The sequence below is a fragment of the Dendrobates tinctorius genome, unplaced genomic scaffold (genome assembly GCF_039654945.1).
Source record: "Dendrobates tinctorius isolate UK_male_01 unplaced genomic scaffold, ASM3965494v1 ptg000059l, whole genome shotgun sequence".
Classification (NCBI taxonomy): Eukaryota; Metazoa; Chordata; class Amphibia; order Anura; family Dendrobatidae; genus Dendrobates; species Dendrobates tinctorius.
In genome coordinates, this window is record NW_027361727.1 from 22,385,326 (window position 1) to 22,529,504 (window position 144,179).

The 144,179-nt window shown below is 43.5% G+C and overlaps 1 protein-coding gene and 1 long non-coding RNA gene across 2 annotated transcripts; both read right to left on the reverse strand.

The window, feature by feature from the left end:
* Positions 1-1,379: 1,379 nt before the first annotated feature.
* On the reverse strand, positions 1,380-10,054 carry LOC141092431 (uncharacterized). Its single transcript, XR_012232794.1, has 4 exons — positions 9,971-10,054; positions 9,788-9,815; positions 7,082-7,135; positions 1,380-2,716 (listed from the first exon to the last, which is right to left on the reverse strand). It is a non-coding gene; the product is annotated as an uncharacterized lncRNA (long non-coding RNA).
* A 625-nt stretch (positions 10,055-10,679) lies between these two features.
* LOC141092257 (uncharacterized) lies at positions 10,680-116,734 on the reverse strand. Its single transcript, XM_073578252.1, has 22 exons — positions 116,566-116,734; positions 103,877-103,886; positions 91,766-91,868; positions 90,783-90,816; positions 77,022-77,053; positions 76,130-76,154; positions 73,609-73,625; positions 71,757-71,793; positions 66,302-66,321; positions 65,917-65,950; positions 64,435-64,448; positions 62,843-62,879; positions 60,947-60,966; positions 59,988-60,021; positions 57,474-57,490; positions 54,282-54,318; positions 50,319-50,338; positions 43,330-43,363; positions 37,586-37,596; positions 14,136-14,149; positions 12,207-12,216; positions 10,680-10,709 (listed from the first exon to the last, which is right to left on the reverse strand). Exons 1-22 carry the CDS (start codon positions 116,732-116,734, stop codon positions 10,680-10,682), a joined length of 759 nt encoding a protein of 252 aa, XP_073434353.1.
* Positions 116,735-144,179: the final 27,445 nt, after the last annotated feature.

Consider the following 144,179-nt stretch of genomic DNA (forward strand, 5'->3'; position numbering starts at 1 on the left):
TACCAATCCCCTCACCGCTTGTGCCTCTCCTCTAATCTTACATCCACACTGCCCTGGGACTACAGCTTCACCTGTGGGGAGCTACACCATCTTTGCTGCACCATCTCATCAGTCCCAGTGGATCTGCATGCAGCGTTGGCTTAACATCTTACTTGCCAAACACCACAGGTGGCGTCACGAATTATTCCATTCCACTTAAACTACATCACATTCCACCATTGATTTGGGCGCCCAGGGCTACGGACCGGGTCACCGCTGCTGTGACACATTTCCCCTTGACACTGGCCCGGTACCGAGTACCCCACGGCCCTGGGAGGGCAACCCACTCCTCCTTTGAGCTACTTGTTATTTTATTCTTATGAAATCTTCGAAATGGCTCCAGAGATTTGAGCCTTTTTATTGAATGCTACTTTTTATAGTCTGTACTAAAGAGGTGTGTCTCACAGGATCCTCTGGGGCGTTTCTAGTGGCTCACAAGATCCTCTGGGGCGTGTCTTTAGGATGCACTGTATAATTACCCAGTGAGTCACACCCATTTGCGGTGCAGTCATCTAAGCAGGCTACTAAATAACCACAAATTGAAAAACATGTATCCGTCTGGCGGTCATTTAACAGCTATTATAAACCGAGCCTAAGAATAAGTCATCCATAGCCAAGTCCTGGACATCTTCTTTAAAATCAATCAGTAGCACCACAAAAAGTCACAGTATGGTCCAAGTCATATACTCAGAGCCTGGATCCTTCCTGGGCCTTGTAGTTCATCCCTTCACATTCATTGAATACAGCTTTTAGATCAGGGGTGGGGAATCATTTTTCTGCCAAAGGCCATTTGGATATTTATACCATCCTTCGGGGGCCGTACAAACTCCACCCACAAGTTACATCCTGACTCTGGCACTGGTGTCAGGACGTAATCTTTCATTGCATGCCCTTCAGTGTTCATTAGTGAACATTGGTGTGTGTGCTAACAGAGCAAGAAGAAATTAATGAGCTTGTGGCAATCAAAATACAGCTCCCTGCCCAAGAATGCAGTCCCTGAGAATCTGCCCGAGGGCCTGATAAAAGGTCATCGAGGGCCGTAAATGGCCCTGGGGCCTGAGGTTCCCCATCCCTGATTTAGAGAGTAATAATGAGTTGACTCCTGGCAGAATACAAAGATTTCTATCTATAAAGTTTTTACATTTGTAAATTTATTGCTCAAACGGTTTAGGAAAGAATAAAAAAAGAACAATTCCCGGGAGTCACTCGACGACTTTTCTGGAAAGCTGCACCTAATTATGTATCATTCATAATAATCCGCAGAAGACGGAGCTGTAAAATAATTTATTCCAAATCCTTTTTTCCCCCCTTTAGCCTGGAACGTCGGCAGATAACAGATGTCAAGTTCTGTAATTATTTATTATTGAGACGTCTTACACAGCATTGGTTACAACGTGCACTTTGTGGATCAATCTTATGTGCAAAGCTTTGTGTCAGTGGATGACGGGGGTTATGAATGATTCGATTCTTATGATGTTGAATTGTGCAGGGTCGGTCTTGGGTCCTCTTCACGGCTCAGACAGTTGGCTGAATGTGTTATATGGAGCAGCAGGAAGCTCTGATATCACTGTAGCAGCCTGAGCATAGATCATCCGAGGAACAAATGGGTTCTCCAGTTTAGTTGTGATTGGCTGCAATTAATTATGTTGGGACTTGTAGTCCTGCAAACAGGTGGCATATAGAAGATGGTACCTGGTCTATGAAATAAGTGTCAAATAAAGGAGAACTCTACAGTCAACTACAAAAAAAAAAGCAGGGCTGAAGTTGCCATTGAAAGGGGGTATTTTGGTTTAAACAAATTATCACTCATCCATCTGGTATAATAAGAAAGATCACCGGCAGGAGATGACTGGAGCGCTGGCTGCTTAGGCGCCTTGAAAATCACTGACACTGACCAAGATAGTCGAGCGCTGCTGTGATCTTGTGGCTGATGGATGGAGAAGTAATGGGACCCCTGTTTTGGCAATGGGGGGACTCCTGGAAGTCAGATCCACAACAATTTATCACTAATCCATTGGTTGGTTTAAAGGGATTGTCCCCTTTCAATTAATTTTAATCCCAATGGCTCACTGATGTATCAAATAACAATCTGATTTTTATTCGCCCTCCTCACGTCCGGTGCTGCCTCTCCATCTCCACCACTTCTCTGGACTTCATTGATCGGCTGCAGCAGTGACGGCACTTAAGCCAATCACTGAGATCGGTGGTTCAGATGATGTAGAAGGCACAAGCTATTGACTGACTGCAGCGCTGATGGCATGATGTCACTGCTACAGCCGATCATCAATAAAGAGTGGAGTAGTGGCAGAGAGGCAGCACTGAACCGTGGGAGAGTAAGTAAAGCTCATATTGTTATTTTACACATCAGTGAGTCTACAAGCTAAGAATAAGTGAAAGGAGGACAACCCCTTTAAACTGTAATACCCCTTTAACTGCATGGTTTGGGCACTGTGATTGCTTCTATGGGTGAAGCCCTACACCTGCCACTGCTGTAGGACACAGCATTTGTTAAGTAGCAAAATGAGCTCTGCTGCATGTAGGTGAAGGTAGGGGTGTGTTACATGGGAAATCATTCAGCTGTGACTATTGATGCCTGGTTGTTTGGATTCGGCGATGCTGATTTTACGAGTGGCTGCAGGTGGAGCTGAAGCATTTTGGAGCGACGCCACGAAAGATTCTGTAAGAGACATTAAATAGGGAAATTAACGTACCGTATATGTCCACAGAGACATAAAAAGTCACCGGCGTTGGAAGGAGAGACGGAGAATTGGCTGCTCCCTCAAAGGAGTCAATAGAATGTATCAAACTGTAACAATATTAAAATATGGGCGGTAACCTACAAAAACACAATACTCACAATGTATACAGTATGCGTGGTCATAAAAAGAGAATAAACAGCCTAAAAGATACATCACCTGTTCGGTAGATGCAGGTCCAGCTATGCTTATGTTAGGCTGGTTTCACACTGGGGGTTTTTTGCGCTGTGCTGCGTGCGCATACATGCGCAATGCGCCCCTATGTTTAACATGGGTGCGCATTGTCTAGCGTTTGTAAGCGTTTGTATGCGTTTTTGTGCGCATGCGGTTTTTTGCAGTGTGCGCCTATGCACGCCGGACGCACCCTGTTGCATTTTTTGTGTGCCCAACCTGTGTCAAAAAAAAAGTATGCGCACAAAAGCGCACGGAATGCGCAAAATATCACATTACAGTCTATGGGAAGGCTGGCGTGCGCACGTCAGCGTTTAAAATCGCATGCGTGTTAAGAGTCAATGTGGCTACAAACTGGTTAAAACGCATGCGCATAAAATAAGCAAACGCATGCAAAACGCTTGATGCGCTTTTTGTATGCGTTTGGACTGCGCACGTAGCGCAGCGCAAAAAAACGCTAGTGTGAAAGTAGCCGTATACTTACATAACTTTCACCATTGTCTGTTATTTTGGGTGTTTTTGTATGATAAGGTGTTTCCTTTATAAATCCTGGCATTCTATAATCTATCTATTGACATTTCTTCATTACATATCACTTACATTACTTTGATACAATATCTTTTGCCCAGCTCTAGTGTTTTTTTATAATATATTTACTATAAGTACTGTTAATATACTAATGTGAAGTGTAACATGCATAGTACATGGCAGGTATAGGACATATGGTGAAAAGTATAAGGATAGGAAATAAGATAAGGACAACTGGCTTAGTATATACTGCTATAGGATAGTAACTGCAGTTAGCTAAAGGTGTAAGGTAAAATACTGTTAATGTTTGGGGCTAGCCCACAGTGGGAAGGGTGATGTTAATAAAAAGCAAGGACTTCCTGGGAGTGACTCAGATAGTGAAGCACAGTAACAAGGTCAAGTTCAAGGCTGCTATGGCCAGCATGTACCTATCAGATCAGTCAAGGCAGTGCGAGACCGTACCAGAATCCTGGGCAGACATTTCATAATGTCAGGAGCTCAATTAGCTTAGGGGCTAATGGGCACACCGTATCCTCTGGCGCACAGGGGAAGATGGACGTGGAACCATGTGAAGGGAAGGTAATGGATCTCGTGTGTACTGTTGGACCGGACAGGAAATCATTGGGTCTGACGGAGCCAGTGAGCGTAGAGATAGTACAGGAGATATAAGGGGTAGAACTGATGATGTGTTTCCGATAAGAAATTAAGGAATAATCAGTGTGGTGCCTTATACCAAATGTCACAATGTGATGAACTTGAACTGTCCATTAAGCTTCTGTTTGTTGAAATGAACTTGGTGTCCCCTGAATTGTGTGCGGCGGCTCGTGAAGACAGTGGAGGCCTGCGGCCTACAAGTGAGTGTGATGCACCCCACACCTTACAGCACACTGGGAATGGGACACGGCTTTTCTGTAAAGTGCCAGTGCGTAACGGGACAGCAGCTCAGACATGACTACCCCTCTCGGCCACTTTACAGTATATAACTTTTTAAGTAATGAAATATAGAAACATGTAAAATAAAAGAGTGACCTCCTTCTGTGTTACTCTCCTGGTTTATGAACACACAGTTTGCTTGGGGTATAACCACCTATAGTGGCAGTGAGCTTAGGGGGAAGGGGTCTGGTGCTGGATGCGCTACCCCTTACACTAGTCACTCCCTAAGATGCAGAAACCGTTGAACACAATTATGGAATTATGCTGGGTAGGAAAGGGTGTTGGGAGGTGGGTGGGGTGTAACAGGAGGAGAGCAGGAAAGACAGTGCAGAGTGAGTCAGACATGAGGGGAAAGTGAAAGTGGAAAGAGTGTGGTGAAGCAGCTCCCTGTCAGAAGGAGCTGCAGAAGGAGAACATCAGGAGGAAGTGAAAGGGAGTAGATGTGCTGACTAGCAGCTCCCTGGAAAGTTGAAGGAAACAGACAGAAAGAAGCTCCCAGAGGGAAGGTAGAAGAGATCTCAGGGGGAATGGGAAGTGCGGATGCCACCCATGGGGCCCGATCCAGTAGTGGAGAGACCAGGTCGCAGTGGGGTACCGGCCCCCTAGCCTAGAGGAGTGATCACCAGACTCAGCTGGAAAGCCGGTGGCAGAGGCACCTGTAGGTGTCTCGGCACAAGCCACAGTTATCTTCGCCGGAAAGGCAGCCAGGAGCAAGGGAACACAGAGAAAACGTTACCCGACAAGGTCCGTGGCTGCTGGTCTGGGACACTGACTGTGAGGTGTTGGGCAGGAGAGGCGAGAAACCAGCACAGTAAGACAGCCAGGAAAGGCACACACTGAGAGGAGTCCTGAAAAGGTGTATCTCTATCTACCTGGGAGTTTGTTGGACATCTCACCTGGAGGACACGGCACCAAGCGGGCATCTGTGCTGCAGCCAGAACTGTGAGTAAAGCTTAGTAACTGCACCCAGCTGTGTCCTCTAATTATTCCTGTGTCACCTATCCAACTACTGTATGTTACATCTATCATCACTGAACACCCACTGAGCCCTGCTACATCCCTTGCCAAGTACTACATCTTTTCTATTATAACTGCCCTGGCACAAAGCTTTGCCTGTGGAGGGCTATATCAACTCTGCTGCCTCACCACCAGTCCCAGAGGATCTGCTCTGCAGCGCTGGTCACCTCTGACCAGAAACCACAGGTGGCGTCACGAATATTTCCCCTTTAAAAATCCCCTTTTCCTTTAGTTTCATTTACACCATTTTTTCATGGACGCCCGGGGCCACGGACCGGGTCACTGCCACCGCGACATCCCCTTTATGGAGTGAACGGCCCGTTACTGAGTACTCTGCAGGCCCTAGTAAGCGCTCCATAAGTGAAGTACCTCAATGTGGACACTAGATGGGGGTACATTAGTGTACATAGTTAACTTAGGAGGAGCCAACTGTGGGTAAGCCAGGAGCATTTCCTCATTATAATGAGTATGGCCAGGGAGTCCAAACAGTCCTGTAGGGCTTAGAGCCCGGGACAGCATAGTGACCCCGCAATGCTCACAGGTGAAGAGCCCAGTTTGTCCAGGGCCTGATAGTGGCTGAAAGTTGCGGCAGGAAAACGATGCAGGGCAGCACCAGGATGTGGCAGCTAACTACATGGGCAGATGCGCTTATGTCTTGGGTGAAACGGACAGGGGAACTCATACAGCTAGTGAAGCTGGTCAAGGGAGATGCTGTGGTACCGAACGGGTCACACCCTGGGAGGAAAGTGGGAAGACATAGGGAAAGTGAAGGATGCATACTGTGTGGAACCTTATGATATGGCTGTAACTGAAATGGACATACTGCATACTGATGCAAGTAAATTCTTTATTGTTGAGTTGGAACTGGACTCTGTCTCTTTTTGTATAACAAGGCCAGCAGCAGAGCTCCAGCAGACCAGATGAGACCCTGATGGTGCAGAAGGTGTAATAAAAGGTATGCCACAAAGGGAACATCTGATGCATATGTCAGCCACGACTACGGCCCTGGCTCCCCTCACATAGTCATACTATATCAGGGGCTGTGGGACCCTCATACTATAGGGGGTGACAAGGGTTGTAATACTGGAGGGGGGCTGTGGGGCCATAATACTGGGGGAGAAACAGTGGGGTCAACATACTGTTGGGGGTTGCTATGGGGTCATAATATTGTGCACGGTAGGAGCAAATTACATGGGAGGATTGACTGTGAGGTATCATAATGTGTGTGGGGGTATTTTTGGGGGAGTCATACCCTGAAAGAGTTATCATAGTGTGTGAGAACACTAAGGGGCTTCACTATTTCTGTGCACATGCTTCAAAACATGTCACTGCGCCAATGTTCCCTGAAGCCACCAAACTTATTTTAATTATTTTTTGGGAGGGGGGCAAAATGGAGGAGGGATGTGGGCAATATGAACTTTTGCTATGTGCCCCATAATTGTACACCTCGGCCTATCCTGATTGTTGTACAGATGTGGACAATAAATTGATAAATATGTCTGGTAGTTGATGGTCTCAGCACTCTCAGATCTGAGCTGTGATGTTTGCAGAGAGTCCAAATTTCTCTAAAAACCAAAGATAATAAGTAATCAGCTAAAGATGATAAAAAAAAGGAAATAAAACCAATGCACGCGTACCCAAACTGCTGCAGTAGCTCCACTCTTAGACTCCTTTCTTATGTTTTAGAATGACTGTAACAAAAAGAGGAACCTGCATTAAACTATTATTATTTTAGCACAACTTATAATATCCAAATGGAAGAATGCGAAACACAGAAAAAAATAAAAACATATTCACATTTAAAAATATTTCATGGCACAGGGTATAGCCCCGTGGATTACAATTTGTAAAAAATAATATCATTATAATTATAATAATTAAAAATAATGAAAAAAAAATCCTTATGACTACAATGAAGCTGGGCCCATGATGTTTATGGAGATCTCTAAAATCTCAGACTTATGCTGCGTTTTTTTTTTGCTTTGGTAATTCCAGCTGTAATTTATCTTGCCATTTTTTATAGCCAAATCAGAGCTCTAAAATAGTTGCATTACAGTAAGTTGAAGACAAGTGGGATGCCCTCACACCCAGGGCTGTGGGGTACTCGGTACCGGGCCAGGTGGATCTCAATGGGAGTTGTCAAGGTAGCTGTGGCCCGGCCCGTGGCCCTGGGCGCCCATTGTAAATGTTCAGTGTCAATGAATAAGTCGTGACGCCACCTGTGGTGTTCGGCAATGTAGATGTTAGGCCAACGCTGCAGACAGATCCTCTGGGACAGATGGTGTGGTGCAGCAGTGATGGTATAGCCCTCCACAGGCAGGGCTGTAGTCCCAGGCAGAGTAGGTATGGTGACACTTAGGTGGTATAGTGTCAGGCGCAGGGGATGTAGCAGTGCCGGGCAGGTTGATGTAGGAATAAGTGGAGGACACCAGAGCATGTAGTTCCAAAGCTTTACTCACAGTCTGTGTACAAACAGGTGCCTGCTTCAGCGCCGTGTCCTCCGGGTCTGGGGCTTAGTCAACCTCCAGGCAAGATGAAGCACTCCTTTCCAACACTCTGCCAACTTGTGCTTTTCTGAACGTCTCCTCTTATAGCGCCTTTAGGTGAAGTACTCCTAGTACTGAGTTACACTGGAGTTCCTCTCGTCTGACGTTCATATGAACTCTACTTGAACGGCAGACAGCTGTAGCCTGCTTAGGGGACTCCTTGCTACCTAGTCCCGGCTCACTATCCAGTTGCTGTTGTGCCCCCAAGTCTTGTGTGGGAATAAAGTGGTCACTACTTCTATTCCTCCGGTGTCTGCTGCAGGACCATTAGTATCCATACGACCTCGGGGACCGGGCCCCGGCCTTGCGCTTAGAACTTCTAGGAAGGGTTCTCTTCTCACCCACGTCCTCTGTTCTCTTTCACTCCTCACATTCCGTACTAAACCTTTCTTTCTATGCAGAGTCAGGCTTTCAGTCTATGTTGCTCTCTTTCTCCCTTTCCCGTGCCAGCAGACCCAGGTCACTGGGATCTGCTGCAGCACTTCCATCCATCTATCCCTCTCTCTAGGGATCTTCTTCTCTCTCCAACCAACAACTGACTGACTAACTTAAACTCTTCCCGCTCCTAGAAATGTCATCTAACTCCACCCACCTCCCAGCATGTTTCGTGTTCCAAGCAGGGAGCCACCAATGGGTGCTTTGCTATACTCCAAGCAGGGAGCCGCCAAAGGTGCTTTGCTACACTACTTTGTGGTGTGGGGTGCAGGTGTTGGAGCGTGGTCAGGATTCTCCACCTTACCTGGATGGTGGGATACCACACCTCAGGAGGAGGTGCAGTACCTCTGTGGTGACTGAGCCTCAGGAGCGCCACATAAGTCTCACAGAATGTGTGATTTAGGGCTCACCCAGACGTCAGTTTTTCTCGTACGAGTTCTACCCCTGGTTTTCTCGGATAGAACTTGTACCTACTATCTTCTTTGGGTCCCTTCACATGTTTGTATTTTTACGCAGTGAGAGGTTGGCACCAAAATGAGGAGACATACCCGATTTTGATCCACGTTACGGATCAAATTTGTCATTGTGAATTTATGGATCCTCTTAGAAAATGGTCAGCACTCGGTTGCCATCTATCTGCAATCTGTGTGTTGTCTGTTTTTTTTACTGTTTGTTTGATGGAAGAAGCCTTAGAAACCTCTAACTTTTTTTGCATAAGAGAAAAAAACTTTTTGAAACTAAAATGGAAAAAATTGAATGAAAATTGGATCCAAATCACTGATGACACACGGTCATTATTTTATTTATTTAACGGCCTTCGGCTCAGTCTCGAGTCATTGCATGTTGATGGATGCATGGTCTGTAGGAATATGGATCTTGTGAAGCCTAGATAGATCCGCCAGGGCCTTTTACGCCACTATCTTGTTGGTATCAACTTATTGGGTAGCTGATCTTCCTCTTTGCCTTGTTCCTTATATTCTTCCGACCATGATGTCCTTCTCCAGTGATTGCTGTCTTTGTATGATGTGTCCATTGTAGGCAAGTCGTAGCTTGGTGATCCTTGCTTCGAGTGACATGTCTGGCTTGATTTTCTCCAAAATTGCTTAGCTTGTTCTTCTTACCATCCATGGTATTGATAACATATGAGAAAATCCACTGGCCTAAGGCTGTTCCATGTAACCTATGGCTGTATACTCTAGATTTCTTTGGACAAAATGGTAAACTCAGTAATGACAAAGCCGCGACCTGATCATAAAGAGGATCAGAACATTTTATTTTTATCTACAAACATCTAAAATGTTAGCCACAACTGATCTAATTTTCTGTGACTATCATGAATTTTAGGTTGTTGGAATCACTTACCAATGCTTCTTACAAGCTTTGCAGAATTCTACGAAAAGTAAAAAGTTAAGTTTATTAAAAATTGTCGAGAGAAAACAGATTCATAATTAGAAATGCAGTGTTAATAATTATTCAGCTCCAACAGAGCAAAAATGTAATGCAAACTGGGATTACAGTAAGTAAAATGAACATTGACCAACATACCTGATCGTTTTAAATAGAGGTTTAAAGAAGGTAGAGGTATTCCTTCTGTAAATGAAAGAGATCGCAACAACGGTAACTTCTTGTGAAACACAAAACAAGTAAAACACGACACAAGCCAATACTAACATTATACACAGGTCTAACATTGGATCAGGCTGCTGCACAGAAGTGTGATGCTGGTTACTACTCACGGACAAGCCGTGAGGCTGGGTAGTCAAGAAGTCTGAGGTCAAAAGCCAGGAGGGTACATCATAGACAGAGGGGTGAGACAAAGGCATAGTCAGGGCACTGTCTGGTTTCAGAATTCTAAGAAGGTAGCGGATCACGACAAAAGGGCTAGGCAAACGCAAGGTCAAAGACAAATCCAAGGTCAAGCAACAAAGATTATAGTACAAGTCCAGGAGCACACACACCTCTTGAGCAAAGCTACAATTGGCAGTAATCCAAGGCATAGAGCTGGCTAAATAGCCAAGTAATTACACAGAAGACACATGGACAAAGCCCCAACACATCTGGGCCCTAACCTGTCACTAAAGACACTGACAGCTCAGCACGCCCCATCATCAGATTGGACGGCTGAGCTGTCCATCACCATACTGACAGCTCAGCACACCCGTCCTAGATTGGACAGCAGAACTGTCATTCACTGCATCCATACACAAAAAAGGGTGCATGTCTGACTCAGAGTATGTCTCATTCATTTTGTGGATCAGACTTGGCCATTAAAACCTATGGGGATCTGTGTAAAACAGATGGAACACGGAAAACAGACTTTGTACTTCAGTTTTATGCGTTTTTCTCTCATCCTATATTAAGACTCAATGAGTAAATAAAAGTTTAGACAGTCTACTTGATGGGACACGGACGTAATACAGCTGGCACATGTAGATGTAGCCTGACTATTTTTGCATGATCCAATGCCCAGGACAATAATTTGGCTGTTAAGCATCAGTACCGGATCTGTTCTTTGCTCCCTCACCCCAGTTCACTATACTCTGTGGTGTTCCACGTCGGAGTTTACAGATGGCCTGGCGTGATCCTATGTGACCACCTGCCCGGGCCTATAAAAGGCTCACCAAGGCACACCTCTGTGTCTTGGAATTAAGACTTCAGTGCTCCTAATAACTCTGAGTTGCTCTAAGCATCTTGACCTGCTCTGCTGCCTGTCTACAGTCTTCTGGACATCTTCTGTCTGCCTGTGGTTTCCATCTGCCTGCTTGCAGTCTCCTGGACGTTTCCCACCTGCCTTCGGCTTCCAGCATCGCAGCTTCCTGTCCATAGTCTGCTGTACGTCCACTGCCTGCGATTTACAGTATCCCAGCTTTTCGTGTCTTGTGTGCCTCACATGATTGCTATACAGATGATGCTTGTGACCAGTATGCCCACCTGAACCTTGGAGGATCCTCTTCACCTGGTGACCCTAACATTGGCCATAAAGAAGCTAGTAATGGTCATTTCCAATTATAACTCAGTACAACCTTGTTGGATGGCTATGTAAGGAAGGAGACCAGGCTGTGGGTACCTATGAGACACCGGGTCCGGTGTTGCGCGGGGAAGGAAATGGGAGTCGGACATGACCCATGCCCTAGTGAGAAGGGGCGTGGTAAGCGAGAGGAAGAGGGAGAGTCGAGTGTGGGAAAAGGCAGAGTGTTCCCGCCGAAGGGAAGAGAGCGCAGGGACCTGCTGTGCGCCGCAGAGAGAGACAGACTGCAGAGCAGAGACCCAGGACGGGCGCAGTGGGGACTCCCGGGTACCAGAGAGTGTGCAGAGAGACGGGCACTGAGGGAAGCATCGCGGTGTGGCTATCCAGGTACCAACTGGTGTGCTGAGAGTAGGGCACCAAGTGCAGCATTGCGGTGCGGGAATGCAGATATTGGTAGGTGCACAGAAAAGCACACACAGTAGAGACTTGTTCAGAGCTTCACTCTTCGGCTCTGCAGTTCAATGGACTAGGGGCTCAGCGGGCAAAACTGGTGACCGTCCGCAAGAAGCGGGACAGTGTGTTGGGCGGGGAAGCCTGAAGACGCAGTGTCGGTCTCCCTGCGTGCGAGGAGTTCATGATTGTTAATTAAATCGCACTCTTGTTAACTCTTGCTCTGCGCCTCTGCGTTACTGCATCCGTTTACCTGCTTTACAGCTATTGGGGTCAACTAGCAAAAATAGTCATTATATTGTCGGAGGAACCTGACGAAAGTCAGCGGATCTATCTTCCACGGATTCAGAAGTGTCGTCTTACCTTCACACTCCTAGAGAAAGATAATAAAACAAAGACATAAAACATTATTATCAGGCAGTGACATTTCCATTAAAAACCACAAGCAACAGCTTCACAAACTCAGACACACACAACATTTACTGGTGAACGTCAAGGTCTACATATCTTCTGCTGATACCGGATGTTAAAGTCCACAGCTGAGTTCATAATTCTGACCCTTTTTGGAACCAGTTGACAAAACCCTACAGCTTATCTGAGCTCCTATAATGTAATTTTTAGGTTGCACAACTGTAACTTCTTGGACAGTTTCCTAACTACTAATCAGATTTCTGGCATTTTGGTACTGATAGCCTATTAGAGTTGCTGCAAATCGACTCTTAGGATGCGGTCAATCAGCCATGTCAGTGATCAGACGGGAGTCCTGAGAACCTCCTCCTACCTCCCGTCATTATTGGATCTCCTTTGGATTTTAATTCTGTCAATTGTTGAGACCAGCAAGGACACGTTTCCACTATGAGTAGCATTCGAATATCAAAACAGAATTTCGCTGAACTAAATAATGAACCATTTTTACGCCTTTTGTTAAAAAAAAAAATCGCAACCGAAATTGAAAGGAAATGGTGAGAGATCCCAATATCTGTTCTAAATTATGTGTTAAGTGTAAGAAAAACTTGTAATACATTTTAAAGGGAACCTGTCATGTCCCATGTCCAGAAATGGTATTTACCTGCAGATGTGAGATTAATCTATAATCTTGCATGGATGTCTTATTGGAGGAAAAAATTGAACATACAGTCTCCCTGCAGCTGCTCACTTCCAGCCATTGGGGATGTGCAGGAGCGGTTATTATCATTACCTGTTACGCCTTCGCAGGCTGTAATGACTTCCCCGACACTTTGATTGCCAACCTGTCTTGCAGCGTGGACGGGTAGTACGTGCGCCGACTGGGGGTGGTCCCTTTTTCGCTGCGAACAGACTGGAGACAGAAACCGATGTGTGTTCAACAGGTCCTCTTTATTGGCCGTCCTCCTGACGACCACAGCAACATGGCAGCCTCCGTACATACAGGCCCAGGTACCTTTCACCTTCCTTCTTTCCTTTACAGTGACGTCCCTCGCGGTTCTATAGCTGTGGCTGCCCTAGGCCTACCTCCACAGCGCTTCACCTGTCCGAGTCCGTCCGTCTGGTACCCCCGGGCTTCCTCTGTCCTGCGGCTATCCTGTCATGGCCACACCCCTGACTGTTTCTCCTTCCACGTCTCTTCCGGGGCTCTTCCTCTTTCCGTCTCTTCCTCCGTTGAGCTCCTCCGCCTGGACTGGCTTTCTTCTGGAACTCTCTCTCCCTTTTTATTCCCCTGACTGGGAATTCCCCTCTTGAGTCCCCATAACTCTGCCCACCATGACTTTGCGGTTTCTCTAGCATTAGCTGCTGTTAAGTCCTTTCCCTGTTTTCTTCGGTCTCCCTCTAGTGGCCAAACCTTAGTACTGCACCGTCTCCTTTACCTGCTGTTCTTTGTCTCCCCCTAGTGGCCAAACCCAGTACTTCACCATCTTTCACTGTTTCTAGCTGTCTCCCCACATGTGTATACAAATTCACTTCCAAGATATTTACGGCACATTTTATATTCACTGTTCCCCTTCAGACAGGTCCATAGGTCAGTCCTCTTCCCTACAGACATACAGAAGGCTGTCAAACAATTTGCAGAGGAGTGATAACTTACTTGATCACTGTGTATTGAGAAATGGCTGTAACTACTCCCTGCACCTCCCTGATGACTGGAAGCAAGGAGCCACAGGGATAATATAGTTTCATTTTCTCTCTGTAGCTGTTGCTTCAGTAAGACACCCAGGCAGGATTTTTTAACTCTACCTACCTGCAGATTAACAGCATTTCTGGACATGACAGTTTCCCTTAAATTTACTTGTAAGCAGAAAGGTTCACGTGTCTTACCTGGGAATTCGAACCTGCAAAAAAATGATTCAGAAAAATTGAATGAGAATTGTGGAGCAAATAACAAGCGCTAGATTTGTGTCCTTACAATACCTGTTCTGAATTATATATTGACATAAATAATTGTTCACTTTTTTCAGACTCACATCGAAAGTTAAAACTTACAAAAAATTAAAAAGTAAAATATTACTAAGTAAAATTTGGATAGATTTTTTTAGGCCTTTTAATTCTGACCAGATTGGTGGCGATTTGGGGTTTTTATGAGACCCCACTAATGGCATAAAAGATGCCTTAGGAGTGCGCCTGAGCGTGTAAGAGCGTGATCGGAAAGGTCATATGACTCCCCTTGTGTGTAAAACGGTTGTAACCTGTGTTTACAAAAAAGTGTTTTATATTGCATAGAACCTTATAGGCACCAAGCTGCATAATTAATGTAATGCTATAATATATGTTCTGATAAATGCATAATGTCTGATGTGTCAGATACAAGGAAAGTACAGGACATAAGATGTAGGATTAGTATTAGATGTAAGCTAGGACTTTAAACAGTCCAGTTGTGGGCATAATTGAATCAGGAAGTGATTAAAGCCAGTTATTATGACACAGTTAATTGTTCAGAGAACAGCTCCAATGTGGGAGGAGCAGGGTGAGTTAATCACTTCCTATTTAACATCAGTCAGAGTTGCAGTGAGAGATTAGACGGAGAGATAGTAGTTGGAAGTCCTGACTGCATGAGGAGCACTGGCTGCTCAGCAGCAAGAGAACATCATCCATAAAGTCAGAGCGCACATTCCTGGAACATCCAGGGCCTATGGTCCAATGGAGGTACTGAGAAGTTAGCCTCAATATCTTCCTAGTAGAGGAAGTCGGACAGGGAACCGCATAAGGTTAGTTGGGATGGGACTCTTAGAAGCTGTGGAGAAGGACTAGGGATGTCAGATCAGGAAAAGAGAGCTCAGGGCGAGCAAACAGTGGACATCAGAACGAGTTTGTGCCTAATACTGTATGTGTCATTATGATGAAAATGGATAGTTAAGTAAAGTTCTTTATCATATAATGAATTTTATGCCCTGTAATGTGTGTACGGCAGTTCCTGATGTTGAGGATCTGGAGAAAGCAGAGGCCTGCAAACAAAATGTGAGTTGTTGTGAGTTCATTTTCCCCTTCACCATTGAGGTTTGATGAACTCCCTCTTCTGGTGAAGGAAGGTAGTGAGGCTGATTACAAAGCACATGAACAGAATGATGATGACTGGGTGACTGGGATTGCTGACTGGATATAAGGCAGCCGACGCCCTTCTGCCTTGCGGGTGACTACTCTGAGGGATTCTTGGAGACCAGTCTGATTCCTGCTCCTCAAAAGCTAAGTTTTCTGCTCTACTTTTTGCATTTGTGTTTTGGTTTTGTTTTGCCTTGTTTTTCTGGATTTCTGCCTTTCCCTGCTGGGTGAGCTGAATTCCTTTTTGTTCTGTCTTCAGATAATACCTGAGTACTGATATAGTCTTTTTGAAGCCTAGCGTCTTCAGGGCTTTTTTCCCTATCAGTCTGTTGGCTCTTGTTTTTGAGAGGGTTTTGGCGGATTGCAGACAGCAGCTTTTCTGTTCTGTACTATTTAGTTAGCTTGGGCCCCATCATTTGCTCAGCCTATCTTTCTATCTGTGTGAGTGTTTTTTCATCTTGCTTCACCATCATTATATGTTGGGGCTGCCTATTGCTTTGGGGTCTGCTCTGGGGCAGTTTAGATTTCCCTTTCTGTCTTTAGGCTATGTAGTTCTCCGGCTGTGATCGAGGGGTCTAGGGCACCGTAGGAACCCCCCATGGCTACTGCTAGTTGTTGTTGTTAGGTTCAGGGGTCTGCAATCCGATAGCTGCCAACTTCTCTGGTTTTCTGGACTTAGCTAGTAATTCTGTTTTTGCCTCCTACGGTGACTCATTCATAACAGAATCACCCGCCATACCGCAGATCCTAGGGTACTCAATAGCAGGAAAGAATTGTAAAAAAAAAAATAAAAAGTGTGTATATTTTTTCCTCTATATCTCTGAGGCCGTAGGGGGAATCTTTTTTTCTCTCAATGGAGATAAAGCAATTGTCTGATCGTGTGGAGCAGCTCGCTGCGGAAGTGCGGGGAATTTCCGCCTACCTTGCTCATTCACATGCTGCTGAACCAAAGATCCCTACTCCTGATGTGTTTTTGGGGATCGGTCTAAATTTTTGAATTTCAAAAATAATTGTAAATTATTTTTTGCCTTGAAGCCTAACTCGTCAGGGAGCTCCGCGCAGCAGGTTAAAATTGTCATCTCTTTGCTGCGTGGCGATCCCCAGGATTGGGCGTTTTCTTTGAAACCAGATGATCCTATTCTGACTAATGTGAACGCATTTTTTCAAGCCTTAGGGTTGTTGTATGACGAACCTAATGCTATTGATCAGGCTGAAAAGACCCTGTTGGCATTGAGCCAGGGTCGAGATTCTGCAGAATTGTACTGTCAAAAATTCCGAAAGTGGGCTGTCCTTACTACCTGAAATGATAATGCCTTGGCAGCTCTCTTTCGGAAGGGTTTGTCAGAAGCCGTAAAAGATACTATGGTGGGATTTCCTGTTCCCTCTGGCCTTGACGATTCTATGTCATTAGCCATTCAGGTTGATCGGCGTTTACGTGAATGCAGGACTGCACGAGAGGTGTTGCCACCTGTTGAACAAGTGTCTGAACCTATGCAATGTGATAGAGTTTTGTCCAGGGAGCAACGTCAGGAGTTCAGAAGGCGTAATAAGTAGAGTTGAGGGAAACGGGTCGAAAAAATTCAAAAGTCGCCGACTTTTGGCAAAGTCGGGTTTCATGAAACGAAACCCGACCCTAGGATGAGGTCGGCCACGAGGTCGGCGACTTACGCGCCAAAGTCGCGTTTCAAAAGTTTGTTTTGCGCTCTTTTTCAGCCAATCAGGATCCACGGACACTGTGGGCAACGTGATGACATAGGCACGGGTCACCACCATCTTTCAGAAGGGCATGCAAGTGATTGGCTTGCTTTGGTGGGCGTCACAGGGGGTATAAAAGGGCGTGCACGCCGACCGCCATCTTACTTCTGCCGATCTTAGTATAGGGAGAGGTTGCTACTGATTCTGTAGGGAGAGCGTTAGGCAGGGAAGAAGACAAAAAACTGCTTCTGCTGCTAGCGATTTGGCCTGCACAACACACCAGTCACTGTGTGTGCAGTGCAAGGGGAGGCTATATAGTGGTGTATCAGTGGTGTTGGTTGTTGGGCTGCCTTCTAAGGCTTCCTGACATTCCTGCATTGCTGTTTACCCACTGCTCCGCAAACTGCTTTTTTAAAAGCAATCCAATCTCCCTTATCCTCTAGTCACTTTTGTCACAGCTGTGCCATCGAGCCTGTCACATAGCGCTCAGATATCAGTGGGCCTCACACAATCCAAAAGTGTCCACTGTCCACAAGTGTGTGCAGAAATTCAAAATCTCCCTTATCCTCTAGTCACTTTTGTCACAGCTGTGCCATCGAGCCTGTCACATAGCGCTCAGATATTCATTGGGCCTCACACAATCCAAAAGTGTCCAGTGTCCACAAGTGTGTGCAGAAATTCAAAATCTCCCTTATCCTCTAGTCACTTTTGTCACAGCTGTGCCATCGAGCCTGTCACATAGCGCTCAGATATCAGTGGGCCTCACACAATCCAAAAGTGTCCAGTGTCCAAAAGTGTGTGCATAGATTCAAAATCTCCCTTATCCTCTAGTCACTTTTGTCACAGCTGTGCCATCGAGCCTGTCACATAGCGCTCAGATATCAGTGGGCCTCACACAATCCAAAAGTGTCCACTGTCCACAAGTGTGTGCAGAAATTCAAAATCTCCCTTATCCTCTAGTCACTTTTGTCACAGCTGTGCCATCGAGCCTGTCACATAGCGCTCAGATATTCATTGGGCCTCACACAATCCAAAAGTGTCCAGTGTCCACAAGTGTGTGCAGAAATTCAAAATCTCCCTTATCCTCTAGTCACTTTTGTCACAGCTGTGCCATCGAGCCTGTCACATAGCGCTCAGATATCAGTGGGCCTCACACAATCCAAAAGTGTCCAGTGTCCAAAAGTGTGTGCAGAGATTCAAAATCTCCCTTATCCTCTAGTCACTTTTGTCACAGCTGTGCCATCGAGCCTGTCACATAGCGCTCAGATATCAGTGGGCCTCACACAATCCAAAAGTGTCCAGTGTCCAAAAGTGTGTGCAGAGATTCAAAATCTCCCTTATCCTCTAGTCACTTTTGTCACAGCTGTACCATCGAGCCTGTCACATAGCGCTCAGATATCAGTGGGCCTCACACAATCCAAAAGTGTCCAGTGTCCAAAAGTGTGTGCAGAGATTCAAAATCTCCCTTATCCTCTAGTCACTTTTGTCACAGCTGTGCCATCGAGCCTGTCACATAGCGCTCAGATATCAGTAGGCCTCACACAATCCAAAAGTGTCCACTGTCCAAAAGTGTGTGCAGAGATTCAAAATCTCCCTTATCCTCTAGTCACTTTTGTCACAGCTGTGCCATCGAGCCTGTCACATAGCGCTCAGATATCAGTGGGCCTCACACAATCCAAAAGTGTCCACTGTCCACAAGTGTGTGCAGAAATTCAAAATCTCCCTTATCCTCTAGTCACTTTTGTCACAGCTGTGCCATCGAGCCTGTCACATAGCGCTCAGATATTCATTGGGCCTCACACAATCCAAAAGTGTCCAGTGTCCAAAAGTGTGTGCAGAGATTCAAAATCTCCCTTATCCTCTAGTCACTTTTGTCACAGCTGTGCCATCGAGCCTGTCACATAGCGCTCAGATATCAGTGGGCCTCACACAATCCAAAAGTGTCCAGTGTCCAAAAGTGTGTGCAGAGATTCAAAATCTCCCTTATCCTCTAGTCACTTTTGTCACAGCTGTGCCATCGAACCTGTCACATAGCGCTCAGATATCAGTGGGCCTCACACAATCCAAAAGTGTCCAGTGTCCAAAAGTGTGTGCAGAGATTCAAAATCTCCCTTATCCTCTAGTCACTTTTGTCACAGCTGTGCCATCGAGCCTGTCACATAGCGCTCAGATATCAGTGGGCCTCACACAATCCAAAAGTGTCCAGTGTCCAAAAGTGTGTGCAGAAATTCAAAATCTCCCCTGTCCTATAGACACCTTGTACCTTGTTTTACATTACTATATAGTTTGTTGGATTTTGTCTACATTTCTACCAAAAATGAGGAAGGCTGGTGGAAGAGGCCGTGGAATTGGGCGGGGGTTGGCAGCTGGTAATGATGGTGTTGGTGGTGGATCTGATGGTAGTGGCAAGAGCAAAATAGGACCGAATGCAGGAGGTGCTGACCCTGCGTCATCGTCTGGCTACATAAGGCCTCGAACGCTTAGTTTTCTAGGAGTTGGCAAACCGCTTTTAAAGCCAGAGCATCAGGAAAAAGTTTTGTCTTACATTGCTGACTCAGCCTCCAGCTCTATCGCCTCCTCTTCTTCAGTTGTAAAAAGTAAAAGCACTGAGTCGTCATTGGAGGCTCATGTTCATGAACCACACCTTTCCTTGTGTCCTTCACCCCAACCAAGATTGAAGGATGACGCAGGCCATACTACTGATTACTCCATGGAGCTGTTTTCACATACCATGCCTGGATTATCAAGTGAAATGGTGAATTACCCAGGCCAAGATGAATCTGACATGGAGTGCACTGATGCACAGCCGCTGATGGATGATTCTGCTGGTACATTCACTCAGAGCACTACATTGTCCTCGCAGTGTACAGAGCCAGATTCTGACCCTGATGAGACTCAGGTGCCCCTTCCCGCACACTATACCACCATACATGGTGACACAGAGGAAGGTGCACATGACATAGAAGAGGAGGTGATGGATGACCCAGTTGTTGACCCAGATTGGCATCCATTGGGGGAAGAGGGTGCTGCTTCCAATAGCTCAGATGAGGAGCATCCACAGCAGACATCGACATCGCAACAGCTGTTATCTGGCAGGCCCGGAGCACTCCAAAGACAGGTTCCAAACATCAAAAGAGTTGCTGGACAGCTTGTCCAGAGGGTCAAAAGATCACAGCGTGCTAGGCCGCAAAATGTCTGCCAAAGTAGGAAGAGTGCAGTGTGGCACTTTTTTGAACAAAATCCTCATGATCAGGCCAAGGTTATCTGTAAGAAGTGCGCAAAGACCTTTAGCCGAGGGAAAAATCTGAAAAATTTGAATACCAGTTGCATGCTTAGACATTTAACCAGCATGCACTTGCAAGCGTGGACACAACACCAAACCTCAAGTGCCACATGTGCAACTGATCACAACGAAGGTAGTCAGCAACGCTACATTGTTTCCCCCACTGTAAGCCCACCGGTTAGCACAGCAGCAAATGTTGAGGTGTCGTTGCAAGACCACAGCAGTCAGGGAATCCCACTGTTATATCAATGAAAGACTGATTCTAGGCCATCAGAAAGAACACCAACTCCATCACCATCATCAACCCTCTCTCAGTCCGCCCTGTCCACCGCTACTTCCACCATATGCAGCTCTCAAGTCCAGCTCACCCTCCCAGACACTATGAGTAGGTCAAGAAAGTACTCAGTCTCTCATCCGCGTACACTGGGTTTGAACGCCCACATTGCCAAACTAATCTCGTTTGAGATGATGCCCTTTCGGTTGGTGGAAAGCACAGCTTTCCGCGAACTCATGGCCTATGCAGTACCACGCTATGACCTACCCAGTCGCCACTTCTTCTCTCGCAAAGCCATACCAGCCCTCCACCATCATGTGAAAGACCGCATTGTCCATGCACTCAAGCAGTCAGTGAGCGGAAAGGTGCACCTCACAACTGATGCATGGTCCAGTCGGCATGGCCAGGGCCGTTACGTGTCCATCACTGCGCACTGGGTTAATGTGGTGGATGCAGGGTCCACAGGGGACAGCGGTGGTGGGACAGTGCTGCCTAGCCCACGGTATAGGAAACAGTTGGCTGTAGGCGTTCGACCCTCCTCCTCCTCCTCCTCCTCCAGAAGCGAAAGCTCGTCCACAGAGCGCAGTCGTACGAGCACTCCATCTGCAGCTGCCACTGTTGCACACGATGTATCCCCCTATCGAGCAGCTAGTGGAAAGCGTCAGCAGGCTGTGTTGCAGATGATGTGTTTGGGCGACAGACACCCCGCCGAGGTGCTGGCCGAGTACTTGAAGCGACAAACTGAGTCATGGCTGGGCAGTGTACATCTTGAGGCAGGCAAGGTAGTTAGTGATAACGGCCGTAATTTTGTGGCAGCCATAGCCCTTTCAAAACTCAGCCACATACCTTGCTTGGCTCACACCTTGAACCTGGTGGTGCAGTGCTTCCTCAAAAATTATCCGGAGTTAACAGCCCTGCTCCAGAAGGTGCGAAGACTGTGCGCGCACATCCACCGGTCACCTGTACACTCCGTTCGTATGCAGAAGCTGCAGCGATTGCTCCACCTTCCCAACCACCGCCTCATTATCGACATTGCAACAAGGTGGAACTCCACCCTGCACATGGTGGAGCGGCTGTGCAAGCAGAGGCAGGCCATAATGCATTTGTGGGAGGATACACGGCCAGGCACTTTGAGAGCAGACATGGAGTTGACAGGTGTGCAGTGGTCGAAGCTGAAAGACCTTTGTAAAGTCCTTCAGTGTTTTGAGGAATGCACACGGCTGGTAAGCGCAGACGACGCCATCCTAAGCATGAGCATCCCACTTATGCGTCTGCTCATGCAAACTTTGACGCACCTTAAGGAGCAGGCGTCTGCAGCCAATGTTGATGAGGAGGAAGAGGAGGAGGGAATACTTGATGACATTCAGCCATTGTCTGCTCAGGGACCTCTCCTGGACGAGGTGGAGGAAGAAGAGGAGGAGGAGGAGGAGGATGATGGGGATGATTACTTAGGGGAGGAGGATGCATCTCGTGGGGCAAGTGAAAATGTTGGCGTGGCAAGGTCTGGTACAGGGTTTGTGCGTGACTGGAGGGATGTGGATTTGCCAGAAAGTGCTCCTCCAACCAGCACTCGCAGTGCATCATTGACACCGGGAACATTGGCCCACATGTCAGATTATGCCTTGCGGATCCTAAAAAGGGACCCCCGCATTGCCAAAATGATGAACGATGACGACTACTGGTTGGCCAGCATCCTGGATCCACGCTATAAAGGCAAATTACAAAACATCATGCCACAGGAGAACCTTGACCTAATATTGGCTAATAAACAAGCAACTCTGGTAAATCGGTTGCTTGAGGCATTCCCAGCACACAGCAGCGGTGATGGTTCTCACACGAGCCGTACGGGCCGGGGGCAGCTTGGCAGAGGTGTTCGTGGTGCACACAGCAGAAGTGGCGTTGGAGACAGGGGTTTCATGACAATGTTGTGGACTGATTTTTCAAATACCGCTCACACAACTGGTAATACTGCATCGATGGAAAGTGACAGGAGACAGCAGTTGTCAACTATGGTTACAAACTACTTTTCCTCCCATATCGATGTCCTCCCACACAGGTCATTCCCCTTTGACTATTGGGCCGCTAAACTGGACACCTGGCCTGAATTGGCCCAATATGCCTTACAGGAGCTCGCTTGCCCAGCTGCAAGTGTGCTATCGGAAAGAGTCTTCAGTGCAGCTGGATCAATCCTGACAGAAAAAAGGACCCGTCTGTCAACCCAAAATGTGGATGATCTAACCTTCATTAAAATGAACCACGCATGGGTTTCCAAGGATTTTGTCCCACCTTCCCCTGATGACACATAGGGTGACAGAAAAATGGCTTGCTTTGGTCCACCTCTTCCTGGTACTTCACCTATTTCGCCTTTTGCATCAGCTGAATGTCCAACATCAACATATGCCACTTTCTAAAACTCCCTAACTGTGCTGCCTCCCCCCCCATGGCCGGGGTCACCACCTACCGCACGACACCGTGCGAGTGCCGTTGCCCTGGACAGGTGGGTAGGCCGACTCTTGGGCGCGGGCACTGGCACAGGGTCCCTCATAGTGCAATCAAGTGTCTCTGACGGTGGTGGTGCACACCCGCCGTCAGACACACCGCTGTACTATGAGGGGCCCAGTGCCAGTACCGACGCCCACAAGTGGGCCCCCCTTGCTTGGGTAGGGCCCCAACATTTGCAATCTTTACCTCTCCCTGCTCCTCCGCTATGTAATCTGGGCCGTCAAATCCATACTGTGCCTGACACCGTCTGAGCCTGCCTCCTGAGACATATATTTTGAATGTGTACGCTATCCATACATGTTATCCAGGGATACGGTACCCTTTCTAACCTTTGTGCAATCACGTGCAATCCATACTGGGCCTAACACCGTCTGAGCCTGCCTCCTGAGACATATATTTTGAATGTGTACGCTATCCATACATGTTATCCGGGGATACGGTACCCTTTCTAACCTTTGTGCAATCACGTGCAATCCATACTGGGCCTAACACCGTCTGAGCCTGCCTCATGCTGTATAGACATATATTTTGAATGTGTACGCTATCCATACATGTTATCCAGGGATACGGTACCCTTTCTAACCTTTGTGCAATCACGTGCAATCCATACTGGGCCTAACACCGTCTGAGCCTGCCTCCTGAGACATATATTTTGAATGTGTACGCTATCCATACATGTTATCCAGGGATACGGTACCCTTTCTAACCTTTGTGCAATCACGTGCAATCCATACTGGGCCTAACACCGTCTGAGCCTGCCTCATGCTGTATAGACATATATTTTGAATGTGTACGCTATCCATACATGTTATCCAGGGATACGGTACCCTTTCTAACCTTTGTGCAATCACGTGCAATCCATACTGGGCCTAACACCGTCTGAGCCTGCCTCATGCTGTATAGACATATATTTTGAATGTGTACGCTATCCATACATGTTATCCAGGGATACAGTACCCTTTCTAACCTTTGTGCAATCACGTGCAATCCATACTGGGCCTAACACCGTCTGAGCCTGCCTCCTGAGACATATATTTTGAATGTGTACGCTATCCATACATGTTATCCAGGGATACGGTACCCTTTCTAACCTTTGTGCAATCACGTGCAATCCTTACTGGGCCTAACACCGTCTGAGCCTGCCTCCTGAGACATATATTTTGAATGTGTACGCTATCCATACATGTTATCCGGGGATACGGTACCCTTTCTAACCTTTGTGCAATCACGTGCAATCCATACTGGGCCTAACACCGTCTGAGCCTGCCTCCTGAGACATATATTTTGAATGTGTACGCTATCCATACATGTTATCCGGGGATACGGACCCTTTCTAACCTTTGTGCAATCACGTGCAATCCATACTGGGCCTAACACCGTCTGAGCCTGCCTCATGCTGTATAGACATATATTTTGAATGTGTACGCTATCCATACATGTTATCCAGGGATACGGTACCCTTTCTAACCTTTGTGCAATCACGTGCAATCCATACTGGGCCTAACACCGTCTGAGCCTGCCTCATGCTGTATAGACATATATTTTGAATGTGTACGCTATCCATACATGTTATCCAGGGATACGGTACCCTTTCTAACCTTTATGCAATCACGTGCAATCCATACTGGGCCTAACACCGTCTGAGCCTGCCTCCTGAGACATATATTTTGAATGTGTACGCTATCCATACATGTTATCCAGGGATACGGTACCCTTTCTAACCTTTGTGCAATCACGTGCAATCCATACTGGGCCTAACACCGTCTGAGCCTGCCTCATGCTGTATAGACATATATTTTGAATGTGTACGCTATCCATACATGTTATCCAGGGATACGGTACCCTTTCTAACCTTTGTGCAATCACGTGCAATCCATACTGGGCCTAACACCGTCTGAGCCTGCCTCATGCTGTATAGACATATATTTTGAATGTGTACGCTATCCATACATGTTATCCAGGGATACGGTACCCTTTCTAACCTTTGTGCAATCACGTGCAATCCATACTGGGCCTAACACCGTCTGAGCCTGCCTCCTGAGACATATATTTTGAATGTGTACGCTATCCATACGTGTTATCTGGGGATACGGTACCCTTTCTCACCTTTGCGCAATCACGTGTAATCCATACTGGGCGTGAGAACGGCTGGCGAGCTGTTAAGCAAGCTACAGCACCTGTCCAGACAAGTACAGGGATTCCCTAGCGAGGAGACTTATTTGATTGTTTTCAATGTTGGGACAGCAATTTTTAGGGAGCACTATACTCTGGAGAATGATAGATGGGGCCCACCATACACTGGAACATTCCAAAGGTGGACATCAGACACTGGAGCAGCATTTACAGGGCCTATTATACACTAGAGCATTAGAAATGGGGCCCATTATGTTTGGAGCATTATTTGGGCCCATAAGACAGTGGAGCTTCATCCATGGGGACCAACATATACTGTAGCATTATGTGGAGCTCATCATATACTGTTTCAAACATTATATGGGACCAATGATTCTGTATGGAGAAATAGATGGGCCTCGTCATGAGATGTAAAAAGTGAGGTATTTTTCATTGTACTATACCGCTATTTCTCTGCCGTATCGGAGCATGATGAGTTGTGGTATGTGTTAAAGGGGCGCTCTTTCGCCCAGGGCACATGAAAACCTGCAGCCAGCCCTCCTCCCCCACAACTTTAGCCAAATAACCCCCATTTTTCAGTGCGTAACTTGTATTATGAAGTTAATTAAGGTTGACAAGCTTAAGAAAGAAGAATTGATGCTTTTGGCATTCAAATGGGCACTGTAGGTGTGTTTCCTGTCCTCCTCTCACTGCCGACTTTTATTCCCCATTGACTTACATTGGGTTTCGTGTTTCGGGACGACCCCGACTTTTCCCTATAATCGGACGATCTTGCTCGACCCGACTTTTGGAAAAGTTGGGTTTCACGAAACGAAACGCGACCCTAAAAAACCAAAAGTCGCTCAACTCTAGTAATAAGCTGTGTTTTTTTGTGGAGATGCCTCGCATATTATTTCTGTCTGTCCTAAACGAGAGAAACGTTTTGCACACACGTTTTCTGTGGGTGGTGTTCAACCTAAGTTTCTTCTGGCAATTACTCTGATCTGCTCCCTGTCCACATTTTCCGCCAAGGCTTTTGTGGATTCGGGAGCAGCCCTGAATCTAATGGACTTGGATTTTGCTAAAAGGTTGTAGATTTCCGATGACACCTCTGCGGACGCCTATCCCTTTGAGGGGGATTGATGCTACTCCTTTGGCGAAAAATAAACCTCAGTTTTGGACCCAGGTGGTAATGTGGGTCGCCCCAGACCATCAAGAAAATTGCAGATTTTTGGTGTTGCATAATTTGCATGATACCATTGTTCTGGGGTTTCCCTGGTTGCAAATTCATAATCCAGTTTTGGATTGGAAATCTGTGTCTGTGGTGAGTTGGGGTTGTCGGTGTGCCCTTAGTGAGGCTCCGGTTTTTTCCACCTCTCCTCAGTCGCATGATGTTCCTGACTATTTGGCAGACTTTTATGATGTATTTAGTGAGAATGAGTCTGCGTCTTTGCCTCCTCATAGGAGTTATGACTGTGCAATTGAACTGAGCCCGGGGTGTAAATTTCCTAAGGGTCGGCTCTTCAATTTATCTGTACCCGAGCACGAGGCTATGCGATCCTATATTAAGGAGGCGTTGGAGAAGGGTCATATTAGACCATCCTCTTCACCCTTAGGTGACGGGGGTTTTTTCGTGGCCAAAAAGGATGGTTCATTAAGGACTTGTATTGATTATCGTGCCCTCAACAAAATTACTATTAAATATCAGTATCCGTTACCCCTGATTTCGGATCTATTCTCCAGAGTTAAAGGTGCTTGCTGGTTTACCAAGCTTGACCTCAGGGGGGCGTATAATCTTATCCGCATTAAGCATGGGGATGAATGGAAGACGGCGTTTAATACTCCGGAGGGACATTTTGAGTACCTGGTGATGCCTTTTGGGCTCACTAATGCCCCTTCTGTCTTCCAGTGCTTCATGAACGACATTTTCCGAGACTTTGCGGATACATTTTTGATTATCTATCTGGATGATATTTTGATCTTCTCCAAGGATTGGGATTCTCATGTGGAACATGCTCGGACTGTGTTCCGGATCTTGAGGGAGAATTCCCTGTATGTCAAAGGATCGAAATGCCTTTTTGGGGTACAGAGGATTTCATTTTTGGGATTTATTTTGTCTCCATCAACAATTGAAATGGACCCGGCCAAGGTACAGGCCATTTATGATTGGGTTCAGCCCACTTCTTTGAAGCCCTCCAGAAGTTTTTGGGTTTTGCTAATTTTTATCGGAAATTTATAGCAAAATTTTCTAGTATTGCCAAGCCATTGACTGATCTGACTAAAAAGGGTGCTGATGTGTTGAATTGGTCTCTTCCTTTCAGGAGCTGAAGCGAAGATTCACTTCTGCCCCGGTTTTACGGCAACCTGATGTCTCACTCCCGTTCCAGGTAGAGGTGGACGCTTCTGAGATTGGTGCAGGAGCTGTTTTGTCCCAAAAGAATCCTGTAACATCTAAAATGAATCCCTGTGCTTTCTTTTCCCGAAAGTTCTCTCCATCTGAACGTAACTATGATGTGGGGAATCGGGAACTGTTAGCCATGAAATGGGCATTTGAGGAGTGGAGACATTGGTTGGAGGGAGCTAAACACCAAGTCGTGGTCCTCACTGACCACAAGAATTTGATTTACCTGGAGTCGGCCAAACGCTTGAACCCTAGACAGGCTAGGTGGGCCTTGTTTTTTTACACGTTTTGATTTTGTGGTCTCTTTTCTTCCTGGCACTAAGAATGTCAAGGCAGACGCCCTATCTAGGAGCTTCTTTGCTGATTCTCCTGTGGTGACCAAGCCTGCTACCATCTTAGGCGAAGGGGTAGTTCTTTCTGCCATCTCGCCCGATTTGAGACGTGCTCTGGAAGAGTTCCAGGAGGACAAACCTGAGCGTTGTCCCAGTGGAAAGTTGTATGTTCCTGACCAGTGGAAGAAGAGAGTGATGTCTGAAGTTCATTGCTCTGCATTAGCTGGTCATCCAGGTATTTTTGGTACTAGAGATCTGGTGAGTCGGTCTTTTTGGTGGCCCGCCTTGTCTCGTGATGTCAGGAATTTTGTGCAGTCCTGTGGGACTTGCTCCTGGTCTAAACCTTGTTCTCGCTCTAGTGGGCTGCTGATGCCTTTGCCGGTGCCCAGGAGGCCATGGACCCATATTTCAATGGATTTTATCTCTGATATGCCTGTCTCTCAGAGAATTACTGTTATTTGGGTGATTTGTGATAGATTCTCTAAGATGGTCCATCTTGTACCACTCCCTAAGTTGCCATCTTCCTCAGAGTTGGTGCCCTTGTTTTTGCAACAGGTGGTTCGCTTGCACGGGATTCCTGAGAACATTGTATCTGACAGAGGAGTTCAGTTTATTTCTAGATTTTGGAGGACTTTCTGTTCCAAGCTGGGAATTCAGTTGTCCTTCTCCTCTGCGTTTCACCCTCAGACCAATGGGCAGACGCAGAGAACAAACCAGACTTTGGAGTCGTATTTGAGATGTTTTATTTCCGCCGATCAGGATGATTGGGTTTCATTTTTGCCCTTGGCCGAATTTGCTTTAAATAATAGAGCTAGTTCTGCCACTTTGATGTCACCTTTTTTTTGCAACTTTGGGTTTCATCCTCGATTCTCTTCAGGGCAGGTGGAGTCTTCTGCCTGCCCAGGTGTTGACACTGTGGTGGAGAGAATGCACCAGATCTGGGACCAAGTGGTGGATAGGCTGTCTCTCTACCAGGAAAAGGCCCAGCGGTTTTCCAACCGTCATAGGACCATTGGTCCCCAGTTTAAGGTGGGTGATATGGTTTGGTTGTCATCAAAGAATATCTCTATGAAGGTGGCTTCTCCAAAGTTTAAACCTAGATTTATTGGACCTTACAAGATTTTGGAGATTCTTAATCCGGTCTCTTTTCGATTGGCTCTTCCTGTTACATTTAAAATTCATAATGTGTTTCATAAGTCCTTGTTGAAGAGGTTTGTTGAACCCGTTGTTCCTGGGGTGGCACCTCCGGACCCTGTATTAGTTGAAGGTAACATGGAATATGAGGTAGAGAAGATACTGGATTGCTGTCTGGCTAGACGGAGACTCCAGTATTTGGTTAAGTGGAAGGGTTATGGTCGGGAGGATAATTCCTGGGTCTCTGCCTCTGATATTCATGCCAAAAGATTGGTGCGTGCCTTTCATCGGGCTCACCCTGATTGCCCTGGTGGCGTGGATGAGGGTTCGGTGACCCCTCCTCAAGGGGGAGGTACTGTTGTGAGTTCATTTTCCCCTTCACCATTGAGGTCTGAGGAACTCCCTCTTCTGGTGAAGGAAGGTAGTGAGGCTGATTACAAAGCACCTGAGCAGAATGATGATGACTGGGTGACTGGGATTGCTGACTGGATATAAGGCAGCCGATGCCCTTCTGCCTGGCGGGTGATTTCTCTGAGGGATTCTTGGAGACCAGTCTGATTCCTGCTCCTCAAAAGCTAAGTTTTCTGCTCTACTTTTTGCATTTGTGTTTTGGCTTTGTTTTGCCTTGTTTTTCTGGATTTCTGCCTTTCCCTGCTGGGTGAGCTGAATTCCTTTTTGTTCTGTCTTCAGATAATACCTGTGTACTGATATAGTCTTTTTGAAGCCTAGCGTCTTCAGGGCTCTTTTCCCTATCAGTCTGTTGGCTCTTGTTTTTGAGAGGGTTTTGGCGGATTGCAGACAGCAGCTTTTCTATTCTGTCCTATTTACCGTATTTTCCGCTTTGTAAGACGCACTTTTTTTCCCCCAAAATTGAGGGGAAAAAGGGGGTGCGTCTTACAAAGAGGATATACATTTGCGCTGCCACTGAGGGTACTTGCCGCGGCACTCTGTGCCCTGATGCTGCCGCTGCGCTGTCCGCCACCGCCGCGCTCCTGTCCCCCGGTGGTTTCTTCCGCCCCACCGCCGCCGCCGCGCTCTGTCCCGTTCAGCGTGGGGGGTCTCTGTCGCTCCATGCCTGCTTTCTTCCTGGAAAATGGCCGCCGCGCATGCGCAGACGGACATCTCGGCACTGAAATCTCGGGAGATGAGATTTCAGCGCTGAAATCTCATCTCCCGAGATTTCAGTGCCGAGATGTCCGTCTGCGCATGCGCGGCGGCCATTTTCCAGGAAGAAAGCAGGCATGGAGCGACAGAGACCCCCCACGCTGAACGGGACAGAGCGCGGCGGCGGCGGTGGGGCGGAAGAAACCACCGGGGGACAGGAGCGCGGCGGTGGCGGACAGCGCAGCGGCAGCATCAGGGCACAGAGTGCCGCGGCAAGTACCCTCAGAACGGGACAGAGCGCGGCGATGGCGGCAAACACCGGGGGATAGGAGCGTGGCGGTAAGAACCGGGGGACAGAGCGCGGTGGTGGCGGTAAGAACCGGGGGAGAGCGCGGCGGTGGTGGCAAGCAGGCACCGGGGGACAGCGTGGCGGTGGTGGCAAGCACTGGGGGACAGAGTGCGGCGGTGGTGGCAAGCAGGCACCGGGGGACAGAGCGTGGCGGTGGTGGCAAGCATCAGGGGACAGAGGGCGGCGGCAGTAACAGACACCGGCAGCGGCACGCTGCACATCAAAACACCCCCTCATCCCAGCAGCAATGTTCCACTCCGGCCTCCTCCATCACCACCCCTGGAAAGCAATAAGACGCATGGATTATAAGATGCACCACCATTTTATTAAAAATAAAGTTTTTTTCCTATTTTTCTCCTCAAAATTTGGGGTGCGTCTTATAATCCGGAGCGTCTTATAAAGCGAAAAATACGGTAGTTAGCTTGGGCCCCATCATTTGCTCAGCCTATCTTTCTATCTGTGTGAGTGTTTTTTCATCTTGCTTCACCGTCATTATATGTTGGGGCTGCCTATTGCTTTGGGGTCTGCTCTGGGGCAGTTTAGGTTTCCCTTTCTGTCTTTAGGCTATGTAGTTCTCCGGCTGTGATCGAGGGGTCTAGGGCACCGTAGAAACCCCCGACGGCTACTGCTAGTTTTTGTTGTTAGGTTCAGGGGTCTGCAATCCGATAGCTGCCAAGTTCTCTGGTTTTCTGGACTTAGCTAGTATTTCTGTTTTTGCCTCCTACGGTGACTCATTCATAACAGTGAGTGCTACGTACCTCATGTATAGCACTGGGGAATCGGGACTCCATTTATTGGTAGGGTGCCAGGGTGTGGGAACACAGCAGCCCCTCGGAGATGAATATCGCCCTGCGTACCTTAAAAATGTGCACACAGCAACGTATGAATGCAGTATAAATCCGTGCTGAATCCGTACTCTGCTTTGTGCGCACATTAGTTACGCTCTCCTAAGAGGTCTTTTCAGTAATCGGTGGGAGCCTTACAACCCAGATTTAAAACTATCTGCTCAATATAAGCCCACGTTCACACATTCAGTATTTGGTCAATATTTTACGTCACTATTTGTAATCCAAAACCAGTATAGAAACAATCAGAGGAAAACCATAATAGAAACACGTCACCACTTCTGTATTTATCACCCACTCCTGGATTTTGGCTTACAAATACTGATGTAAAATACTGACCAAATACTGAAAGTGTGCACATTGCCTTAAAGAGCACTTATACAAAAATATACAAAAGTTTACTTATTCTTTAAAAGGAACCTGTCACGTTGGATATGCTATTAACCTGTAGATATGGATATAGCCATGGGCAGACATACCGCTGGTTCAACCTGTGCAACCGCACAGGGGCCCAGAGCCTCCAGTGGGCTCTGCAAGGTGGCGGCTAATGAGGAGGGCAATCTAGCCGTTTTCTCCGGGCCCGAGGCTTCGGGGACCCCTGACCAGATTGCCCTCATGTGCAGGCTTGCAGCGGCGGGCAGGGAGTGATTGAAGCAGCTCCACTGCCTGCAAGAGAAAATTGCAGGAGCGGAGTTGCAAGGATCCATCCTGCTTCCTGTCCACCACCCACGCTTCCTGTCTCTGACACAGAGAGGAGCACCGCTGAATGACGGCATCATTCAGCGGCTGCTTCTGTGCCAGAGCAAGGAAGCGCGGGCGGCGGACAGGAGAGAGTAGAGAGGTGGTGTCTGTGTGTTTGTGTCTGTGTGTGTGTGTCTGTGTGTCAGTGTGTGTGTGTGTGTCAGTGTGTGTGTGTCACTGTGTGTGAGTCAGTGTGTGTGTGTCAGTGTGTGTGTGTCAGTGTGAGTGTGGTGTGTCAGTGTGAGTATGTGTATGTCTGTGTGGGTCTGCAGGTGTGTGTAGGTGGAGCGTAGCCCTGGAGGAGGTCAATGATATGATGGGGGCATGAGGAGAAGGCAGTGATGGGGAGAGAAGGCCATGATGCCTGGGGTGATGGGAGAAGGCCATGATGGGGGTGATGGAGAGAAGGCATTAATGGGATCATGGGAGTGATGGAGAAGGCCATGATGGGGTGATGGGGAGAGGGGCATGATGGGAGTGATGGGGAGAAGGCAGTGATGGATTGAAGGACAAGGCAATGATGGGAGTGATGGGGAGAAGGCAATGATGGGAGTGATGGGGAGAAGGCTATGATGGGAGTGATGGGGCGAAGGCAATGATGGAAGTTATGGGGAGAAGGCAATGATGGGAGTGATGGGGAGAAGGCAATGATGGGAGTGATGGGGAGAAGGCAATGATGGGAGTGATGGGGAGAAGGCAATGATGGGGGTGATGGGGAGAAGGCAATGATGGGGGTGATGGAGAAAGAAATGGTGGGATTGATGGGGAGAAGACAATGATGGGAGTGATGGAGAGAAGGCAATGATGGGAGTGATGGGGAGAAGGCAATGATGGGAGTGATGGGGAGAAGGCAATGATGGGAGTGATGGAGAGAAGGCAATGGTGGGATTGATGGGAAGAAGACAATGATGGGAGTGATGGGGAGAAGGCAATGATGGGGGTGATGGAGAGGGCAATGATGGGGTGGTGGGGGGAAAAGAAATGATGATGGGGTGGTGGGGGAGAGTGCAATGATGGGGGTGGTGGAAAGGGCAATAATGGGGGTGGTGGAGGAGGAAATGATGGAGGTGGTGGAATGGGCAATGATGGGAGTGGTGGGGAGAAAGCAAAGATAGTGGTGGGGGAGAAGAAAATGATGGAGGTGGTGAAGAGGGCAATGATGGGGTGGGGGAGAAGACAATAATGGGATGCGAGGGGAGGAGGACAATGAGTGGTGTGGGGGATTGGGATGGGAGGAAGGGGGACTTATAATGGCCTTATGAACAGGGGGAGGTGGAGGAAGACATTATTATCGCTTATTATGTCTAACACAGTCCCTTAGTATATAGTGTACTCACTATGTCTAACACAGTCCCTTAGTATATAGTGTACTCACTAATTCTGTATAATACCATCCTTAGTTACATAGTTTCCTATTTTATTATGTATAACACTGTCACTTATTATGTACCATCCTCTCTAGTTAGATATGGTGCCGTCTCTTATTATATAGCTTCCTCTGCTGTTATGTATAGTGCTGTCGCTTACATAGTGTATTCTTGTTAATGTTGTTATTCACAGCGCCCTCTTTTATTACATAGTCCGCTCTCTTTTTAGATATAGAATGACTGCTGATGGAGGAAGCCGGTGACCAAACTACTAGTCAATTAGCTCCTCCATTAGAGAAGAAGCTTTCCCATGCTCCATCAGCCATCATTGCATTACACAGCTAACAAGACAGGACGGAATGCAATAAAAAACAGGGCTCTATATAATCCAATCCAATATGTAAGGGACGGTAGTGTACATAACAAGAGAGGGAACTGTGTAAGGGACAGCAATATATACATAATAAAGGAGACTATGTAATATATATACTGTATGTGTGTGTGGCTATATATATATATCTATATATAGCATAATGGAGGTTCCCGGCTGCTGTACTAAAAGTGCGGCAGCCGGAAGATAAATAACGAACTGTATTTCTGCCGGGAACCGCCGGCTTTCAGCCATATAGGTGTGCAGTGTGGCTACAGACATTGCTCAGTTCACAGTGTGCAACAGATATAAGCACACCCGGCACTGACTGACAGCCGCTGTCTCAGTGATGTGAGTGGTGACTGTTTGGGGCTCGCCTGCATGACTGAAAGCCGGCAGGAAAAATAAATTCCATTATCTCCCGGGTGCCACGCTTTCAGTTCTGCGTCCGAGCACCGGCAGTACACTATTAACCTGCAGATTAACCCCATATCTACAAGTCAATAGCGTTATTGGACCTGACTTATGTAATTAATGATTTCAAAAGCAAACCTCCTCCTTTGCACAGCTCATGCTTCCATAAATGCAGCCTTCCGTTACTCTACCACCTCTGCCTCCGCTTTTTGCTATTCTACAGTGATCAGAAGAGGACTGAGATGGATGGAAGTAGCACACGACTGCAGGACGTGAGAACAAAGGTTTTGATTGCAGTTTGTTGCCATGAAGCCACATAATGTGCACTGGAGCCGCATGCACAAAATTGTAAGGGATGAGCATAAAAGACAATTTAGATAATCAGTGTCTTGCTTGCCTGAGGAGCAGCACCGCCCCACCGGCCAGCCGAGCCTCCCTCAGCCAGACATGAAGATAAATTGGCAGTGTCTCTAAGAGACTCATCCTAATATGATCATGGAGTGGTTTATGGTATTTATAGAAATATATATTAAATAAGAACTACAATATTTTTTAAGCAATCGCTTTGTTGTTACCTTCATAATTTTCTCCATGAGGTCCCGAATACTGAAAAAAAAAAGTTATAAAAAAAAATTCCTTATAATTAGCATCATTAAAATAGATAATCTAAAAGATCTGCTAAGGGTTATTCTAGCAGGACATCCTCTAACCCCTCCTGATGATAAGCTGTTCTGGACTGGTAGAATTCCCAGAGACCTTTATTATCTGCAGAGGATGACCTGTCTGGAATGGACAGGCAACCACGTAACACAAGAAGTCTGTTCCCGGTAAAGTCCTCAGTACAGGACTTTCCTCTGACATCCACAGCCCTTAAAGTTTTGGCCTTTGTTAGATGGGCTGCCCGACCAAGTCGATTTATACTGAGAAGTGAATGGTTGGTATTAGCTTTTTCTGTGAATTGTTACAATTGGCAAAAAAACAAAAAAAACAAAAAAAACAAAAACCATGCAGTTTTATAACCCAAGCAGCATTATTTACAATTGATTTGAACTTTCAACAGGTTTAAGGGCCACAAAATGCTAAATATTAAGGCTGCGTTCACACGTTGCGTTTTTTTAGCGGCGATTTTGCCGCGATAACTCAAAAAAAACAGCATCCCATGCATTCCTATGGGATTCCGCAATGCTGTGCTAATGCTGCGGATTTTCCCGCGGCGGAATCGCATCGCGGAAAAATACGCAGCATGCTCATTAATTTTGCGGAATTGCGGGGATTCCGCCCACATATGAAAGCATTGTTCTGCTTACTTTCCGCATGTGGCTGTGCCCATCATGCAAAAAGTAAGCAGAACATTTGTGGATGGTACCCACGGTCCGGAGGAGAGGAGACTGTCCTCCGGGCTCTGGGTACCATATCCCTGTAAAAAATAGAATTAAAATAAAAAAAATTCTCATATTCTCACCTTCCGATGTCCCTCGCAGCATCACCAGGCCTCAGCGATGCTGCTGGCAGGTCCCGTTTCCAGTGATGCATTGCGACAACAATGACCTTTGATGACGTCATCAAAGGTCATTGTCGCATTGCATCACTGGGAACGGGACCTGCCGGGAGCCTCGTGATCGGGAACGCTGCGCGAGACGTCGGAAGGTGAATATAACACCATTTTTTATTTTTTTTTAGTATTTTTAACATTAGATCTTTTTACTACTGATGCCGCATAGGCGGCCTCAATAGTAAAAAGTTGGTCACACTCGTCAAACACTATTTTTGATGAGTGTGACCAACCTGTCAGTCAGTTTTCCAAGCGATGCTACAGATCGCTTGGAAAACGCTAGCATTCTGCAAGCTAAATACGCTTGCAAATCGCTAGTTTTTCCGTGGGAAAACGGCGGGAATTTAAAATGCGGTTACTTCCGCGGGAATTCCATAACGTGTGCACATAGCCTAAAGCTTCCAATATCCTCCCAATATTCTCCGTTCTCCCCAGCGGTTCCTCTACACCATTTCTTACTCCTGATGCTTCGCTATTTATGGTCTTTCTTATTATCGAGCCATCACGAGACAGACTTAACGCTCGGACTCTGTCCGATACATTGATACTTTATTAATAGAGACGAAAACCTGGTCCAAAAGGATTACTTGGACTCAACACTGGATGCAACGACATCAGAAGGGCGGCCGGGAACAAAGAAAATTCCCAATAACTAAATTGTAAATGATTTAAGGGGTTGTCCATCTTTTGGAGCTTTAGGTTTTCACTTAAATGAACCTATTTTAGAAAACGTAGTTTTTGCAGTTCAGTTTCGTTATTGTGCCATTTGGTTTTTAAAGGCTCCTTCGTTCCCTGCGCATTCATCTTTTATGTGATCTGTGGTCATAAATCTGCCGAAGGGAGCTCACAAAAAGACAGATAAAAGAGTTGCAAACTCTCCGTCAGATAATAAGATAAAACGTGGCACACAAAATTCTGTATTGAGGCAATAAATTAAGTGCAAGCAATCCAAACTATAAATGTAAATGTTTGGGTGAATACAAGACCTTCATCAGTAAGGCTAGCGTTACCAGGAGTAGCGCAGGGCCACGCCCCCTCCGGTCAGCTCCTCCTCTGATCACATGACGCTGCGTGCGATCAGCGTAACCTATATTTAGCGTTGGGTATGCTGGCCGTGAGCTGGCATGATTTTGCCAGCGCTTGCGCCATTTTGGCCCTGCGTCGAGCGCACAGAAATGCAACACAGTGCGTTTGGCGCACGTCGGCGCAGCGCCAAAGGGCGCAAGCGCCGGCAAAATCATGCCAGCGTACCCAACGCTAAATATAGGGTACGCTGATCGTATGCAGCGTCATGCGATCAGAGGAGGAGCTGACCGGAGGGGACGCGGCTGGGGGCGGAGCTTAGCATTGGCCCTGCTCTGCGCCCGGTAGCGCTAGCGTGAAAGTAGCCTTATGCGGATTGCAGTAGTGAAAGATAAAGAAAGTAGTGACGCTGTGGATTGGCAGCACGTGCTGAAGCAGTATGAGTGCAGCGGTCATTTGCTGCAGGGTGTAACAACATCATAGAAGCTTCGGGAGAAGCGGCACCGACACTGTTGGAATGGCGCCGACACCGGAGATGATTACAGGCTGCTTTTAGTTTACATTGAGAAATACAGCATTAGAGAAGGGGTCGTCTGAGTAGTGTACAACCCCTTTAAGACACGTTGGACTATTACTAGTAGTGTGCAGTACTTATCCAAAAATACAAAGATGACAGTGCGGGGCTGAATGACACATGAAATAAACATAGCAATAGTAAAATATGAAGAGCTTACCTCGGATCCACCTTCATCATATGTGAAAGACAAAACACAGAAATTTTAGTTGTGTCATAATGAATATTGACATCATTGCATACACAAGGGAGGGCACAAATAACATGGCAACAACAAATGATTAAAGGGTTTTCCCACTAGTGAAAAACTCCTTCCTAGGAGCACCAGTCAGCAAACAAATAAAAAAAATCCATTCATACTTATCTCCCGGTACTGCTCCTGCGAAGTCAGCGCGGTGTCGCCACACAGTCACAAGACGCCGTTGCACTGCATGATCACAGCAACTAAAATGTGTCCACTGATCTGCTGCAGCCTTCTCTATTCTGTGAAAGCAGAAGTCTGCTATGGCAGAATATTAAGATGATGCTGCCGATCAGTTAGTCTCCTGATATAATCCTCTTGCAACGTGCAGTGACAGTGCGCTCTGTTGCCGGCTCGATACTTCTGATCACTGCCGACGAGAGAGCGCACTGTCATTGTGCATATTGCACAGTGACAAGAATCTACCGAGTATCTGTCGGAATTGACAGCCGTCCCCTGCTCTCTAGAGCAGGTACAGCACAGCCCCTGAAATGAATGGCACTGATGACGCATCGTTTCAAGCATGTTGCAGAAGCTGCGTCAGTGACCATGGCCTCTGCCCCACTAGTGATGCTTGGTTTAGTATCCCAACATGCGCTGGCATACTCAAAAGAAGTGTCATAAAAAAGGAAGTAGTAAAAAAAAAAATAAAGCAGTTAGATAGACTTGTTAGGGAAGGATAGGGTCTTTTTAATTTTAGAAAATAGATTAGATTGTGGCGTTATATAGATTAATTTGTGTTTCGGACAACCCCTTTAAACCCAGAACCAAGCTTAGCTATGTGAAATTCCATTTTCTGAGAGCTCTTCAAAAACAAGAACTGCTCAACTGAGGTCAAAACTACGGATGTTGCTGCAAAGCCATTGACAAGAGGTAGACGTTCTGGGCTGGTGAGGTGTCTGTGCCTCATGGACTAACGTGTTGGAGTATTCAACAGCTGCAGGCTTATAGTGTAGAGCGACTGTATTAAAAGATTAGCAGATAGTGTTAATTGATAGAGCTGCAATGGGGACCACAGATTTCAAGGACAGGGCTCTGAGGTGCTCTGCATGAATGCAGAACAGAACATTCCACTCACTGCCTATGGGGTCCCGGTAAAATTCCAAGCACTGGACTCTCCTGAACCTTTAATGAAGCAGCGGATCCTTCTTCCAGAAGAGGCAGCTCAGGGCTCTGTTCCCAAGATCTTTGAGGTTGCAGTGGTCAATCCCCCAGCAGTTAGTAGGTCTTCCCGATCTTATGGAATTTTGGTAACTGTTGTTTAACACTGTGATTTGGTAAACGGTGCGACACAATTATTTATCTATGATTAGAATTACTTAGGATGTGTGGGTCAACAGAATATAGATTACACAATGTACTCTGACCCCAAGTGCATGCATTGCCATTGAGGTGTCAGTGGATGGTCTGAGGATTTATTTGGCCTGTTTCACATTTCCGTTTTTTTGTTGTTAGTTGAAATCCGCCAAGAGTCTAAAAAAACGGATCCGTTTCCGTTATGCAACAAACGGAAGCATCCGGATCCGTTTTTTGAACGGATCCGCTGCGGGATTGAATGAAATGTAAAGGAACTGGTGTCTGGAAAATGAGAGAGAGAACTGGCGGATTTTGACTGACGTCAAAAAACAGAAATGTGAAACAGGCCTTTGTGAAAACCTAAATGTGTGAACATGAATAGCACAAAATAGCATAAGACAAGTAGACTAATGTGTTTACAGTACAGTAGAGCCATCTTGTGGCTAGACTGCTAACTGCACAAACCGCCAAGGCAATGTAACATGTCTATTAAAGGGGTTGTCCACGTTATCATTTTTTTAACAAATGCGTTAGAAACATGATTTTGTAACACTAATATATGAACATTATAGGTTCACCTCCTGCATCTAACAGTATACCTTTCCTCACAGAGTCTAAAATGCCTGTTGAAGGAGAAGCATGTGACCCAACTTGTCCACCAGCCTCCTCCAATTAATAATCAATGCACATAAGAAAGCTGTTTTTCTATTGGAGGAGGCTGATGGGCAGGTCTGGTTACCTGATGCTCTTTTAACTGCCTTTCAGAGGACAGGAGAGCGGAGCAGTCTGTGAAGAAGGCGGCACAAACAAGTGAAGGAGAAACCTGTACCACAAAACTATGTCTCTGATACATACTTTGAAATAATGTGGACCAGCGTGAAGTATTATAGTAGTTATATTCCTGTACATAGGGGGCAGTATTATAGTAGTTATATTCCTGTACATAGGGGCAGTATTATAGTAGTTATATTCCTGTACATGGGGGCAGTATTATAGTAGTTATATTCCTGTACATAGGGGCAGTATTATAGTAGTTATATTCTTGTACATAGGGGGCAGTATTATAGTAGTTATATTCCTGTACATAGGGGCAGTATTATAGTAGTTATATTCTTATACATAGGGGGCAGTATTATAGTAGTTATATTCTTGTACATAGGGGGCAGTATTATAGTAGTTATATTCTTATATATAGGGGGCAGTATTATAGTAGTTATATTCTTATACATAGGGGGCAGTATTATAGTAGTTATATTCTTATACATAGGGGGCAGTATTATAGTAGTTATATTCTTATACATAGGGGGCAGTATTATAGTAGTTATATTCTTGTACATAGGGGACAGTATTATAGTAGTTATATTCTTGTACATAGGGGACAGTATTATAGTAGTTATATTCTTATACATAGGGGGCAGTATTATAGTAGTTATATTCTTATACATAGGGGGCAGTATTGTAGTAGTTATATTCTTGTACATAGGGGACAGTATTATAGTAGTTATATTCTTATACATAGGGGGCAGTATTATAGTAGTTATATTCTTATACATAGGGGGCAGTATTATAGTAGTTATATTCTTATGCATAGGGGACAGTATTATAGTAGTTATATTCTTATACATAGGGGGCAGTATTATAGTAGTTATATTCTTGTACATAGGGGCAGTATTATAGTAGTTATATTCTTGTACATAGGGGCAGTATTATAGTAGTTATATTCTTATACATAGGGGCAGTATTATAGTAGTTATATTCTTGTACATAGGGGCAGTATTATGGTAGTTATATTCTTGTACATAGGGGGCAGTATTATAGTAGTTATATTCTTATACATAGGGGGCAGTATTATAGTAGTTATATTCTTGTACATAGGGGGCAGTATTATAGTAGTTATATTCTTATACATAGGGAGCAGTATTATAGTAGTTATATTCTTGTACATAGGGGGCAGTATTATAGTAGTTATATTCTTATACATAGGGAGCAGTATTATAGTAGTTATATTCTTGTACATAGGGGCAGTATTATAGTAGTTATATTCTTGTACATAGGGGGCAGTATTATAGTAGTTATATTCTTATACATAGGGGGCAGTACTATAGTAGTTATATTCTTATACATAGGGGACAGTATTATAGTAGTTATATTCTTATACATAGGGGGCAGTATTATAGTAGTTATATTCTTATACATAGGGGGCAGTATTAAAGTAGTTATATTCTTATACATAGGGGGCAGTATTATAGTAGTTATATTCTTGAACATAGGGAGCAGTATTATAGTAGTTATATTCTTGTATATAGGGGCAGTATTATAGTAGTTATATTCTTATACATAGGGGGCAGTATTATAGTAGTTATATTCTTGTACATAGGGGGCAGTATTATAGTAGTTATATTCTTATACATAGGGGGCAGTATTATAGTAGTTATATTCTTATACATAGGGGGCAGTATTATAGTAGTTATATTCTTATACATAGGGGGCAGTATTATAGTAGTTATATTCTTGTACATAGGGGCAGTATTATAGTAGTTATATTCTTGTACATAGGGGCAGTATTATAGTAGTTATATTCTTGTACATAGGGGGCAGTATTATAGTAGTTATATGCTTGTACATAGGGGCAGTATTATAGTAGTTATATTCTTGTACATAGGAGCAGTATTATAGTAGATATATTCTTGTACATAGGGGCAGTATTATAGTAGTTATATTCATGTACATAGGGGCAGTATTATAATAGTTATATTCTTGTACATAAGGACCAGTATTATAGTAGTTATATCCTTGTACATAAGAGCAGTATTATAGTAGTTATATTCTTGTACATAGGGGGCAGTATTATAGTAGTTATGTTGTTGTACATAGGGGCAGTATTATAGTAGTTATATTCTTGTACATAGGAGCAGTATTATAGTAGTTATATTCTTGTACATAGGAGGCAGTATTATAGTAGTTATATTCTTGTATATAGGAGCAGTATTATAGTAGTTATATTCTTGTACATAGGGGGCAGTATTATAGTAGTTATATTCTTGTACATAGGGGGCAGTATTATAGTAGTTATATTCTTGTACATAGGAGCAGTATTATAGTAGTTATATTCTTGTACATAGGAGCAGTATTACAGTAGTTATATTCTTGTACATAGAAGCAGTATTATAGTAGTTATATTCTTGTACATAGGAGCAGTATTATAGTAGTTATATTCTTGTACATAGGGGCAGTATTATAGTAGTTATATTCTTGTACATAGGAGCAGTATTATAGTAGTTATATTCTTGTACATAGGAGCAGGATTATAGTAGTTATATTCTTGTACATAGGAGCAGTATTATAGTAGTTATATTCTTGTACATAGGAGCAGTATTATAGTAGTTATATTCTTGTACATAGGAGCAGTATTATAGTAGTTATATTCTTGTACATAGGGGCAATATTATAGTAGTTATATTCTTGTACATAGGAGCAGGATTATAGTAGTTATATTCTTGTACATAGGAGCAGGATTATAGTAGTTATATTCTTGTACATAGGGGGCAGTATTATAGTAGTTATATTCTTGTACATAGGAGCAGTATTATAGTAGTTATATTCTTGTACATAGGAGCAGTATTATAGTAGTTATATTCTTGTACATAGGGGCAGTATTATAGTAGTTATATTCTTGTACATAGGAGCAGTATTATAGTAGTTATATTCTTGTACATAGGGGCAGTATTATAGTAGTTATATTCTTGTACATAGGAGCAGTATTATAGTAGTTATATTCTTGTACATAGGAGCAGTATTATAGTAGTTATATTCTTGTACATAGGGGCAGTATTATAGTAGTTATATTCTTGTACATAGGAGCAGTATTATAGTAGTTATATTCTTGTACATAGGAGCAGTATTATAGTAGTTATATTCTTGGACATAGGAGCAGTATTATAGTACTTATATTCTTGTACATAGGGGCAGTATTATAGTAGTTATATTCTTGTACATAGGAGCAGTATTATAGTAGTTATATTCTTGTACATAGGAGCAGAATTATAGTAATTTTCTTTTTTATATGGGCAGGTTTATTGGAGTTAACCTATGTTTTCATATAATATGAATTTGAAATGCTTATTAATTTTCTTTGCTATATGTGCTGTATTTCATCTATTTGCAGTTTGCTCAGGCTTCCCCAGTCAATCGCATCTTTTATATCGTTTTTTTACACCAGACCTCAGAAAGGATTTGTTTAGGATGCTTTAAGAGGGAACTTCTTAAGGTTGCTGACAGGTCCCTTATAAGATCGTATGTGAAGCATTTTTCTGATTGTGGTTGAAGGTTGTATTGACTACGAGCAAAATAGAAAGTGCATTAGATACCTTCATGTTCATATCCATGATCGTCACCTGAATCCTAAAAAAAAAATTGCATAAAAGTTTGTCTGCATATTTTGTACCAAATTACAACCAAACTTAAACTGAACACGGCTTCTGATATTAGAGATATTCTATATTAGAAAATCTTTAAACAGCAGTTTTTAAACCTGATCTTATTAGATTTACATTTCTGCATTTGTATTGAGAATTTTTTTTTTATTCCGGATTTCTTGTTCTTTTTGGTAGAAGCATTATTCAACTTCATTAGAATAATTTAGTAGAAGCCCCTACTCTCCATGTTTTGCGGCTGTTAGACAGCTATTAAACATGCAGGGATTTCCTGCCATACACGGTAATGCCATAGCTAGATTGGCTACTAGCATCACTGTGATTGGCCGGCAGCATTGATCATTGGGTTTTATATAAGTGCCGGTGATGCGATGCTCGGCACACTTCCTCTGGAAGCAGCTCAGGGAGAGTCTATCTAGGAGGAAGAGTTAAGATTAGAGCAGGCATATAGGTAGTGTTCAAACGCTATTGTAGTACTTGTATACCACTGCTGCACCATTAAAACAAACTTCCTTTTTTTCAGGTCGACATACTGTCCTTTCACTATGTAAAACCACCTGTTACGTGCATTCAATGTAGGGATAACTGGTGGAGGAGGGATAGTTTTGGATTAGAGACATATAGGCAGGGTTTATTGCCTTACAGTCCTTCTATAGGCATACTGCTGCAACCTAAAAACAAAAGTCCTTTTCAGGGCTGCATATTTTCTTTTCCCTTTTAATACTAGAATGTTTGTAGGCATATACTACGTACCTAATTTAAAATATGCAAGGCATGCGGTAAAGGACGGGAAAGTGGACGTGCTGCTGATGGTGCACACAGAGGCCTAGGCCGTGAGCCAGGTGAAACTGTGCCTGCTGCGGGAGCAAACGTGCTCATTCTCGAGATCTAGTTTTCTATCCCACTTTGCAGGGGTCATCATCAACAGGATCATCATGCTCCAAATTTTTAGAGGGTGATCATGCCGCCCTCTCTCCAAATTTTTTGAGGGTAAGCAGGTGGCCCTTGCTCATAATTTTAAAAGGGTCATCATGAAACCCATGCTCTTAATTTCTCCAGGGTGTGTATAATGCTTCCCTTTATAATTTCTATAGGATCCTGTATGTATGAGGCCTACCTCTGCCATTCTCTTACATGTATATCCCTAGGGGTAAATGTTTTTCTTCCCTTAGGCTACGTTCACACGTAGCGGAACTCTCACGGAAGTTACTGCGAGAATTCCGGAATTCCATTCCGCGGGAAAATCGTATTTTAAATTCCCGTGATTTTTCCGCTGAAAAACTAGCGATTTGCAAGCGTAATTAGCTTGCAGAATGCTAGCGTTTTCCAAGCGATCTGTAGCATCGCTTGGAGAACTGATTGACAGGTTTGTCACACTTGTCAAACATAGTGTTTGACAAGTGTGACCAACTTTTTACTATTGAGGCTGCCTATGTGGCATCAGTAGTAAAAGATAAAATGTAAAAAATAATAAAAAAAATATTGTTATTCTCACCTTCCGGCTTCCCGCGCAGGCTTCCCGTCTCTCTCCACGCTCCCGGTCCAAATAATCCTTTGCGCGAATGACCGCAAGACGTCGCGCTCACACGACGTCATCGCGAATGACCGTGAGACATCGCACTCCTGCGAGATCGCGACGTCATCGCGGTCATTCTCGCAAAGGTTTACTGGGACAGGGAGCGTGGAGAGGCGGGAAGGCTGCGCGGGACGCCGGAAGGTGAGAATAACAATATTTTTTATTTTAATTCTATTTTTTACAGGGATATGGTACCCACAGCCCAGAGGACAGTCTCCTCTCCTCCGGACCGTGGGTACCTTCCGCAAATGTTCTGCTTACTTATCGCATGGTGTGCACAGCCACAAGCGGAACCTAAGCAGAACAATGCATTCCTATGGGTGCGGAATCGCGGCGATTCTGCTAAATTAATGAGCATGCTGGGTTTTTTTCCACGAAGCGATTCCGCCGTGGAAAAAAACGCAGCATTAGCACAGCATTGCGGAATCCCATAGGATTGCATGGGATGCTTATTGTTCACGTTTTTGCGGCAAAATCGCGCGTTTAAAACCGCCGCGAAAACGCGAAAAAACCGCGAGGTGTGAACTCAGCCTTACACTTAGTGAATAGGTTTTCTAAGAGTTCCACTCCTTAAAAATGCAAAAATCTTTTCTGAGCCCCCCATCTACATGTCTTCCAGGATACTTCTAGTTTTTGGCAGCACTTGAATCTAGGGCATTCGATTTTTGAGTCTTGGAGTCCCACTATCTAACAATTTTAACAAAATATGTAAGAGACACTCTTATCTATAACACAGGGTATATCGGAGTCCTTTCTTCTTCCTTCTAATTTTTGGCAGTTCTTGTATTGTCCGTAGAGTCACTGTGAGTTTAAAAGTCCCTCCTTCATAAATGAAATATCTGACCATGTCACACATAATGCCCAGAATTACATTTACTGCTGACTACTGGTGGATGTAGCTTTATTTCCCGCTCTATCATGCCACCTAATGTAGTCATGGGTGATGGGGAAATATGGCGAGAGATGGCTGGCTATTTAATTTTTAATTTTGCCTTTTTTGACTTGTATACAAGTCATTATAGAGGAGAGAATGTTTCCTAACATTTTTCCTGTAAAATCCATTTTATCTTTGGTTTTGTATGGTTTATTGTCAGTCCGTAAAAGTGGTGTAATACTCTGACAACATTGTTCCCAGCAGTGCCCTGTGAGTCAGATGCGTCCAGGGGTCTTCTCCACGCGGGTCCTATTCCATTTGAGTGCTATTTTCATCCATTTCTGCAGTGTTTTTGTCTCCCCAGTCCTCCTGTTAGAGTCTTCCAGAAAAGTACTCGAGTTTTCTCATTAATTTCCATTATACTAGGTACTCGAATCGAGCCGTCCGAGCATCTGATCTGCTTGATTCAAGTACCGACCACTCGAGCATTTTAGAGCTCGATCATCACTATATATTATACACTGAATAAAGTTGTATCAAGAAAAATAGAACAAAACTAATATATATATATATACAGTACAGACCAAAAGTTTGGACACACCTTCTCATTAAAAGAGTTTTCTTTATTTTCATGACTATGAAAATTGTAGATTCACTCTGAAGGCATCAAAACTATGAATTAACACATGTGGAATTATATAATTAACAAAAAAGTGTGACACAACTGAAAATATGTCTTATATTCTAGGTTCTTCAAAGTAGCCAACTTTTGCTTTGATTACTGCTTTGCACACTCTTGGCATTCTCTTGATGAGCTTCAAGAGGTAGTCACCGGAAATGGTCTTCACTTCACAGGTGTGCGCTGTCAGGTTTAATAAGTGGGATTTCTTGACTTATAAATGGATTTGGGACCATCAGTTGTGTTGTGCAGAAGTCTGGTGGATACACAGCTGATAGTCCTACTGAATAGTCTGTTAGGCTGGAGTCACACACAAGGTAGAAAAATACGGACCGTATTTTACGTCCGTAATACGCATAAATGGTCCCTAAATAGTGCTCCGTATGTCATCCGTTGTCAGGGTGTGGCCACGTATTTTTCTCATGTAAGCATCCGCATGTAATCCGTATGGCATCCGTAAACCGTTTTTTTCTCGCAGACTTGCAAAACGGACATATAATGGAGCCCAATGACAGGTTTTCAAATCCAAACGAAAGAATAGATATAGACACATAGAATACATATATATATATATATATATACATGTCATTGAGACACATATATATATATATATATTTATATTTCACAGAGTTCTTCATAGCAGAATAGCCGCTAATTCAATTGCCGGCTTCTATCAAATCATTCCCCAACCCGACATGAAATGACACATGGGTTACATACAGTAAACCATTTCATTTCATGGTTTTTTTTTATATGTCCCTGACTAATAATTAGATGAGGGTTTGTGTGCAAAATTTGGGAGGTGTAGGTGTTAATTTAATGGGTTAATTCGTTGTAAAAAAATGCGTGGGCTCCCGCTGTAATTTGTCAATCAGAGAGGTAAAGCAGGTGAGTGAGGGCAGATTTTAATAGCCATGAGAGGGACCATTGTTTTAGGCCCCCCCCGGGCTACAAAAATCTGCCCCCAGACACCCCAGAAATGGCACATCTATAAGATGTGCCAATTCTGGCACTTATCCTCTCTATTCCCATTGCCCTGTAGCGGTGGCGAATGGGTTAACATAACAAAGGGTTAATGTCACCATTCGATGGTGAGGTGACATTAAGCCGACCTCACTGAGGCTACGGGGAGTCCCCGGCTGATCTGTGAATGAACTAATGACCATGGGAAAAAAGTCAGAAACTTTCCCACGGTAACTAGATCATCTACAGGCAGCCATTGAGGCTGCGCAGAGCTGAATCAATTCATTTTGTAGTAGATTGCAGTGGGGCTGGTCGCATTAGCACTGGACCTCATTGTAAACTATTTAACCCCTTCTGATGGATTGTAGCGTGGGACATGACTGAACAGCGGAGAGGTAAGGATATTGGTGATTTTTTATGTTATTTTTGTTGCAGGTCATGGTTTTATTTTGGATTACCAGACTAATAAAAATTTGTCAAAAACTTGGTGTATTTATTTCATTAAAAAGACTTTTTAATTAATGTCTGTGTGTGGTTTTTAACCCTTTCTTAATATAGGGTTAATAATGGATCGATGTCTTATTGACACCTCTCCATTATTAATCGGCTTAATGTCACCTTACCATCGAATGGTGACATTAACCCTTTGTTATATTAACCCATTCGCCACCGCTACTGGGCAATGGGAATAGAGAGGATAAGTGCCAGAATTAGCACATCTTATAGATGCGCCATTTCTGGGGTGTCTGGGGGCAGATTTTTGTAGCCGGGGGGGCAAAAACAATGGTCCCTCTCATGGCTATTAAAATCTGCCCTCACTCACCTGCTTTACCTCTCTGGTTGACAAATTACAGCGGGAGCACACACATTTTTTTACAATGAATTAACCCCTTAAATTACACCTACACCTCCCAAATTTTGCACACAAACCCTCATCTAATTATTAGTCAGGGACATATAAAAAAAAACATGAAATGAAATGGTTTACTGTATGTAACCATGTGTCATTTCATGTCGGGTTGGGGAATGATTTGACAGAAGCCGGCAATTGAATTAGCGGCTATTCTGCTATGAAGAACTCTGTGAAATATAAATATATATGTGTCTCAATGACATGTGTGTATATATATATATATATATATATATGTATTCTATGTGTCCAGATCTATTCTTTCGATTCTTTATTAAACCTGTCAGTGTGATTTTACTGTATAGCGCACTGAATTGCCGGCTTTTCTAAAAGACACAGGGTGCGTATTTCTCGCAAGTCACACGTGTGGTCCGTGTGTAATGCATATTTTTAGTGCACCCATAGACTTGCATTGGCGTACTACGGCCGTAGCACGCTGAAAATCGCAGCATGCTGCGATTGGCACGGACCGTAAAATATTCGCAAGAAAAATACGGCTGATGGGAGCAAACCCATAGAGAATTATTGGTCCGTGTGCAATGCGTTTTTTTATCGCCTCTCACTCGTCCGTATTCCTCTCTAGTGTGACGCAGGCCTTAGAATTTGTATTATGGCAAGAAAAAAGTAGCTAAGTAAAGAAAAACAAGTGTCCATCATTACTTTAAGAAATGAAGGTCAGTCAGTCTGAAAAATTGGGAAAACTTTGAACGTGTCCCCAAGTGCAGTGGCAAAAACCATCAAGCGTTACAAAGAAACTGGCTCACATGAGGACCGGCCCAGGAAAGGAAGACCAAGAGTCACCTCTGCTGCGGAGGATAAGTTCATCCGAGTCACCAGCCTCAGAAATCGCAGGTTAACAGCAGCTCAGATTAGAGACCAGGTCAATGCCACACAGAGTTCTAGCAGCAGACACATCTCTACAACAAGTGTTAAGAGGAGACTTTGTGCAGCAGGCCTTCATGGTAAAATAGCTGCTAGGTAACCACTGCTAAGGACAGGCAACAAGCAGAAGAGACTTGTTTGGGCTAAAGAACACAAGGAATGGACATTAGACCAGTGGAAATCTGTGCTTTGGTCTGATGAGTCCAAATTTGAGATCTTTGGTTCCAACCACCGTGTCTTTGTATGACGCAGAAAAGGTGAACGGATGGACTCTACATGCCTGGTTCCCACCGTGAAGCATGAAGGAGGAGGTGTGATGGTGTGGGGGTGCTTTGCTGGTGACACTGTTGGGGATTTATTCAAAATTGAAGGCATACTGAACCAGCATGGCTACCACAGCATCTTGCAGCGGCATGGTATTCCATCCGGTTTGCGTTTAGTTGGACCATCATTTATTTTTCAACAGGACAATGACCCCAAACACACCTTCAGGCTGTGTAAGGGCTATTTGACCAAGAAAGAGAGTGATGGGGTGCTACGCCAGATGACCTGGCCTCCACAGTCACCAGATCTGAACCCAATCGAGATGGTTTGGGGTGAGCTGGACCGCAGAGTGAAGGCAAAAGGGCCAACAAGTGCTAAGCATCTCTGGGAACTCCTTCAAGACTGTTGGAAGACCATTTCCGGTGACTACCTCTTGAAGATCATCAAGAGAATGCCAAGAGTGTGCAAAGCAGTAATCAAAGCAAAAGGTGGCTTCTTTGAAGAACCTAGAATATAAGACATATTTTCAATTGTTTCACACTTTTTTGTTAATTATATAATTCCACATGTGGTAATTCATAGTTTTGATGCCTTCAGAGTGAATCTACAATTTTCATAGTCATGAAAATAAAGAAAACTCTTTGAATGAGAGGGTGAGTCCAAACTTTTGGTCTGTACTGTATATATATATATATATATATATATATATAGAGAGAGAGAGAGAGAGAGAGAGAGACGAGCTGTACAGCGTCCAGTGTGGTGAGAATGTACTTACAATATAACCATCTCCTCCGCCTGTGAAGAGACGTGATATAATATGTTCATTATTTCAATTCTTCACAGTAAATACGTATAAGGACACATTACTATAGGAATTGTAAGATTTGAAGATTAAAGTTTGTAAATAGAGAAATTACAAGTTACACATCAACAACTTCTTAAGGGAACAACAGGTGGAGTATTTTGCTCTTGCTGGGCAGCGAGCTACTTTTAGGGCTCAGTCACACGGCTGTATAACATGGACGATGATTGCAACACAATGCACATACTGGCTGCCAGCTCTCCTGACCCGAGTGTGACAGCATGTATCTCTATGCAGCTGTTATGCTTGGGTCAAGTAAGCCGACGGCCAGTACATGCATTGCGGTTTGATCTTTGGCAAGTAATATGGCCATCTGACTGCCATTAAACTGATCCTCGTGGTCCCCACTACTCTCGGTACAGATCCTTCTGGTCTCTATTGCTCCCGGTACAAATCCTTGTGGTCCTCACTGCTCCCGGTACAGATAATTTTGGTTCCCACTGCTCCCAGTACAGATCCCTGTGGTCCCTACTGCTACCAGAACAGATTCTTGTGGCCCTCACTGCTTGTGATACAGATCCCTGTGGTCCCCACTGCTCCTGATACAGATACTTGTGGTCCCCACTGCTCCTGATACAGATACTTGTGGTCCCCAATGCTCCGGATACAGATACTTGTGGTCCCCAATGCTCCGGATACAGATACTTGTGGTCCCCAATGCTCCTGATACAGATACTTGTGGTCCCCAATGCTCCTGATACAGATACTTGTGGTCCCCAATGCTCCTGATACAGATACTTGTGGTCCCCAATGCTCCTGATACAGATACTTGTGGTCCCCAATGCTCCAGATACAGATACTTGTGGTCCCCAATGCTCCAGATACAGATACTTGTGGTCCCCACTGCTCCTGATACAGATACTTGTGGTCCCCAATGCTCCTGATACAGATACTTGTGGTCCCCAATGTTCCGGATACAGATACTTGTGGTCCCCAATGCTCCAGATACAGATACTTGTGGTCCCCACTGCTCCTGATACAGATACTTGTGGTCCCCAATGCTCCTGATACAGATACTTGTGGTCCCCAATGCTCCTGATACAGATACTTGTGGTCCCCAATGCTCCTGATACAGATACTTGTGGTCCCCAATGCTCCGGATACAGATACTTGTGGTCCCCAATGCTCCTGATACAGATACTTGTGGTCCCCAATGCTCCTGATACAGATACTTGTGGTCCCCAATGCTCCGGATACAGATACTTGTGGTCCCCAATGCTCCAGATACAGATACTTGTGGTCCCCACTGCTCCTGATACAGATACTTGTGGTCCCCAATGCTCCGGATACAGATACTTGTGGCCCTCACTGCTTGTGATTAGATACTTGTGGTCCCCACTACTGACTTTATCACATTTAATGAACATACCATTTATAACTACTCTGATTTTATTTACATGGATTTTCTAGCTGAAAAACGGACAGAAAAATCTTGGAAAACTATTTTTGGATGCATTTTTGGTTGTGTTGACACGTTTGTGCATGCAGCATTTTTTTGTTTGTCTCTTTTGATTCTGAAGACAAATTTGGAGAATTTTTTCAAACAGAAACACCTCAATAATTAATATGTTGCTTCTTTTAATTTTTTATTTTTGAAAATAAACAGCACAATGTGCGCTCTAGGCACATGTCTCGTAGTGATGGATAGGAAACATTCAAAGAAATTTTTTTTCAAGGTGGATATTGGATCAGTATTTGTTGAAAAGTCACATAAAAAAAACTGTGTAAAAAAGTGTACAAAATTTTCACACACATTTTTAATACATCAAATAAATGACAATGATTTGTGAAAGTGATGTAGGTTAGGCAAATGAAGTGCTGGAAGTGACAGGTAACACATGTCGCCTGTCCGGGAACTCTGCACTAATGTGGCAGCACAGGTCAGATGTATGTGGGGGATGATTGCTCTTAGGAAAAGCTTGGATATATGTTAAGGGCATTTACAGATCTGGAGTGGCTAAGAACGATTATATACAAAATCTGACCTGTGGTGCGACACCGGGACAAAGAACCCGGAGGATTGAAATGTATAATAAGGCTGGAGTCACACACAATGTATAAAAATACGGACGAAAATCGCAGCAATGTTCCCTGAACAGTGATCTGTATGTCATCCGTATGCAATGCGAGGGTGCTATTTTCTCACATCTAAGCATCCGTGTGACATCCATATGGCATCCGTATGGCGAGATTTTCTCGCCGGCTTGCAAAATAGACATATAATGGATCCATGGGCTCAAATATTCGTGAAAACATACAGTATATATACTGTGTGTGTATATATATATATATATATATATATATATACGGTATATATTTATATTTCATACAGAGCTACATAGCAGAATAGGTGATAATTCAATTGTTGGCTTCTGTAAAATCATTACAGAACCCGACAGGGTATGAGACATGGTCTACATAAAGTAAACCATTGTATATCTGTTAGATTTATTTATATCCCTCACTAATACTGTTAGTAGTGTATGTGTAAAATTTTGGAGCTGTAGGTGTTAAATTAAAGGATTAATTCATGTAAAAAACTGGTGTGGGCTCCTGCGCAATTTTCTCCGCCAGAACGGGAAGTAGTTTTCAGTCACTATGTGGTGGTAATATGTTGTCTGGCCATGGTGTGGCGGTATTTGTTCCTTGTATGTGCTATTATTTGGTCACTATGTGGTGGTAACATGTGGTCTGGTCAAGGTGTGATGGTATTTGTTCCTTGTATGTGGTATTATTGGTCACCATGTGGTGGTAATATGTGGTCTGGACATGGTGCAGTGGTATTTGTTCCTTGTATGTGATATTATTCCGTCACTGAGGTGGTAATATGTGGTCTGCACATGGTGTGGCAGTATTTGTTCCTTGCATGTGGTATTATAGGTCACTGTGGTAGTAATATGGTGTCTGGTCATGGTGCAGTGGTATTTGTCCTCTGTATGTGACATTATTGGTCATTTTAAAAATTGAAAAATAAATAAAAATATACCTAAATTGCATTGGATATTTTAACAAATGTTTAATAGGTTGGAGTAGAGTAGGGCCTGGCCAAACAAGTCTACCTTGTAGTGGGTGGCGGCTTTAAAAATCTTTTGGCCAAATCAAAAGCTGCTGGCTATATGTGTGATCTGGTGATGGGAACTGTTAATGTGTGATTGGTGAGAAGTGGAGTTTTTCCAAGAGAGAGCGGTGGGACTGTGGACAGTTCGAGGGGTGGAGGTGGGCCTGGGGTGGAGCCTGGGTGGAGTCTCAAGGGGGCCCCCAAAATTTTGCCAGTATGGGGCCCCAAAATTCCTAGTGGCAGCCCAGATAAGAAGGCATGGAGAGGAAGGTAGGCAGTCTCAATGCTGGAATCCAAATTCTGAGAGGTGGCAGGGATAAAGCTGGGGGGGTGCTAATCCCGCTGGTGAACACAGCACTAGATAAGGTAGAAAGAAAATTGTAGATAGCAGACCATCCAGGTAAAAATCATACAAGTTTATCTGGTCCATAGCTAATAGAAAAAATGCATAAAAACAACCTGATGCGTTTCTTAGTCTTCCTATGGCTAAGGGTGCACACTGCACCAGAAACGCATCAGGTTGTTTTTATGTGGTTTTTCTTTTAACTATGGACTAAATAAACTTGTGTGATTTTTACCTGGATGGTCTGCTATCTACAATTCTCCTTCTACCTTATACACACTATACTGCCAAGATTATGGGGACCGTCCATGCCTAACAATTAAGTTTAGGACTTTCAGCCGCATCCATTGCCAACAGGTGCGTAAAGTCAAGCACACAGTCATGCAGCTTCCACAGACAAACTTTGGGATCTGACTTACGGTAGTGGAAGATTTTATAGAAAGGTGGAGGGTAACGAACTATTGGGCGCAAATACCTGGAGGTTCGTAACCTTCACTTTCCACATATGAATCCTTTAAGGAAAAAAAAAATATCTTAGAAAACATTTCTTTATTGTATTTTCAATAACACAACTGCAGTTACAGCATAAAATGTGCACAGTTTCTTCATTAGAGATTCTGTGTATTAGGGAATGATTAACCCCTTAACACCCTGCTCTGTGATATTGAGGAGTCAGGCAGTTCCTGTGAGAAGTGCAGGCGCAGGAGCTGTGCGTAGCGTTATTACTTGTGGATGTCATTGTATTATGCAATCAACAACCCGCTCTATCCCTGGCATGGGAGACAATCCTGAACCCTAGCTATTTAACCCCCTTACTACCACTCCCATTTTCAGTATGGTTCACCACTGCAGTAATACGCCGCAATCAAATTTAGGCCTTTCTATTTCCATTTGTGTTGATGAACTGTGCGCCCTGACCTGCTATCGCTGGGCTGAAAAACCCTAAAATATATGCTATTTTCTCTGCCCTCATCTGTGATAGTCCCCCCCTGATTGGCTGCGCTAGCCTACCTGATGTGATAACCACAAGGCGTTATGGCGATGTCTTCGCAGCCATGCCTGACTCCACTTGAGTCCGATCTCTGGCTGATGCAATGTTTGGCAATGTGTAAAATGGCGTCAGGCATTACTTTATCAATTTGCATGAACTAAATTGCAAAAATATTTGAATTCGCCAAAATCTTCAAATTTCATGAAATTCGACTTGAAGTCAATGGGCAGCGGATCAATTCTATCAACTCTAGAAGGAAACATCTAATAAAAATGAACATTTGCATCTCGCTCAGACTACCCCCACTGTTATGACATTTCAAAAGGCCACATATCCAATTCCAAACACTAATGGCAGCTATGGTGGATGTGGGATAAACCTGCCAAATATAAGAAGTTAAAACTTAGTCTGTATAATTGAACGTATCTTAGATTTGGTGTGCAACACAAATTTACAATCGGAATCAAAAATATTTGTGCCCACCATGAACTTTGGGATCCACACTATAAAGGATCACTAATATGTGGGGACACCATTAATGCCTGGAGGGCAATACCTAAGAAATACAATTTATCTTTTCATTATCCTGTTTAAATAGGGACATCTAGGTGCATTCAGGGTGAGCAGGGGGCGTCACATTGCGTTCAAGCTACGTGTCACAATCCATGTTTGGGTCTGTGGCAGATCTGGGCTCACATTTAACCTTTTTTTTCCTTCAAGCCTGTGGCTTAATGTTAGTTTTTGCCCCTGGTGGCTGCCGGTATTATTACAACCTTAGTGGCTGCTAATGGGTTTTTGCCCCCGGTGGCCGCTGGGGTTATTACAACCTTAGTGGCTGCTAATGGGTTTTTGCCCCCGGTGACCGCCAGTATTATTACAACCTTAGTTGCCGCTAATGGGTTTTTGCTCCCGGTGGCCGCTGGGGTTACTACATGTTTAAATTAGCCAGCAGGTGTTAACCCTCTCCTCCTTCCTATAAAAGGGTGTCAGGTGCTCTGGATCACGGTTGGTGATACTGGTCCTTCCCGAACCAAGCTTGGAGGAGAGAGGAGCTATTTGGAGCAGTGCTTTGCAGCTAATCTAGAGCTTTGGTGCTCAGCTGTTCAGTTGGAAGCTGTATCCGGGTGCCGTACTCTGTTGCCTCAGGAGCATTGGCAACAGAGAAGGCTAAATTGTTTGTTTTCCCCTGTTCGTTATTTTTCCTGGTGTTATATTAGTACAGCGGTGGGACCAGTGTCCGCACTAGAGAGTTCCCTAGTAAGGGATAGGTGCAGGGCTAGTGAGGGACTGAGGTATCCTGGTCGGCGACAGGTTGAAAGAACCTGTATAGGGAATGTGAGGAATGTTCAGGGGCACAGCCTCAGGAGAGTGCAGGAGGTGTCCATGTCCCCGTTCCCTATTGTAGGGCCACTGTTGTAACTGTGTCCCCAGAGTTCCCTTGTTTGTCTTGTTGTTTTAGTTACCGACCTGCTGGTCGCGTCACACAGGACAAGTCACTACGTGACGCGAGGGTGCCAACCTCCGCTGGTAGGAAGGGTGTAATAGGGCCTATTGTTAATATCTACTAATATTGGACCGTCTGGTTGCAATTTTTCGATAAATTTGTCTGTGATAATATTTTAACGGTTTAAATAAAGTTTAGTTTTAGGATATGGTTTTCATGTTAGACTACTGAAGAACTTATCATCAAATACAGACTTGGCCCCTTCCAAAATATTCTGTGTGCTCTGATAAAGTAATGTAAAGGGTAAGGTTTCTGCTTGGGGAGAATGTGAAGTCAGCATATGGAGACTTATAGAACATGCAATGCTCCCTTGGGAATTTAAATATGCAAATATGCTCTTCCAACCATTTTGTTGATGCTGAGCCTGACGGAGAATTCCTTCATTTTTATTGTCACGAAACAATCATTGACCTCAGGGAGACCAGTCAAAGAAAACACTGCGGCAGCCGGCAAAGGCGCTCAATCAGTGAAATCCTAGGTGCATTGCTCCCTGGGAAATACGAATATGCAAATAAAGTCCGTGGAGCCTCATTTAAGAGTCTCAAACACGGGACTAGCCAGATCTTCCTCCAGGGAAGGACCCAGCCAAGGAGTGGTTCCTTTCGGAAACCACCATTACCACCATATTAAGTGGCCCTTTAAGTCAATATCCAGCTCTTTATGAGTTTACAGATATGACAAGGGAAATACCAAGGCCAGGTATCCATCCACAGACAGCGGTTTCGGGGTGTTACCCCTCATCAGTGTGGAGTAGGATTCTGGCTAGGTTGGAGCAATGCCTAGTAGACCAACATCAGAAACAATCACTGACCTCAAGGAGACCAGTCAAAGAAAACACTGCAGCAGCCGGCAAAGGCGCTCAATCAGTGAAATCCTAGGTGCATTGCTCCCTGGGAAATACGAATATGCAAATAATAATATTTGCATATTCATTTTTATTGTGTATCAAGCTGTTGATTTGGAGACTCTGTCTTCTTTCTCGGGAGGCATTTGTTATTGTAATATATTTGTAAAACCCCCATAGCTGAAATTCTACACTTCAAATCCAGTTTAATTGGGAACAGAAACTAAATTATGTGACTGTCCAAATACTTCTGGACCCAACTGTATATGATACAGATAAAGCACCCATATATTATACATTACCCAGCACTGGTGAGGAATGTACTTACCTCATCATTGTATCCTGCTAGAAGACAAAATATATATTTCTTTTAACTTGAGTGACTCATAATAAGCAAAAAAAAAACATTTCTACACATAGGGAGGTTAATGCTCTCATGAAGCTCAGCCACAGATTGTATTCTTATATATAGGGAGCTGTATTATAGTAGTTATATTCTTGTACATAGGGGCAGTATTATAGTAGTTATATTCTTGTACATAGAGGCAGTATTATAGTAGTTATATTCTTGTACATAGGGAGCAGTATTATAGTAGTTATATTCTTGTACATAGGGAGCAGTATTATAGTAGTTATATTCTTGTACATAGGGGCAGTATTATATTAGTTATATTCTTGTACATAGGGGCAGCATTATAGTAGTTATATTCTTGTACATAGGGAGCAGTATTATAGTAGTTATATTCTTGTACATAGGAGCAGTATTATAGTAGTTATATTCTTGTACATAGGGCCAGTATTATAGTAGTTATATTCTTGTACATAGGAGCAGTATTATAGTAGTTATATTCTTGTATATAGGGGCAGTATTATAGTAGTTATATTCTTGTACATAGGAGCAGTATTATAGTAGTTATATTCTTGTACATAGGAGCAGTATTATAGTAGTTATATTCTTGTACATAGGGAGCAGTATTATAGTAGTTATATTCTTGTACATAGGAGGCAGTATTATAGTAGTTATATTCTTGAACATAGGGGCAGTATTATAGTAGTTATATTCTTCTACATAGGAGCAGTATTATAGTAGTTATATTGTTGTACATAGGGCCAGTATTATAGTAGTTATATTCTTGTACATAGGAGCAGTATTATAGTAGTTATATTCTTGTACATAGAGGCAGTATTATAGTAGTTATATTCTTGTACATAGGGAGCAGTATTATAGTAGTTATATTCTTGTACATAGGAGGCAGTATTATAGTAGTTATATTCTTGAACATAGGGGCAGTATTATAGTAGTTATATTCTTCTACATAGGAGCAGTATTATAGTAGTTATATTCTTGTACATAGAGGCAGTATTATAGTAGTTATATTCTTGTACATAGGGGCAGTATTATAGTAGTTATATTCTTGTACATAGGGGGCAGTATTATAGTAGTTATATTCTTGTACATAGGGGGCAGTATTATAGTAGTTATATTCTTGTACATAGGGGGCAGTATTATAGTAGTTATATTCTTGAACATAGAGGCAGTATTATAGTAGTTATATTCTTGTACATAGGAGCAGTATTATAGTAGTTATATTCTTGTATATAGGGGGCAGTATTATAGTAGTTATATTCTTGTATATAGGGGCATTATTATAGTAGTTCTATTCTTGTACATAGGGCACAGTATTATAGTAGTTATATTCTTATACATAGGGGGCAGTATTATAGTAGTTATATTCTTGTACATAGGGGCAGTATTATAGTAGTTATATTCTGGTACATAGGAGCAGCATTATAGTAGTTATATTCTTGTACATAGAGGCAGTATTATAGTAGTTATATTCTTGTATATAGGGGGAAGTATTATAGTAGTTATATTCTTATACATAGTGGCAGTATTATAGTAGTTATATTCTTGTACATAAAGGCAGTATTATAGTAGTTATATTCTTGTACATAGTGGCAGTATTATAGTAGTTATATTCTTGTACATAGGGGCAGTATTATATTTGTTATATTCTTATACATAGGGGGCAGTATTATAGTAGTTATATTCATGTACCTAGGGGGCAGTATTATAGTAGTTATATTCTTGTACATAGGAGCAGTATTACAGTAGTTATATTCTTGTACATAGAGGCAGTATTATAGTAGTTATATTCTTGTGCGTAGGGACAGTATTATAGCAGTTATATTCTTGTGCATAGGGGACAGTATTATAGTGGTTATATTATTGTACATAGGGGGCAGTATTATAGTAGTTATATTCTTGTACATAGGAGCAGTATTATTGTAGTTATATTCCTGTACATAGTGGCAGTATTATAGTAGTTATATTCTTGTACATAGGGGCAGTATTATAGTAGTTATATTCTTGTACATAGGGGCAGTATTATAGTAGTTATATTCTTGTACATAGGGGCAGTATAATAGTAGTTATATTCTTGTACATAGGGGGCAGTATTATAGTAGTTATAATCTTGTACATAGGGGCAATATTATAGTAGTTATATTTTTGTACATAGGAGCAGTATTATAGTAGTTATATTCTTGTACATAGGGGGCAGTATTATAGTAGTTATATTATTGTACATAGGGGGCAGTATTATAGCAGTTATATTCTTGTACATAGGGGCAGTATTATACTAGTTATATTCTTGTACATAGTGGTAGTATTATAGTAGTTATATTCTTGTACATTGGGGCAGTATTTATTTAGGATGCTGGAAGAAGGAACTTGTCAAAGTTGCTGACAGGTCCCTTATAAGATCATATGTGAAGCATTTGTCTGATTGTGGTTGTAGATTGTATTGATGACAAGCTAAATATAATGTGCATTAAATACCTTCATGTTCATATCCATGATCGTCACCTGAATCCTAAAAAAAATTGCATAAAAGTTTGTCTGCATATTTTGTACCAAATTACAATCTAACTTAAATTGAGCATGGTTTCTGCTCTTAGAGCTCTTCTATATTAGAAAATCATTAATTAGCAGTTGTATAATTATATTTTATTTTTTGCATTTGCACTGAGGATTTTTTTTGTTCTTTTTGATATAAGTATTATTCAACATTATTAGAATAATATAGTGAAATTACAAGATGTATTATACATTGGATAATGTTGAATCAAGAATAAAAAATAAAATGTTAAAAAATATATACAGGTGCTTCTCACAAAATTAGAATATCATCAAAAAAATAATATATTTTAGTTCTTCAGTACAAAAAGTGGAACTCATATATTCTATAGAGTTATTACAGAGTGATCTATTCCTAGTGTTTATTTTTTATTAATGTTGATGATTATGGCTTCGGAAATAAATTAACTTTTTGATGATATTTTAATTTTGTCAGAAGCACTTGTCTTGTATGTACAGTTGTTCTCAAAAGTTGACATACCCCGGAAGAATTTTTGCTTTCTTGACCTTTTTTCAGAGAATACAAATGATGACACCAAAACTTTTCCTCCACTCATGGTTAGTGGTTGGGTGAAGCCATTTTTTGCCAACTACTGTGTTTTCTCTTTATAAATCATAATGACAACCCCAAAACATCCAAATGACCCTGATCAAAAGTTCACATCCCCCATTTCTTAATACCGTGTATTGCCCCCTCTACCGTCAATGACAGCTTGAAGTGTTTTGTGGTAGTTGTGGATGAGGTTCGTGTTATCATTCATATTCTCTGAAGAAAGGCCAAGAAAGCAAAAATCCTGCCGGGGTATGTAAACGTTTTGAGCACAACTCTATATATTGAACGCCAAGCTCTACAGCTTTGAGTCTGGTGAGAACGTACTTACAATATAACCATCTCCTCCACCTGTGAAGAGACGAGATATAATATGTTCATTATTTCAATCCTTCACAGTAAATATAAGGACACATTACTATAGGAATTATAAGAATTGAAGCTTGAAGTTTGTAAACACAGAAATTACATTTGAGGCTAGTTTCACACTAGCGTTACCGGGCGCAGCGCACGGCCGCGGCTAAGCTCCGCCCCCGGCTGCGCCCCCTCCGGTCAGCTCCTCCTATGGGCGCATGACGCTGCATGCGACCAGCGTACGCTATATTTAGCGATCGTATAGCAATGCTCGTACTGACCGGCAGCTCTCCTTACCCCAGTGTGACAGCTGCATAGAAATACATGCTGTCTTGCTCAGGTCAGGAGAGCTGCCGGTCAGTCCGAGCATTGCAGTGCAATCATCGTCCATGTTAACCGGCCGTCTGACTGCGCCCTAAAAGTAGCTCCCTGCCCAGTGAGAGCAAACTACTCCACATGTTGCTCCTACAAGGAGTTGTTGATGTGTAAGGCTAGTTTCACACTAGAGTTACCGGGCGCAGCGCATGGCCGCCGCTAAGCTCCGCCCCTGGCCGCGCCCCCACAGTGCATTTGGCGCACGTCGGCGCAGCGCCAAAAGGGCGGATGCACCGGCAAAAGTGTACCAATAATAATAATATAGGGTACGCTGGTCGCATGCAGCGTCATGCGCCCATAGGAGGAGGCACGGCCGGGGGCGGAGCTTAGCGGCGGCCATGCGCTGCGCCCAGTAACTAGTGTGAAACTAGCTTTACACATCAACAACTCCTTGCAGGAGCAACATGTGGAGTAGTTTGCTCTCACTGGGCAGGGAGCTACTTTTAGGGCGCAGTCAGACGGCCGGATAACATGGACGATGATTGCACTGCAATGCTCGGACTGACCGGCAGCTCTCCTGACCTGAGCAAGACAGCATGTATTTCTATGCAGCTGTCACGCTGGGGTAAGGAGAGCTGCCGGTCAGTACGAGCATTGCTATACGATCGCTGTCCGTGTTATACGGCCATCTGACTGTGCTCTTATTGTAAGTTTATATGCTTAAGGAGTTTTGGAAGCATCTTTTTGAGGCAAATCAGTTCCAAAAACACTATATAATTGCTACAAACATGGTAATATATGCAAAGAGAAAAGAACTTGAACTCTAGCACCATGTATTGGAAGCAGCGATCCTAAAAGTCAATCTCAACATTTAGGGCAGATATAGTACGCCGGCGCAGGAGCCGCGGAAGAAGTAAGAAGGAAGATGGGAGGCGCCGGACGGACCGCCCCCCCCAGGTGAGTATAAACTAACTCGTTTTTCTTATCTTTCAGGTTACATCGGGGCTTATCTACAGCATTACAGAATGCCATAGATAAGCTCCTGATGGCGGTGGCCGCATCTCATATCGGAAAAATGAGGTGACAGATTCCCTTTAAAGGGAATCTGTCAGCAGGATTTCATCTCCCAACTATTTAAATGTGCATATAGCTCTTCAAATTAAAGCCCAGTAATGCCTTTACACGGCCAGTCTATTCCTCCATTACTGCTTGAGTGATGGCTCATTTGCCTGAAATCACACAGCATAGAGGCTGTTATTCAAACAGGAGGACTGGAGGCAGCGCATGGCGGGGAATAGAGCTGGAGTGACAGAGGCTTCACTTCTACACTTTTATTTACATATCATTTGAAGCGCTGATTTCACAGTAATGGCAGAACGCATCGACCAGGTAAAGGTATTACTGGACTTGTGTTTGCACACAGAAATAGTTTGGGGTGTGATACATAAACTCAATCAAACAGCCATGCCGTTTCTACAGACAAACTTTGGGATCTGACTTATGGCAGTGGAAGATTTTATAGAAAGGTGGAGGGTAACGAACTATTGGGAGCAAATACCTGTAGATTCGTAACCTTCACTTTCCACATATGAACCCTTTAAGGAAAAAAAAAAATCTTAAATGAGAAAACATTTCTTTATTGTATTGTTAATAGCAAAACTGCAGTTACAGGATAAAATGTGCACAGTTTCTTCATTAGAGAGTCTGCGTATTAGGAAATCATTAACCCCTTAACATCCTGCTCTGTGATATTGAGGAGTCAGGCAGTTCCTGTGAGTAGTGCAGGCGCAGGAGCTGTGCGTAGCGTTATTACTTGTGAGTGTCATTGTATTATGCAATCAACACCCGGCCCGCCCTATCCCTGGGATCGGAGACAATCCTGATCCCGACCTATTTAACCCATTTTAATATGGTTCACCATTGCAGTAATACTCCACAATCAAATTTAGGCCTTTCTATTTCCATCAGTGATGAGCTGTGCGCCCTGACCTGCTATCGCTAGGATGGAAAAACCATAACATATATGCTATTTTTTCTGCCCTCTTCTTTTACACTCCCTGATTGGCTGCACTAGACTAAAGGGCCCGTTACACACAGCGATCTCTCCAGCGAGATCGCTGTGTGTGACATCCAGCAGCGATCGGCCCCCCTTTGCCGGGTATCGCTGATCGTGCTGGATCGTCCTGGGCCATTTTTTCATCGCTGGTCTCCCACTGGCCAGCGCGCATCGCTGCGTGTGGCAGCGGAAGCCAGCGATGAGCGACGCTGCACGCTGGTTACCAACGTAAACATCAGGTTTCTAAGGGCTGCGGGACCCTTTGAAACCCGATGTTTACCCTAGATACCAGCATGCACTGCAGGCAGGGCGGGAGGTGGAGGCAGAGCAGCGCACAGACCGGAGTACCTCTGCTATCTGCTACTTCAGTCTGTCAGACCGTACTAGCAGATAGCAGAGCTACGCCGGTCTGTCTGTGCGCCGCTCTGCCTCCACCTCCCACCCTGCCTGCAATGCATGCTGGTATCTAGGGTAAACATCGGGTTTTTAAGGGTCCCGCAGCCCTTAGAAACCCGATGTTTACGTTGGTATCCAGCGTGCTCGCTGGTCCTGATCGCTGGAGGGGCTGTCTATGTGATCAGCTAACAATGTCCCAGCGATCCCATCCACGTTGGATCGTGGGTGGGATCGCTGGGACATCGTTATGTGTAGAGGTACACTAACCCATTGCCTATTTGCTATGTTTATAAAAATTGGATTATTTTGGGAATTTTTAAAGTTCCTTTTATTTCTTTGGCTGTGCTTTTGATTTTACTTGAGATGAATCCTCTGGATTTATAGGTGAACACAGCTCTGAATTGTGGATGGTAGATTAGATGTTATAAAGGGGTTAGATGTTGCAATCATTTACGTTAGTTGTCTTCCGAGCTCTTCCAACCATTTTGTTGATGCTGAGCCTACCGGAGAATGCCTTCTTTTTATTTCTGTATCAAACTGTTGATTTGGAGACTTTTTCTACTTTCTCGGGAGGCACTGGTTATTGTAATATATTTGTAAAATCCCCATAGCTGAAATTCTACACTTCAAATCCAATATATACAGATGCGATACCAATATGTTAGACATTACCCAGCATTGGTGAGGAATGTACTTACCTCATCGTTGTGTTCTGTTGAAAGATAAAATACATATTTTTTTTTATTTGAATCACTCATAATAAGCAAAAAGAAACATTTCTACACATAGGGAGGTTATTGCTCTCGCATGAAGCTCAGCCACAGATTGGGCTTCATACAAGTACGAATAAGACAATGACAGGGGTTTTTAGTAGGTTCCCAGCTGTGAAAATACATCACAAAGTGAAGCGATGGAAGCCTAAATGGTTGCCCCACCGAACTGTGTCACTTCAATGCCATTGTCATAGATTACACATGTTTGACTCTTGGGGTGAGTATATTTGGCTTGCGACACTAGTCGGAGCCATTATTCTGTATGGAGGAGTGTGTGAGGCCATTATAATATATGGAGCACTATGTGGGGGCCATTATTCTGTATGGAAGACTATGTGGGGCCAATATACTGTATGGAGTACTATGTGGAGCTATTATAATATATGGAGCACACTGTGTGGGGACCATTATTCTGTATGGAGCACTATGTGGGGCCATTATACTGTATGGAGCACACTGTGTGGGGCCATTATACTGTATGGAGTGCTACGTGAGGCCATTATACTGTATGGAGCACAATGTGGGGCCATTTTACTGTATACAGCACTATGTGGGTCCATTATGCAGTATGGAAGACTATGTGGGGCCAATATATTGTATGGAGCACTATGTGGGGCCAATATACTGTATGGAGAACTATGTGGGGCCATTATACTGTATGGAGTGCTACGTGGGGGCATTATACAGTATGGAGGACTATGTGAACCCATTATACTGTGTGGAAGGCAATGCAGGGACCATTATATTGTATGGAGCACTATGTGGGGCCATTATACTGTATGGAAAGTAACATAGGGCCCATTATACTGTATGGAGGACTATGTGGGGCTGCGGAAGGCTGTGTGGGGATTACAGAAGGAGAATCATACTGTAATAGGGTCATCATACTTTGCCAGGAGGGTTGAGGGTCATCATTCTTTGCATGTGTAGGGCACTGTGGAGGAATTCACTTTGCGGGTAACATACTGTGCTTGGGGGCACTTTTCTTGGCATCATACTTTATTATCTGTATTATTCAAGGCTTTTATTGTGGTTTCATCTGGTCTATCATTTATGGGATCCTCAGCAGTGTGGGTTTTCTATGCACTTTTATATAAAAGTCTGTTAAATTCTTGTTCATATACTGTGGCTTTGAGGTGCATATTAGCACTGGCCATTCATTTTCTTTGTTATACGTGCTGTATTGCCTTTACTTGCATTGTGCTATTATACGGCTGAGGCTTGCCAAGTTAATTGCTGCATCTTCTATTATAGATCTTTACACTAAACCTCAGAAAGGATTTGTTTAGGATGCTGGAAGAGGGAACATTTAAAAAAAATTGCTGACAAGAACATATATAAAACATTTGTCTTATTGTGGTTGAATATTGTATTGATGACAAACAAAATATAAAGTTGGTAAAATACCTCCTTGTTCATATCCATCATTGCTACCTGAAACCTAAAAGAAAAAAATTGCCTTAAAATGTCACTGCATATTTTGTACCAAATTACAACCAAAGACTAAATTGAGCACGGCTTCTATATTAGAAAATCATTAAGTAGCAGTTTTTAATCCTGATCTTATTAGATTTATTTTTTTTGCATTAGTATTGAGAATTTTTATTATTTAGGCTTTTTTGTTCTTTTTGGTAGAAGCATTATTCAACGTCATTGGAGTGATTTAGTGGAAATAAAAAATGTATTTTACATTGGATAATGTTGAATTAAGAATAAAAAAACAGAACTTAAAAAAAAAAAAAAATTAAAAGCCAAAGCCCTACAGCTTCCAGTCTGGTGAGAACGTACTTACAGTATAACCATCTCCTCCACCTGTGAAAAGACGTGACATAATATGTTCATTATTTCAATCCTTCACAGTAAATATAAGGACACATTACTATAGGAATTATAAGAATTGAAGCCTGAAGTTTTTGTAATTAGAGAAATTACATGTTACACATCAACAACTCCTTGAGGGAACAACATGTAGAATATTTTGCTCTTGCTGTATAACATGGACGACGACAACATCACAATGCACTGTGAGAATCATGTGGGAATAGTGGATGAGGGCAGGTATATCTCACCCAGATTTCTTTCCTATGTGGCCTAGTCTGGTCAGTATCGCACCTGCTTAGTATGAGAGCATTATACTACCTCTGTACAAATCCCTGATTAGACCGCACATGGAGTACTGTGTACAGTTTTGGGCACCGGTGCTCAGGAAGGATATAATTGAACTAGAGCGGGTACAAAGGAGGGCAACAAAATTAATAAAGGGGATGGGGGAACTACAATACCCAGAGAGATTAGCAAACTTAGGATTATTTAGTGTAGAAAAAAGACGACTGAGGAGCGATCTAATAACCATGTATAAGTATATAAGGGGAAAATACAAATATCTCTCCGAGGATCTGTTTATACCAAGGAAGGTGACGGTCACAAGGGGGCATTCTCTGCGTCTGGAGGAGAAAAGGTTTTTCCACAACATAGAAGAGGATTCTTTACTGTTAGGGCATTGAGAATCTGGAATTCCTTGCCTGAGGAGGTGGTGATGGCGAACTCAGTCGCGGGGTTCAAGAGAGGCCTGGATGTCTTCCTGGAGCGTAACAATATAGTATTTTACAGTTATTAGGTTCTTTAGAAGGACGTAGATCTGGGGATTTATTCTGACGGAATATAGGCTGAACTGGATGGACAAATGTCTTTTTTCATCTGGTGATATAAGTTATGTGCAGGAGTGTGTTGGTTTATTACAGGATCTGGATGGCCGAGGAAAGACTTTGTTAAAGAAGAGGGAAATATAAGGAGGTTGATATATTGCCCACATTCCTCTTTGGAGAATATGTAAATTATTGTAATGTGACCTATGATGTATAATGTGAACTGTAGTGTGCATTAAAGATGTTAGTAATGTGGAAAATGAGAATTGCCTGATGGTAGGGATAGCTAGAATTAATGTTTGGGACTAGTCCAGAGTGGGAAGGGTAAGTTGAGGAAAAAGATAGGGTCTGGAGTGCATAGAAAGTTCTCATTCCCTAGCAGTGACATCAATGAGGTGACATCAGTGAGGCTATGAACTCCTCTCAACTTATTCACATCTCGGCGACACACTGATGCTGTGCTATCACGCTCAGCTCAGTGTCTCTGCTGCATGGCAGGCCAAACGTTCGCATCATGTCATTGTTAGTGTTGAGCATTCCGATACCGCAAGTATCGGGTATCGGCCGATACTTGCTGTATCGGAATTCCGATACCGACTTCCGATATTTTTTCAATATCGGAAGTCGGCATCAGAATCGGAAGTTCAAAGTTGATTGACAGCCTGACGTCATCATGATGCGCGGTGTGTGCGCATCATGATGCGCCGTCATTTCGGGCCTTCCGGGGGTCTCTGCCGGCCTGCCGGGGGGCTGTGTGGACTGCCCGGGGTCTGTACCGGCCTGCCGGGGGGCTGTGCCGGCCTGCCGGGGGGCTGTGTGGACTGCCCGGGGTCTGTACCGGCCTGCCGGGGGGCTGTGCCGGCCTGTCGGTGGTCTGTGCACCCTGTGGGGGTCTGTACCGGCCTGCCGGGGGGCTGTGCTGATGTCCGGGGGTCTGTGCAAGCATCGTCCGATGGGACTATAAGTCCCATCTGGCGATGCCTGCTACCATGACAGTGATTGACACATTAGCCAATGATGGGACAGTAGTAGTCCCATCATCCGGCTAATGTGTTAAATGTTAAAAAAAAAAAAAAAATACTACATACATACTACATGCATGCTACATACATACTACATGCTACATACATACTACATATATACTACATGCATGCTACATACATACTACATATATACTACATGCATGCTACATACATACTGCATGCTACATACATACTACATACATACCACATATATACTACATACATACTACATGCATGCTACATACATACTACATACATACATACTACATGCATGCTACATACATACTACATATATACTACATGCATGCTACATACATACTACATGCTACATACATACCACATACATACCACATACATACTACATACATACTACATGCATGCTACATACATACTACATGCTACATACATACTACATATATACTACATGCATGCTACATACATACTACATGCTACATACATACTACATATATACTACATACATACTACATGCATGCTACATACATACTACATGCTACATACATACCACATACATACTACATACATACTACATGCTACATGCTACATACATACTACATATATACTACATGCATGCTACATACATACTGCATGCTACATGCATGCTACATACATACTACATACATACTACATGCTACATACATACCACATATATACTACATACATACTACATACAATACATTCATACAATACATACATAGACATACAGTACATATAACATAGAGTAACATACTTACCAATACTTGTCACATTGTTCCCCGAAGCCATTGTCTTTTACGGAATAAATATTAACATAACAAACCACAAAAATACTCACCCACGATCCGAAGCAGTCCACGAGTGTGTCCCACGACGATCTTGGGTAGAGAACGGCAGCATCAGCTGATGCTGCCGTTCTCTACGGGCTGCAGGAATCCAATGACGGAAGGTAGGTATCCTTCCGCACTGTATTCCTCCGCCACTTAAAAAAAAAAAAGTCCCTAGTCTCACTTTATGCCATTGCTGTGTGGGAATTTCCCACACAGCAATGGCAAAAAAGTGAGACTAGGGACTTTTTTTTTTTTTTAAGTGGCGGAGGAATACAGTGCGGAAGGATACCTACCTTCCGTCATTGGATTCCTGCAGCCCGTAGAGAACGGCAGCATCAGCTGATGCTGCCGTTCTCTACCCAAGATCGTCGTGGGACACACTCGTGGACTGCTTCGGATCGTGGGTGAGTATTTTTGTGGTTTGTTATGTTAATATTTATTCCGTAAAAGACAATGGCTTCGGGGAACAATGTGACAAGTATTGGTAAGTATGTTACTCTATGTTATATGTACTGTATGTCTATGTATGTATTGTATGAATGTATTGTATGTAGTATGTATGTAGTATATATGTGGTATGTATGTAGCATGTAGTATGTATGTAGTATGTATGTAGCATGCATGTAGCATGCAGTATGTATGTAGCATGCATGTAGTATATATGTAGTATGTATGTGGTATGTATGTAGCATGTAGTATGTATGTAGCATGCATGTAGTATGTATGTAGTATGTATGTAGTATATATGTAGTATGTATGTGGTATGTATGTGGTATGTATGTAGCATGTAGCATGCATGTAGTATGTATGTAGTATATATGTGGTATGTATGTAGCATGTAGTATGTATGTAGCATGCAGTATGTATGTAGCATGCATGTAGTATGTATGTAGCATATATGTAGTATGTATGTAGCATGTAGTATGTATGTAGTATGTATGTGGTATGTATGTGGTATGTATGTAGCATGTAGCATGCATGTAGTATGTATGTAGTATATATGTGGTATGTATGTAGCATGTAGTATGCATGTAGCATGCAGTATGTATGTAGCATGCATGTAGTATATATGTAGCATATATGTATTATGTATGTAGCATGTAGTATATATGTAGTATGCATGTTGCATGCATGTAGTATATATGTAGTATGTATGTTGCATGTAGTATATATGTAGTATGCATGTTGCATGCATGTAGTATATATGTAGTATGTATGTTGCATGTAGTATATATGTAGTATGAATGTAGCATGTATGTAGTATGTAGTATGAATGTAGCATGTATGTAGCATGTAATTTTTTTTTTTTTTTTTTTTACATTCAACACATTAGCCGGATGATGGGACTACTACTGTCCCATCATTGGCTAATGTGTCAATCACTGTCATGGTAGCAGGCATCGCCCAATGGGACTTGTAGTCCCATCGGACGATGCCTGCACAGACCCCCGAAGCCTGCACAGCCCCCCCGGCAGGCCGGCACAGCCCCCCGGCAGGCCGGCACAGCCCACCGGAGCCTGCACAGCCCCCCGGCAGGCCGGCACAGCCCCCCGGCAGGCCGGCACAGCCCCCCCGGAGCCTGCACAGCCCCCCCGGCAGGCCGGCACAGCCCCCCGGCAGGCCGGCACAGACCACCGGAGCCTGCACAGACCCCCTGGCAGGCCGGCACAGCCCCCCGAAAGGCCCGTACAGACCCCAGAGAGGCTGTACAAGGCAAAAACAGGGTTTTTCTTATTCCGATACCGGAAGTCCCATAGACTTGAATGGGACTTCCGGTATCGGAATCGGCGATACCGATACTTTTTTTTAAGATCGGCCGATCCATTCCGATCCGATACTTTGAAGTATTGGACGGTATCGCTCAACTCTAGTCATTGTTCAGAATGCCATTTAGATGTAGCAGAGCAAGAATCGTCAAGGGACAAATGAATTACATTCTCGTCAGACAGGTGAAGAATATGGTGGTTTATTATTTTTTGTCTTGTACAGGGGACATGGGCATCGGTGGATTATCTTCTCGTTGGACAGGTGAGTATAAGTTTTCTTTTTTCTTTTTAATTGTGTAAAATAAATGGCTAAAAGAGGGGGGGAGTGTTTATTTAAAATAAAAGACTTTATTTAGGCTGTGTTTTTTTTTTACAATTTAACTATGGGATTAGTAAGGGGGTCTCTTATAAACGCCTTTCCATAACAAACTCCTGGGCTTGATGTCAGCTGCCAATCCAGAGCTGACATCAACCCTAATACTATTACCGCATTTTCCACTGCACCAGGGCAAGTGGGAAGAGCGGAGGCTAAGAGCCAGAATTGGCCCATCTTAAGGATTCGCCATTTCTGGGGCAGCTGAGAACTGATGTTTTTAGTCTGGGAAGGGGCCAATATCCATGGCCCCTTCCTAGATTAATAATATCAGCCCGCAGCTATATGTCTAGCCTTTGCTGATTATTAATTATAGGGAGGGCTACACGTCATTTTTTTTGGGGGGCCCACATTTTATTAACCAGTATATGCTAAGTATACAGCTGTGAGCTTGTATTAATAGCCTGGTGAGCTTTATGTTTGGCTATAAACATTTGCCCACAGCTGTCTATCTACCTATCTATCTATTGGATCAATTTTTTAAACGCTAGTGTGATTCCAGCCTAATAATTTAGCTTAGGACTTATGCAGTTTCCATAGACAAACTATGGGATCTGACTTATGGTACTTGAACATTTTATAGAAATGTGGAGGTAAAAACTATTGGAAACAAATACCTGGAAGTTCAGGATCTCCAGATTGCAAATAATGATCCTTTAAGGAATAAAAATATCTTAAATTAGAAAACATTTCTCCATTGTATTTTTAATAACAAAATGGCAGTTACAGCATAAAATGTGCACAGCTTCCTGCATTAGAGAGTCTGTGTATTAGGGAATCATTAACCCCTTAACATCCTGCTCTGTAATATTGAGCTACAGGAATCAGGCAGTTCCTGTGAGTAGTGCAGGCGCAGGAGCTGTGCATAGCGCTATTACTTGTGGGTGTCATTTTATTATACAATCAAAAATATTTGTGCCCATCTTTGGGATCTATGCTCCTCCACACTATAAAGGATCACTAATATGTGGGGACACCATTATTGCCTGTAGAGCAATACCTAAGAAATACAATTTATCTTTCGGATGTCAAAACATTTGGGATTATGGGAAGGGCAAAATTCCCCCAAAGTCAAGAAAACAGTTCAGGGTGTGAAGAACCAAGGGTGTGAGCATATTGCTTCATGATTCTGAAACCTAGATGGGTGACAAGTGAAGAACTTATCAGCAAATATAGACTTGGCCCCTTCAAAAATATTCAGCATGCTCTGAAGGTCCACGGCTGTTAACCTGTTAAATCCCGCTGTCAATCACTGACAGTGGGATTTAATCCCGCAAATCAGCACCCCTCTCAAGTGATCTGATCGCGGGGGGTACTGACGGGTTGTCATGTCAGCCAGGGGTCTGCTGAAGACCCCCGTGCCTATCATTACGATCCTCCTGTGAATTCCATTCAGATTCATGGGATTCATGGGAGATTGTGATTTCTGCTATAGAAGGCGGTGCTGAAGCCCTTTTATTTGCAGCACAAGCGTTCGGACGATTGCAGCTTCAAGTCTCCTAAGGGGACTATTAAATAAAGTAAAAAGTAAGAAAAAAAGTTTTGAAAAATAAGAAAAAAAAATTATCAGAAGTTCAAATCAGACCCTTTTTGCCATATTAAAAATGAAAATGTCACGGGGCAGTAGGGGGAAAACAGGAGACGTGGAACCTGGGCACCTGAACTGCCCCTCAGGTTAAGGAGGTGCACTGACTTTCCTTAACTTGGGGGTACACTTAATGGTAGTGAGGCCCAAGTCCCCGACCTGTCCCTATCTCCTGTTTATCCTTGAGCTAAACCACCAACCCCCTCTCCAGAAGGTGAGACAGGGAATAAAGTGAACTGCACCAATAACACAAAAGGAAAAGATAAAGCAGACACCATGGGGTTAAAGCAACTAAAACACAAAACTTAGCTTTATCTGCTGCCAATGCTCAAGCAGCAGAGTAAGGCACCTGATCAGCATCCAGCAGCATCACCACTGCTCCAGATAAGCTGAACCCCCTCTGCACCAGGTAGGTCCAGTCTTCACCAAGGTTGGTTAGCAAATGACCAATATTACCAACAGAGAGCTACAGCACCTGATGACCTTTTATAGGAAGGAGGGAGGTGGTCACCACCTGCTGACTAATTAAACATGTAGTAACACCAGAGACCACCGGGGGGGAAACCCAGCAGCAGACTCACGACAGTTGTAGTAACACCAGCGGCCACTGGGGGCAAAAACTCATATAAACCCCGGAGGGCCAGAAAGGAAAAAGGTTTATATAAGAGAGTCCAGACTCTGACATAGATCCAAAAATGGATCGTGACAGAAACATAAACATGAAAAATACACATATTTAGGATCGCTGTATTCGGAAACACCTGATATATCAAAATATAAAATAAATGAATCTGCTCGGTAAATGGCGTAACAAGAACGAAATCAAAACGCCAGAATTACATTTTTTCGGGTTAAATTTACAAATACTTGGTAAATGAACTTACTAAATAGCTGCCGTCATCTATAAAAAGAAATGAAAAAATAAAACCATTATCCAAGCCATTGCTATACATTAAAGGATTATTTTATAGATGGATATTATTGGAAAGACCATGAAAAAACAAGCAATTTTGCAATTTACTACTTGTTAAAATTTGCAGCAGTTCTTTAGATATTAACACTTTTGTCTACAGCTTGCTGTCTAGGACACTGACCACCGCTGCTGTGTTGCCTATAAGCGCTGGGCCGAACCTGGCTGTGATTAGGAGCGATTTCTCATTTTTACAATAAAATTTACAAAACCATTTTTTTTAGGGACCACCTCACATTTGAAGTGAGTTTGGGGGGTCAATATGACAGAAAATACCCAAAAGTGACACCATTCTAAAAACTGCACCCCTCAATATACTCAAAACCACATTCAAGAAGTTTATTAACCCTTCAGGTGCATCACATGAATGAATGGAATGTGGAAGGAAAAAATAAACATTTAACTTTTTTTCACAAACATTTTACTTCAGAACCATTTTTTTTATATCACAAGTGTAAAAAGAGAAAATGAACCACAAAATTTTTCTTGCAATTTCTCCCGAATACACCCCGTTTGTAGGGCTAAACCACTGTTTGGGCACACGGCAGAGCCCAGAAAGGAAGGAGCGCCGTTTGACTTTTTCAATGCAGAATTGGCTGGAATTCAAATCGGACACCATGTCGCATTTGGAGAGACCCTGATGTGCCTAAACAGTGGAAATCCCCCACAAGTGACCCCATTTTGGAAACTAGACCCCTTAAGGAACGTATCTAGATGTGTGGTGAGCACTTTAAACCCCCAAGTGCTTCACAGAAGTTTATAACGTAGAGCCATGAAAATAAAAAATAATTTTTTTCCACAAAAATGATCTTTTAGCCCCCAATTTTTTATTTTCCCAAGGGTAAAAGGTGAAACTGGACCCCAAAAGTTGTTGTTCAATTTGTCCTGAGTACGCTGGTACCCCATGTGTGGGAGAAAACTACTGTTTGGGCACACGGTGGGGCTCGGAAGGGAAGTAGTGACGTTCTGGAATGCAGACTTTGATGGAATGGTCTGCGGGTGTCATGTGCGTTTGCAGAGCCCCTAATGTGCCTAAACAGTGGAAACCCCAATTCTAATTCCAACCCTAACCCCAACACACAACCAAACCTAATCCCAACCCTAACCATAACCCTAAGCACAAACCTAACACCAACACACCCCTATCCCTAATCCCAACCCTAACCCTAGCCCTAACCCTAGCCTTAAACTTTGTACCTGCTTTTTTTTTGTTTTTGTTCTTTACTTTTTTTTGTGACGAGATCGCTGCCCTGCGATCTGACTCATAGTAACGCCACTTCTCTGATCTCGCACTGACAGGAGATCAGAGGAGAAGCAGCGTTACTGTGTGACAAGATCGCTGCCTGGCACAGCTGATCGCTGCCTGGCACAGCTGTGCCAGGCTGCGATCTTGTCACACAGCAACGCTGCTTCTCCTCTGATCTCCCGTCAGTGTGAGATCAGCGGAGAAGTCGCGTTATAATGAGTCAGATCGCCGGGAAACATGCAGCTTTCCCAGCGAGCTCTCTCATTGGCTGCTGTGACGCTGACGTCATCAGGACCTGAACCAATCAGGTCTCGATGACATCGGGGGGTCACAGAAAACATTGTGCGCCGGAATCCCTGCATTATAAGGTATGTGGGGGTCCCAGGGGGCACAAAACCGCTGACAGTAGATAAACGTCGGCGCTGCACAAAGCCCAGCAAGGCGGTTGGGAAACGGTTAATATCCTAAGAACAGCTGAAAAATTTAATGAGCAGTAAATTGCAAAATCGCTTGTTTTGACAAGTATTATCCGACAACACTCATTTATGAAGACGGGAATAACTTTTTAAATATAAAGATCATTACTCAGAATTTCATACAGAAAGAAGAGACAAAGGATCCAACATATTTTGATTTTCAAGGTAAATATCCAAGCAAAGGTAAATAAGGAATAGTACCATGTATATGTACTGATTGATTAACACTGGCATGGAGTTAGTAACTTTTGATTCCTTTGTGTATTCTAGTTCCTATCATCCTCTAGAAACTTGACATTAACACGTCAATTGGCTTCCTGTGAAATATGCAAACTGGGGAGAATCTATTCATACACATTCATGAGTTTTTATTGTTTTGCCTCCCCAAGGTGGCCTTACTGGATGCAATGGAACTGAACAATAAAAAAAAAGTAATCAGTGAGCGCCCCCTAGTGAAAAAAAAATAATTATGAAGACTATAATATGACGATAAAATACAGTATACAGCGGTGAAAGATTTTACAAAACGAAACGATGGAGGTGTTCACTTGCTGAACATTCCAGACAATGGGCATCTGCTTTGGTTCCTTGTTTGCATACCATTATTGCACATTTTTGTTGATCCTTTTGATCCCGTAGGAAATTAATTTCATCCCTTCAAAAGGGGAAAGGGACGAATTCAGTGATAAATCTGTACCTCTTAAAATAATTACCTTTCTTGGGTTTTTTATCTTTCTTCTAAAATGAAAAACATAAAGCAGAAGTATAAGATTTCATCGAAACATTGATATTTATTGGAATGGTTACTATTAGCTAAACAAAAATACTTTGTTTAGTTAAGACTCATTATTATCAGTGGAAAATTCCCATAATCTTACCATTTAAAGGGAATCTGTCAGCAGGTTTTTTTTGCCACTGAATCTGAGAGCAGCATTATGTACAGACAGAGACTCTGATTCCAGTGATGCATCACTTACTGAGCTGCTTGCTGTAGTTTTTATAAAATCCTTGTAGATTATTACTAGAGGACTAGTACACCTGCTGCCATGTAGTCTTTCATATTCCTGAGCTTTGTATAACACCAGCCCCCAAAGCTGATTGGCTGCTTTTTGCCTATGCACAGTGTACAAAGGAAGCTGCCAATCAGTGGTGTGGGCGGGGCAATAGAGAGTTCAGCATTTAGAGAACTGCTAGATCTGCAGCAGAGAAAACTGTGATTTTATATAAAAAAAAAATGCAGCCCAGTGAAGTAAGGGATACATTGCTGGAGTCAAGGTCTCAGTCTCAATATGATGCTCCTCTCAAATGGGTAGCAAAAGCTGGTGACAGATTCCCTTTAAAAATTCTCTTGGCATTGGTGCTAGATTGGTGCATCGACTGTGCGTCTCCTGACCTGAACTCGGCAGTGTACTAGGCATATATCAGACTGTTGGGTTAGGGTGAAGACACCAGCAACTGGTCTAGAGACTGGAGTCTGTACAAGAACCTCTGATGTGTGAGACTGGCCCTAAAAGCAAATCTGTCATTTCAGGTAAAAATTCAGAAAAGCTTCATGTGTTTGCAATTAAGTGATACCATATAGCAATAGAATTAAAATATTCTTACTTTTCCACCTTGACTGATTGGTTGATAATTATCTAGACCCGTAAAGACAAAAGATAAAGGAATTGAAACAGATGTGTAGATATTTCATCTTACAGTACAAATCTCAACTTGCGGAGACAATTTATGCGGCAGATTTTAACAGCAGATTTTATCCTTTGCGCTGTGTCTGCGATATACACAGGGACCAGAGCTGCAATATCAGACACCGTCCATGAACAAAAGTAGCCCTTTTTTGGGAGGAACATTTAGAACCTTTCTTCTACCATCTGACAAGCCCTTAAAAACAACCTATTGAGTAATTGTGCAAAAGGCTGGACCCGGTAATATCCTAATAAATACATCAACCAATCATTACTTCTAGGATAAGGATAATCCCCTCTCCCTGATTTGTTTTTAGAGATGAAGCCCAGAAAACGTAGTGGAGCAAGTGTTTGCCTGCAGCAAATGAAGTCTGATAGTGGTCTAGCGGGACAGAATCAGTCAGTAAAGGGCAGCTCTAAAGGATACAACAAATATATATTCAAGAGGGCTCACGGTTTCATTTTTACTGTGGCCTAGGGACACTGTGAGTGATGGCTCAGCTGCCCTATGGGATCAGAGTGTGCTGGACTGTCAGTGTTGTGAGTGATCTGACATCTCAGTACAGAGGGTAAAATGAAGTCACTATATGGCGCCTGCTGCGTGGAGAAATGCAGAACTTCAGATCACACGCTGAGGACACTGGAGTAGTGAGGGACCGAGGGGAGGTGCATAATTAATTTTAATCAATGAATACATTGTGTGGCGCATTATACTATATGAAGGGCAGTGGGGCAGATTACACTACAGGGGGTGCATCATACTATATGGGGATGCATTCTACTATATGGGGGTGCATTATACTATATGAAGTGCAACTGGGGCACATTATACTATATGGGGTGCATTATACTATATGGAGGTGCATTATACTATATTGGGGTGCATTATACTATATGGACGTGCATTATACTATATTAAGTGCAGTGGGGTGCATTATACGATATGGGGTGCATTACACTATATGAAGTGCAATGGGGTGCATTACAATGTATAAAGTGAAATGAGGGAACATTAAACTATATGAAGTGCAATTAGGGTGCATTATACTATATGGGGCACATTATACTATATGGGGGTGCATTATACTATATAAAGTGCAATGGGATGCATTACACTATATGAAGTGCAATGAGGGTGAATTACACTATATGGGGTACATTAAATTATATGGAGGTGCATAATACTATATGAATTGCAATGGGATGCATTATACTATATGGGGAGCATTGTACTATATGGGGGTGCATTATACTATATAGAGGTACGTTGTATTATATGGGGGTGTACCACACTATATGAAGTGCAATGGGGGTGCATTATACTATGAGTGGGTGCACTGTACTAACACTGACCTACAAAGACATCCACAACCCTTCCCCTCCCTATATCGCTGAACTAATCTTCCAATATCTTCCCTCACGCAATCTTCAATCTTCCCAAGACCTCCTACTCTCCTCCACACTTATTTGTTCCTCACACAACCGCCTCCAAGATTTCTCCTGAATATCCCCCATCCTCTGGAATTCCATGCCTCAACATGTCCGATTATCCACCAACCTCGGATCCTTCAAACAAGTTGAAAACCCATCTTTTCAGGAAAGCTTACAGCCTGCAATGACCATTCTGCCACCTCACCACCGCCTGAGCTGCTGCCTCATCACCACCAGAGCTGCTGCACCCCCGACCTTCTGTCTCTTCCCCCTAGAATGTAAGTCTGCAAGAACAGGGTCCCCTCCCCTCTGTACCAGTCTGTCATTGTAAATTTGTTTGCTGTTAATGATATCTATAACTTTGTATGTAACCCCCTTCTCATGTACAGCATCATGGAATTAATGGCGGTATATAAATAAATAATAATATTGATTCATTACACTATATGGGGGTGCATTATTCTAAGTGAAGTGCAATGAGGGTGCATTATACTATGAGGGGGAGCACTGTACTATATATTGGTTCATTACACTATATGGGGGTGCATTATACTAAGTGAAGAACAATACAGGTGTATTATACTATATGGGGGACAATGAGGGTGCATAATACTATACAAAGTGCAATAGGGGGATATTATACCATATGAAGTGCAATGGAGGTGAATTATACTATATAGAGGGTAACGAGGGCGCATTATACTACATGGAGGGCAATGGGGGTGCATTATACTATATAGAGGGCAATGTGTGGCACATGATATTGTATGTAGGGCAAGGGGGTGCATTATACTATATGGAGGGCAATGGGGGCTCATTATACTACATGGATGGCAATGGGGGTGCATTATACTATATATAGGGAAATGGGGCGCATTATACTATATGTAGGGCAATGGGCGTGCATGATAATATATGGAGGGCAATGGGGATGCATTGTACTATATGGAGGGCAATGATAGCACATTATACTATATGTCGGGAACCTGGGGCACATTATACTATATGGAGGGTAATGGGACCACATTATACCATATGTAGGGCAATTGAAGCGCATTATACTATATGGAGGAAATCCGGACACATACTATATGGAGGGTAATGGGAGCACATTATACTATATGGAAGGCAATGGGGGCGCATTATACTACATGGAGCATAATGTGGTCCCATTATACTATCTGGAAGGTAATGTGGGGGACATTATACTATATGGAGGGCTATGTGGAGCCCTTTATACTATATGAAAGGCAATGTGGGGGCCGTTATAATATTTGGAGGGCTATTATTAGAGAACTGGGGGGGTCTGCAATACCCAGACAGGCTATTACATTTGGGGTTATTTAGTTTGGAGAAACGAAGGCTTAGGGGTGATCTTATTACGATGTATAAATATATGAGGGGACAGTACAAAGACCTTTCTAATGATCTTTTTACTCTTAGACCTGTGACGGGGACAAGGGGGCATCCTCTAAGTCTGGAGGAAAGAAGGTTTAAGCATAATCACAGACGTGGATTCTTTACTGTAAGAGCAGTGAAACTATGGAACTCTCTGCCATATGATGTTGTAATGAGTGATTCCCTACTAAAATTTAAGAAGGGCCTGGACGCCTTTCTTGAAAAGTATAAAATTACAGGGTATATACACTAGTTTCCTTAACCCCTTACCTACAATGGACGTAATATTCCGTCCATGTGACCCTGGACCTAATTTCCATGGACGGAATATTACGTCTCAGCGATCAGCGGTGCCCACGTGGTGAGCGCCGCTGATCGCGGCCGGGTGTCAGCTGATTATCACAGCTGACACCCGGCACAATGTGTCAGGGGCGGTCACGGACCACCCCTGACACGTTAACCCCTTGCACACCGCGATCAAACACGATCGCGGTGTACCAGGGGTTAAAGGGAAGCATCGGCAGGGAGGGGGCTCCCTCCGTGCTTCCCTGAGCCCCCCACAGCAGCGCAATGTGCAGCGCTGCTGCGGGGGGCTCCTTTCCTGCAGGTCCCCGGATCCAATATGGCGGCGGGGACCTCCGGGGGTCTGCAGGAAGCTGGCTTCCTCAGTGCCTGCAAAGCGCAGGCATGAGGAAGCCTTCTGGACTGCCTGTGACAGATCGCTGATCTGTCACAGTGATCTGTGATGTGACAGATCAGCGATCTGTCACAGGACAGTTATGTCCCCCCTGGGACATTGTAATAAAGTAAAAAAAAAAAAAGTGTAAAAATAATTTTAAAAAAAATCGCTAAATAAATTAAAAAAAAAATAAAAAAAATATTCCCCAATAAATTCATTTTTTGGAAAAAAAACAAACAAAACAATAAAAGTACACATATTTGGTATCACCGCGTCCGTAACGACCCGCCCTATAAAACTGTCCCAATAGTTAACCCCTTAAGCGAACCCCTTAAAAAATAAAAATAAACGAAGCAAAAAATAATGATTTATTATCATACCGCCGAACAAAAAGTGCAATAACGCACGATCAAAAAGATATATATAAATATCCATGGCACCACTGAAAACGTCATCTTGTCCCGCAAAAAATGAGCTGCCACACAGCATAATCAGCGAAAAAATAAAAAAGTTATAGCTTGCAGAATAAAGCGATGCAAAAATAGTTATTTTTTATATAAAATTGTTTTCATAGCATAAAAGTGCCAAAACATAAAAAAGACCTAAATGAGGTATCGCTGTAACCGTACTGACCCGAAGAATAAAACTGCCTTATAAATTTTACCGCACCCGGAACGGCGTAAACGCACCCCCCCAAAAGAAATTCATGAAACGCTGGTTTTTGTAAATTCTGCGTCCCAAAAAACAAAATAAAAAGCGATCAAAAAATGTCACGTGCCCGAAAATGGTACCAATAAAAACGTCAACTCGTCCCGCAAAAAATAAGACCTCACATGATTCGGTGGGTAAAAATATGGAAAAATTATAGCTCTCAATATGTGGTGATGCAAAAACTATTTTTACAATAAAAAGTGTAGCGTGTGACAGCTGCCAAACATAAAAACCGCCATAAATAGTAAATCAAACCCCCCGTTATCACCCCCTTAGTTAGGGAAAAATAATAAAATTAAAAGAAAATGTATTTATTTCCATTTTCCCATTAGGGCTAGGGTTAGGGCTAGGGTTAGGGCTAGGGTTAGGATTAGGGTTATGGTTAGGGCTCAGATTAGGGTTAGGGGTGTGTTGGGGTTAGGGTTGGAGTTAGAATTAGGGGTTTCCACTGTTTGGGCACATCAGGTGCTCTCCAAATGCAACATGGCGTCTGATCTCAATTCCAGCCAATTCTGCGTTGAAAAAGTCAAATGGTGCTCCTTCCAAACTCTGCCATGCGCCCAAACAGTGTTTTGCGCCCACATATAGGGTATCAGCCTACTCAGGACAAATTGCAAAACAACTTTTGGGGTCCAATTTCTCCTGTTACCCTTAGGAAAATAAAAAATTGGGGGCAAAAATATCATTTTTGTGGAAAAAAATGATTTTTTTATTTTCACGCCCGGGCGTTATATACTTTTGTGAAGCACTTGGGGGTTCAAAGTGCTCACCAGACATCTAGATAAGTTCCATGGGGGGTCTAGTTTCCAAAATGGGGTCACTTGTGGGGAGTTTCAATAGTTTAGGTACATCAGGGGCTCTCCAAACGCACACGACACCCGCAGACCATTCCATCAACGTATGCATTCCAAAACGTCACTACTTCTCTTCCGAGCCCCAACGTGTGCCCATACAGCAGTTTTCTCCCACATATGAGGTATCAGCATACTCAGGACAAATTGGAAAACAACTTTTGGGGTCCAGTTTCTCCTGGTACCCTTGGGAAAATAAAAAAATTGGGGACTAATTGATCATGTTTGTGGTAAAAATATGATTTTTTTATTTTCATGCCTGGGCATTATAAACTTCTGTTAAGCCCTTGGGGGTTCAAAGTGCTCACCACACATCTAAATAAGTTCCTTAGGGGATTTAGTTTCCAAAATGGGGTCACTTGTGGGGGGTTTCCACTGTTTAGGTACTTCAGGGGCTCTCCAAAAGCAACATGACACCCTCAGACCATTCCATGAAAGTCTGCATTCCAAGACGTCACTACTTCCCTTCCGAGCCCCGACGTGTGCCCATACAGTAGTTTTCTCCCACATATGAGGTATCAGCGTACTCAGGACAAATTGGACAACAACATTTGGTGTCCAATTTCTCCTGGTACCATTGGGAAAATAAAAAAGTTGGTGACTAAAAGTTCATGTTTGTGGAAAAAATACAATTTTTTTATTTTCACGCCCAGGCATTATAAACTTCTGTGAAGCACTGGGGGGTTCAAAGTTCTCACCACACATCTTGCCCTCCGTCAGGCGCAATATAGATTCTCCTCAGTTCATGCGCAATGTGCCTGACAAGCACAGGTCAGAAAACCACCTATAGTAGCTACATATTTCAATTTCAGGACTATAGAAGTAGTCAGTGACCTTCATAGGAATGTATTAAAAAAGATTACACCAAATCAGATGCAAAAAAACATTTATTAACCAGAAACTTATTAAAACTAAAAGTACCACTTTTCGGTAGTACCGCCAAATAGGCTCCAGTTATCTTTACTTAACTATTGCTTAAATATAAAATTATGGAAAAAAACTTAAAGGATATTGCACTTAGATGTTACTTAATTATTTTCTACTCATCTTCAGTGGTTTCAATTGCAGCAGAAGCAGCACAGGTACACTTAGAAAAGCAAGGCTGGCAGACGAAAGTTGCATGGGAAAGGCAGATTGATTCTTTACATATTTTGCAGTCATATTTAGAAAGCCTTCTGAAACCAGATACAAATGAGCAGGTAGTACAACTGCGTCTTTTAGAAGGTGGTAGAGTCGGTGTTTGTTCTGGAACGTCCTTGGGACGATATCTCTTCAACCGGTGTTGCAGGGCAAGGGGCATTCCAACCGTCTTTGTACTTCTTAGGCTTAGCTCTCCACTCACCAGTTCATTAGCCAATTGTTTTAGGTACATTCTTTTGCGCATTTGTTTAAGTTCATTACCGAGGTAAATTACTTGTGAGTTGATGCCACCCACATTCAGCATTGTAAAGAAGATTACCATCGGCCAGCGTTTGGTATTTCGACTTACATTGAAATTGCCACACATTTGGTCAGCAGTGTCAACGCCGCTTTTGGTCAAATTATAAAAAGTTATGATTTCTGGTTTCCTTAGCTCCCCAGACTCTGGATCAATGGTGTAATCATTATGTAATGAAGAGACCAAAATCACATTTTTCCTCTCGCGTGGGATGTAAGAAACTAAAATCTTTCCATTACTGAACCCAAACATAGTGCTATACTGTTGTTTGCCTTTTGTATATAGAAAATCTGGCGGCAACTGCCTTTTGTTTTTTCTAACAGTTCCCACATATGACAGCTTTTTCGTTTTTAAAAAATCAATCAGATCAAAGTCAGTAAACCAGTTGTCAGCAGTGATATTTCGACCAGATCCAAACATTGGCTCAGCAATTCTCTTTACCACATCACTAGGCTTGTTGCTCACATTGAAAGGACCTGGTGGCTGTCTTCCACAATAAACTTCCATGTTCATAGTGTACATCATCCTTGCATCAACCATGGCAAAAATTTTAATTCCATATTTGTTTGGCTTTGATGGTATATATTGCCGAAAACCACATCTTCCACGGAAACCTGGAAGCATCTCATCAATAGTGAGGTTTTGCCCCGGGCAATAGCTTTTTTGACAATTCATAATAAATTGTTGAAATATGTCCCGAATTGGTGCAAGCCGGTCATAACCTTTTCGTTCTGTCCGGGCACTTCGATCATCGAAACGGAGGCAACGGATCAGGACTTTGAATCGTTTCAGTTTCATCACAAGGCTGAATTTTTCGATGCCATCACTGTCTGTCCCCCACAGCTCCTCCAAACTTTGCCTATTTGCTCTGAAAGCACCAGCTAGGTATAACAAGCCAATAAATGCCTTGAGTTCAATCACATCAGTGTTTTTGATGTCCCTCTCTCTGGAGAATTGCTCTTTGATTGTGTCAATATACTGGTTAGTGAACCGAACAATAGTTTCCAACATGCTATCTGTAATTAGATTACTCCAACATTCCACTGCAGTTTTAGCTTTTCTAGCACTTCCAATAACTCCAGGAAGGTGTGTAATAATATTGTGGGATTCTCTGCGCTGTTTGTTCTTGGGTGCCTTTTTGTTCCACTTTGTATTTTTATCTTTGCCCAAATAATAAGCTAGATCTGTGTCTGTTTCCTCTGTATCAGTGTCATCACCATCCTGCTCTGTTCCAGAATCAGTGTTACATTCTGCTACCTCATCTTCAGATGAAATGTCACTAGATTCCTCTAAATCCTCAGTTACTGCTGGTTCTTCCTCATCATCTTCTAACAAAAAAATCTTCATTTCTTCTAAATGAAGGGGTTTAGATGAATCATACTGTTTTCTGGCCATTGCAGCAGAAAATCTGAAGCAAGAGAGAAAGAGTATGTGTTAGGGCGCAATGTGCCTTAGAAGCCACCCTCCTTTTGTCTAAGAAAACAGTACTTATGTACACTAACTTAGCATTAATCCTTCATAAAACAAGCTAAATACACAATCGTGATGAATAAAAAAAGAAAATACTAACCTTTCAATTTGTGTTGAAGTCAGGCGCAATGTGCCTGAGAAGCCAAAGTGTTGATATCTGCTCACTAGAAGGTCTGCTGAGTCACTGTGATATCAGGTTTCACAGAGCCTGTAGAGTCAGGAGATAACTAGGAGGGGTGGGGTTTTCTGATAAGTGGGCAAGGAGAGAGAAGTGAAACTAATTACTGTGTGCCTGTCAGATCTATTGCGCCTGACGGAGGGCTAGATAAGTTCCTTGGGGGGTCTAGTTTCCAAAATGGTGTCATTTGTGGGGGGTTTCCACTGTTTTGGTACATCAGGGGCTTTCCAAACGCGACATGGTGTCCGATCTAAATTCCAGCCAAAAACGTCTAATGGCGCTGCTTCCCTTCCGAGCTCTGCCATGCACCCAAATAGTGGTTTACCCCCACATGTGGGGTATCAGCGTACTCAGGACAAATTGCACAATAACTTTTAAGGTCCTGTTACCCTTGGTAAAATGAAAATTGGGGGTGAAAAGATCATTTTTGTGGAAAATATATGATTTTTTAATTGTACCGCTGTACGTTATAAACTTCTGTGAAGCCCTTGTGGGTTCAAAGTTCTCACCACACATCTAGATAAGTTCCTTGGGGGGTCTAGTTTCCAAAATGGTGTCATTTGTGGGGGGTTTCCACTGTTTTGGTACATCAGGGGTTTTCCAATCGCGACATGGTGTCCGATCTCAATTCCAGCCAAAAACGTCAAATGGCGCTCCTTCCCTTCCGAGCTCTGCCTTGCGCCCAAATAGTGGTTTACCCCAACATGTGGGGTATCAGCGTACTCAGGACAAATTGCACAATAACTTTTAGGGTCCTGTTACCCTTGGTAAAATGAAAATTGGGGGTGAAAAGATCATTTTTGTGGAAAAAATATGATTTTTTAATTGTACCGCTGTACGTTATAAACTTCTGTGAAGCCCTTGTGGGTTCAAAGTTCTCCCCACATATCTAGATAAGTTCCTTGGGGGGTCTAGTTTCCAAAATGGGGTCACTTGTGGGGGTTTCCACTGTTTAGGCACATCAGGGGCTCTCCAAACGCGACATGGCGTCTGATCTGAATTCCAGCCACTTTTGCATAGAAAAAGTCAAACGGCACTCCTTCCCTTCTGAGCTCTGCCATGCGCCGAAACAGTGATTCCCCCCCACATATCAGGTATCAGCGTACTCAAGACAACTTGCACAATAACTTTTGCAGTCCAATTTCTCCTGTTACCCTTGGTAAAATCAAAAAAAATTGAACCTGAAGTATTTTTTTTGTGAAAAAAAGTTAAATGTTAATTTTTTTTTTAAATATTCAAAAAATTCCTGTGACGCACCTAGAGCGTTAATAAACTTCTTGTATGTGGTTTTGAGCACCTTAAGGGGTGCAGTTTTTAGAATGGTGTCACTTTTGGGTATTTTCTATCATATAAACCCCGCAAAGTGGCTTCAAATGTGATGTGGTCCGTAAAAATAAAATGGTGTTGCAAAAATGAGAAATCGCTGGTCAATTTTTAACCCTTATAACTTCCTAACAAAAAAAAATTTTGGTTCCAAACTTGTGCTGATGTAAAGTAAACATGTGGGAAATGTTACTTATCAAGTTTTTTGTGTGCCATATCTCTGTGATTTAAGGGCATAAAAATTCAAATTTGGAATATTGCAAAATTTTTAAAATTTTCGCCAAATTTCCATTTTTTTCACAAATAAACGCAAGTTATTTGAATGAAATTTTACCACTAACATGAAGTACAATATGTCACGAGAAAACAATGTCAGAATCACCGGGATCCATGGAAGCGTTTCAGAGTTATTACCTCATAAAGGGACAGTGGTCAGAATTGTAAAAATTGGCCCGGGAGTTAACGTGCAAACCACCCTTGGTAGTGAAGGGGTTAATATTGCGTTGATCCAGGGAGCTAGTCTGATTGCCGTATGTGGAGTCGGGAAGGAATTTTTTCCCTAATGCGAAGCTTACTGTTTGCCTTGGGATTTTTTTTGCCTTCCTCTGGATCAACATGTTAGGGCAAGTTAGGACAGGATATGGGTTGAACTAGATGGATTTAAAGTCTTCCTTCAACCTTAATAACTATGTTACTATATTATCATGTGAGAGCCTTTATACTTTATGTTGGAATATGTGTGGGTCATTATATTGTTTGCAGGGCTATGTGGGGCAAATTACACAGTTTGCAGGGGTATGTGGGGATCTATTTGACTGTTTTCAGGGCTATGTGAGTGCCATTATACTGTTTGCAGGGTTCTGATGGGGACCATTATACTGCATGCGAGCAATTATACAGTGTCAAGGTTTGTGTGGGGTCTATTATACTGTGTGGGCGGCTGTGTGGGGTCATTATGCTGTTTGAAGGCTTGTGTTGGGGCCATTACACTGTTTTCAAGGCTTTGCGGGGGGGCATTATACTGTTTGGAGGGCTATGGTGGGGGCCATTAAACTGTATGCAAGCAATTATACAGTGTGAAGGTTTGTGTGGGTCTATCATACTGTGTTGACGGCTGTGTGGGGGTCATTATGCTGTTTGGAAGGTTCTGTGGGGGTCATTATGCTGTTTGGAGGGCTGTGTGGGGGCCATTATACTGTTTGGAGGGCTGTGTGGCAGCCATTATATTGTTTGGAGGGTTCTGTGGGGGTCATTATGCTGTTTGGAGGGCTGTGTGGCAGCCATTATACTGTTTGGAGGGCTGTGTGGCGGCCATTATGCTGTTTGGAGGGCTGTGTGGCAGCCATTATACTGTTTGGAGGGCTGTGTGGGGGCCATTATACTGTTTGGAGGGCTGTGTGGCGGCCATTATACTGTTTGGAGGGCTGTGTGGCGGCCATTATACTGTTTGGAGGGCTGTGTGGCGGCCATTATACTGTTTGGAGGGCTGTGTGGGGGCCATTATACTGTTTGGAGGGCTGTGTGGCAGCCATTATACTGTTTGGAGGGCTGTGTGGCAGCCATTATACTGTTTGGAGGGCTGTGTGGCAGCCATTATACTGTTTGGAGGGCTGTGTGGCGGCCATTATACTGTTTGGAGGGCTGTGTGGCAACCATTATACTGTTTGGAGGGCTGTGTGGCGGCCATTATACTGTTTGGAGGGCTGTGTGGCAGCCATTATACTGTTTGGAGGGCTGTGTGGCGGCCATTATACTGTTTGGAGGGCTGTGTGGTGGCCATTATACTGTTTGGAGGGCTGTGTGGGGGCCATTATTCTGTTTGGAGGGCTGTGTGGCGGCCATTATACTGTTTGGAGGGCTGTGTGGGGGCCATTATACTGTTTGGAGGGCTGTGTGGCGGCCATTATACTGTTTGGAGGGCTGTGTGGCAGCCATTATACTGTTTGGAGGGCTGAGTGGCGGGCACTATACTGTTTGGAGGGCTGTGTGGGGGCCATTATACTGTTTGGAGGGCTGTGTGGCGGCCATTATACTGTTTGGAGGGCTGTGTGGCGGCCATTATACTGTTTGGAGGGCTGTGTGGCAGCCATTATACTGTTTGGAGGGCTGTGTGGCGGGCACTATACTGTTTGGAGGGCTGTGTGGGGGCCATTATACTGTTTGGAGGGCTGTGTGGCGGCCATTATACTGTTTGGAGGGCTGTGTGGCGGCCATTATACTGTTTGGAGGGCTGTGTGGCGGCCATTATACTGTTTGGAGGGCTGTGTGGGGGCCATTATACTGTTTGGAGGGCTGTGTGGCAGCCATTATACTGTTTGGAGGGCTGTGTGGCAGCCATTATACTGTTTGGAGGGCTGTGTGGCAGCCATTATACTGTTTGGAGGGCTGTGTGGGGGCCATTATACTGTTTGGAGGGCTGTGTGGCAGCCATTATACTGTTTGGAGGGCTGTGTGGCAGCCATTATACTGTTTGGAGGGCTGTGTGGCAGCCATTATACTGTTTGGAGGGCTGTGTGGCAGCCATTATACTGTTTGGAGGGCTGTGTGGCGGCCATTATACTGTTTGGAGGGCTGTGTGGCGGCCATTATACTGTTTGGAGGGCTGTGTGGCGGCCATTATACTGTTTGGAGGGCTGTGTGGGGGCCATTATACTGTTTGGAGGGCTGTGTGGCGGCCATTATACTGTTTGGAGGGCTGTGTGGCAGCCATTATACTGTTTGGAGGGCTGTGTGGCAGCCATTATACTGTTTGGAGGGTTGTGTGGGGGCCATTATACTGTTTGGAGGGCTGTGTGGCAGCCATTATACTGTTTGGAGGGCTGTGTGGCAGCCATTATACTGTTTGGAGGGCTGTGTGGGGGCCATTATACTGTTTGGAGGGTTGTGTGTGGGCCATTATACTGTTTGGAGGGCTGTGTGAGGGCCATTATACTGTTTGGAAGGTTCTGTGTGGCAGCCATTATACTGTTTGGAGGGCTGTGTGGGGGCCATTATACTGTTTGGAGGGCTGTGTGGCAGCCATTATACTGTTTGGAGGGCTGTGTGGCAGCCATTATACTGTTTGGAGGGCTGTGTGGGGGCCATTATACTGTTTGGAGGGCTGTGTGGCAGCCATTATACTGTTTGGAGGGCTGTGTGGCAGCCATTATACTGTTTGGAGGGTTGTGTGTGGGCCATTATACTGTTTGGAGGGCTGTGTGAGGGCCATTATACTGTTTGGAAGGTTCTGTGTGGCAGCCATTATACTGTTTGGAGGGCTGTGTGGGGGCCATTATACTGTTTGGAGGGCTGTGTGGCAGCCATTATACTGTTTGGAGGGCTGTGTGGCAGCCATTATACTGTTTGGAGGGCTGTGTGGGGGCCATTATACTGTTTGGAGGGCTGTGTGGCGGCCATTATACTGTTTGGAGGGCTGTGTGGGGGCCATTATACTGTTTGGAGGGCTGTGTGAGGGCCATTATACTGTTTGGAGGGCTGTGTGGCAGCCATTGTACTGTTTGGAAGGTTCTGTGTGGCAGCCATTATACTGTTTACTGTTTGGAGGGCTGTGTGGGGGTCATTATGCTGTTTGGAGGGCTGTGTGGGGGCCATTATACTGTTTGGAAGGTTCTGTGTGGCAGCCATTATACTGTTTGGAGGGCTGTGTGGCGGCCATTATACTGTTTGGAGGGCTGTGTGAGGGCCATTATACTGTTTGGAGGGCTGTGTGAGGGCCATTATACCTTTTGGAGGGCTGTGTGGCAGCCATTATACTGTTTGGAGGGTTGTGTGGGGCCATTATACTGTTTGAAGGATTGCGTAGGGGTCATCATACAGTCTGGAGGGTCGTATTGGGGCAATTTTACTGTGTTGGGGTCATAGTTGGGGCATCATACTATGTTGAGCTCACCATACTTTTCCGGGGGGGGGGGGGTATTACAGTAAGGTCCTCATACTGTGTGCGTAGGGCACTGTGGAGGAATTCATTATGGGGGTCATACTGTGTTTGGGGGGCACTTTTGTTGGCATCATACTTTATGGGGACAATGAGAGGGGAATCTAAAGTCTTCAGTTGTAGGAAAATTACTTTGTAAGGCCTGCACAGTTGTGAGATATGCTCTTCTTTGACCCCACCGAATACTCATATTTTTAAGGGAGGGGTGGGGCAATTAGATCTTCTGCAATGGGGCCCCATGATTTCTATGTACGCCTCTGTATATTACCTTCATCTGCAGGCAATCCAGGTAATTCTATATACTAGAAAAAGAATAGAAATGTTTAATATCTTCATTACTTTTTACTGGTCTTACTCATTTTTAGGTTATTTTACAGAAGAATAAGTGGGAAATGTCTAAAAATAAAGTCCTTTACTACTGGATATGTCCTACTCCCTACCCTTCTGCAACATGGAGCATTTTCCTTGCACCGTCTGTGATGGGAAGTCTCCTGTCTGGATTTTTGTTTCACTGTTCATCAGTATAAATATTAGTAACATTGTTTATCCCACAAAAAGTAGAATTATTCTTTAGCTTTGGTTGTGGGAAGAGGTGGGATTTTCTAGGGGTTTAGCATGTGCACCTATTTGAATATTACGGATTGTCTGCTTCTTGAAGGGAGCTGGCGTCTTCAAGGGGTTATCTAGTGAACACAAATGATCACTTATCCATTTACTGTCCACTAGGACCTGCGTCGATTTGGTAGAATGAGGCATTTTTTATCCCTGATGGGGCACTTTTCTCCTTGTTATAGAATGGGAAGATGCCCCGGCTGCCACAACTCCATTCATTCTCTAAAGGGCTGCTGGAAAAAGCCGAGCACAGTGCTCAGCAGCAGCCATAAAAGGAATGAATGGAACGGTGATCGAGCGCTGCCGCTCCATTCTAATGGGAATAAAAGGCTCCGTTCTGCAGATTAGTACGGGTCCCAGCAATCGGATAAATAAGTTATCCACTATCCTGTAATAACTAGCTTTCACCGGACAACCCCTTTAACCTGCCCGTGTATCAGTAACATTATTTTTCAGTCAATTGTATGACATGCACTGCTTGCTGCACAATACACTGCCTCCTTATGCTACACAGGCTTGTTTAATGCAAGAAAACAAAGGGAACGCCACTGAAAGAATCAGGAGTGTAAACTGTGTGCTTTACCGCCTAGAGGGAAACTGGTGGCAGTCTTAAAGTAGTAATGGTGATTTTCTTTGTACCTCTTTAGGTTTTTCTTCCTCCTCTGTCCTTAAATAGGATTCTTCAACCTTATCTGCAGAAGGAAAAGATGATTTTGAACAGAAAAGCGGTGAGAGAATAAGACTTCACTTGTACATCTATTGCAGTAGAAGTAACATACCTGGTATTTTGGGCTATTAAGAAAAATAAGAGATTACAGTTATGAAAATGAATACTTTTTTTTTTTTTTTTTACAATCTGAACAATGAATCACTAATAGCAATGAGAGCATTTGATGGAATTAAATTGAATGAAATACACTGAAGGGTTAAAAAAGAATGCAGTCAGTCATCTGACAAGAGGCTCCACCACTCCAGAGTCCACCCAGCGATGGTTTTCCCAGTATCCAGTAATCTGGTTGTCAGCCATTGACCACAAAATGTAAGTTCTGGTTGAGACTCTTTAATGTATAGAAAAGTGATCTCTGTTAATTTTAATAATGCAGTACATGAACGGGACATGGAACACAAGAAATACAAATATGAGCCCAGCTCACTTACGAATCAGACAGATGCCGAAGGTGAAGGGACTCCAGTAATCCAAAATATACAGAGACAGTCCGATATCCACCGGAACAAACACTTTTGGCTTTTTTTCTGCAACTACTTAACTCCTTAAAGGGGTTGTCCCACAAACAAAGTACATAATAATTAACAGATATTGAAATATTAATTAGTGCTACAATTGTTAAAAATAATGTTCCTGTTTTGAGATAATCTTATACATGTGCTCCCTCTGTGTACTGTGTGATGGCCGTGTCTGACCATGCGAAGCTGCTCCAGTTCATGGTCAGCACATTCCTCAGCTCCTGGGCAGTGGAGGAAGCATAAGTCATTTATTATAAGTTGTGATGGTGTGATATGCTATATGGATATCATTTTGTGTATATTGCTATTTCACTGACTTGCATAGTGTTAATCTTGATGCCTTGTATGTCTGCAGCCTGACTTTTATCTATGACTCTTGATGACCCCCTGTAGTGTCATAATCCCCCAGGCACCTTTTGTCAAGTCTGGGAGGCCTGAAAACCGCCAAACCGGTTTGACCCTCCCTGGACATAATGAGGGGGCTGGGGAGGACAGGGGCTGGACAAGTCAGTTGCTGTGTGCAGAGCATGGTGTGAAGACAGGACTTCGGAGAGAAAGAAGAATATATGGAACATGTTATCACTGTCAGCTGGATTTTGAACTCTCATCTCCCTAGACATGTTATACTGTTACTGAACTGCATTCAGATTCTGGACTATCTATCTTTTGTGGGGTGGACTGAATATGGACCTTTCATATTTTTGCCTAAATAAATGTCTTGGAATTGTTCACTCTTCGCTTGCTCTGTTGATTGTGTGATACCAGAGAAGGACCCCGTGACAACTGGTGGCAGCAGTGGGATCAACAGAGCGTAACCCAATCGAGAACCACCCACAGAGTGAGTACAGAAATTGGACTGTATCCAGTTTACAGGAGAGAGCCAGAGACCTGGGCCTGAACTACCAGGGACTGACTAAAGAGGCCTTAATTGACCTACTGGTGGGTGCTAGTCTGACCACCTACTCCCATATGTCTGAAGGACGAGCACTGGAGACAGGGATCCCCACCCCCAAAAGCCAGTGGGTGGTGTGGTACGAAGAGGAGATGGCGGTTCTGGGCCCCGGAGTCTCTCAGGAGTATAAGGAGGAGGCTGCCCGCCGGGCACAGCGGAGACAAGAAGCAATGGAGCTTGAAAGAGGGAGTAATGCAATGTGTAGTGTAACCCCAACGATCCGGGAGCCTGTACGGATCACCCGGACAGAATTTAAGCCATTTGATGAGGCTTCCAGAGATGTGGAGGGGTTCTTCAAGGACTTTGAGCAGCAGTGTGCTGTGATGGAGGTGCCCCACTCTAGCTGGCTGCGTTTGTTAGTGGGGCTCCTGAACGGAAGCATGGCGGAGGCTTACCGAACCATTGACGCACAGAGGAATCGGGATTATAACATTGTAAAGCAGACTATCCTGGATTACCATGCTATCACCCCAGACTCATATAGGGCCAAGTTCCGAGACCTCCCATGCACCACAGGGGGATCGTTTAAGATGTATGCACATAAGATGTCCCAGGCATGTCGGAGATGGCTGGAAGCAGAAAACTCCTTTACTGTGGAAGATGTTATACAGGCTTTCCTTATAGAACAATTTCTTGCCAAGTGCCCCGCAAAGGTACGGGAATGGGTCCGGGAGCGCACGCCGTGTACCGTGGATAAAGCTGCAGTCCTGGCCGATGAAGCCCTTACTATCCGACCGCAATGGAGGAGGCTTCTGGACAATGAACCATGGCCTGCTCCCGCACCCCGTCCCCCTCAGATTATATCTGCCCTTCCACCTAGTCGCAAGCCGCTGACTATCACGCCTCCCAATCCTGGGCCCCAACAGTTCCGACCACAACCTGGGGGTATCACAGAGAGGAGATGTTATGTGTGTGGGCAACCTGGACATTTGCAGTTTGGATGTCCCTCAAGGATTCGGAGGGAGCCCCACGCATCCCCACCTCGTCCAGTGCATCTGGTGCACTCCATCCCGCCTGAGGAAGAGCTACCACCATACCCACCAGAGTGGACTACCGACCACGGCACCATAGATACTCCTCCTGGAGTGTACGGACTTCAGCCTCTGTCCTTTGGCTACCCAGAGCAACGGCAACGCCACCTGCAGGATGTCATAATTGATGGATACAAAGTGTCAGGATTTAGAGACACGGGGGCATTTCTGACTATCGCTGACACCCGTGTGGTTCGACCCGAGGCAATTCACCAGGGTGCAGGAATTCCCATTGTCCTGGGGGGCAGTGCCCGCAAATATATACAGCGAGCTTTGGTGCGTTTGGATTATGGTTTTGGAGAAAAACTGTGCTGGATTGGAGTTATGGGAGGACTTCCTGCAGATATCCTCCTTGGGAACGACATTGGGGAGTTACAGTGTCATTTTGTGGGAGCAGTCACCCGACTACAGGTCCTTCAAGCACCACAACATCCGGACCCCACTGAGGAGCAATCTGTTTGGCCAGAAGGTCCGTGGGCCTCTCACTCTTCTGAAAGAACAATTGGAGGGAGAAATCGCAGACATTGGAATGCCCATCATTCTCTACGTTCTAGAGTTTAGAGTTCAGAGATCGTCTCGCCCAGCTAGTGGCTAATGATCAACAGCAAATGGCCCAGTCCAGTCAAGAAACCTGGTATGACCGTAACGCCAGGACCCGGGAATTTATGGAAGGACATCAAGTGCTTATAATTATTGCAACCCCTGCCACTGTACAAGGAACTATAAACGATTGAGCAATGTGGACTATAGTGAGCAGGCCAGAGGTCTGTGTAGACCTCATAGCGTGCTCACTTATTATGAGGGGGGAGAGGTTGTGATGGTGTGATATGCTATATGGATATCATTTTGTGTATATTGCTATTTCACTGATTTGCATAGTGTTAATCTTGATGCCTTGTATGTCTGCAGCCTGACTTTTATCTATGACTCTTGATGACCCCCTGTAGTGTCATAATCTCCCCAGGCACCTTTTGTCAAGTCTGGGAGGCCTGAAAACCGCCAAACCGGTTTGACCCTCCCTGGACATAATGAAGGGGCTGGGGAGGACAGGGGCTGGGCAAGTCAGTGCTGTGTGCAGAGCATGGTGTGAAGACAGGACTTCGGAGAGAAAGAAGAATATATGGAACATGTTATCACTGTCAGCTGGATTTTGGACTCTCATCTCCCTATACATGTTATACTGTTACTGAACTGCATTCAGATTCTGGACTATCTATCTTTTGTGGGGTGGACTGAATATGGACCTTTCATATTTTTGCCTAAATAAATGTCTTGGAATTGTTCACTCTCCTCTTGCTCTGTTGATTGTGTGATACCAGAGAAGGACCCTGTGACATAAGTGAATATATCGATGACACAACAGGGGCTCAACGCTGCTGATTTCTGAGGTAACACATTTCTCTGCCTGTTTTATCGCAGGAGAGTATTTGGGCTACTCTCCAGCTATCTGAGCTCATCATAAATAAAATTACTAACATATAACCTCAGCAGCCGCTGGAGCTGTTATGTCACTGATTTGATTTATGAGAAGCTCAAAGGGCTGCACATTGTGATAGAAACACTCACTCCTGTGATAAAACAGGCAGGGAAATGTGTTATCTCAGAAAGCACTAGCAGTGAGCTATCTCCCCTGGCCAGCAGCTGTGGTATGTGCCAAACATGAACTGGAGCAGCTCTGCATGGTCAGACACAGAAAATTACACAGCAGGCAAAATTATAAGACTAACATTTTTTTAACACATCCAATTGTGGACCTTGTTATTATTACAAGATCTATTAATTAAAATATCCTTTGTTATTGGAAAACCCCCTTGAAGATCTCGGCCATTTTTCCATTTTTGTGCTTTCATTTTTTTCCGCTCTTAATTCCAAGCACAATAACTTTTTTACTCTTCCATTGATATAGCTATATAAGAGCTTGACTTTTTGTGTGATGATGACTTGTAGTTTTGAATGACACCATTCAATTTTACTACGTAATGCAATGAAAAAGGTAAAAAAAAATATGTACAAGTGACGTGAAATTCTGAAAAAGAAAAAATGCGCTTCTGCCATTTTTTTATGGGTTTTGTTTTTACCGCGTGTTGTAAAGAACACATAGCAATATGATTTGGCAGCTCAATACTATTGTAAACCTGTAGTGTTCTTAATATATTGTGAGGTGCCAAGGGGAGAGGTACTAGAAAACAGGTATGTTTCTCCCTGTTTCATTTCATATGTCTCCCTGTACTGATGATGAAGCCAGTTTATTTCACTGTAATCCAGTCCTGGTTTCCTTAGTGATCAGCATGGAAAGGACTGGTAGTTCCCCCTCCACTAATTCAATACAGGTTTTGGTTTCCTGACTGGTCCAGCTGATATAATCAGGAGGAGCTGGGATCTCTCAGTCTATCGTCTGCTGAGCTGGGAGCTGACACAGTAAGATAACATGGACTTGTTTGCTGTTATATAGGTTTATTTTGTAGTTAGCCTGCTATTGTTAGTTAGTGGCCAGACGGCCTTAGACGTTTTATTTCATGTTTGGCATGTGTAACATTGGATAACAAGTGTGCACAATAAATATGCCGTGTCCATATTGCTAGTCTGCTGAAGTGACTTCATAGCCACACGCTTGTGCCAAAGCAAAGATCCCCAGCTGAGCTATCTATTCCCCACAAATGGTGTTTCGAATGCGGGCACTTGTGGCTGCTGGACTGTGACTGCAGAGAAAACGCTGTGTATGTCCTGGCTGAAAGCTTCTGCGCTTTTGAAGAGCCAAGAGTCCAGTAATATGGAGGAACTAGTGAAGCTGTTATTGCAAGCAAATGTGCAGCAACAGCAGACTAATGCTTGCTTCCAGAAGGCTCTGGAGCAGCAACACCAGATGCAGCAAGAGCAGTTGGAGGCAATAAAACAGGCCTTGGTTCGGCAACCCCGAGATGAGGGAGACCGTGCACAAAGCGCTGCTCGTGCGCAGAAAGCCGTACAGAAGACTTTGCTTAAAATGACCGCAGACGATGATGTGGAAGCATACCTCACCGTGTTTGAACGTATTGCAGAACGTGAGCACTTACCACTGGACAGATGGGCTGAGGTAGTGGCTCCATTTCTGAGCGGAGATCCACAAAAAAGCGTATTACGATCTGAGTGGAGCGGATGCTATGGACTATATCAAACTCAAAGGTGAAATCCTGGCAAGGCTGGGAGTAAACACGTATGTACGTGCACAGAGGGTGCATTTATGGAATTTTGTGGAGCATCAGCCAGCCCGCTCACAAATGCATGATCTCATCCATCTGGTAAAAAAATGGCTGCAACCGGAGGCTTTAACGTCCGCACAGATGGTGGAGCGTGTTGTTCTAGACAAGTACCTGCGGTCCTTACCCGCTAAGATCCAGAGGTGGGTTGGACAGGGTGACCCAACTACCGCTGACCAGTTGGTGAATATGGTCGAACGCTACAATGCTTCTGAAAGCCTACTCCAAGGGACGTTAGCACCCCACTGGCCCCCCAAGAAATCGCTGGAGAGTCCTGCGAAACCTACTCCATCTTCAAAAGAAGAGAACGTCACGATGAAGGGTAGCAGACCTACAAAGGACTATGGAGGTGGTACGGGCTCACATCAAGCCAGCAGACCTCGTCTGGGATCTCCATCGAGGAGACAAGGGCCTATACAATGTTGGCGATGTCGCGGGCTTGGCCATGTAGCAGCTAACTGCCCAATGACTACAGAGCCAATGGACTGTAATGCTATGAGGCGTCTTTCATTATATGTGCAGTCAGTCTGTGTGGCGGAGACCCTCACGGGAAATGAACAACACGTGTGCCATGTCGAGGTTGACGGTTATAGTGTGAATGCCGTCTTGGATTCCGGCAGTCAAGTAACTTTGGTACATGCCAGTTTGGTGGACTCTAGCGCCCTAACAAACTTAACCGTGGGCATTAGTTGCATCCATGGGGATACTAAGAACTACCCCACTGCCTGGGTTACTCTTGCCACGCCAGTAGGGACGAAAAGACATCAGGCGGCAGTCATAAAGTCTATGGGACACAGTTTAATCCTGGGGAGAGACTTTCCCTTATTTTGGGACTTGTGGAACTTCAAAAGTGGCATGAACCCTCTAGTTGAAGACGGTGCTCCGGAGCTAGCCCCTGAACCATTGCAGCAAGACGACGGAGAACTCATCTCAGAGGAAGTACTAGAATCTGTGGACTCTCCTCTGGCTGTGTATGCAGGCGAGGCAGACCAGCTAGAGGATGTTTTAGAAATGCCTGACCTTGAGGTGGCCCGTGGTAAGTTCGGGACCGCTCAGCACCAGGATCCCACTCTAGCAAGGGCGTGGGAAAACATAAAGGTCTCCGAGGGAAGACCATTGTACCCAGGGGCTCAAAACGAGTTCCCACACGTGGCGGTGCAGCAGGATATCTTGTATCACATAGACAAGGTGCGAGGGGTGGTGGTAGAACAACTAGTGGTACCTAAGTCCTTTCGCCAGGTAGTTTTGGAGTTGGCACATAAACATCCCTTGGGAGGACACCTGGCGGTAGAAAAGACAAAACACCATATTCTGCAACGTTTCTTTTGGCCGGGTCTAGTGGGAGACGTGACCCAGTACTGTCGGTCATGTCCTACGTGTCAATTGACCGCACCTATGTCACATTTTAGAAGCCCCTTAGTGCCCTTACCAATAATAGAGGTGCCCTTCGAGAGGATAGCAATGGATATAGTCGGTCCATTAGTTAAATCTGCCAGGGGTCATCAGTACATTTTGGTAGTATTGGATTACGCCACGCGTTATCCCGAAGCAGTGCCCTTGCGGAATGCCAATGCGAAATCAATTTCAAAGGAGCTGGTTAATATGTTTTCCCGCACTGGCATTCCGAAAGAGATACTTACGGATCAAGGGACCCCCTTTATGTCTCGTATACTTAAGGATTTATTTAAACTGCTAAAAATCTCCCATTTGCGTACCTCAGTATATCACCTTCAGACTGATGGTTTGGTGGAGCGCTTTAACAAAACCCTAAAGGGAATGTTGAAAAGGGTGGTGGATAAGGACGGGAGAGATTGGGATGCCCTACTACCATACCTCCTGTTCGCTATACGTGAGGTACCCCAATCCTCCACAGGCTTTTCACCTTTTGAGTTGGTTTATGGGCAGTGTCCTAGAGGCCTGTTAGATATTGCCAAGGAGACTTGGGAACAAGAGGTAACTCCTTATCGCAGTGTAATTGAACACATAACACTTATGCAGGACCGAATTGCAGCAGTTATGCCAATAGTTAAAGAGTGTTTAGAGCGCGCACAACATGCCCAAAGCACGGTATACAACCGAGCGGCAAAAACACGAGTCTTTCAACCCGGAGACAGGGTGTTGGTATTGGTGCCTACCATAGAGAATAAATTTCTTGCGAAATGGCAGGGACCATACGAAGTGCTGGAACGAGTAGGTGAAGTAAATTATAAGATACACCAACCAGACAAGAGAAAGCCTGAACAAATATACCACATAAACTTGCTTAAGGCCTGGCGGGACAGGGAGAGTCTGGTGGCAGGAGCTGCCCTTGAGGATGGGCCTCGAGGGGCACCACCTTCTAAGGTAAAGGACCCCCAGGTAGCTCCGCCAGAAGTGGGTATTGCAGACACGCTATCCGAAAGGCAAAAACGAGAGACCAGGGAGTTCATACAGAGGAACGCAGATATTTTCTCGGAACTTCCTGGCCGGACTCACCTAATTAAACATGACATTATTACTGATCCACAGGCGCGGGTACGGCTTAAACCATATCGAATTCCGGAGGCTCGGAGACAAGCCATTGCCCAGGAAGTGAAGAAGATGTTAGAGCTCGGGGTCATCGAGGAGTCCCGGAGTGATTGGGCTAGCCCTATCGTACTGGTGCCCAAACCCGATGGGACTATCCGATTTTGTAACGATTTTCGGAAAGTAAACGAAGTATCGAAATTCGATGCCTACCCGATGCCAAGAGTCGATGAACTAATAGAGAGACTGGGTTCGGCTAGGTACATATCTACTATTGACTTAACAAAAGGTTATTGGCAGATTCCCCTCACGGAATCAGCCAAAGAGAAAACTGCCTTTGTTACTCCCCAGGGATTATTCCAGTACCGAGATATGCCATTTGGGTTGCATGGTGCCGCAGCCACCTTCCAACGTCTAATGGATATTGTCCTAAAACCCCATGGCCAGTATGCATCTGCGTACTTGGACGACATTATTATCTTTAGCAATGACTGGGACACACATTTGTCAAAAGTACAAGCCGTCTTAGACTCCTTAAAAACAGCTGGGTTGACTGCCAATCCCAAGAAATGTACGTTGGATTGGAAGAGGCTCGCTATCTGGGATATAGCATAGGGAGAGGCGTCGTGAAGCCTCAAGCCAATAAAGTGGATGCTATTCAAAATTGGCCACGACCGGTAACCAAAAAACAGGTTGGAGCTTTTTTAGGGATCGTTGGTTATTATAGGCGGTTCATCAAACATTTTGCGACCATCGCAGCTGCTCCCACAGATCTTACTAAGGGGTCGAAATCTGTCACAATAAAGTGGAACGCAGAAGCAGAGGAGGCCTTTCAGCGATTGAAAACAGTCCTCTGTGACCAACCAGTGTTGGTTGCACCAGACTTTAAACGGGAGTTTATTGTCCAAACAGACGCCTCTGGGGTGGGCCTCGGCGCGGTTTTGTCTCAAGAAGTAAATGGCGAGGAACACCCAGTGGCCTATCTAAGCAGAAAGCTTACGAGAGCAGAAAAGAACTACAGTGTAGTTGAGCGGGAAGCCCTGGCTGTGAAATGGGGCCTGTGCACCTTGCGCTATTATTTACTAGGTCGCCAGTTTAGGCTAGTGACGGACCATTCGCCCCTAACATGGATGTCCCGGGCAAAAGAAGGCAATGCACGGGTGACACGCTGGTTCTTAGCATTACAAGGGTTTAAATTTTCCGTTGAGCACAGGGCGGGCACAGCGCACAGAAATGCAGATGCGTTGTCTAGAACGCACTGCTTGGTGACTCGTCGTGTCCGACCCCACGGGCTCGAACAGAGTAGGGGGGTGTGTGAGGTGCCAAGGGGAGAGGTACTAGAAAACAGGTATGTTTCTCCCCGTTTCATTTCATATGTCTCCCTGTACTGATGATGAAGCCAGTTTATTTCACTGTAATCCAGTCCTGGTTTCCTTAGTGATCAGCATGGAAAGGACTGGTAGTTCCCCCTCCACTAATTCAATACAGGTTTTGGTTTCCCGACTGGTCCAGCTGATATAATCAGGAGGAGCTGGGATCTCTCAGTCTATCGTCTGCTGAGCTGGGAGCTGACACAGTAAGATAACATGGACTTGTTTGCTGTTATATAGGTTTATTTTGTAGTTAGCCTGCTATTGTTAGTTAGTGGCCAGACGGCCTTAGACGTTTTATTTCATGTTTGGCATGTGTAACATTGGATAACAAGTGTGCACAATAAATATGCCGTGTCCATATTGCTAGTCTGCTGAAGTGACTTCATAGCCACACGCTTGTGCCAAAGCAAAGATCCTCAGCTGAGCTATCTATTCCCCACAATATATTTTAATAGTTAAAGCAATTCAGAATCTGGACTGAAAAAAATAAAAAGTGTCAGGACTCAAAAAATGTATCGCCATTTTTTGAATCCTGACACTTTTATAATTTTTTCAATCCATGGAGTTATATGAGGGCTTGTTTTCTGCGTGCTGAGCTGAGGTTTTTATTGATAACATTTGGGATACGTATGACCTTTTGGCATTTTTTTTCCTTTTTTTGTATTTTTGTATTACTTTTTTTAAAGTTGTAGTAGGAAACAGTTAGGCTGCGTTCACACGTAGCAGTTTTTTTTTGCATTTTCGTGGTGATTTTCCGCTGCGTAATCGCTGCGAAAACGCAAAAAAAACGCATCCCATGCAATCCTATGGGATTCCACAATGCTGTGCTAATGCTGCGGATTTTACCGCTGCGGAATCGCATGGCGGTAAAATCCGCAACATGCTCATTCTTTGTGTGGAATCGCGGCGATTCCGCACCCATAGGATTGCATTGAAACGCTCATTTTACGCATGTGGCTGTGCCCACCATGCGTAAAAAGAGCGATCAATGTGCGGATGGTACCCAGGGCTTGGAAGAGAGGAGACTGTCCTCCAGGCCCTAGGTACCATAATCATGTAAAAAATAGAATAGAAATAAAAAATAGTCATATACTCACTTTCCGATGGCCCCGGGACTCTTTCTCGCCTCTCACCACACGCATGGCACCTTCCGGTCCCAGTAGAGTGACGTCATCTCCGGTCCTTCGCGCTAAGCATTACTGGGACCGGAAAATGCCGGGAGCGCGGCGGAGGAGATCAGGCAGTCGGAAGGTGATAATAACCTTTTCTTTTAAAAAATTTTTTTATTATTTTTTTACATTCTATCTTTTACTAATGATGCCGCATAGGCGGCCTCAATAGTAAAAAGTTGGTCACACTCGTCAAACACTATGTTTGACGAGTGTGACCAACCTGTCAATCACATTCCAAGCGATGCTTCAAATCGCTTGGAATGCGCTTGAATTCCGCACGTGAAAATCGCGTGAAAAACGCTTGTTTACCGTGGGAAAACGCATGCGAATTTGCATGCAGTTTTCCCACGGCAGGAGTTGCGGAAATGCTGCGGATATTTCCGCAACATTTCTGCAACGTGAGCACATAGCCTTAATTCTCTAATCAGTCATATATTGCATTATACTATATAATACATCATATCTGCCAGTCTAACATTTACAGGCAGCGTTGTGATCATGGGAGGCGGGGCAGAGCCGCTACAATCTGTTAATAACTGTAGGCAACATGGAACTGTAAATTGCACTCAACAAGAAATTATGGCAAACTTACCTTTTTTTTGCCACCTGCAAAAAATAGAGTTTTGATAAGATAACTGTGTTTTGCTGCATATATATTAGGGGAAATGGTACAGGTAGATTATAAGCGCCACCCAAAAGCCACATATGAATACAAAAAGGGGTTATCTCTAGGATGGAACTCTGAGGATACGATCAGGTCCCCCATTCAGGATTCTCCGATAATTGTCAGAGAAAAGAATATTTACAAGGAGAATGTAATGCTCGGAAGCAGAAGAACCAAACATGTCCATACATTACATGCACTAAGGAGCAATTTGCCAGCAGATAGGGGATGACTTGAGTGATCTATCTGTTATAACTTGACATTGAGAGCTGAGACAATGACTATATGTTCTATTTTTCAGTCCACCATAAGACCATTTTTAAAATTAACAAATGATGGAAAATTCGTAAAACAGACACATATTATAAATGTGAATCGATTGGAGCAATAACATAATTGGATAAAGGTGGAGAAAGATGAGTCAGCAAGCCAGAAACTGTAGATAAATCAAGAACATTTAGAAGCAAGAAAATACAATGGGAATTTGGTTGAGTGAATGTTAAAAGATAAAACTGCGCCTGAATGAGCATGAAAAAGAAATAGAAAGTGTTTACCTATATACTCACCTTTACCTTTCCCGTCCTAAAATTAGGATAAAAGATGATACACAAAATAAAAGCGGTAGACGAAAATGAATATAGCTTGTATTACAGTGGAATAATATTTTTATACACTAATAAATAGATAAAGATATCATATTGCATTCATAGCAGAAATACAAATACTATAGAGTTAAAACTCACTATATAAGTACACTACATCAATTATCCTGTACTGATCCTGAGATACATCCTGTATTACACCCCAGAGCTGCACTCACTATTCTGCTGGTGCAGTCACTGTGTACAGACATTACATTATTGATCCTGAGTTACATCCTGTATTACACCCCAGAGCTGCACTCACTATTCTGCTGGTGCAGTCACTGTGAACATACATTACTGATCCTGAGTTACATCCTGTATTATACTCCAGAGCTGCACTCACTATTCTGCTGGTGCAGTCACTGTGTACATACATTACATTACTTATCCTGAGTTACCTCCTGTATTATAACCCAGAGCTGTACTCACTATTCTGGTGGTGCAGTCACTGTGTACATACATTACATTACTGATCCTGAGTTACATCCTGTATTATACCCCAGAGCTGCACTCACTATTCTGCTGGTGCAGTCACTGTGTACATACATTACTGATCCTGAGATACATCCTGTATTACACCCCAGAGCTGCACTCACTATTCTGCTGGTGCAGTCACTGTGAACATACATTACATTACTAATCCTGTACTGATCCTGAGTTACATCCTGTATTATACTCCAGAGCTACACTCACTATTCTGCTGGTGCAGTCACTGTGTACATACATTACATTACTGATCCTGAGTTACCTCCTGTATTATAACCCAGAGCTGTACTCACTATTCTGCTGGTGCAGTCACTGTGTATATACATTACATTACTGATCCTGAGTTACATCCTGTATTATACCCCAGAGCTGCACTCACTATTCTGCTGGTGCAGTCACTGTGTACATACATTACTGATCCTGAGATACATACTGTATTACACCCCAGAGCTGCACTCACTATTCTGCTGGTGCAGTCACTGTGAACATACATTACATTTCTGATCCTGTACTGATCCTGAGTTACATCCTGTATTATACTCCAGAGCTACACTCACTATTCTGCTGGTGCAGTCACTGTGTACATACATTACATTGCTGATCCTGAGTTACCTCCTGTATTATAACCCAGAGCTGCACTCACTATTCTGCTGGTGCAGTCACTGTGTACATACATTACATTACTGATCCTGAGTTACATCCTGTATTATACCCCAGAGCTGCACTCACTATTCTGCTGGTGCAGTCACTGTGTACATATATTACATTACTGATCCTGAGTTACATCCTGTATTATACCCCAGAGCTGCACTCACTATTCTGCTGGTGCAGTCACTGTGTACATACATTACATTGCTGATCCTGAGTTACCTCCTGTATTATAACCCAGAGCTGCACTCACTATTCTGCTGGTGCAGTCACTGTGTACATACATTACATTACTGATCCTGAGTTACATCCTGTATTATACCCCAGAGCTGCACTCACTATTCTGCTGGTGCAGTCACTGTGTACATATATTACATTACTGATCCTGAGTTACATCCTGTATTATACCCCAGAGCTGCACTCACTATTCTGCTGGTGCAGTCACTGTGTACATACATTACATTACTGATCCTGAGTTACATCCTGTATTATACTCCAGAGCTGCACTCACTATTCTGCTGGTGCAGTCACTGTGTACATACATTACATTACTGATCCTGAGTTACAGCCTGTATTATACCCCAGAGCTGCACTCACTATTCTGCTGGTGCAGTCACTGTGTACATACATTACATTACTGATCCTGAGTTACATCCTGTATTATACTCCAGAGCTGCACTCACTATTCTGCTGGTGCAGTCACTGTGTACATACATTACATTAGTTTTCCTGTGCTTCCGTGCTATAGATACTCAGTTAGCTTGTGGATTTAGGGGTCTCTTCACCACTCAATATACCAGAGGAATGTGCTGTGAGTGTATGCAGTAGAGATTTGGTGGAGCAGTGTTGACATTTGCAGATGTCTCTTTTTTTTGTAGTCTATAGCAGCCGCTAACTATGCCATCTCCATAACTATAATAGATGTCATCAAATAGAGCTGAACCAATAAATGGCCACTTATCTGCTATATAGCTGTCATAGAGGATCTGATATAGCAGAGTTTCCAGAGGTCACAGAGAAGGGAAATTATCCCACCAACCATAATCCACCTCTTCTAGGATGTTTAATCTTTGCACCAGACTCAGTAACCTGATTTTCGAAAAACTGCTGCAAGCATTAGAGTATCTGCCCGCGATCCGGAGCTGCTCTGGGTTTGACGCAGCCTAACTTGTACAGCATCAAACCCACAGCGACCAGATGCTACAGCATATTGGATGGGATTTCTAGAAATTCCTTGTCCACTATGCGTTCACAGACGCCTGCGGATCACCCGCGGAGACTGACATGCGGCGCGTCTGTCCAGACCGCAGCATGTCAATTTCATCAACAGAATGTATTGAACGTGGTGAATCTACACGGTTCGGGGAACACATGGTGATTCAACTGCGTTTAATAGACGGCAGCGCTTTGGACGCAAAAAAAAGTAAGCTGCAACCAAACCGCTGCTAATTCTGGAACGTGGGTACCCGGCGTTATAGTTGCTAAGCTGGTGGGCGAGTGTCTGTCTACATTTTGTCAAAAGTTTCCAATGATAAACCAGCAGAATGCTGAATGCAGCTCTGGAGCATGAAAAATTCTGTAACTCAGAACCAGTATTACAAGTACCCATAATATATCATAATCAGTCCGTCAAAATGAAAATCAGTACCGTAAAAATTAAAACTAATGATATCATTTAGAATTAGATCCGTAAGAACATCATAGAACATATCATATTATAGTATTAAAGTCACAATCAGTAGGATCTTCCAAAGATTTATGTTGCTGATTCTACAATGTTCATGTGCAATAACTGGATTATTTCAGTTAATGATACAGTAAGACTGGTAGATAGATAATAGATTGATAGATACTGTAGATAGATAGATAATAGATAGATACTGTAGATAGATAGCTGATAGATAGATATATAGATAGATACTGTAGGTAGATACAGTAGATAGATAATAGATACTGTAGATAGATAGATAATAGATAGATACTGTAGATAGATAGATAATAGATAGATACTGCAGATAGATATATAGATAGATACTGTAGGTAGATACAGTAGATAGATAGATAGATACAGTGGCATGTAAAAGTTTGAGCACCCCTGGTCAAAATTACTGTTATTGTGAACAGTTAAACAAGTTGAAGGTGAAATGATCTCTAAAAGGCCAAAAGTTAAAGATGACATATTTCCTTTGTATTTTATGTTTTAAAAATTACAAAAAAACAAAAATGGCCTGATGCAGAAGTTTGGGCACCCTTGGAGATTTGTGCGCTCAGATAACTTTGACCAAGGTTTAGAACTTTAATTAGCCTGTTAGGGTTCTGGCTTGTTCACTATCATCATTAGTAAAGGCAAGGAATATAAACTTCCCAGCTTTATAAAAACCCAGCCTCCTCTGACCTTGTGCCAAAAAACAGCAGCCATGGGTTCTTCTAAGCAGCTGCCTAGCACTCTGAAAATGGTCCACAAAGGAGGAGAAAGCTATAAGAAGATAGCAAAGTGTTTTCAAGTTGCTCTTTCCTCAGTTCAAAATGTAATTAAGAAATGGCAGTTACCAGGAACAGTGGAGGTCAAGATAAGGTCTGGAACACAAAGCAAAATTTCAGTGAGAGCTGCTTATAGGATTTCTAGAGAGGTAAAGCAGAACCCCCACTTGACTGCAAAAGACCTTCATAAAGATTCAGCAGACTCAGGAGTTGTGGTACATTGTTCTACTGTTCAGATACATGTGCACAAATATGGCCTTCATGGAAGAGTCATCAGAAGAAAACCTCTCCTGCATCCTCACCATACCATTCAGCGTCAGAAATAAGCATAAGAAGATCTAAGCAAGCCTGAAGAATTTTCAAAGCATGTCCTGTGGACCGATGATGTTAAAATAGAACTCTTTGGCCACAATGATCAATGGTATGTGTGGAAAAAAAGGGCACAGAATTTCAGGAAAAGAACAGCTTGGGAATCATTAAGCATGGGGGTGGTTCAATCATGATTTGGAGTTGTGTTGCAGGCAATGGCATGGCATACATTTCACGGGTAGAGGGAAAAATTATTCTATGAAATTTCAACAAATTTTTGATGCAAACATAACACCATCTGTAAAAAAGCTGAAGTTGAAAAGAGGAAGAGGGTGGCTTCTACAAATGGATAAAGATCCTTAACACATGTCAAAATCCACAATAGACGGTCTCAAAAGGCGCAAGCTTAAGGCTTTAAAATGGCCCTCACAGTCTCCTGATCTGAACATCATTGAAAATCTGTGTCTAGACCTCAAAACAGCAGAGGATGCAAGACGAGCCGGGAATCTCACAGAACGGGAGGAATTCTCCAAGGAAGAATGAATGAAAATCCCTCAAACAAGAACTGAAAGACTCTTGTCTGGCTGCACAAAGCGTTTACAAGCTGTGATACCTGCAAAAGGGCATGGTACTAGGTATGAACAATGCAGGGTGCCCAAACTTTTGAAACAGCCCATTTTCCTTTTTGTAATTTTTAAAGTGTAAAAAATAACAATATATATTTTAGGGCTAAAATACAAACAAAATGTGTCATCTTTAACTTCAGGCCTTTTATAGATCATTTTCATTTCATCTTCAACTTGCTTAACTGTTCACAATAACAGTAACTTGGACCAGGGGTGCCCAAACTTTTACATGCCACTGTGGATAGGTAGAAGGATAAATAGATAGATAAATAGATAATCAGATAATCGATACTTCCATTACTTACATTGCTCTTTACTGCCAGACACTCTTGCACCAGTACTAAGATCAGGAAACCCACAAGAGCTTGCTTTCCTATCATTGTGAGACACGGGGCTGTGTCACACTGAGTGGGCACAAGACTCTTCTGCCAGCACCTCAACCAGCGCTTTTATACACATGTGTGGAGCCCTGCTGTCTGGGGCTAGCAGTTTAGAGGTGGAGATCTGGACAATACCCAACTCGTACAGTCTAGGACATCTACATTAGAGTAGGGACATTTATTTATTTATTATGCTCTGGGTCGTCATCATCACTGTCCCCATTGGGGCTCACAATTCACATTAAGGAAACCAGAATAAACCCAAAAACACAGGAGTTGTCCTTTTGTGGGATTAGAATCTAGGATTCCAGCACTGCTAATTTAGAGTGCTAACTACTGAGCCAATTGGACATGTTCTTTTTTAATGTATAATTATTAGTTAGGTACACATAAAAGGTAACATACAGATATGAAACCTGGACGATAAAGAAATAAGACAGAACAAGAATTGACGCCTTTGAAATGTGTTGCTGGAGAAGGATTTTATCAATACCATGGATGGAAAGAAGAACAAACAAATCAAAGCCCGACATGTCACTGGAAGCAAGGATCACCAAGCTATGACTTGCCTACTTTGGAGACATCATATGAAGAAAGTAATCACTGGAGAAGGACATCATGGGTGAAAAAATAGAAGGAACAAGGTGAAGAGGAAGATCAGCAACCCAATGGCTTGATTCTATCAAGATAATGGAGAAGACCCAAGTGGACCTATCTACTGTAGGCTTGCACAAGATCAATCTTCCTACAGAGCGTGCATCAATCATTTGTTCAGGCCTTGAGATAGAGATTAAGACAGTTAAAACAAAAAAAAAAAACACACCTAAAAGGATCCTACAATAACTTTCATATGGTAGCACTACTCATGTAATAGTACCAAGCATAATGACAGCAATGTAGTGTCCATAATAAAGTTTCATGCAGCAGTATTATTATTAATCGCTTCACGACCTATAACGTATAGGTACGTCATAGGTTGTGTCCCTCCGTTTGATGCGGGCTACCATGCTGATCCCACATCTTTCCTGGCACATGACAGCTAATTTGATTAGCTGTCATGTGCATGTAAAAGCCGCGGGTGGAATCGTGATCCACCCGTGGCTGTTAACGTGTTAAATGCTGCTGTCAGTAACTGACAGCGCCATTTAACACAAGCGCAACGGAAGCGTGTCACAAACCCCACCCATCAACGCCCCAGCCACATGATTACGGGAAGCAGATGGGTTGGAGGGGGAGGGGATCTGCAGAAGAACCCCGTGCTTGTCATTGCAGATCTCCTCTGAACGCCAGCTCATGGCCGGTGTTCATAGGAAATGATTTCTACTACACATGGCAGGGCTGAGAAAAAAACTGAAACCCCAGAATTAAGTTTTTTTTAGTTGCCTTAACATTGCAATAAAATGCAATAACAGGCGATCAAAACTTTGTATCTACCATATAATGGTATCAATAAAAATGTCAGCTCGGCTTGCAAAAAATAAGCCGTCACCCAGGCCCACATCTCGAAAAATGGAAACTCTATGGGTCTCGGATAATGGAGCCATTTTTTTTTTTTTTTTATAAACTTTGGATTTTTTTTCCACCACTTAAATAGAAAAGAACTGTGATGGTGTGATATGTTATGTGGATATCATTTTTTGTATATTCCTATTTTTAACAATTCCAGTTATTTTGATAGTGTTTTTCTTATTACATTGTAAGTCTACAGCTTCACTGTCTCTTGATGACCCCCTGTAGTGCATTAATCCCTAAGGCCCTTTGTTCTCCTCTGGGAGGCCTGGAAACCGCCTCAACTTGTTTGACTACCCCTGGACAAGGAAGGGGGCGGGGGGAAGAACAGCAGCTGGACAAGTCAGTTCCGGTGTGGACAGGATCGTGTACGGACAGCACTTCAGAGAGAGAAGGACCCATTTTATACTATGGTGCTAGAGTTTTGGAATCTCGTTTCCCTGGACATTTTATCCTGATACTGGACTGCATTCTTATTCTGGACTATCTTATCCTTTGTGTGGTGGACTGAATATGGACCTTTTCGTATTTTTGCCTGAATAAAGGTCTTGGAATTGTTCACTCTTCGCTTGCTCTGTTGATTGTGTGATACTAGAGAAGGACCCCCGTGACAAGAACCTACACATGTTTGGTATCTGCAAACTAGTAATGACCTGCAAAATCATAATGGCATGTCAGTTTCAGCATTTAGTGAAAATGGTAAAATAAAACCTTAAAAAACAATTGTGGAATTGCACTTTTTTTTGCAATGTCACGACGCTTGGAATTTTTTTTTCCCATTTTCCAGTACACTATATGGTAAAATCAATGGTGTCGTTCAAAAGTACAACTGGTCCCACGAAAAACAAGCCCTTATATGGCAATGTTGATGAAAAAATAAAAAAAAAAAGTTATGGCTCTGGGAAATAAGGGAAGCAAAAAATTTAAATGCAAAAATGGTAAAATTCCAAGGTCGTGAAGGGGTTAAAGCCAAAGAGTAGCTCTATTCAGGAAATCCTATGACTGTAGTGCTGATTATTATATTACCGGAGATGTGAATAATTCTGTAAGCCATAATCAGTTTGGCACTGGCTACAATGGGGGTAGAAAATCTAAGGAATCTCCACCATTGACGTATGGACTTTTCCAGTGGGATTCCCAGGGAGGAGTCCTCAGCATAGCTACTGATTGTTGAAGAAGCTTAGTGAAGACTCATGTGTGAGGTAGGCCAGAAGATAATTTATGAGTGTAGTCATTGTATAGTCTTATGTCAGACCCAGAGATAGTCATCTGGTACTTTAGCTGTTGTTCTATCTCAAAGGCTAAGATGGAAGCAAAATACAGAAACAAGGTGGTCAAGTTAACCCCTTAACAACCGCCGATACACCTTGCTGTGCTGTGAAATAAGAATTTAGCGCTCTCCAGCGTTGGAAAATCTCCAGGATCTCAGCTACTGGGGGGTAGATGAGACCCCATAGAACATGATTCGGGTTAGTTTTTACCATCCCCAGTCTTGTGATCGTCGTTATTCACTGAATAACGGCTATCTAAAAAAAGTCTGGTTTTCCATTCATTTCACTCTCCTCTGATATGATCTAGCATACTAGAGGAGAGAGAAATGGGGTCCCCTGAGCCCCCCGCGTACCCCTGCCATCCCCGTAACCTCCAGCTCCATCCCCGTTCCTTCGCGACCTTCCAGGAAATAAATGGCGAGCACATGCACAGTGCACCCGCCTAAATCTGCCAGCCGAGATTTTTTCCTAGTGGTTCATTTAGATCACTATGATCACCCTATCACAGTGATCAAAATAAAAACAATAGTAAATCAAACCCCCCGTTTGGTAAAAATAATAAAATAAAAAATATATTTTTTCCATTCTTTGCACTTAGGGTTAGTGTTGGGGTTAGAACTAGGGTTAGGGTTGGAGCTAGCATTAGGGTTGGGGCTAGGGTTAGGGTTGCGTTGGGGTTACAGTTGTGTTTGGGTTACGGTTGTGGTGTTGGGTTTAGGGTTGTGGTTAGGGTTGTGTTGGGGTTATGGTTGTGGTTAGGGTTGGAATTAGGATTAGGGGTGTGTTGGGGTTGGAGTTAGAATTGTTTTTTTTTTCACTGTTTATGCACATCAGGCAGTCTCCAAACGTGACATGGCGCCCTCCATTGATTTCTGCTAATTTTGCGCTCAAAAAGTCAAACAGTGTTCCCTCCCTTCTGAGCCCTGCCATGCACCCAAACAGCGTCTTTCCCCTACATACAGGGTATTAGCATACTCAGGAGAAAATGCACAACAAATCTTGTGGTCAATTTTCTCCTGATAGCCTTGTGAAAATAAAAAAGTTTGGGTCCAAAGTAAATTTTTTGTGAAAAAAGTAAAATGTTCATTTTTTTCCTTGCGCATTGCTTTAGTTCTCTTGAAGCACCTGAGAGGTTAATAAACTTTTTGAGTATGCTTTTGCGCAACTTGAGGGGTGCAGTTTTTTGAATGGTTCACTTTTGGGTGTTTTCTGTTATATTAACCCCCCAAACTCACTTAAAATGTGAGGTGGTTCCTAAAAAAAAATGGTTTTGTAAATTTTGTTGGAAAAATGAGAAATCGCTGGTCAACTTTTAACCCTTATAACGTCCTAATTAAAAAAAATTGTGTTTCCAAAAGCCTGCTGATGTAAAGTAGACATGTGGGAAATGTTATTTATTAACTATTTTGTGTGACATGACACTCTGATTTAAGGGCACATACATTACAAGTTTGAAAATTGCAAAATTTTCTACATTTTTTGGCAAATTTGCTTTTTTTTTTTCATCAATAAATGCAAGTCACATCGAAGAAATGTTACCACTAACATGAAGTACAATATGTCATTAAAAAAAAACCTCTGAATCAGTGGACTCTGTTGAAGCGTTCCAGAGCTATAACCTCATAAAGTGACAGTGGTCAGAATTGTAAAAATTGGCTTGGTCATTAAGGTCAAAAGTGGCTCGGTCACTAAGGTGTTAAGTTGAAGTAAAAGAACAATGCAGACACAGGGGACCAAAAAAATAGTTAAGTCAACACCTGAGTAATTGAAATCCCTTTAAGAGGTGATAAGAACTGAATGAGTTAAATGAATTCTGCTGAACTTTATCTTTTCTTCAAGGAGATGTCTCAGACATCTCCATTGTGAACCAATGTCAAATACTCCTGTTTTTTAGCCTATATGACTTTCTTTGTAGAAAACAAGTTGTGAAATCATTTTATACTGCGCATGACGGTAAATGTCTAAATTCTTTGCTATAAAAGATAAAAGCCTAACTGATAAGCCAGAGGCGTCTTGGCAGGCATCCCGAGTGGTATTATACAGCTTGTGTCTGTGTTATCCTTCTCGACGGAGCAATCAATTAGAGACATATGGTGCCTTACACCCAAGAACATCGATCCCGACAGAGGATACTTTATATTAAATATTTTGATAAGTGATGGATCATTTTTCTGCTCTGTCGAAATCAAGAAATCCAAGGAGATCTTTAAAGCATTATTAACTCAATTCTCTCTATAACTTGTCCATGATTGGAGACAATGTAACATTGGAGGTCATGAATATGAAATATTTCTTTGAAGAATATCTGATCCAACTTTAAAGCCAATTGGAAATCAGAGAGTAGTTCGAACTGAGCTATTTTTGAAAACTGCTCCTCGACCACCCAAATGCTAATAGGATGTAGCAAATTGTGGTTATAGAACTCTGCCATGCAGGCCATTTTTGCCCGGTCTCTTTCTTATGATGGAGTCATGAACACTGACCTTAACTTAGGAAAGTGAGTCCTTCAGTTCTTTGGATGTTGTTGTGGGCTCTTTTGTGACCTCTTGAATGAGTCGTCGCTGCGCTCTTGGGGTCATTTTTGCCGTCCGGCCATTCTTCGGAACCAAGTGTTCCATATTTTTGCCAATTGTGGATAATGGCTATCACTGTTATTCGCTAGAGTCCCAAAGCTATAGAAATGGCTTTATGACCTTTTCAAGACTGATAGATCTTAATTAATTTGTTTCTCACTTGTTCCAGAATTTCTTTGGATCGTGGCATTATGTCTATCTTTTGAGGAACAATTGGTCAACTTCACTTTGTCAGGCAGGTCCTATTAATGTGATTTCTTGATTGAGAACCGATGTGGCAATAATCAGGTCTGCGTGTGGCTAGAGAATTTGAACTCAGTTTTCCAAAGATGTGATAAACCACAATTAATTTATGTTTTAAGCTGGGAGGGGGGGGGGGGCTATCACTTTTTCACACAGGGCCCTGTAGGTTTGGATTTCTTTTTTCCTTAATAATAAAGACCTTAATTTAAGAACTGCATTTTGTGATTACTTGTATTATCTTTGTCTAATATTAAAATTTATTTGGTAATCTGAAAAATTTAACTGTGACAAAAATGAAAAAGAATAGGAAATCAGGAAGGGGGGGGACGCTTTTCACACAACTGTATCTTCAGAACAGTTTCTCCATTATGTTCTCATTGAGGCTCAATCATTTATTATTGTTGAAAATATGCTTTTTTTACTGCATTCTGTATATGGTGTTTTCCTTATCAGGGCTCGCGCACATAACCGTAGAAATCAGACGAGTGCTATTCGTGTTTTTGACGGATAGCACTCAGACCAGTGCACATATCCGATACTTTCCTCAGACCCAAAAAATTCTCAGCATGCACGATCTCTCTATAAGAAATGGATGGCACTCATCCATTCGACTCTGTAGGTCCTTGAAAAAAAAATGGACCGCACTAGAATGACATCCAGTTGCGGTTGGATTTTCCTGGTCTGACTGTATGGAGAAGATGGAGAAACTTTTTTCTTCTTTCCACCACTGATCAGGGCTTGATCGGACTGATTTTCTCACACACATGACTTTGCACCAAGCTGGCTAATTAAAATAGGAGCCATGGATGCCATCAGGTAGGAGGCTGTCCTCAGGACTTCTATCCAGCGGCCGTGGAATGCTTACCTGCATAGCTCCCAAGTGTCCCGAATTCCGCGGAACAGTCCCGTTTTTGCCCCTCCCACCCGCTTTCCTGCCCGCGATACTATTTGTCCCGCACTGCAGGGAGACAAGCCGCACACCCCTCCCCCATACTCGTCCTCCCAGAGATGCACCGAAGCCAGTTACAGCCTGCAATGAACGCTAGGGTGTAGTTAGTTCTCTTCTCTGTGCGCACAGGACCTGGAGCAGAGCAATGTGTGTACGGAGCGGAGCCGTGTGTGTATGGAGCGAAGCCGTGTGTATGGAGCGGAGCCGTGTATGTACGAGGTGTATGGAGCGGAGGCGCGTGTGTACGAGGTGTACGGAGCAGAGATGCTTATAGAGTGGAGCTGCGTGTACGAGGTGTATGGAGCGGAGCCATGTGTGTAAGGAGCGGAGCCGCGTGTGCATAGGTCTCAACAGTCCCGATTCCCGTGGGACAGTCCCGATTTCGGGTCCGTATCCCGCCGTCCCGGCCGGGAAGCTTTCTATCCTGCAATCGCGGTGTATGACCGCAAAATACAGCACCCTGAGCCGCACATCACATTCCACCGAAAGTGACGTGCTGTAAGCTAACTGCCGGAAATGACTGCTGACCTCATTTCCGGCGGTCATCTTATAGCATGTCACCTCAGGAGGAGGTAATCGTTCGGGACTCCGCGGGAGGACAGAGAACCGGCGGCGGTGCATTAGCGCTGCATACAGTACAGCATGTCACCTCAGGAGGAGGTAATCATTCAGGACTCCGCGGAAGGACAGAGAAGCGGCGGCGGGCGGCAGAGCATCAGCGCTCCGTACCCGGCTCTCACTCTAACAGAGATGATCTTCCCAGATCCTGCCTGTCTCTCTCTGTCACATGCTGCCGCGGCGCATGGAGCGGCAGCATGTGAGAGCGAGACAGGCAAGATGGGATCTCATATGTTAGAGAGTGAGAGCCTGAGCCGGGTACTGTATGGAGCACTCACTTGTCCACCGGGCCGGGGGGGAGGGATTGTTTACAGCCTGGCCAGAGAGTGACGCAGACAGGGCTTAGGCACTGCACTGTGCCAGCCATTTCTTTTCATATCATCCTCAGTGCTTTTGATGATGTGGAAACAAATGGCTGGCACAATGCAGCACCTAAGCCCTGTCTGCGTCACTCTCTGGCTGTAAACAGTGTCTCACGTGGCTGTCATGCCTCTGGACTGAGAGATTAGTATATGGCCACTCACCTAGGGTCTTGACTGTCACTGCAAAAATGCAAAAATGCTTGGTGAGAGGAGGGGGCAGGTTGATGAGCACCACCAGGTCCACGTCCTGGTGCAGTAATACGTCGTCGATGCGGCTGGTGTAAAAGGGCACAGTCATCTCCTTGGTGAGCTCTTCGGCCTCCTTCTGCATCCTGCCCCTTAAAGCCTTCACAGAAAACCCTTCCTCTTTTACCAAGTTTGCATTAATACTTTAATTCATTACTTTTAAATAAATTTTTTTCTGTTTATAATTATTGTTTATGCAACAGTGTGATCACCAGTGCTAAATGGGTGCGGTTGGGGCGTGGATGTGGGCGTGACCACTAAAATAGGTGTGGCTAGGGGCGTGGCCTAAAATTTGCCGCCATGCGCGCCGCAGCCTTTGTCCCTCTTTGCCTTCTTCAAAAGTTGGGAGGTATGCTTACCAGGCAACTATATTCATTTAGTGACAAGAGCCACAAAGCAGGAGTGTAGTGTCAATCAGGCATTGTCCCTAGTGTCCATTCCATTTGATCGTATTGTGGTGGGTATCTAAAGCTGGCATTGCAGTAATTGGGTGCATTAAAATTACAGTAGTTGGAGAAGGGGGCAAAACATTAGTCAAATGTAAACCTTGATAAAGAACCTAAGACAAACATGCAATTCTGAAGAACAGACATTATGAATTCCAGTCTTGGGAAGGGGCAGTTGAGTAAGGGTCACAGTGACACCCGAGGTAAATCATCACTTCACAATGTAAGATAGGCATTGTTCTGAATTACGCATAGGTATTATTTGCCATGTCAACTTGCTTTAACAAAGTACACCCATTGTCACGACACACAGACTTCCAGTGTCACATATCCTGAAAACAATGTAAAACATTATTTCTTAAAAGAAAAAAATGACTTTTAAATGCTAATCATTCTCAGACAGGTAATTATATGAGATAAAACTAATAATAAAGTTATTAATAAAACTTACTAACGTATTTTACAGTGTGGGAAATAAGTATTTGATCCCTTGCTGATTTTGTAAGTTTGCCCTCTGACAGACCTGAACAGTCTATAGTCTTAAGGGTAGGTTAATTTTAACACTGAAAAATAGAATATCAAAAATAAAATCCAGAAAATCACATTGTATAAATTAAATAAATTTATTTGCATTTTGCTGTGAGAAATAAGTATTTGATCCCCTACCAACCATTAAGAGTTCTGGCTTCTACAGACCAGCTAGACGCTCCTAATCAACTCGTTACCTGCATTATAGACAGCTGTCTTACATAGTCACCTTTATAAAAGACTCCTGTCCACAGACTCAATTAATCAGTCAGACTCTAACCTCTACAACATGGGCAAGACCAAAGAGTTTTCTAAGGATGTCAGGGACAAGATCATAGACCTGCACAAAGCTGGAATAAGCTACAAAACCATAAGTAAGATGCTGGGTGAGAAGGAGACAACTGTTGGTGCAATAGTAAGAAAATGAAGAAATACAAAATGACTGTCAATTGACATCGATCAGGGGCACCATGCAAAAATCGCACCTCGTGGGGTATCCTTGATCATGAGGAAGGTGAGAGATCAGCCTAAAACTACACGGGGGAACTTGTTAATGATCTCAAGGCAGCTGGGACCACAGTCAGCAAGAAAACCATTGCTACCACATTACGCCGTGAGGCTATGTGCCCACGTAGCGTTTTTTTAACGCTCAGGAAACGGGTTCTCCTTCCCAGAAAACGCGCGTTTTTGCTGCGATTTTTGCGGAAAAAAACGTGCGTTTTTTATGTTTTTTTCCGCGCGTCTTTTGGACTATAGGAAATAGCCAAAAACGCGGACCTAAGCGGAAATTAATGAGCATGTTGCGTTTTTTACCGCTAAGCGTTTCCTTAGCCGTAAAAAACGCATCCATTGGCACAAAAAGGCCAGAATTCATTAAAATGAATGGGATGCTTCTTTTAAGCGTTTTTGATGCGGTTTGACCCCGAAAAGCGCATCAAAAATGCTTAAAAAAATGCTACGTGGGCACACAGCTTAAAGGTTTAAAATCCTGCAGTGCAGGGCACATGTGCAGGCCTGTCTGAAGTTTGCCATTGAACACCTCAATGATTCTGTGTGTGATTGGGAGAAGGTGCTCTGGGAAGATGAGACAAAAATTGAGCTCTTTGGCATTAAGTCAGCTCACCGTGTTTGGAGGAAGAGAAATGATTCCTATGACCCAAAGAACACCCTCCCCACTGTCAAAAATGGAGGTGGAAACATTATGTTTTGGGGGTGTTTCTCTGCTAAGGGCACAGGACTACTTCACCGCATCAATGGAAAAATGGATGGAGCTATGTACCGTAAAATCGTGAGTGACAATCTCCTTCCCTCGGCCAGGACATTAAAAATGGGTCATGGCTGAGTCTTCCAGCAAGACAATGACCCAAAACATACAGCCAAGGCAACAAAAGAGAGGCTCAAAAAGAATCACATTAAGGTCAGGGAGTGGCCTGTCCAGTCTCCAGACCTTAACCCATAGAAACTTATGGAGGGAGTTGAAGCTCCGAGTTGCCAAGCGACAGCCTCAAAATCTTAATGATTTAGAGATGATCTGCAAAGAGGAGTGGAGCAAAATTCCTCCTGACATGTGCGCAAACCTCATCATCAACTACAAGAAACGTCTGACTGCTGGGCTTGCCAACAAGGGTTTTACCACCAAGTATTAAGTCTTGTTTGCCAGAGGGATCAAATACTTATTTCTCACTACAAAACGCAAATAAATTTATATCATTTATACAATGTGATTTTTTTTGAATTTTATTTTTGATATTCTATTTCTCAATGTTAAAATTAACCTTCCCTTAAAATTATAGACGGTTAATGTCAGTGGGCAAACTTACAAAATCAGCAAGGGATCCAATACTTATTTCCCCCACTGTATATCTGAATACTGCACTATTTGCCCAATTTCAGACTCCCTCTCTTGATCCAAAGCCTCCATGTAAACTTTATGCAAAGGGAAGTATTTGTAGCATCATTCAGCATTTTTATGGAGATTTTACTAAAAAGTTGGAGTTTATGGACTTCTGAACAAATAAACTTTACCCCTAAATGGAGGTCCAGGATGAGTTAGAAACTTTGGGGCAGATTTATGACAATGATATAATTTTTAGATAGTGTAAGCTTAGACAAGGTAGAATAGACACTTGTCTAATTTTATTCCACCTATTGGCTGACTTAACTTAAGTTTATATTTTGTGACAACAATTTCATGCAATTTTGCCATCTTATCACACATTTAGTTTACGTTTACTTTACCAGAAAATCCTGCACCATTTTTGTGCAATTTTGCTGCTCGACTGCATCTAAAAAGTAATATGTTCCATGACATTTGTTGGAACACAAACTTCACATGGGTTACCTGTGATGTTGTTTCTTTATATACAAGTATCCCTCATAATGTTGCTATTTCTGCAGTACGCTTCCACCTTCAGAAGTACAGTTCATATTGTGCTGACTTACAAAATTATATTGTGGTGGTTTTACAGTTTTTGTTATCACATAATTATTTTTTGTTTGACGAAAGGTTCTATCTACAAAATAACGGAGTTTCTATGGGAGCCAAATTCTCACCATCTGTGGCCAATTTGGTCATGGCTTGGTGGGAAGAACTTTTTATCTTTAATGTTGATAATCCTTTTTTTGACCATATCGAATGGTACGCTAGATATATAGATGACTTGTTATTAATTTGGAAGGGGGACATTAACACTATTTCTATGTTTATAGATTATATTAATTTAAATGAATTTAATTAAAAATTCACTTATTTTTTTGATTCACATTGCATATATTTTTTGGATCTTTGTTTAACTGGAAAATCACATCAGTGTATTTCTACTGCTACCTATAGAAAGAAAACTGCAGGTAATACCATCCTTCATGCACGCAATTACCACCCAGCCCATACCATTAAGGCTATCCCTGTAGGAGAACTCACACGTGCTAAAAGAAATTGTAGCACAGAGGAAGGCTATAAAAAAGAGGTTTTTTTTTCTATTAAAAGTCGTTTAAATAAAAGAGGTTATCCTAATTGGACGATTCAGAGAGCTGTAAATATTGTTAACAAAAAATCAAGGGACACTCTTATCAAGTCTAATTCTGACATTGATAATAAAAAAATAATGATCGTCCGACTTTAATTCTCACATATAGCCCTTATTTTAATCAGATCCGCAGGATCATTAACAATAACCTATATATTTTGCGGAAAGATGATACTATGAATGACATACCGAGAGACGGAATTAAAATAGTCTCCAGAAAGGCATTAACATTGGGAAACAGCCTGTCACCTAGTTTACACCGATCAGAGCAATCTTATAATAACAAAGGTAACTGGTTATCTGTGGCAGGATACCATAAGTGTGGCCAATCACCATGTAAAACTTGCTGTTTTTCTTCTAAAACCTTACCTTTTTCTAATGCCACAAATAGTAAGGTATATAAGATTAAAGAGTTTTTAAATTATAACTCAAATTACGTGGTTTATATAGCTGAATGCACTAAATGCGGTTTAAAATATGTAGGATCCACTATCCGCAAACTAAAAGAGAGAATACGTGAACATCTATATGATGTCGGGCAAACTACTACTAGGAATGTTTCTAATCTGTCAAAGCACTTTACCTCTGTTCATAACAGGGATTTATCTGGCTTGAAGATTTATGCAGTAGAGAGGACTAGAAGAGATGTACGAGGTGGTGACAGAGAAAAACTTTTAAGGAACCGAGAGGCACTTTGGATATACAGTGGGGCAAAAAAGTATTTAGTCAGTCAGCAATAGTGCAAGTTCCACCACTTAAAAAGATGAGAGGCGTCTGTAATTTACATCATAGGTAGACCTCAACTATGGGAGACAAACTGAGAAAAAAAAAATCCAGAAAATCACATTGTGTGTTTTTTTTTCATTTTATTTGCATATTATGGTGGAAAATAAGTATTTGGCCAGAAACAAAATTTCATCTCAATACTTTGTGATATATCCTTTGTTGGCAATGACAGAGGTCAAACGTTTTCTGTAAGTCTTCACAAGGTTGCCACACACTGTTGTTGGTATGTTGGCCCATTCCTCCATGCAGATCTCCTCTAGAGCAGTGATGTTTTTGGCTTTTCGCTTGGCAACACGGACTTTCAACTCCCTCCAAAGGTTTTCTATAGGGTTGAGATCTGGAGACTGGCTAGGCCACTCCAGGACCTTGAAATGCTTCTTACGAAGCCACTCCTTCGTTGCCCTGGCGGTGTGCTTTGGATCATTGTCATGTTGAAAGACCCAGCCACGTTTCATCTTCAATGCCCTTGCTGATGGAAGGAGGTTTGCACTCAAAATCTCACGATACATGGCCCCATTCATTCTTTCATGTACCCGGATCAGTCGTCCTGGCCCCTTTGCAGAGAAACAGCCCCAAAGCATGATGTTTCCACCACCATGCTTTACAGTAGGTATGGTGTTTGATGGATGCAACTCAGTATTCTTTTTCCTCCAAACACGACAAGTTGTGTTTCTACCAAACAGTTCCAGTTTGGTTTCATCAGACCATAGGACATTCTCCCAAAACTCCTCTGGATCATCCAAATGCTCTATAGCAAACTTCAGACGGGCCCGGACATGTACAGGCTTAAGCAGTGGGACACGTCTGGCACTGCAGGATCTGAGTCCATGGTGGCGTAGTGTGTTACTTATGGTAGGCCTTGTTACATTGGTCCCAGCTCTCTGCAGTTCATTTACTAGGTCCCCCCGCGTGGTTCTGGGATTTTTGCTCACCGTTCTTGTGATCATTCTGACCCCACGGGGTGGGATTTTGCGTGGAGCACCAGATCGAGGGAGATTATCAGTGGTCTTGTATGTCTTCCATTTTCTAATTATTGCTCCCACAGTTGATTTCTTCACTCCAAGCTGGTTGGCTATTGCAGATTCAGTCTTCCCAGCCTGGTGCAGGGCTACAATTTTGTTTCTGGTGTCCTTTGCAGGCCCGGATTGGCAATATAACCAACCGGGCATTTTCCCGCTGGGCCGCTGTCTCGTGGGCCGCGGGCGGCAGCGCCCGATCATCTGGCCGCTTGCCAGCGGCTGCGGCCACTGTTGCTCCTGCCGCCGGCCCTCTGCGGGCATGGCGTTGATAGTTTCCAAGTTCCTCCCGCACTGCAGGGAGATAAGCCGCCACGCCCCCCCTCCTCGCCGTAGCATGAGACCCCCTCCCCCCCCCCCCGCAGCCACTCACAGCGTCGCACTCGCTTGCCTGCTGGCTCTGTTCGCAGGACCTGTGATGAGGTCACAGGAGGGGAGGAGTCAGGGGGTCACAACATGATCAGGAGCCTTTGTCCAGACTCCCGATCTTGTCACCCCTGACTCCGCCCCTCCTGTGACCTCATCACAGGTCCTGTGCGCTCAGCCTTGCCTCTACCGTCTGCAAGACTCTGCTTTGCTGTTGTCATGGTGCTGCTTGAGGTAAGTATGTGTGGGGTCAGGATTTACAGTGTGGATGTAGCAGAGCTGTGTGTGTATGAGGTGTATGGAGCGGAGCCGCGCATGTGCGAGGTGTATGGAGCGGAGCCGCGCGTGTGCGAGGTGTGCGGAGCCGCGCCGCGTGTACGAGGTGGAGCCGCGTGTGTGTATACGAGGTGGAGCCGTGTGTGTGTATGAGGTGTACGGAGCGGAGCCGTGTGTGTGTATGAGGTGGACAGAGCGGAGCCGTGTTTGTACGAGGTGGACAGAGCGGAGCCGTGTTTGTACGAGGTGTACGGCGCAGAGCCGTGTGTGTATGAGGTGTACGGAGAGGAGCCGTGTGTGTACGGAGTGGAGCCAAGTGTGTATGAAGCATACAAAGTGGGCTTTTCCCACGGACACAGGAGTACACGGCGGAGCCCCGAGGAGCATTTTAAAACACACACATGATGTTCCACCTGAAGTGATGTGCTGGAAGCTGACCGGAAATTAGATAATTTCTTGAGGAGATTGTGACGGAACCAGGAATGCTTAAGATCCATCACCGTGTCCTCCTCCGACAGCGCAGACAGCAGGATCGCCTTGGAATCGGGGATGCCGGCCATGTGAGCGGATCATGATAGGTCCTGCACCGGGAGGCTCAGGTGGGCACTACAATGGGAGCCGGGCTGCTATAGTATCTTTGTAGAATCTTTCTTTATTTCTTTCTCTCTTTTTCTTTCTCTCTGTTCTTTCTTTCTCTCTCTGTTCTTCCCCTCTTTCTTTCTTTTTCTTTCCTCTCTTTCTCTCTGTTCTTTCTTTCTTTTCTTTACTTCTTTCTTTCTCTCTCTGTTCTTTCTCTGTCTCTCTCTGTTCTTTCTTTCTTTCCCCTCTTTCTTTCTCTCTCTGTTCTTTCTCTGTCTCTCACTGTTCTTTCTTTGTCTCTCACTGTTCTTTCTTTCTTTCCCCTTTCTTTCTCGCTCTCTCTGTTTTCTTTTTTCTCTCTCTCTCTGTTTTCTCTCTTCCTTAGTGCCAGTCAGTGTGCCCATAATGCCAGCCACTGTGCCCTCAGTACCAGTCAGTATGATCAGCAGTGCTAAATGGGTGCGATTAGGTGTGGACATGGGTGTGACTAGTTGTGAAATGGGTGTGGCTGGGCGTGGCCAAAATTTGCAGTCTTTGTCCATCTTTCCCTTCTTCAAAAGTTGGGAGGTATGATAGGGGCGGCTATGACCAGGGGGTCTGGTTGCCCAATAGAGAGCAGTTCTGCCAGGAATTCTGTAATCATGCATACAAAAGGGGACAGAGATTTGGGAGGAGTACTGTACCTAAAAGCAATAAATAGGACTGAGCTGAAACACTGGGCACAGCTCTGACTACATGTTATATAGTCGTGTTAATTTCCTCTCACTTCTTGTAAACTACTAGTGTACAAAGATATTATATAGTCACCATGTGACTAGTGGGCCTGTGTAACTTCAAATGCCAGGGCTGAATTTTAGTCTCAGTCCGGCCCTGGTCCTTTGACAGCTCTTTGGTCTTCACCATAGTGGAGTTTGGAGTCAGACTGTTTGAGGGTGTGCACAGGTGTCTTTTTATACTGATAACAAGTTTAAACAGGTGCCATTACTACAGGTAATGAGTGGAGGAAAGAGGAGACTCTTAAAGAAGAAGTTACAGGTCTGTGAGAGCCAGAAATCTTGATTGCTTGTTTCTGACCAAATACTTATTTTCCACCATAATATGCAAATAAAATGAAAAAAAAACACACAATGTGATTTTCTGGATTTTTTTTTTCTCAGTTTGTCTCCCATAGTTGAGGTCTACCTATGATGTAAATTACAGACGCCTCTCATCTTTTTAAGTGGTGGAACTTGCACTATTGCTGACTGACTAAATACTTTTTTGCCCCACTGTATATGCTTGACACACGTGTTCCTTTGGGATTAAATTTAAAAAAGGAATTTATGCTGTACTATTGAGAGAGGAAGGGGAAGGAAAAAAAAAGAAAGGAAAATTTTTTTTTTTCCTTTTTCTGACATTATTATTTTTGTATAAATTGTCCATTTCTGATTAGATCACCTGTGACTAAGTTGTATATGTGGTTTAGCTGATATTGCATAGCTACTCTGAGTCTAAGAGCATATCTTTATTTTGACTGTGCTCTAACAGTTAACGAAGTGTCATCTGGGCATGCTTGAGGGTTATACCCCAATGCATTATCCATAATAGACTTATAGAAGGATTGCATGGGTATTTTTATCTTGATTGTGCTCTAACAACTAAGTGTCATCTGAGCATGCTTGAGGGTCATACCCCAACGTGTTATTCACAATAGACCTGTAGAAGGTTTGCATGTGTTTCTGTATTTCGATTGTGCTTTAATAGTCAATTAAGTGTCATCTGAGCATGCTTGAGGGCTACACCCCAATGCATTATCTACAATAGACCTGCAGAAGGTTTGCATGTGTACCTTTATTTTGGTTGTGTTTTAACAGCTAATTAGGTGTTATCTGGGCATGCTTGAGGGTCACACCCCAATGTATTATTTACAAGAGAGCTGCAGAAGTTTTGCATGTGTATCTTCATCTGATTGTGCTCTAACAGCTAACTGAGTGTCATCTGAGCATGTTTGAGGGTTATACCCCAATGCATTATCCACAATAGACTTGTAGTAGGTTTGCATGTCTATCTTATATATTTTTCTCTAATGCCACTAATAGTAAGGTATATAAGATCAAAGAGTTTTTAAATTGTAACTCAAACTATGTGGTTTATATAGCTGAATGTACTAAATGTGGTTTAAAGTATGCAGGATCCACTATCTGTAAAGTAAAGGGGAGAACATGTGAACACCTATATGATGTCGGGTAAACTACTACTAGGAATGTTTTTATCTGTCAAAGCATTTTACTTCTGTTTATAACAGGGATTTATCTGGTTTGAAGATTCATGCAGCGGAGAGGATTAGAAGAGATTTATGAGGTGGAGACAAAGAAAAACCTTTAAGGAACCGAGAGGTACTTTGGATATATATGCTTGATACACGTGTTCCTCTGAGATTAAATTTAAAAAAAGGAATTTATGCTGTACTATTGAATTTTTATATATATTTCTATTATGTTATGTATTAATGTGTTTTTTCTTTTTCTCTTTTTTTTTTACTGATTTTATTATTTTGGTATAAATTGTTCACTTCTGATTAGATCACCTGTGACAGAGTTTTATATGTGGTTCAGCTGATATTCCACAGCTACTCTGAGTCTAAGAGCACTTGTGCTCGAAACGCGTACAGAGACCTGGAGAATATCCCCATGCGGTGAACTTTGTTGCCGTTACTTGATCACAAGCAGCCATGAATGTATTTTAAACATGATACAATAAAAATCCTGGATTTTCAATTTCTGGAGCTGGACCTTTCTTCCTTTTCTCAAAATTCCTCCTGATATGTGCGCAAACCTCATCATCAACTACAAGAAACGTCTGACTGCTGGACTTGCCAACAAGGGTTTTACCACCAAGTATTAAGTCTTGTTTGCCAGAGGGATCAAATACTTATTTCTCACTACAAAACGCAAAAAAATTTATATCATTTATACAATGTGATTTTTTGAATTTTATTTTTGATATTCTATTTCTCAATGTTAAAATTAACCTCCCCTTAAAATTATAGACGGTTCATGTCAGTGGGCAAACTTACAAAATCAGAAAGGGATCAAATACTTATTTCCCCCACTGTATATCTGAATACTGCACTATTTGCCCAATTTCAGACTCCCTCTCTTGATCCAAAGCCTCCATGTAAACTTTATGCAAAGGGAAGTATTTGTAGCATCATTCAGCATTTTTATGGAGATCTTTACTGAAAAGTTGGAGTTTATGGACTTCTGAACAAATAAACTTTACCCCTAAATGGAGCTCCAGGATGAGTTAGAAACTTTGGTGCAGATTTATGACAATGATATAATTTTTAGACAGTGTAAGCTTAGACAAGGTAGAATAGACACTTGTCTAATTTTATTCCACCTATTGGCTGACTTAACTTAAGTTTATATTTTGTGACAACAATTTCATGCAATTTTGCCATCTTATCACACATTTAGTTTACGTTTACTTTACCAGGAAATCCTGCACCATTTTTGTGTAATTTTGCTGCTCGATTGCATCTAAAAATTATCCCTCTTTTGCCTGAAGCCATGATTTTACCACTGTTCCACACCCCATAAGCATATAGTGAAAAGTCTAAAGCATTTAATAAATTATATTTGCTAATTTATTATGTTGCAATTCTTGTTTCCAATTTATTAGGTTTGATCTCAGAAAAAAGACAAAAGCTTAATTTATCAAGGTTGTGAGGACTTTTATAAAGGTTTGTGGAGTATACTTAAAATGAGAAACCTTTGTGTTAAGTCACTTTCTTTTTTATCTATTGTGAATTTGTTGATGTTTTTTGGGCCAAAATCATCAAAATGGTACATTTGGATCATGAGTTTTGCTCAAAATCAAAAATGCTCTTTAATTCTGTCTTTAACCATTTTGTAACTTTTAAAAGTCAGAAACTGTAATAAAAAAATCCAGATGTACATAAAATCACTTTAGGGGTGACACTGAAGTACATTTCTGCAGAAATTTTGCAATTTGTTTTTTTTTTAAGTCGCTGTTGATGAATCAGCTGTTTCCGCCACTGCCTGTACCTCCTCTGGTGCCGCCGCTGCCCAGTCCTCTGCTGCTGCTCCGGCATCCCAGCGTGCTGCTGGTGGCTGGTCTCGCCGTGCTTTTCCTGCACTTCCAGTCTCGGGGACGGCGGCAAGATTCTGGCACCTGCGCGCTCTCCCTGGACAGCATAGGACGCTGGCGCGCACGTCACTTGCTTTTTGTGGGTCTGTCGTGCCCTGACCCGGAAGCCCCATCCAGCCTATGGGGGTTAAGGACTGGGTATATCAGGCTGCCTCCTCTAGGAGGAGGTGCCTAATTATTGCATGGCTTTCCTGCTAATACTTGGGTCCCGTTTTTGCTACCGCTGCGCTATTGTTACTCAGTTTGTTTGTGTTCTGCTCACAGAGCCTGTCTCCGTTGCCTGCCTCTGTCGCCAGTCTCCGTGTGACTCCCTGGTGGTCCTCTGACTCTGCTCCCGTCCTGCTGGTCCACATTCCTGGCCCTTAAGTCCTCTTTTCCTTCATCTCCAGTACCCCTAGTCCACCTACGTTTTCTCTGTCTGATCCTGGATCCCCAATCTGCTATCCCATCCTACCCTTTACCTCCTATGAACCACCCCTCTTGGTATCAGCTGCCGTGGTCCTAGAGTCCCCTGGGTTTTCCCCTGATGGTCCCTGTATAGGGGTCGGTTCCACTAGGCCCAGCTCGCCCAGGGGAGGGTCGGTTCCACGGTCCAGCGGGTCCACTCTAGGTAGTCTGCCTCCCTGAGGCATCACATCAGCCAAAAAACATATGGAAACCCCAAAACCGATTCACAATGGCAAACATAAAAACAGAAACCCAGATCATAATTCTTCTTGACCTTTTATCAGCACCTAAGTTACACCCACACACCTCCCGTTAATTACTCATAACAAGGCAGGTTCTGGGACATGGCTTAAGTTTCAGAAGATTATGAGACTTCCAATTCCCAAGATATTTTCATCCCTAGGGGTTACAGGCAGGATGTATTAGCGGCATATTGTTAATCATGATGATTTTACCATTACCCAGAGACCAAACATGATCTGGTTTGCATCATCTATCAGGCGGTTATTTAATTGAAGGGATTCTAGTGAACCCATGACAAAGTGAGTGAGTGCATCACTTCCATACACTTGTGACCTTCAGAGGAAATGGGACAAAAGTTCTCTCTAACGTGTTAGATTTCCTGTTTCTCTTCCTCTCCAATCTATGAATCTCAGTCTTCCTCACAATAGACATCCTGCTTGGTTCTGCAGGGGTCCTTCCCTTCAAAGGGAATTTTAATTAGTTTCCTCACCTCTCAGACATACATACAGTCATATGTTAAAGTTTGGGCACCCCTATTAATGTTAACCTTTTTTCTTTATAACAATTTTGGTTTTTGCAACAGCTATTTCAGTTTCATATATCTAATAACTGATGGACTCAGATATATTTCTGGATTCAAATGAGGTTTATTGTACTAACAGAAAATGTGCAATCTGCATTTTAACAAAATTTGACCGATGCAAAAGTATGGGCACCTCAACATAAAAGTGACATTAATATTTCGTAGATCCTCCTTTTGCAAAAATAACAGCCTCTAGTCACTTCCTGTAGCTATTAATGAGTTCCTGGATCCTGGATGAAGGTATTTGTGACCATTCCTGTTTACAAAACAATTCCAGTTCAGTTAAGTTTGATGGTCGTCGAGCATGGACAGCCTGCTTCAAATCATCCCACAGATGTTCAATGATATTCAGGTCTGGGGACTGGGATGGCCATTCCAGAACATTGTAATTGTTGCTCTGCATGAATGCCTGAGTAGATTTGGAGCGGTGTTTTGGATCATTGTCTTGCTGAAATATCCATCCCCTGCATAACTTCAACTTCGTCACTGATTCTTGCACATTATTGTCAAGAATCTGCTGATACTGAGTTGAATCCATGCGACCCTCAACTTTAACAAGATTCCCGGTGCCGGCATTGGCCACACAGCCCCAAAGCATGATGGAACCTCCACCAAATTTTACTGTGGGTAGCAAGTGTTTTTCTTGGAATGCTGTGTTTTTTAGCCTCCATGCATAACGCCTTTTTGTATGACCAAACAACTCAATCTTTGTTTCATCAGTCCACAGGACCTTCTTCCAAAATGTAACTGGCTTGTCCAAATGTGCTTTTGCATACCTCTGCATACCTCAGGAGACTCTGTTTGTGGCGTGCTTGCAGAAACGGCTTCTTTCGCATCACTCTCCCATACAGCTTCTCCTTGTGCAAAGTGCGCTGTATTGTTGACCGATGCACAGTGACACCATCTGCAGCAAGATGATGCTGCAGGTCTTTGGAGGTGGTCTGTGGATTGTCCTTGACTGTTCTCACCATTGTTCTTCTCTGCCTTTCTGATATTTTTCTTGGCCTGCCACTTCTGGGCTTAACAAGAACTGTACCTGTGTTCTTCCATTTCCTTACTATGTTCCTCACAGTGGAAACTGACAGGTTAAATCTCTGAGACAACTTTTTGTATCCTTCCCCTGAAAAGCTATGTCGAATAATCTTTGTTTTCAGATCATTTGAGAGTTGTTTTGAGGAGCCCATGATGCCACTCTTCATAGGAGAATCAAATAGGAGAACTACTTGCAAGTGGCCACCTTAAATACCTTTTCTCATGATTTGATACACCTGGCTATGAAGTTCAAAGCTCAATGAGGTTACAAAACCAATTCAGTGCTTCAGGAAGTCATTAAAAAGTAGTTAGGAATGTTCAAATCAAGAAAATAAGGGTGCCCATACTTCTGCACGGGTCAAATTTTGTTAAAATGCAGATTGCTCATTTTCTGTTAGTACAATAAACCTCATTTGAATCCAGAAATATAACTGAGTCCATCAGTTATTAGATATATGAAACTGAAATAGCTGTTGCAAAAACCAAAATTGTTGTAAAGAAAAAAGGTTAACATTAATAGGGGTGCCCAAACTTTAACATATGACTGTAATTTCCTCACTTGCCATATCTTAAGCTGTGTAATTCTACTACTAAAAGAAGTTTAGAATGTCAGCTCTTTTTGCTACTGGAAATTCTGTGTGAGAAAGGAGGGGGGTGAATGCACCCTCACTGGAACTGTGTTATGGGTCTTAACTATTTTTTATGACATAAATATATACAAAATGTCAATATTCTGACAATAGCTTCATCCTGGGGTCCAGGCAGCTCCATTTCCAGCTTGTGCATAACACAGGGAAGTTTCCTGTGTGTGGCACATCTTCAGTGCTGTGTGTGAAGGGGGCTGAAGCAGCCCCTTCTCTATCTGTGCAGAATCTAGAACAGAGAAAGGGGCTGGCTTAGCTATTGAAATGAGTCAGTCAGACAGCCCCCTTCCCACACTGCTCTGATCACATGATGCACCATATATTCCATAATAGCCTCTGCTTCCTTAGGCTACTTTCACACATCAGGTTTTCGGCGTCAGGCGCGATCCGGCGTCGTGCTGTAACGCCGGATCCGGCAAATGTTTTGTAAAACCTGATGTGCCGGATCCGGTTTTCTGCCGGATCCGTCTTGTTCTTGACAGACAAAACCGGATCCGTCTCATCCGGTTCATCCATTTTTCTATCCGTTTTTCGACGGATTACGCCGGATCCGGTTTTTAAAATTGACCCTTGTGGCCTTCCGAACGGGATTGGCTACTGGAAAACTATATATACCGTGTTCCTACAGCCCTTCTTTGACAGGTTGTAGAGGAGAAAGTGCAGGTTGGAGAGAAGAGCAAGTTACTGGCGAAGATGGATGTTGTCATTGGAAATATTTTGAAGAATTTGGCGGATTTTACAGCGGAGGCAAATCGTTTGAGGGTGATTGTTCTGGAGAAGGAGAGAGCGAGACAGCAGTGCATCAGGCATCGTAGACGACGTTTGTGGATCCACCCCATCACAGCCAAGAGAATGACGCGTGGGGTCTATTCTACACTCTGCATGGACCTTCGACAAAACCCGGATAAATTTTTTGGATATGTTTGGATGAAAATGGAGAATTTTGATTACTTGGTGGAGCGCATTGCACACCTCATAAGAAAAGCGGACACCTATTGCCGCTTCTCCGTTTCACCCGCAGAGCGTCTGATGGTGACTTTAAGGTAAGCCACATTTACTGGATGTGATCGCATCAGAGCACACTTTCCCTGCAATCTTGTTGGTGGTAGTTTGTATCTCCAAGTGTTATAGCTGAGTTTTGGTATGTAATGCTGTGATTTAAAACTAATTGATTGTTTTTTAATTCCCCACAGATTTCTTGCAACTGGAGAATCCCTTTCGTCACAGCATTTCCAGTACAGACTCGGGATTTCCACCATATCTGGAATAGTGAAGTACACATGCCGTGCACTGTGGGACTCCTTAGCTGAAGAGTTTTACCAGAGCCCACAACAGAGAGGTGGATTGAAATTGCTGACAAGTTTCAACAGATATGTCAGTTTCCAAACTGCTTGGGCGCTGTGGACGGGAAACATATCCGCATTGTAAAGCCAGCCGGATTGGGATCGGAATATTTCAATTACAAGAAATATTTTTCAATTGTCCTCATGGCCATCGCTGACGCGGAATACAAATTTATTGCTGTTGATATTGGGGCCTATGGCCGCTCCAACGACTCTCAAGTTTTCAAACTGTCTGCCATGGGACGTAAACTGTATGGAAACACCTTCCAGTTCCCACCACCTAGACCGCTGCCGCAAACATCTGGTCCACCTATGCCATTTGTCTGTGTAGGGGATGAAGCCTTCCAGCTGTCAGAACACCTTTTGAAACCGTACTCTAGCAGAGGATTGACAAGACCAAAACGCATTTTTAATTACCGCCTCACAAGAGCAAGAAGAATGGTTGAATGTACCTTTGGTATTCTGACAGCCAAATGGCGGGTCCTATTGACTGCGATCAACCTCAAGACAGAAACTGTTGACGAGGTGATCAAAGCTTGCGTGGTACTCCACAATTTTGTTATCTGCAAGGAACCCATTTCCATTGAGGACACCTCTGAAGAAACCACCTTGCAAGATTACCATGACATTACCACTAGAAGTTCTGTGACGGTTTCAGTAATGAGGGACAATTTTGCACTATACTTTATGTCACCTCAAGGCAGAGTACACTGGCAGGATGACAGAGTGTGAAAGATTTGTGCCCCAAACTTGTGTACCTTCTGTACCAACAGTATATACCTTTGCCAACCAAAGTTGGCTATCTTGTCATGGTCTCTATTTTTAGCTTTAGGGCACAGGTGTGTACCTGGTTGGGTTTTATGCAAAGTATTTCACCTTTTAACAAAAGTTGTGTACATTGTTAGGAAATCACCAACAATAAACAACTTTTTAGGTGAAATACTTTGCTTCAAACACAACCAGGAACACAACTGTGGCAAAAAGCTAAAATTTACCCACAGTTATATACCTGGTTTTGAATACCTTTTAAATACCCTGTATTTAACCTTTTTTTTAAACATATTTCGCCGCAGAAAGAAATGACAGACAACAAGTGTAAACAATAATTTAACTTTTATTTAAAATATTTCTTTTTTGTAAACTGTTTTTAAAGTTAAAAAAACTTTTTTAATAAAGGTTTGAAACCAACACATCATAAATCTGTGTAGTGTGGGGTGGAAATACTGCTGGAGGGGCTGCGGGACACTTCGACAATGGGAGTGTGGAGAGAGGACTGGGATCGTGGTGGGGAAGGAACAGTTAGAGGTGATGGTGTGGAAAAAGCTACAGAATGGGTGGACATGTGGGAGGCAGAAGAGGTGGTGGGCGGTGGAGTGGAGGGTTGGGCAGGGACTGTAGGAGCAGATGATGTTGATGGAAAGTTGTATGGGGAAGGAGTTTGGTACGGGGAAGGAGTTTGGTACGGGAAAGGAGTTTGGTACGGGGCAGGTTGCTGGAAGTGGGGAGATGTCTGGTACTGGGGAGGTTGCTGGTACTGGGGAGGTTGCTGGTACTGGGGAGGTTGCTGGTATGTAATAGGAGGGGGAGGATGGAAAGTGGCTGGAGGGGGTGCAGATGTAATAGGAGGGGGAGGATGGAAAGTGGCTGGAGGGGGTGCAGGTGGAGGAACTACAGTGGTGGGAGGTGGAGGTTGGGAGGTAACCTGCTGTAGAGCACCGTGGCACGAATGCATTACATGCATCTGCTGGGTAGGAGATAGCGTTTCCATGCGCTCCACAACAGACCTGAAAAAGGTGTGGTTTGGCGAAGATCTTGCTTCTGAATGCATGGTTTGCAGAAGTGTCTTCACCTCCAGAATGCTGGAGTTGATCTGCTGGAAGCCTGCGGAGATTTGCTCTGACAAGACTTTTAGACAGTTCTGGAAAGATGCATTCAGATGCAAGAACTCTGGCGCATAAGTCTTTTCCTGACCCCTCTGCCGCTGCCGCCCAGTACCCGCAGGTGTACTAGAGGTGGCAGGGGCAGAAGGGTGGGGTAAAGGGAAATCGATCTCCTCACCAGCAGCTTCATGTAATGTAGGCGGCCACGATGCTCCTGTGCTGGTGGATGGGACAGATGGGTCGAATGTGTGGGAAGGCTGGGAAGGTGCAGATGTACCGGGGCGGTCGAAGTGTCCCTCGGTGCCGGTCTCCTCAGGGATCGCCTCAGAAGGGTCCAATCGTGCAGGCTCCCGAGTGCTGCTCACCGTGCTGTGGAATAAAGAGAAAAAAAAAATAATTAAAATAGTGACATGGTATGGCCCTGGCTGAAACAAAAAAGTTACATCTAAACATTTTTTTCACATGTGGTGTGTAATATTTACCTTCTGGTGACCATTGTTTCCCGGAGGAACGACAGGGCTCGTGTGTACTTGTACTTGCTCCTGCGTCCTCCAGATCCACTCGGGGCCCGCATCTCTTTATTGAACTCCTTCTTGAAACGATCCCTCACAGACCGCCACCGCTTCACAATTCTCTCCCCTGAAACGAGAAAGGACAAAGTGGTTAGTATACAACATCAGTGTTTCCCAAACTCCAGTCCTCATGGTCCCCAGGGGTCATGTGTTCAGGATTTCCAAAGTAAATAGAAATCCTGAACACATGATCCGTGGGGACCACGAGGACTGGAGTTCGGGAAACACTGGTTTAAATCAAGCAACCGGTACTGTATATACTTACGCTCTTTAATCTGGGCCCGAGCTTCAAGGTCCTCCCAGCGGTCCACAAGGAGAGAACAGATTTCCTCCCAGAGTCGTCGGTTAACGATAAGGTCAGCGTGGCGGCGGTCAGCCATATTCCAGAGCGGCTCCCTTTCTCTGACGAGATCGATGAGGTGGTCCACATCGATTCCTCCATCCTCACCGTCAGAGTCGGGAGCACGCTGTGAAGGCTGTTAAAGAAAAAGACAAAAATAACATAATTAGCCTCCACAAAAGAAATGAAATAAAAAGTGCAAAAAAACAAAGCAAAAATATTTATACTTACACGCTGGTGACCGCCGCGTTGCTGTCGCCGACGACCCTGGGAGGCACTGCGAGGACCTCTTGGCCGAGCACCAGATTGGGAAGACTAGAGAAGAAAACAAAAAATGTTATGTCTTTGGATGTAGGCATTTGTTTGCTGTGTGTGGTCTGCAGAACATTGTTTTCTATGTGTTGTGTGTAGTGTGATGTTGTGTTTCTGCGTTTGATGCCAAAAACTTACCAATTGTGAGCCCACTCCAGGTGTCTGTCCACCCCTTCCTTCTTCTTCTGGGAGCTCCTCTTCATCTTGTGATTCCTGTTTTGAAATAAAAGGCAATGAATACACATATATTACAGAGATGATGGATTTTGGAAATAAAAACTTACCGTCAAACGCTGACGATGCGAGGGAGGGCTCCCAGAAGAAGATGTGCTGTCTTCCAGATGGCCAGACTCCATGGCTGTGGGTGGTGTTCCTGCTGCTGCCATTGCTGCTGCTGCTGCTGCATCTATTGGGCGGCTGTTGAATAAAGAGAAACAAATGGCCAATGAATATCTTGATATTCCATAGCCCTAGTTTGGAGGAATGGGGGATTTGATAATTACCGTCTCTCATCTGCTGCTGGACTCCCCTCCCGTTGTTCAGCATGCTGCTCCATTTGGGGTGGTGCTGATGGTGCTGCTGCAGATGTCTGCTGCCTTCTCCTGCTCCTGGTTCTTGGCTTGGGTGGCATGTTGGGTATGGCTGAGGGTCCCACTGTCTTGCTTTTATATATGTCTTGTGGGCAGAGCTACTGAGCATGCTCAGACCAAAAAAACCAGATCCGGCCACCGCCGGATCAGGCGCATTGCGGCGCTCATAGGCTTTCATTGTATGAAAAAGCCGGACACGCCGGATCCGGCGTGTCCGGCTTTTTCGCCGGAGACAAAAAACGTTACAGTAGCCGTTTTTTCCAGACGCCGGATCGCGTCACATTGCCGGATCCGGCGAAAATCGGATGAAACGCATGGCCATCCGGCTCGATCCGGCTCTAATGCAAGTCAATGGGGGGGAAACCGGATCCGGCATTGCATTTCGCCGGATCCGGTTTCTGTCAAAAGCGCCGGATCGCGCCTGACGGCGAAAACCTGATGTGTGAAAGAGGCCTTACACTAATACACTAGCCAGAGGCAAAGGAGGCCTGTGGTAATATACAGGGTGGTCCAAAAGTAGGTGGACAGAAAATAACATTTATTTTGATTTATATGTAAAATTATATTCACTAACACAAGCATAACATTGACAATTACATTTTATTCTGAACAATAATACAAAAGCCCTTAAATTTCATCAACGCAGAAGCTGTTAGGGTTGCGGATCGCACTAAATATAAAATATAAGGAAGTGCGATCACAACCCGGGGTCCACCGTGCAGAGATGGAAAACTGCTGCTCAGTAATGGCGGAGTACAAACAAAACACCGGCGGGCTAACCGCTGACCCGGAGTGTATGGGAGCGAAGTCTGTTACTTCAGAGCTGCTGTAACAAATGCCGGAGCCTCTTAACGTCACAGGACTCGGCGGAGTGGGCGCTAGTGTATAGTCTCAGGACTCGGCCCCAAAGATGCGAGTCCTTCGAGACCGCTAGCACTCGGCGCCGCAACTGCGGTGCCAGGTAGAAGCTAAACTAACAGAAACTGCACACAAGTCCACACAGTGCCGTACTGGCGGACACCACTAACCAGCCTAGACACAGGACTGGAAAGCGCACTCTAAGAGTACAGAAGTGCGCACGGCGCCGCTGACAGGCGCTGCAGTAGATGCGGTACAGTGGTGCCTTATAGCTTGGCGCACACTGGCGCTAGCATGTTTGAGGAGCAGGGAGCACTGCGGCGCTAGGCAGTGTCACAACTCGGCGCTGGCTGTAAACTCTAACCCTACCAACATGCGTATCAAAGGGAAGGGGTTTCATAATAAGTCAGTCAGCTTTTCACAAGCATCCATCAACACACATCCCTCTACCAAATACTGTGCATACTAGTGCATGGCCGAGCGGCCATGCAAACCTTTTATAGCAGCGTCCTTCCGGGACCGTCCTGATGGTCCAATCCGAGCTGGAGAAGGACCTGAGCATGTGACCTCCGATCTCCAATGAGAGATCGTCCCACGGGCATGCTCACTACACCGAAAGGACTTAGTCCCTGGAGTAGCTCGCTGCTGACCAGCATGCGTTGCTATAGCTGGACCAGAGGTGGCAGCAGCAACCAAACCCACAGAGCTGGTCTGAGCAGAGCGCCAGGATCGATGAGTCTGCTGAGCAGCCTCCTCTGCTGCTGGAGAGGAATGGGAGACCGCCGAAGGCAAGGCTCGGGATTCCTGCTGTGCAGCGGCAAGAACCCAATGCCTAACAGGTGCTCAAACTGTTTTCCATCACAATTTGCACAGCTTTGAAGTCTGCCTCTTACGCTTCGACAAACATTTTTGCAAAAGTCTCTTTGGGTATTAATTTCTTGAAATGCATCTCTTATGTAACTTTTCAAATCACTGACACTTTTTGGTTTTCAACTATAAACTTTGTCCTTGAGTACTCCCCAAAAGAAAAAATCCATTGGGGTCAAGTCTGGTGAACGTTCCAGCCAATTAAGTGGGCCTCTTTGGCCAATCTATTTATAAGGAAATGTTTCATCAAGATACTCGCGGACTACTCTTGAATAATGTGGAGGGGCCCCATCTTGTTGGAAATAAAGGTCATTTGAATTAGGCTGTTGCTGTAACTGGGGAACAACTTGATTCATTAGAATTTTGAGATACTTATCTCCTGTGACTGTTCCATAAAAAAGGTCCAAAAACACCAAAACTTGAAATACCACCCCAAACATTGACACCAGGCTCATTTAGTTGTTGCTCTAATGTTAAATGCATTGTTCTGTCTCTGACATTTAATTCATAATCCCTCATTATCTGCTTGTTAATGCTTACAGTGTTTTCTGGCTCCATCTAGTGACCAGAGTCATAACCGCAGTGTTATTGTGTTTTACTTTCACTTTGCTATTTCCCTCCATTTGCAGTGCATTCTGGTAAGGCTGCAATGCACCCTGGTAGCCTTTTGCAAAGGATTATGGTTAGTTCAGCCCCATTTTCCTCTTCAGTCCACTATTTTCCTTCTGCCTGCATTCAAGAAGCATGTAATTTCTCTTTTCCCCTTGTGACAGCATCGCTGGTATGTATTTGTTTCCTGTATCCAATTCCTGTCTGATACTAGCCTGCTTAGATAGTTCTTCCCTGGTTAGCTATTAGTGCAGATGATGTATTATATGTATATGAATCCCTGATGATCCCAGTATTGATTGTATGCATGTTTATGTTTGTTGTTTCACCGCGCCAATATACCATCACGTTAAATAAAGCACAGATTCAACCTAGTCTCCTTATTGGACCCCGGTATAGCGGTTTCGCTGATCTGTATAGCTGCAAATAAAAGTCTGCCTTATTCAGTGAGGACAGAACATGCATGCTCTCATTATACCAGTAAATACAATTATGTCTGTTAATATGGCCAGATAATTAGAAGCTTCATCACTCCACATAATATTATCTAAAATTACTGGATTTTCTTCAATATCGTTAAGCATAATCTCACTAAATTGCAGCCGCCTGTCTGGATCATCCTCCAATAAACCATGAATTAGACATGGACGATAAGCTTTCCACCCAATAGATTTCAGGATTCGCATGATGGAAGCTTGTGAAATTCCCAATTCTAAAGAGACTCTTCTGAAGGACTTGTTTGGACTCTTAAATATTTCAGCAACAAGTTGTTTATTATTTTCTGTCCAGGCTGTTTTGGGTTGACCAGTTTTTGGAGCATTAAGGATTGAGCCAGTGGCATCGAATTTGTCATAAATGTGGTAAATGGTATGTCTCTTTGGGGCTTGAGTACCAAATGTTCCAACCCAATTTGCTCTAACTGTTTCAGCATTTTGAGATTTCTAATACTCTTTTAAAATCCATTTTCTTTGATCTGTATTTAAATGATTTGCCATTATGGGTTATCTGAATTATCTGAAAAGAAAACAGATTTGGGGGAGATTTATCTGTGAAAACTGGATCTGTGAAACTGACTCAGTTGCCCTTAGCAACCAGATTTCACCTTTCATTTTCCAAAGAGTCTGTGAAGAATGAAAAGTGGAATCTGATTTGTTGCTAAAGGCAACTGAGTCAGTTTCACTTTACACCATGTTTGATAAATCTCCCCCTTCATAGCCCTATTACACATACTGTCCACCTACTTTTGGACCACCCTGTATATATGTAATAAATGTGATATAACCTGGGATGTTATACTGATCTTACAATATACTGAATTTGTTCTCATTTGTATATATGTGAAAATCACTAATCTTTCTATTTATCTGATACATTCGCATATATAAAAGTTGATAATCCAGTGGTGTGGAATCAGAATTGTATTGTATAGGTCTGTATTCCCTTTTATTATAATGTTGAAGTGTCTATTTGCAGATTGTTTCAGACATAGTTCCTATTCTTCACTGTGCACAGGGGTTTATAAGATGCATTTTAATTATGGTTAAAATAAATACTTGTTTTTAGAGGGTATGTACACAAGGGTATTGTACACAAATTCTGTGTTTGGTAGTACTGCTGCAAGTTGTGGTGGTGGTGTTTGGGTTTCTACTAGTGGCTCCCACATTCTTAAGGCTATGTGCCCACGATGCGATTTTTAAGCGTTTTTGCCGCGATTTTCGGTTTGAAAACACTGCAAAAATGTTTAAAAATCGTGTACAGAACGCCCCCCATGCATTCCTATGGCATTCCATACGGAGTATGAGTATTCCATAAGAAACGGAGAGTGGTGGTCATGGGGGATTCCCTGTTGAGAGGAACAGAGGCCGCTATCTGCAGACCGGATATAACTTCAAGAGAAATGTGCTGTCTTCCAGGTGCAAAAATTAAAGATGTGTCTGACAGGATATCAGGACTCTTCAGACCTACAGATGACTACCCATTCCTGCTACTACATGTGGGGACAAATGACACCGCAAGAAACGACCTGGAAACCATCTGCAGAGACTTTGAAGACTTAGGCAAGAAAGTGAAAGAACTGGGAGCGCAGGTGGTCTTCTCTTCCATCCTCCCAGTGGATGGCCATGGAACAAGGAGGTGGAATAAGATTCTGCAGGTGAACAACTGGCTACGTCGATGGTGCCGTCAGCAACGATTTGGATTTCTGGATCACGGAGTGAACTACTTATACGATGGACTACTTGCTAGAGATGGGGTGCACCTTACGAAGACTGGAAAGCATGTATTTGGAAGTCGCCTTGCTACACTTGTAAGGAGAGCTTTAAACTAGAACAACATGGGAAGGGAAGCAAAAGACCAGAAAAAGCCATACACCTGACAAATGCTATTGAGAACTCTGCTATTAGAAGTGGAAAGGAAGAACAAAGACGAAAGAATCTAATTAATAAAAATATTGGAGAAAGAGAAACCAATCACAAACTAAAATGTTTCTATACTAATGCACAAAGCATGGGCAACAAACAAGGAGAATTGGAACTACTAACACAGGAACAGAAATATGATGTCATTGGAATCACTGAAACTTGGTGGGACAATACACATGATTGGAATACAAGACTAGAAGGATACAACTTATTTGCAAGAAACAGACTTGATAAACGAGGAGGGGGTGTCGCATTGTATGTTCGAAACGCGTATATCTGCACAGAGATTGAAGCTTCAGAGACTGGGAGTTCTGTGGAAACTGTTTGGGTAAGAATACAAGGACAGAACAATGGAAAGGACACCATTGTAGGCATTTACTACAGGCCGCCTGTGCAAGCCGAAGATATAGATGAACTCTTTATGCATCAGATGGCCAAGTTCTCCAAAAAATATGACATAGTTGTCATGGGAGATTTCAACTATCCAGACATTTGTTGGGAATCTCTCTCAGGCAAAACTAACAGGTCAAGGAAATTCTTATCCTCTCTTGCTGACAACTTTATCTTCCAAAAGGTAAGGGAGAAAACAAGGGAAACTGCTACCTTGGATCTAATCCTTATAAACAGGGAGGAAATGGTTGAGGAGGTAAAAGTGGCTGGGACCCTAGGAGGTAGCGACCATGCTATTTTAGAATTTTGGATTACTAGAGGTGGAAGACCTGTGAAGACTCAGACGTCAAGGTTAGATTTCAGAAAGGCAGATTTTAAGGGATTCAGAAAGAGAATTGGAGGGATCCAATGGCTGGATATCCTTAAAGACAAAAATGTCCAGGAAGGATGGGAAATCTTGAAAAATGAAATTCTCAAAGCACAGTTGTTAACAATTCCGAAAAGAGGGAAGAATAGGAAGCATTTAAGGAAACCAGGATGGATGAACACAGAACTTAAGCACATGCTAAAAAGGAAGAAAAAAATGTTTATAAAATGGAAAGAGGGAGGCATATCTAAAGAAGAATATAATGCTGTCTGCAGAACCTGCAGGGCACAAATCAGATTAGCTAAAGCTGAAAATGAACTGAGGCTTGCAAGAGATGTCAAAAGCAATAATAAAGGATTTTGGGGATATGTCAAAAGTAAAAGAAAAGTCAAAGATGCTATAGGATTTTTACAGGATGAAAATGATGAAATGGTAAGACAGGATGTTGATAAGGCTGAACTTTTAAATTCCTATTTTGCATCTGTTTTCTCTCAGAAAGGAAATGCAACATCAACTGTTATTCACTGTCCTATTAAGGGAATAGAAGAATCCAGGATATCTATAAACAGAAAGATAGTGAGGAAACACTTAGCTAACCTAAATGAATTCAAGTCTCCAGGTCCAGATGAATTACACCCCAGAGTACTGAAGGAGATAGCAGAAGAAATTTTTGAACCCCTCTCCATAATCTTTGAAAATTCTTGGAGAACAGGAGAAGTGCCAGAAGACTGGAGAAGAGCAAATGTTGTTCCTATCTTCAAAAAGGGGAAGAAGGTGGACCCAGGCAACTATAGGCCGGTGAGTCTGACTTCTATACCAGGAAAGATCTTTGAACAAATTATTAAACAACATGTATGTCAATACCTGGATAAGAATGAAGTGATTAAACAGAGTCAGCATGGGTTTCTAACTAATAAGTCATGTCAGACTAACTTAATTTCCTTCTATGACGGTATCACTGATTGGGTGGATCAAGGAAATGCTGTAGATATAGTATATCTTGACTTCAGCAAAGCATTTGACAAAGTCTCTCATACAATCCTTATTGAAAAAAATGACTAAGTATGGAATGGACAAGGCAACTGTTAGGTGGATTCATAACTGGCTTAGTGATCGGACCCAAAGAGTGGTCGTAAATGGCTGCACATCCAGTTGGAAGAATGTCTCAAGTGGGGTACCACAGGGCTCTGTCCTGGGCCCTGTATTGTTCAACATCTTTATCAACGATTTAGATGAAGGAATTGAGGGTAAACTGATTAAATTTGCTGATGACACAAAGCTAGGAGGGATAGCTAATACTAGAGAAGAGAGAGAGAGGATTCAAAAAGATTTAAATAAACTGGAGAAGTGGGCAGCAACTAACAGAATGGTTTTTAACAGGGAGAAATGCAAAGTACTACATCTGGGCAATAAAAATGAAAAAAGCATATATAGAATGGGAGGAATAGGGCTAAGTGACAGCACATGTGAAAAAGACTTGGGTATACTAATAGATCACAGACTGAATATGAGTCAACAGTGTGATGCAGCAGCAAAAAAGGCAAATGCAATTCTAGGATGTATTAACAGAAGCATACAGTCTAGATCACGTGAAGTCATTATTTCCCTCTACTCCTCTTTGGTCAGACCTCATCTGGAATATTGTGTCCAGTTTTGGGCACCACATTTTAAAAAAGACATCAACAAACTGGAGCAAGTTCAGAAAAGAGCGACCAGAATGGTGACCGGTCTGCAAACCCTGTCTTATGAGGAAAGGTTGCAGGATTTGGGAATGTTTAGTTTGCAAAAGAGAAGACTGAGAGGAGACTTAATAGCTGTCTACAAATATCTAAAGGGCTGTCACATTGTAGAAGGATCAACTTTATTCTCATTTGCACAAGGAAAGACTAGAAGCAATGGGATGAAACTGAATGGGAAGAGACACAGATTAGATATTAGAAAAAACTTTTTGACAGTTAGAGTGATCAATGAGTGGAACAGGCTGCCACGAGAAGTGGTGAGTTCTCCTTCAATGGAAGTCTTCAAACAGAGGCTGGACAGACATCTGACTGGGATGATTTAGCGAATCCTGCTTTGAGCAGGGGGTTGGACCAGATGGCCCAGGAGGTCCCTTCCAACTCTACGATTCTATGATTCCGCACATGCTGTGCTAATGCTGCGCTTTTTTCCGTGGCGGAATAGCATCGCGGAAAAAATCGCAGCATGATCATTCTTTTGTGCGGAATCGCAAAGAATTGCCGCGATTCCGCACCCATAGGAATGCATGAGAATCGCTTACTTCCCGCATGTGGCTATGCCCACCATGCGGGAAGTTAAGCGTCTCATGTGCGGTTGGTACCCACGGTGTGGAGGAGAGGAGACTGCCCTCCAGGCCCTGGGTACCATACCCCTGTAAAAAAAAGAATAAAAAATAAAAAAAATCGGGGTATATTTACCTTCCGACGTCCCGCGCTGCATTCCCGGCCTAAGCGTTCCCAGTAATGAATGCGGCAAGGTCCTGTGATGACGTAGTCTCGCGTGACTCTAGCGGTCTCGCGAGATCACTATAGTAACGCGAGACCAACGTCATCACAGGTCTCGCAAGGCATTACTGGGAACGCTGAGGCCCGGGATGGCAGCGCGGGACGTCGGAAGGTAAATATACCCCGATTTTTTTATTTTTTTTATCATTTTTAACATTTTATCTTTTACTATTGATGCCGCATAGGCAGCCTCAATAGTAAAAAGCTGCTCACACTTGTCAAACACTATGTTTGACGAGTGTGACCAACTTGTCAATCACTTTCCAAGAGATGCTTCAAATCGCTTGGAAAGTGCTTGAGAAAATTGCGGCAAAATCACGAACAGAATCGCGGTAA

Bases quoted from the DNA above. Each gene is read 5' to 3' on its own strand.
- LOC141092257 (XM_073578252.1), bottom strand. From the start codon at position 116,734: ATGCAGAAGGAGGCCGAAGAGCTCACCAAGGAGATGACTGTGCCCTTT. The intron at 90,817-91,765 runs GTACAAAGAAAA...TTCTTTTTCTAG, and splicing joins AGGAAGAAAAACCTAAAGAG to TATATAGAATTACCTGGATT. The intron at 77,054-90,782 runs GTAATATACAGA...TTACGGGTCTAG, and splicing joins TGGATTGCCTGCAGATGAAG to ATAATTATCAACCAATCAGT.